Consider the following 144179-nt stretch of genomic DNA (forward strand, 5'->3'; position numbering starts at 1 on the left):
TCCAACCATTTTTGACCAATGAAGTTATTGAAAAAAAATTACGGAGACAAACCGGTACCAGCAGCAACAAGCTGCTACACCTCTCAGGTTTTCAAGGAGCAGAAAGTGGGAACCAGTGACCAAAGAGGACATCTGGAAATTTCTGGGCCTAATCATTCTTATAGGAGTGGTGGGGAAACCCCTGCTGAAGTGGTATTGGACAACCAATAAGTTACTAGCCACTCCATTTTTTGGCACGGTCATGCACTGATAATGAAATATTTGCACTTTGAAAATAATGAAGCATTTGGCGAAACCACTCATCCAGCCCCAAAACTCAAGAAGATTTGGGAGGTATATCAGATGATTATGAAAAGATTCCAACAGAGCTATGTGCCAGATAGAGACATCAGCATAGACGAAAGTCTAATGGCCTACAAGGGAAGGCTCAGGTGGATACAATATATAGCATCAAAGAGGGCACGATTTGGCGTAAAATCTTTCATGCTATGTGAATCGAGCACTGGTTATATTTGAAAGTCTGTCCTATACACCGGTAAAGTAATCAAATTCAACCAAAAATACAGTCATTATGGAATGGAAACCTCTTCAGTTCTTTCATTGATTGAGCCATTGCTGAATCAGGGCTATTGTGTAACCACAGACAATTTTTACACATCTCCTATGACTTCTTTCTACAAAACAAAATGGATGCCTATGGAACCATTAGGGCTAACCGGCGTGACATACCGCCAACCTTTGGCAATAAGAAGCTCAAGACGGGAGAAATGGTTGCCTGGCAGATAGGCAAAATGATGGCACTGCGATGGCGTGACAAAAAAGATGTGTGTCTAATGAGTACAATCCATAACACCTCTGCTGTAATGGTACACACGAAAGGTAAGAAAGACATCATGAAACCACAAGTGGTTATAGACTACAACAACACCATGGGAGGTGTTGACAGAGCCAACCAGGCAATTATATTTTATCCAGCCATGAGAAAACAACAAAACAAATATTATAAGAAGATCTTCAGGTATCTTCTTTAACAATGCCTATGGAATGCCTTAATTCTACAAAAAAAAAAAGAGTGACAAGCCTGTGGTTCATGCTGACTTTGTTTGGAAAGTTGCAGAACGTATTTTCTGGACCACCAAACACCAACGGCTGCAAACAGAGCTGGACGTCATGCTGCTGGTGTTGTCAACCCGGAACGCCTGACTGGTCGTCACCTTATGGACCACATCCCACCAACTGAAAAATAGGCAGCACCCACAAGGATGTGTGTAGTTTCTTGCTCAAAGCGTGATGACACTGGAAGGAAAATCCAAAAAGAAACCAGGTTCTTTTGTCCTGATTGTGACTTTGGACTTTGTGCAGTCCCATGTTTCAAAATTGAACATACCCGGGATGTTTACTGAAGCAATATGACTAGTAATATTGCACCCTTGTTTGGCCCAAAAAAAGTCAGTGTTTTTGATTTGGTTATATTATTGACTAAAATGTATTGAATAAAATGTATAATTATTATATATTATTTGTTATTATTTATAGTTATTTATTATATTATAATTTATGATTTTGTGTTTCAAACTTTATCATACCCGGGATGTCTACTAGACTCTGGTTTGGACAGATTTAAATGAGTTATTCCTAAGAAATACAGGCCTACAATATAAGACGCCAAAGGATTTATATAGCACCAACATTTTGCACAGCTCTTTACAATATAAAGGGAGATAGGACCGTTACAATACAGTTCAGTACAGAAGGATTAGGAGGACCCTGCACACAGAGCTTACAATCGAAACGGAAGGGAAAGGTGGTACAAAAGGTAAAAGCCGTAGTGGATGAGCTGATGGAGATGGTTGGTTTTCCTGAATAAATTCGTTTTTGGGGGATTACTGAAAGGTGGATAGGGTAGGACAGATTGAAGTAGGGAGTTCCAGATAATTGAACCAGAAGTTCTGGAGAAGTCTTGAGGGCAAGCATAAGAGGAGTTGATGAGAGAAGTAGAGACCAGGAGGTTTTAGGAGGAGAAGAATGGATGATTTGGGCAATATTTCGAGGTTAAGTTGTTGATGTAGCTTTGGGGCAATGTTGTGGATGGCTTTGTATGTTGTAGTTACTATTTTGAATTTTATATGTTGAGGTAGTGGAAGCCAGTGGACGGACTGGCTTATGTTATGTATATGTACATGTATATATAATGTAACAATTACATTATGCATTTACTTTTACCCACTGGATAGGCGGTGCTGGCATCGGGTCCTCAAGCATCCAAGCCAAAAAGGCCAAAGAGTGCTCCCCCTCCCCCTATTCATTCAATAAAAGCAATTGTATGTAGTCAAGCCCAGGACCCTTTGAGGCCTAATGGTGACCTCCAGAGTTGGGGACAGCTGACATCCTTCTGTGTAGAGTGGGTTACAAGGCATGGTGGGTGTAATGCAAGGTAGATTGATGGGTGCCAGACACTTCTTGAATGCAAAGAGATTTATTGTCTCTTAAACAGAACTACGAGAGAGGGTTAGGACCAGGACACCCTTTAGTAGATGCAATGTTAATTGGCAGACTCTGAGACTTCTATAGGCAAACAGCCATGCAGGGAAGGTCATCCAGCTAGACACCACATCTGCATGAGTAGGGCCACTGTCTCCTATGGCTGGCAACAATCTTGTAACAGTTTCTAACACGGTTGCAATGAACTCCTCCACTTCTTCTACAACCTCCTATTGCAGAACTTCACTCAGTTTAGCTCCCAGTCTTTCACTAGACTAACAGATCCACTAGCCACTGGATCTCCTGAGCTCTTCCAATCTTCTCACTTAGTATCTTCCTCAAGCATTACCTGCTGGGTCCCTAGCTTGGCACTTACAAGCGTCACCCCACTGACCTGCTTGGTCCCTGGCTTGGCACACAATAATGCTCCCTAAGTGTCGTCTACACTGGGTGGGTCCCTGGCTTGGCACCTGCTGATGTTTTTCAAATTATTCACCTGGCTGGTGAGAATACTGCTTAGGTACTTGCTTCAGCAACTCACAGTGGTCTCCCATAGCAAAGTGGATGGTCCCTTAGTGGCGAGAGCTTTCCCCTCTACCTCTGGTTCTCTGGCTGGCAGAACCGTTGTTTCTGGTCGGACTACAAGCCCGCAGTCCCAACCCTACGCTGCTCTCTTGCTTCTGGATAGGTCCTCAGACAGCCTAGAAGCCAGATGTCCCTGGGATAGGCCCAAGGCTTATGGCCTAGAAACCCAATGCATTACAACACACGTCCACCCCGATCGCCTCACTCCACCCAAATAAATAGGCTCTCCCAGCAGGCCAAGGGACACAAGAAAATCCCTACCTATTGGCTGAGACACCCCATTCATTCCTAATCTGTCCTTGCAATGCCCTTGTCTTATCTAATGCCACCAGATACCCAGCCATCTAGTGACAGAAGAGAGAAGTGCATCAATTTCAGAGTTAGGGTGAAATCAATTGACCTCCTATCAATTGGCCAAGGCAACTATCACTCGGCAAATACATTTAATAGCAACCCTGCCTAAACATCAGGGTGCTACATGTAATTTTATGTAGCCATACACTTTAAGATTTATTTAAATAAAATGTGGTTCTCCTAATTAATTTGGCTTTGTCTGTACCTTGATAAAGAGAGCCATAGCAGCCCCAAAGCATTTGTGTTGTAATATTGTTGTTTCTGTGTAATGAAGAGTAAAGTCTAGAAGGATTATCGATGTCTATTGGTGACTTTTGATATATTAAGAAGATGAAATTGCATTATCTGTTTTGTTTTTTTCTATAAACTCTTAATAGAGTCTGATCTGATAGGATTTGCTCTCCAATTACAGATCATAGTGGCACACGGAGAAGAGGAGAAGCTGAGAGTGCCCGCGGGGTACCCGAGGAAAGGAGGATCAGGGCTACTCTGTGCAAAACCATTACATTGAGAAGGTAAGTATGATATGTTTGTTATTTTTTAAAAAATGCTTTTAACTTTACAATCACTTGAAGGCTCCATTTACAGGGCCAAAGTAGCCAAGGTGCAGCAAGTATACTGTAGATATCTGTGGCCAAGAGCCCAGGTGTTTGCGGACAGCCTGCCCAAACCTATGACAGGCTGATAAGATCTGTGATTTGAGCACATCGAGCAGTTACATGTGATAAGGGACACATGATTATCCTTGGTCATCGAAGTGGTGAGGGATTAGAACCATTGTCAGATTTTTATTCCTGCGTTCCCATTAGGAAAATTTGAAATAGTCATCAGTGTCTCCGGGAATGAGAACAGGAATAGAGGGGAAATCTTTCCATTAGGACACTTGTTATTGTGACAACTGTCAGTTCCTGCTTGGTCTCTGTAGGCTATGAAGGGAAATCTCACTAATGAGACACTGAGACAAGAAAAAACTTTGCATACTGTAAGTCCAGCTGTGATTGCCGCAGGTGATCGCTGGCTTTGCGAACAGACTGATAGCTGAAGATGCTGACAGCTCGTCATTTCAGTGTGAGGGCTCAATGGCTACTGCTATCCACATGCAGCTGTCAATCCCCGCAGCAGGAATCATTCAGTTCCTGCCACTGGGATTCGCAGCTTAGCAAAACACCCGTATGAATGGTGACTACAGGATAGGGAGGTTTTAGTTCTGCCTTTAGGCCCAGTTCACATCACATGCATAAAAAATGCATGGAAAGTAGGTTATATGATTTCCAATGGCATAGTTCACACCAGTGCGGTCAGTTCCAGGGCTTTCCAGTTTCAGAAAAAAGTAGAACATGCTGCATTTTTCCTGCACTGGACTGTACAGGAACACGGTAAAACGCATCAAAAATGCACCGGAATGCACTGCAAAGCATAAAAAATTGGTCAAAAGCGAACTGAACCCCAGTACCTTGAAGAAAAAAACAGGAAAAAATAAGAAAAAAAAATGCATTGGAACGCACCAAAAACGCATTAAAAATGTGCATGTATAAACCTATCTGCAAAGGATCTGGAGTGTGCGTTTTTGTGGTGTGAACCAGTCCTAAAACTGTTATTTGTTATCTGATTTGAATAATCTGCTACTTTATGGAATTATATGGAAATCCATTTTTTAAAGTAATTGATTCCTCTTACATTTTGATTGTAATACATTGTAAGACCTTTTTTTTCACCATTCAATCTTAATTTGGTAGATTGTACAATCAAATTGTAATGTGTGTGTCCAGGTTAGCACATTCACTGCATCCAATTACATGAGTGGGGAGACGTTGCTGGAACTGGCAGCAAAGAAGCTCGAGGCACTCCGAGCAGGCCTGGACTGGCCAATCAGGCACACTGAGCATTTCCCCGAGGGGGTGGCTGGAGCTTCCAGGCTGCGTGTCCTAACCTGTGCCCTGACCACTGCTCAAAACTATTGGTTGCCCGACTTAGTATCCTAGCAACCAATAAGGTGCACGGAGGCCCCAAAATTCACAGATGGAGGATGTAACTCCTGCTACTCTGCCTTGTAGTGTTGCCTTCCTATCTCAGCTTCCATTCTGACTGCTGAGAACGAAGCTGGGAAACAGTCAGAGCCTCAGAGTGGACCTGCTGGACAGCCTGGGGCACTGCTAATGACTGCGAGTGAGAGTAGGGTACTGGCAACAAGCACGTTCCCTCCATGCTCTCTCTGGGTACAGTGTATGGTGAAACATCTGCACTGCCCCGGATCTCAAAAAAAGGGAATTAATATATAAAAATATATGAAAAAAAAAATAGAAAAATGGTTGAAATGTAAATTACAAAATCAAATGTGACCATGTGCTAGGTGCTGCAACTCAAAGCCTAAATATTCAGCTCATAAACTTGTGGATAAAGTAAAATTGTGCAACCAAATACAATAATATATCTGAAAAAAATACAATTTAACTGATGTGTGTATTCAAGGCCATGCTATGCTCCAATAAATAAACCGTGATATTGAACACTTAGAATAAGGCTTGAAACTTCTGTTTGGAAAATATGATAAGAGAGGCCAGTTACCGGATAAGGTGGATCTCAGATTATAGAGATCAAACTCGGCTTCATGGTGCAGTACTCTTGTTTAAAAGATTTATTAAAAGCTTGACAGGCACTGACATCCAAAGACAATGAACAGATTTTCAAACAGCCGCGGCTCAAGCCAGCCAGCTGGTGCGTGGTGACGTTAAGAACTGGTGCTCCACCCGACACATTTCCCCGTACAAGGCATCGACTGGGAACGGAGGCTCTCTGAGTAGACCCTGCCTTTCAGCTAGCGCCAATCTCTTTTGCCAGCACCTGTAACGGTTCCTCTGCAGAGTGATTGGTGGTCTGCTCCCTCTATCTTCAATCACCACAGGGAGATTGAGAAACACTTTCAGCTATGGATCCATTAGCCAATGCTGAGAGGTGAGGACATAAGAAGGTGCCCTGCACTTCAGCGCATTGGTGCTTTGGGCCGATGTGATATAATACTCACACTACAGAGAACATGCGAGTGCAATTATTGCTGTTTTAAGTTTTGTCAATTAGGAAGTTAGGATTGTGCTTCTCTGTCCTTTGTTGTTTACATAAGATGCTCGTAGACCTTATCCAACGCTAAAGCCCCATACACACTATTAGATTTTCTGCAGAATTTTGTCTTCAGATTTACCTAAACCATTTAGTGCAAGGGCCTGTCTGATTGCATACAAATTTAGATGGTTTTGGTAAATCTGAAGACAAAAATCTGCAGGAAATCTAATAGTGTGCATGGGGCTTTAGAGTTGGACAAGGTCTATGAGCATCTTATGAGCAAATCTAATAGTGTGTATGGGGTCTTAAAAGGACAGCTGCATATACCCTGGCTGGAAGTTTTTGAATTGAACATTGCTGGTTCTTTGAACAGTATCACACAGCAATGCCTGACCTGTACACAGTGACAGGAGATCACGTAGAGCAGGTCACTGTGTACACACTGCAACATCACCCCCCCCCCCCCCCCCCCCACCCCCACATCAGAAATCCCAGTGGTGCCCTTTCCTTTATATCAGTTTACAGGGTTCCCCCTTACATTGCAAGGGGAACTTTGTGGACTCTGATTTAAAGGGGAACTAAATAGAACAATTGGAAAAGAGGCATGGAGGATCGTTCCTGGTTAGACGACGCTCGAGGCCCATACAGATCTATATTGGATGCCTATGAGCTGCTTATAATCTGACAGCCTAGACTTTTGGTGAGTGTGCATTCCATATATATATATATATATATATATATATATATATATATATATATATAGATGCACATGGACTTTTCAGACTATTATATGAAATTGAGTGACTTTTTGGTTAATAAGGATTAATATATATGATTGTGCTATTGTGATTTTTATCATTATAATTTATTATTGAAGTGCTGCAATTACTGTTTATAATTACATAGCCTTGGTCAGTGGCGGCTCGTCCATAGGGGGCTCATGGGTGCCACCCCCCCCCCCCCCCCCCCCAAAGCTGGTCACCAAAAAAGAAAGAAAAAAGAAAAGTAAGAAAAATTTAATTAAAACAGTGTACTTTGGGTTGCTTGACGTCTATGCACTCAAGTGATTGCAGGCGACATGCTTCATTGGGCAGATTTTGTGAGTGCTAGTGGCGCAAAACTGTCCGCCACAACTCTCCCATTCTACAGTCAATGTCCTAGTTGTGAGGACTTCTATTGTCACCGCCGTAAGACATGGGCAGTGCTTTCCCTGGAGGCGCGTCGTCATTGCATGATTGCACCTGTTTCAGAGAGAGTTCTGACTGAAACAGGTGCAATCATGCAATGCTCTATTACTACCAATAAGACACCAATCAAAGTGAGGTGCAACAGGTGTGTGGCCTGGGAATTGTGTCCACAAGAGCCCTTATTAACCACTTCAGGACCGCCGTATTGCCAATGTACGTCAACACAATGGCACAGGCAGGCACAATCACGTAGATGTACGTGATTGCCTTCCAGCGGGTGGGGGGTCCGATCGGACCCCCTCCCGCTGGTTACGGCGGTCCGGTTCGCTCCAGGAGCGCTCCGTGATGAGGGGATGGCCGTTGGTTTTCGGCCACCCCCTCTGGATCGCTCCTGGCCAATGAGAAGCTTCCTCCCACTGTGTATTGTTTACACAGGAAGGAGGAAGTGATGTCATTCTCCTCGGGGCGGTCTTTTTGACCGGACTACGAGGAGAAGACTAATAGTAAGTGTGCACCAACACTACACTGACATGTAGGTACACACAGGCACACAAACCCCCCCCCCCGATCCCCCACCCCCGATCGCCCCCCGATCCCCCCCCGCCCCCCCTCCCCCCCAGTCACAGTGTCACTGATTGCATTGATCATTTCTTTACTGATCAATGCATTCAGTGTCAGTTGTGACAGTAAAAACTGTCAGGACAGTTAGTGTTAGGTCCAGGGTAGCCCCCTATCACCCCCCAATAAAGATTTAACCCCCTGATTGCCCCTAGAGTTAACCCTTTCACCCCCTTTTGCCAGTGTCACTAAGCGATCATTTTTCTGATCGCTGCATGTGTCGCTAGGTAGCTAGTTATTTTTTTAGGTTCACCGCCAGGTTTTTATATCGCTAGGTACCCCGATATACTACCCAATAATGGTTTTAACCCCCTGATTGCCGCTAGTTAACCCTTTCACCCCCTTTTGCCAGTGTCACTAAGCGATCGTTTTTCTGATCGCTGCATTAGTGTCGCTACAGTCGCTAGGTAGCTAGTTATTTTTTTAGGTTCACCGCCAGGTTTTTATAGCGCTAGGTACCCCGATATACTACCCAATAATGGTTTTAACCCCCTGATTGCCGCTAGTTAACCCTTTCACCCCCTTTTGCCAGTGTCACTAAGCGATCGTTTTTCTGATCGCTGCATGTGTCGCTAGGTAGCTAGTTATTTTTTTAGGTTCACCGCCAGGTTTTTATATCGCTAGGTACCCCGATATACTACCCAATAATGGTTTTAACCCCCTGATTGCCGCTAGTTAACCCTTTCACCCCCTTTTGCCAGTGTCACTAAGCGATCGTTTTTCTGATCGCTGCATTAGTGTCGCTACAGTCGCTAGGTAGCTAGTTATTTTTTTAGGTTCACCGCCAGGTTTTTATAGCGCTAGGTACCCCGATATACTACCCAATAATGGTTTTAACCCCCTGATTGCCGCTAGTTAACCCTTTCACCCCCTTTTGCCAGTGTCACTAAGCGATCGTTTTTCTGATCGCTGCATGTGTCGCTAGGTAGCTAGTTATTTTTTTAGGTTCACCGCCAGGTTTTTATATCGCTAGGTACCCCGATATACTACCCAATAATGGTTTTAACCCCCTGATTGCCGCTAGTTAACCCTTTCACCCCCTTTCACCAGCGATCACAGTATAAGTGTCACTGGTGACGCTGGTTAGCCAGTTAGTTATTTAGGTTCCCCGTCAGGTTTTTATATAGCGCCAGGGACCCCCATATACTACCTAATAAAAATTTGAACCCCCTGATTGCCCCTAGTTAACCCTTTCACCACTGATCACCGTATAAGTGTTACGGGTGACTCTGGTTAGTTTGTTTTTTATAGCATCAGGGCACCCACCATTTATTACCCAATAAAGGTTTAACCCCCTGATCACCCGGCGGGTGATATCAATTAGGTTTTAGGGTCAGGGTCTGCGTCGCCCCAGGCAGCGCTAGGTTAGTGCCAGTACCGCTAACACCCACACGCAAAGCATACACCTCCCGTAGTGGTATAGAATCTGAACAGATCAATATCTGATCTGATCAGATCTATTCTAGCGTCCCCAGCAGTTTAGGGTTCCAAAAAAACGCATTGTTAGCGGGATCAGCCCAAATACCTGCTAGCACCTGCGTTTTGCCCCTCTGCCCAGCCCACCCAAGTGCAGTATCGATCGATCACTGTCACTTACAAAACACTAAACACATAACTGCAGCGATCGCAGAGTCAGGCCTGATCCCTGCCATCGCTAACAGGTTTTTTGGTAGCATTTTATATTCAAATCTGGAAGGCAGTGCTTGGTTTTCGGGGTCCCGTACGTGGCTAGGCTCCCAAAAAGTCCCCCACATGTGGTATCCCCGTACTCGGGAGAAGCAGCAGAATTTATTTTGGGGTGTAATTTGACTTCTGCCCATAGCATGTGTGAGCAATATATCATTTAGTGACAACTTTGTGCAAAAAAAAAAAAAGATTGTAATATTCCCGCAACTTTTGGCAAAATATAAAATATTCCATGGACTCAACATGCCTCTCAATAAATAGCTTGGGGTGTCTACTTTCCAAAATGGGGTCATTTGGGGGGGGGGGTTTGTGCTATTTTGGCATTTTATGGCCTTCGAAACTGTGATAGGTAGTGAGGAGTTAAATCAAAAATTTGCACCCTTAGAAATCCTGAAGGTGGTGATTGGTTTTTGGGGTGCCGTGCGCGACTAGACTCCCAAAAAGTCCCACATATGTGGTATCCCCGTACTCAGGAGAAGCAGCAGAAGGTATTTTGGGGTGTCATTTCACATATGCCCATAGCATGTGTGAGCAATATATCATTTAGTGACAACTTGGTGCAAAAAAAAAAAAGTTTGTAATATTCCCGCAACTTGTGGCAAAATATAAAATATTCCATGGACTCAACATGCCTCTCAGTAAATAGCTTGGGGTGTCTACTTTCCAAAATGGGGTCATTTTGGGGGGTTTTGTGCTATTTTGGCATTTTACGGCCTTCGAAACTGTGATAGGTAGTGAGGAGTTAAATCAAAAATTTGCACCCTTAGAAATCCTGAAGGTGGTGATTGGTTTTCGGGGTGCCGTGCGCAACTAGACTCCCAAAAAGTCCCACACATGTGGTATCCCCATACTCGGGAGAAGTAGCGGAATATATTTTGGGGTGCAATTCCACATATAACCATGGCATGTGTGAGCAATATATCATTTAGTGACAACTTTTTGAAACAAATTTTTTTTTTTTTTTTTTGTCATTATTCAATCCCTTAGGACAAAAAAAATAAATATTCAATGGGCTCAACATACCCATCAGCAATTTCCTTGGGGTGTCTACTTTCCAAAATGGGGTCATTTGGGGGGGATTTGTACTGCCCTGCCATTTTAGCACCTCAAGAAATGAGATAGGCAGTCATAAATTAAAAGCTGTGTAAATTCCAGAAAATGTACTCTAGTTTGTAGACGCTATAACTTTTGCGCAAACCAAAAAATATACGCTTATTGACATTTTTTTTACTAAAGACATGTGGCTGAATAAATTTTGCCCTCAATGTATGACTAAAATTTAGTTTATTCGATTTTTCTTATAACAAAAAGAAGAAAATATCTTTTTTTTTCAAAATTTTCGCTCTTTTTCCATTTATATCGCAAAAAAAAAAAATCGCAGAGGCAATCAAATACCATCAAAAGAAAGCTCTATTTGTGGGAAGAAAAGGACGCAAATTTCGTTTGGGTGCAATATTGCATGACCGCGCAATTACCAGTTAAAGCAGCGCAGTGCGAAATTGCAAAAAGACCTCTGGTCCTTAAGGTGTTTATTGGTCCGGAGCTGAAGTGGTTAATAAAAAGCATTAAGTCTACCACTGCCCCATGTGGTACCCAGGTGACCTCTCCTCACTGACAGCAGCCCCCCCCCCCCCCCCCCGTGCCATTGCTCATGCAGGTGCATATCCCTGATTACTCAGTGGGTACGTTCTCCCTGTACCGTGAGGGTTCGTGCATCTGGGCTACTGAACCATTGCTTTTTTTTTTTTTTTTTTGCAGTAATGTTATAGCTTTGCAGGACTGTCTGTATGTTTAGCCCAGAGATTCAAGTGTCAAAAGGTACTCTTTTCCCAACATTTTATGCTGACCTATATACACCTATCTGTAATGCGACCTATATACCCTATCTGTAATGTGACCTATATATTCTGTCCTGTGATGCTGAGCTGTATACTCTGCCCTGTGATGCTGAGCTGTATACTCTGCCCTGTGATGCTGAGCTGTATACTCCTGACACTATGGGTGGAAGCAAGTGAAATACAGGGGGCGGAGTGGGTGGATTATATAAGGGTTGTGGCGTAAGAGAAGTGGGAGTGGTCAAAAAGGAAGGGCAGGGTCTGGTGCCCCCCATCCTAAAACGTCATCAGTGGCCCTGGTTGTATCATCTTTCAGTTCTGCTTGACGCAGCCCAGTGATAATGTCATTGACATGTCCTCTTTGATCTTTTCATCCTGCAGATTTCTATTTGTGGTGAATATACAGTAGACCTTAGAACACAACATGCAGAGACACAGATTGTATCCTCCTTCAGTGCTCATCACTGTTGCTCTGCGTGATTGCTGTAAATTCTTCCACACTTCTCCACCATTGTAATAGATAAGCATGTTTCTGAAATCATTAGCTTTATGTACATTTAGGCTTGTTGTGTTGCCTGAAGCTCTTGCATAGTAGCATAGACAGTACAAGCTAAATGCCCACCACTGACACTGTTCCTTCTGGCAAAAGAGCTGTTTTTTAACCCCTTGATGCCAGCCGAATGCATATATGCAGTTGCTCAGTCAGTGGGTCTTAATGCTAAACGGTTGCATATATGTGGCCCTGTTAAAACAACATATCATGCTGAGAGCATGCTCCCAGCACTGTAGCCGAACCCGAAAGCTGCCGATGCATACCAGTGCTAGGAAACTTTCTGATCATGTGGCCACCAATCACAATGGTCACGTGATCAAAAACCCCACCTTCTGGCACCTGAAACACCTTAAAGGGTTGGGAGGCTCCGGCGCCAAGGAATTAAGCAAAAAGATGAAATGCATAGTAACAGTGTAACCTGTAGCATCCAATAAGATTCAAGTTTTCAGTTAACTGAAAATTACTGAAAAATTAAGGCAGGAATCTGATTTTACCAGAGATGAGACTGCTCTACTTTTTTTTAATAATAATGAATAACACCATATTTGCTTCAAATTTTATTTTTCTGTTTCAATATTTTTATTAAGTTTCGAGGTAATATGACAAGCCATGGTTTTCCCACGCAGGGGCAATATTGAACAGGCACATACAAAAGAAACAGCGTATGTACTTAGAATGATTAACATAACTGTAAACTGTTGCCAGGACCCAAAAGGGTCAGCGTAGAGGTAAGGCAAACAAATAGCACAAGTTATACTGTATTATGCCCTAAGGGAAATCAGTCTCCATATAATAGCTGTCATATCAAGAATGGAGAGGAAAAGAAAGACAGAGGAGGAATAAAAAGGGTATAGAAGAAAAAGAAAGAGAGAGAGAAAGGCCCAGGGAGAGGGCGAGTACCACGGACGCGGGACCCGCACAAGCAAAGTTTACAGTCGCCCATAGCTAGCTGGGGGCGGGGAGGAGTTCAAGCATATTTTATTTTTAAGTATAAGTTTAAACATGATACAAACATTAAATTGATGTAAGAGTCCTGAGTGTGCTTTCCCAGATGTAAACAGTTGATTTGCAAAGTGTGCTCCAGCAGAGGGTAGGAAAACATCAAAGGCAGTTGAGAGTGAGAACTACATGTAATAAACCAGCCATTAGTCAGAATCCACCGATTTCAACTATTGGGTATAATGGACTATTTCAGTAGTATGCAAAATGCGCAGGCAAGCTGCTGAAATGATCTGGTCACACACTGTGTCAATAAATAATGCTATTATATAGACTGAGACTTTGTAGTTGACAAAGAATAAACGCATGTCGTCACTGAAGTCAGCTTTTCTGCATTGACTATGATGATGGGATATGTTCAGGTCACACTGTATAGTGTTTCATTTGTGTGTCATTGTCAAGCAGAAGGTGTGTCCTCTAGGACTCCACAATCAGCGATCACAATCTTCTTGCTGGTCTTCCCACTGTTGGAGCCATAACTTTCCATCTTCTTTACGACTTCCATTCCTTCCACTACATTACCAAACACCACGTGTTTCCCATTCAGCCTTTCATTTAATGATAGCAATAGAGAAGAACAAAATATATGAGTAAGTTGAATTTGTTGGTTTCAAACAATTAAACAGAACTTTAGTTTGTTGTCAACCCTGAAGACTGATTTCATCTAGTGGCAGAAAACTGTCTGAAGCAAGAGATTTTTTTTTGACATTTTTTAATAGTGCCTGATTTGAAATAAAAACAAAAAACAAAAAAAAACTGGAGTTCTGCTTTAAGGATCATTATTAGGTAGAACACACAAAAAAAACTTTTCTATATCAGTTTCCTAGATTTTAGGGCTGTATTTATGGAAAGACATTAATAGCTAGCACCAACAACAGCATTCTAAGTATGCAATTATCTTTCTTCAATGTTTGTTTCTTTATTCAACCAAACTGACCCGGTGGACATTGATAGGTGGGGGATTGGCGTTTGGGGTTGGAAGGAGGTGGGTGTATCCATTCTTTCTATGCACACACATTAACCAAATTCCTAATTGTGTCTTACAATGTGTTCTAATTTTATGTTTTAGAAGCAATTTATAATTACATAGCATAATGACACATGTATCAAGATACCTAAGAACTTGGGATAAATGAAACCTATATAGTTAGTGCCTTGTTATCCTTGTGTACCTAAGACGATCATCTCACTGATACTAAATGTTAGATGATAGTATGGTATCTTGTACATAAAACCTTGCTTCATCTTGATATTGCTACGGAAGATTTACCCCCTTCCTGACCAGGTCATTTTTTGCATTACGGCACTGCGTTACTTTAACTGACAATTGTGCGGTCGCGTGACGCTGTACCCAAATAATTGTTATACTTTTTGTTCCACAAATGGAGCTTTCTTTTGGTGGTAAGTTATAGCATCTACAAACTATGGGATTTATTTATGGCATTTTTATTTATTTATTTATTTTTACTAGTAATGGCGGCGATCAGTGACTTATAGTGGGACTGAAATATTGCAGCGGACAAATTGGACACTAACTGAACTTTTGTGGGGACCAGCGACACTAATATAGTGATTTCAGTGCTAAAAATAAGCACTGTCACTATAACAAAGACACTAGCTAGGAATGGGTTAACATCAGGGGTGATCAAAGAGTTAACTGTGTGCCTAGCTGGTGTTTTCTTACTGTGGGGGGGGGGGGGGGGGGTGCTTTTACTAAAGGAAACCATGGATCCATGTCCTTGCTTTGCAGGAACACCGGATCCATGCCTTCCTTACTGACAAAACGGCAATCTGCCTTGTTTACATAGGCAGACTGCTGTTCTGCCTGTGTACTGAATGATCAGCGGGTGCTGGTGGACATCAGGTCTGTGGGACCAATTGATCGGTTCCCGCTGTGTACAATCACAGCGGGAGCGAGCCACCTGTGTGTGTCCCAGCAGACAGCGCGGCGGGACAGGAAACGGCATAGACTCCCGTGGTAGTCTATGCCCGGCAGTGGGTGCAAATACCTATCTTAAATACCTGAAAGACCTGAAAGGTGCCAAATGTGACACCGGGGGGGGGGGGGGGAGGGTTCTGATGAGCGGAAGTTCCACTTTAGGGTGGAACCCTGCTTTAAAGTATATCTAAATGCAAAAAAAAGTTTTTAGCTTTGGATAGAAATGGGTTAGAACAGCTGTCAGTTTTTATTGCTGTCTGTGCCCCCCTGGTAAAGAGGTTCACACTCTTTTTTTTTGCCTTTTTTACCATTATCATTGAAAATGAAAGTAAAAGAAAACCCACATTTTGGGTTGTCCCAGAAAAGTAAAGGGGAAATCTTCCAATGGGGAGACTATTTCTGGTGACATGGAGGTCCCCAAGGAATTTCCTACATTTTTAGGGATTTCCTCTCACTTCTTGTTTGGCTATGGGACAGGAAGTGAAGGGAAATATCCACAATTGAACACAGATGGCGAAAAATAATTCTAACAGGGTTTATAACCTTCCCTTGCTTTATCAAAATTGAAAACAAAAGTTTTGCCTATAGTATATATGTATATTACATTAAAAGTCACCCTTTAAGATGTTTTAAAAGAAAGGTCTGCTTAGCAGTGCCAAATAATGTGAGTTCTGAGGCTTGAATGTGCAGTCCCACCAACTTGTACCCTGTCATCCCCCAAGACTGTGCCTGGATGTTCCAGATTCCCCAAAGACTTCTACAGTCTATAATATACAAGTTTGTAGTCTAATGGGATTAACCTTCTAGCTGCTCTCTGCCATGACATAGGAATACCACAAAACATAAGAACAGAGATATCAAGTTAAAGCGGACCTTCAGGCATCTTTTCATCTATTAAATCTTTTTCCCTTGTTTTAACTTATAGTAAAACATTTTTTTTCTGCCAGTAAATACCTTATACAGCCCACTTCCTGTTTCTTGTCTGGTAAAAAACCTAGGCTTATGACATAATGCACAGCTCTGTCTCTCACTCTAGTGAGAGTTTGCCAGAAAGGGAGGGGGGATGAGTCATAAGAGGGCCGATGAGGGCTGCAGAGCTGGAGCTGTGCCTTTGTGTGTAAATCCAAGAAGTAAACAGGCAGCAGCTTCAGCTGCCCACAGTTAAAATGGTTGCAGCCAGACTCAGTGGAGGGAGAGTCTGGAAGCATATTATTTGGCAAGTACAGAATGACAGTATATATAAAATAATATGCAAAGTGGTTGGAGGGAAGCTTCAGAAAGGCAAAGATGTTTTTATTACAAATTATGTGGGCAGACTGCAGTTTGTCTTTAAGGAAAAGCCTCTATAAATAATCCATTGCATACTGTATAGCCTTACTGAACGCAAACCCCCTCAAATTCTCTTGCTTTCAAAAATTGTTTTAAAATAAGAATTTGTTTAATTCTGTAAACCAAGTTACTTCATGTTTTATAGATAAAGATTTTAAAAATATAGTTTGGATAGAAAATGGAATGGTGAAACCACCTGTAAGGCCGCGTACACACACGCGGACTGTTCGCCCAACCTTGTCCGCTGAACAGTGTTTGGGCGGACAGTCCGCTCGTGTGTGGGGCTTCAGCGGACAGTTTCAGCGGACAGTTGGCCGAACAAGGTCTTACGGAAATTCCGAAAAACTGTCCGCTGAAACCTTGTTTCAGCGGACTGTTCGCTCGTGTGTAGGCTTGTTCGGCCAACTAAGTCTCGCGCATGCTCAGAAAGGATTTCCACGTCGGAAGGTTGCATTGCAGTGTATAGGACGTCGTATTTTTCGTCCCGTCGTACGTGCCGTTCACGTCATCGCGCACGGTTTCAGCAAACTGTTCGTCCGTCGTGTGTGGCCATGTCCGTCCATGCTAAGTTTGAGCGGACTGTTCGCTCAAACTGTTGGACGGACAAAGTTGGGCCAACAGTCCGCGCGTGTGTACGCGGCCTAAGGTTTTTTTTTTTATATTATTAAGTGCTATAAGGAAGATAGCCTCTTATTCCCTGTCTTTAAAGAGGAACTAAACGTTCTTATGTTTCAGAGATAAAGGTGGCGCCATCTTCGCTGCTATTTAGACCTGTAGTTGCAATGGTGCTGCATATGTGGCTAGCTACAGTATCTCACAAAAGTGAGTACACCCCCTCACATTTTTGTAAATATTTTATTATATCTTTTTATGTGACAACACTGAAGAAATGACACGTTGCTACAATGTAAGGTAGTGAGTGTACAGCTTATATAACAGTGTAAATTTGCTGTCCCCTCAAAATAACTCAAGACACAGCCAATAATGTCTAAACCACTGGCAACAAAAGTGAGTACACCCCTAAGTGAAAATGTTCAAATTGGGCCCAAATAGCCATTTTCCCTCCCCAGTGTCATGTGACTTGTTAATGTTACAAGGTCTCAGGTGTTAATGGGGAGCAGGTGTGTTAAATTTGTTGTTATCACTCTCACACACTCATACTGCTCACTGGAAGTTCAACATGGCACCTTATATCAAAGAACTCTCTGAGGATCTGAAAAAATAATTGTTGCTCTACATAAAGATGGCCTAGGCCAGTCATGTCCAAAGTCTGGTCGCAGGCCAGTCACGGCCTGCGTGCCGTTTTAATACAATCCCCCTGGTGATTTGGAGATATATATATATATATATATATATATATATATATATATATATATATATATATATATATATATATATATAATGTTTGTGGCCCCCAGGGCCACAAAAGATATATATCGTATTTATCGGTGCTGCCTTGGACGGGGCGGGACGAGCGTCGTCAGAGTACATACAGGAGAATCTCCTATTTACTCTGCGGCATCTGTAATAGGAAGTCCCGTCTCCTGGGCTGCTTTGGACGACTGCTCTATCTATCATAGGAGGCAGGACTTAGGAATATTGACCAGGCTCTTTAATACAGTCGCACACGTTCCTGGCAAATATGACTCATAAAATAGTGGGTGCTGCAGCGATTACCAGTTGGGTCCTGGAAACATCAAGCAAGTGTACATATTCGCCAGCACATCATGGATCGAGAACTTCCGTCCAAAGGTTTTTTTAATGAAAGCGATCACATCACAAGGATAAGTGTAATGTTTCGGAGCCGCGCAGAGCCCCTTCGTCAGGCATGTGATTAAGGGGCCCTGCGCGGCTCCAAAATGTTGCACTTATCCCATTGATGTGATCTCTTTCATTAAAAAAACCTTTGGACGGAAGTTGTCGATCCATGGTATGCTGGCGAATATGTACACTTGTTTGTAATGTAATCTGTTTGGCGCTCATCCTGCCCCCTCCCTGTCCCCTCTGAGGCTGCATATGGGCATCGATCAGGCTGCACTGATGGCAATGGTGAGGCCGCATTCAAGGCAAAGGTAAGGCGGCATTCATGGAAATGGTGAGGCTGCAGAGATAGCAATGGTGAGGCTGCAGAGATAGCAATGGTGAGGCTGCAGAGATAGCAATGGTGAGGCTGCATTGATTGCAATGGTAAGGCTGCATTGATTGCAATGGTGAGGCTGCATTCATGGCAATGGTGAGGCTGCATTGATTGCAATATTAAGGGTGCATTGATTGCAATATTAAGGCTGCATTGATTGCAATGGTAAGACTGCATTGATTGCAATGGTAAGGCTGCATTGATGGCAATGGTGACGCTGTATTCATGGCAATGATGAGGCTGCAGATGGGCACTGATTATGTTGTATTCATGGGCACTGACCCTTATTTTACTTTACAGTTCTTTTATCTAAAAAAAAAATTTTTTCCCGAAACGTCCCTCTTAATGTGAAGGTGCGTGTTATACACCAATAAATACGGGAAATCCAAATAACACACCTGAACTCATCCTTAGTCCTGAGCGATGCTCGGGGATTCGTTGGTGGCCACAAAAGATATATATCCAAATAACATGCCCGAGCTCATCTCCTCACCACTCACAGCCACAAAGGCATGATAATTATCGTTGGGCAGTGTATTAGTCCTCAGACGAACACACTTAAACTAAATTTTATTGGTTCAAAGAATGTCAGGCAAAATGGTCAGCCCTCACGCATGTTCACTTCATCAAATCTGGCCCTCTTTGAAAAAAGTTTGGACACCCCTGGCCTAGGCTATAAGCAGATTGCCAAGATCCTGAAACTGAGCTGCAGCAGAGTGGCCAAGACCATACAGAGTTTTAACGGGACAGATCCCATTCAGAACAGGCCTTGCCAAGGTTGACCAAAGAAGTTGAGTGCACGTGCTCAGCATCATATCCAGCAGTTGTCATTGGGAAATAGACGTATGAGTGCTTCCAGCATTGCTACAGAGGTTGAAGGGGTGGGGGGGGGGGGGGGGGTAAGCCTGGCAGTGCTCAGACCATACGCCTCACACTGCATCAAATTGGTCTGCATGTCTGTCATCCCAGAAGGGAGCCTCTCCTAAAATTTGCTGAAGACAAGCAGACTAAGGACATGGATTACTGGAACCATGTCCTGTGGTCTGATGAGACCAAGATAAGCTTATTTGGTTCAGATGATGTCAAGCGTGAGGTGAGGAGTACAAAGACAAGTGTCTTGCCTTCAGTGAAACATGGTGGTGGAAGTGTCATGGTCTGGGCCTGCATGAGTGCTGCTGGCACTGGGGAGATACAGTTCATTGAGGGAACCATGAATAACAACATGTACTGCAACATACTGAAGCAGAGCATGAAGGAGACTTTGGAGACTGGATCCCAGGGCAGTATTCCAATATGATGATGACCCCAAACACACCTCCAAGATGACTACTCCCTTGCTAAAGAAGCTGAGGGTAAAGGTGATGGACTGGCCAAGCACATCTCCAGACCTAAACCCTATTGAGCATCTGTGGGGCATCCTTAAATGGAAGGTGGAGGAGCGCAAGGTCTCTAACATCCACCAGCTCTGTGATGTCGTCATGGAGTGAAAGAGGACTCCAGTGGCAACCTGTGAAGCTCTGGTGAACTCAATGCCCAAGGCAGCGCTGGAAAATAATGGTGGCTACAAAAAATATAGTAACACTTTGGGCTCAATTTGGACATTTTTACTTAGGGGTGTACTCAGGGGCGTACTAAGTGGGGGGGCGGGGGGGCATGCCGCCCCGGGTGCCACACACTGGGGGGGTGTCAGGCCAGCGCCCCCCCCTCCCCTCTCCGCAACTGAAGTGTCAGACAGCGCCGTGAGGAGCCCGAGGCACTGGCAGTAGGCGGCATTGGGGGGGGGAGGGGGGTTGCGAGCAGCACCCGAGTGGAGTGACATCTGCCGGCTCAGTGATCCGGGACCCGGCTCCCCTTCTCTCTGTGGTCGCGTCGCGCTGCCGTTCTGATCAGTCTCGGGCAGCGGCTGTCACTCACAGCCGAGCAGAGTGAAGCCGCCTCCCCCTCCTCCATGCACAGCACTGTGTAGACAAGGGGGGGGAGGCGGCTTCACTCTGCTCGGCTGTGAGTGACAGCCGCTGCCCGAGACTGATCTGAACGGCGCGATGTGAGTCACGTGACTACAGAGAGAAGGGGATTATTGCGCCGGGTCCCAGATCACTGAGCCGACAGGTGACACTCCACTCGGGTGCTGCTCGCACCTCCCCCCTGCAATGCCGCTGCCTTGGGCTCCAGGTACACTAGGGGTTCTTTACTGTGGTGGGACCTGCACTGTAGGGGGGTCCTGCACTGTAGGGGGTCCTTCACTGTAGGGGGGGTCCTTCACTGTAGGGGGGTCCTGCACTGTAGGGGGGTCCAGCACTGTAGGGGGTCTGCAGGGGGGGTCCTGCACTGTAGGGGGGGGGGGTCCTGCACTGTAGGGGGGTTCTTTGCTGTGGTGGGTCCTGCACTGTAGGGGGGTCCTGCACTGTAGGGGGGGTCCTGCACTGTAGGGGGTCTGCACTGTAGGGGGTCTGCACTGTAGGGGGGGTCTGCACTGTAGGGGGGGTCCTGCACTGTAGAAGGGGTCCTGCACTGTAGGGGGGTCCTGCACTGTAGAAGGGGTCCTGCACTGTAGAAGGGGTCATGCACTATAGGGGTCCTGCACTGTAGGGGTCCTGCACTGTAGAAGGGGTCCTGCACTGTAGGGGGGGTCCTGCACTGTAGGGGGGTCCTGCACTGTAGAAGGGGTCCTGCACTGTAGGGGGTCTGCACTGTAGGGGGGTCCTGCACTGTAGAAGGGGTCCTGCACTGTAGGGGTCCTGCACTGTAGAAGGGGTCCTGCACTGTAGAAGGGGTCCTGCACTGTAGAAGGGGCCCTGCACTGTAGGGGGGGTCCTGCACTGTAGGGGGGTCCTGCACTGTAGAAGGGGTCCTGCACTGTAGGGGGGTCCTGCACTGTAGAAGGGGTCCTGCACTGTAGAAGGGGTCATGCACTGTAGAAGGGGTCATGCACTATAGGGGTCCTGCACTGTAGAAGGGGTCCTGCACTGTAGAAGGGGTCCTGCACTGTAGGGGGGGTCCTGCACTGTAGGGGGGTCCTGCACTGTAGAAGGGGTCTTGCACTGTAGGGGGTCTGCACTGTAGGGGGGTCCTGCACTGTAGAAGGGGTCCTGCACTGTAGAAGGGGTCATGCACTATAGGGGTCCTGCACTGTAGGGGTCCTGCACTGTAGAAGGGGTCCTGCACTGTAGAAGGGGTCCTGCACTGTAGGGGGAGGTCCTGCACTGTAGGGGGGTCCTGCACTGTAGAAGGGGTCCTGCACTGTAGGGGGTCTGCACTGTAGGGGGGTCCTGCACTGTAGGGGGGGTCCTGCACTGTAGAAGGGGTCCTGCACTGTAGGGGGGGTCCTGCACTGTAGAAGGGGTCCTGCACTGTAGAAGGGATCCTGCACTGTAGAAGGGATCCTGCACTGTAGGGGGGGTCTGCACTGTAGGGGGGTCTGCACTGTAGAAGGGGTCCTGCACTGTAGAAGGGGTCCTGCACTGTAGGGGGTCCTGCACTGTAGAAGGGTTCCTGCACTGTAGGGGGTCCTGCACTGTAGAAGGGGTCCTGCACTGTAGAAGGGGTCCTGCACTGTAGGGGGGGGTCTGTACTGTAGGGGAAGATTCTGCACTGTAGGGGGGTCTGTACTGTAGGTGAGGATTCTGTACTGTAGGGGAGTCTGTACTGTAGGGGGGTCTGCGCTGTAGGGGGGTGGGTCTGTACTGTAGGAGGGTCTGCACTGTAGGGGGGGGGGGTCTGCGCTATAGGGTGGAGGGGTCTGTACTGTAGGAGGGTCTGCACTGTAGGGGAGGATTCTGTACTGTAGGGGGGTCTACACTGTAGATGGGGGTCTGTATGGTAGGGAGGGGGGTCTGCACTGTAGGGGATCTGTGTAACATGCAGAGGGTCCAGAGCTGTGAGGGGCTGTGTAATGTAAAGGGGTGCAGAGGTGCAGGGTGCTGTGTAATGTAAAGGGGTCCAGAGGTACAAAGGCTGTGTAATGTAAAGGGGTCCAGAGGTTCAGGGTGCTGTGTAATGTAAAGGGATCCATGGGTACAAGGGCTGTGTAATGTAAAGGGGTCAGGAGGTTCAGGGTGCTATGTTATGTAAAGGGGTCCAGAGGTACAAGAGCTGTGTAATGTAAAGGGGTCCAGAGGTGCAGGCTGCTGTGTAATGTAAAGAGGTCCTTAGACGCAAGGTCCTGTGTAATGTAAAGGGGTCCAGAGGTGCAGGGCGCTGTGTAATGTAAAGGGGTCAGGAGGTTCAGGGTGCTATGTTATGTAAAGGGGTCCAGTGGTACAAGAGCTGTGTAATGTAAAGGGGTCCAGAGGTGCAGGCTGCTGTGTAATGTAAAGGGGTCCAGAGGTGCAGGGGGCTGTGTAATGTAAAGAGGTCCTTAGGTGCAAGGTCCTGTGTAATGTAAAGGGGTCCAGAGGTGCAGGGTGCTGTGTAATTTAAAGGGGTCCAGAGGTGCAGTTGTGGAGAGGGGGGGTACACAGTAGTGACAAAAAGATATTGAAGGATGCAGAGGTATGCAGGGGACACGGTGGGTGTTTTTAAATTTTATGGTGGGGGGGGGGGTGCCAGATATAGGATCCGCCCCGGGTGCCAAATGCTCTAGGTACGCCCCTGGGTGTACTCACTTTTCTTTCCAGCAGCTGAGACATTAATGGCTGTGTGTTGCGTGAATTTGAGGGGACAGCAAATTTACACTGTTATACAAGCTGTACACTCACTACTTTACATTGTAGCAAAGTGTCATTTCTTCAGGGTTGGCACATGATATGATAAAATATTTACAAAAATGTGAGGGGTGTACTCACTTTTGTGAGATACTGTACGACACCAGCCATATGAGGGCTTGAATCTTTGGTTGAGAGATGACAGAAGCACAATGGTAACTGTGAGAATTATCATGAGGTCATTCTGTAAGAAACAGAAAATCAAGTATTTAAAATGCTTATTTGCAGGGTTTTCCTTTCAACAAATTATTTGTATTCCTATTTAAAGTGTTTTTGAACTTGCTAGAAAATGTGACTACTCCAGGAAGAGTTAGTACCCCAGCACAGCCCCTTCCTTCCTTGCACGTCATAGTCCTCTCCTCTTCGGGAAGCGTCTAATTACTGTCTGGCTGTCCAGACAGTTTTCCATTCTATCGAGAACAAAAAAGGGTCTTGGCTATAGATGTACTCTTAACACCATATTCTTTCATTGAAAATCTTTTGTCCCATACACACAATCGGATTTTTCGACAACAAAACCGTGAATTTTTTTCCGAAGGATGTTGGCTCAAACTTGTCTTACACAGTCACACAAATGTTGGCCCAAAATTCCGAACGTGAGAATGCGGTGACGTACAAGACGTACGACCAGCCGAGAAAAAGGAAGTTCAATAGCCAGTGTGCCTGCATCTGCTTGATTCCAAGCATGCGTGAACCTTTGTACAACGGACTTGTGTACACATGATCGTAAAATCCGACAAGTTTTGTTGGCGGAAAATCTGAGAACCTGCTCTCAAACATTTGTGGGTGGAAATTCCGACAGCAAATGTTCAATGGAGCATATACACGGTCAGACTTTCCGACAAGCTCACATCCAACATTTGTTGTCGGAAAGTCTGATCGTGTGTACAGGGCATTTGAATTATCTCATTAGCTATGTTATCAATGATCTTACCAATCGGCCTTGATAGTTGATATAAAGAACTGAGAGCCATTGCTGTTGGGCCCCGCGTTGGCCATGGCGAGGACACCTGGGGTACTGTGCTTCAAAATGAAATTTTCATCTTCAAACTTACCACCGTATATAGATTTACCTCCAGTGCCATTGTGATTGGTGAAGTCACCACCCTGGAATTAAGATGGAAAGTGGAAAAAGAGTTGAGAATAATATGTATATTATTGACACTGATCAGGGATAAGATCATAGATTTGCTTGTGGGTCACGTTTTAAACGTTTTACATTCACCTCAATATTTGTTCACACAGGAGTCACCAAATCACTAATATCCTCATATTGATGCTTCTGATGTGCAGAGAATTACACACATCTGCATGAACATATTTAGATGATTTTAAAAAGTTGTCAATTTACCTTTTGTGCAGCTCCTGTTATATTGTCACCATCCATCCTCTGCCCTTTCACTGTTTATTGCTGATGCTTTTAAATATCCATTTTACCCATCTTGATGAATAAAAAAAACTCAACAAATGCTTCATAGTAACTACTGCTTTTAAATATATACACTCACCGGCCACTTTTTTAGTTACACCTCACTAGTACCGGGTTGGGCCCCCCTTTGCCTTTAGAACCGCCTTAATTCTTCATGGCATAGATTCTACAAGGTGCAACTGTTCCTGAGATTTTAGTCCATATTGACATGATAGCATCACACAGTTGCTGCAGATTTGTCGGCTGTACATCCATCCATCCAACATCTCTCGTTCCACCACATCCCAAAGGTGCTCTACTGGATTGAGATCTGGTGACTGTGGTGGCCATTGGAGTACAGTGACCTCATTGACATGTTCAAGAAACCAGATTGAAATGATTTGAGCTTTGTGACATGGTGCATTATCCTGCTGGAAGTAGCCATCAGAAGATATAGTCATAAAGCGATGGACATGGTCAGCAACAATACTCAGATACGCCATGGTGTTTAAGCAATGCTCAACTGGTACTAAGGGGCCCAAAGCGTGCCAAGAAAATATCCTCCACACCATTACACCTCCACAATCAGCCTGAACTGTTTATACAAGTCAGGATGAATCCATGCTTTCATGTTGTTTTTATGCCAAATTTTGACCCTACCATCTGAATGTCGCAGCTGAAATAAGGACGAATCCTCATATGGTAACGAGACTTCTTATAGCGGGAGATTTTAATGGTATTCTGGATAGGACTCTGGATACTTCCAATCCAACCAGACTTCCGGATACGGATTTGGAGCAATGGGCTACGGCCCTGCAGCTCACGGAGGTCTGCAGATGGAAGAATCCACAGGAGAAGCGCTTCTCCCACCTGTCTGCGGTCCACCGCTCGGGCTCCAGAATAGACCTGGCCTTTTGCTCTCCGGCTATGCTTCCATTTGTAGCCTCGGCAACATACTTGCCGGCGGGAATCTCAGATCATTCCCCTCTGGAGGTCATTCTGCAGCTTGGGGGGGAGAAGGGCAGGGGTGGCTGGAGACTAGCGACTCGCTGGCTGCGGGATGAGCGGGTGGAGGAGAATATGCGAGGGAAGATTGCTCAATATTGGGACTGTAATGATAATGTGTCCACCCCACAGATCACCTGGGATGCCTTCAAGGCAACTATAAGAGGGGATTACATATCGGCCATAAAGGCTGCCAGGGTGGACTGTGCCTCAGAGACTAAGGACCTGGAGTCCAATGTGTGTATGGCAGAGGGGGAGTTTGCGTCGGATCCTTCTCCTGGGGCATATTCCTCCCTGGCAAGGGCTCGGAGGGAGCTGTCTCTACACCTATCTAATAAGACGACCTCCTCGGAGTGGTCACTCAGAGCCAGGATATTTGAGTCCGGGGACAAGAATGGAAGGCTTTTGGCCGGTCTGGTGGCTGACCCCAAATTTCAAACGGTTGTACCCATGATACATACTGCGACAGGGGGTGTGACTTCAAACCCAGCTGACATCCTTAATGAATTTCAAATGTATTTTTCCTCATTGTATGGATCCACCACTGAGCAGTTGTCCCCTGAGCACCTCTCATTTCTTCAGGGTATATCACTGACGGATTTGACGGGGGAGGACGTGGCCCTACTGGAAGCGGACATTTCAATAACTGAAATAGAAGCAGCAATCCGCTCCCTACCTCCTAATAAGACGCCGGGCCCTGATGGGCTTCCGGGTGACTGGTACAAAATGTACATGGCTGATCTAGTCCCACGACTCCATAAGTTATATGCCCTTTGTTTGGAGACCGGATCTCTGCCTGACTCGATGACACAGGCCCACATAGTTCTGGTACATAAGCCGGGGAAGGATGCCTCCTATTGTTCGGCATACCATCCTATATCCCTTCTCAATTATGATTTGAAGATACTAACGAAAGTGTTAGCCACCAGGCTGATGGGGATCCTCCCGTTTTTGGTAAACATAGATCAGACTGGTTTCATGCCAGGGAAGTCAACGGATGTCAATATCCGTAGAGTCTTCACTCATTTGCAAATCCCTTCTACGGACCAGGACACCAGGGTTCTCGTGGCCTTAGACCTTGAAAAGGCATTTGACTCAGTGTCCTGGGCCTACATGGAGGAGGTACTCAGATTATATGGCTTTGGCCCCATTTATAGGAAGTGGATTCAACTGTTATTCCAGAAACCAAATGCACAAATTAAACTGGGAGGTGTGCTGTCCTCTCCGTTTCCGGTGGAGAGGGGCACCCGACAGGGGTGTCCTCTATCTCCGGCCCTCTTTTCCTTAATGGTAGAACCCTTGGCGGTTGCGCTGCGATCCTCGGACGACGTTCGGGGGGTGCGGGTGGGATCCTTGGAGGAAAAGATTGCACTGTATGCTGATGATATTATTCTCTTCCTCCGGGATCCCGGCCCGTCCCTCCGGGCGGCGTGTGAGCTTTTGTCGCGCTTTGCGGATGTGTCGGGCCTGAGGGTAAACTGGGACAAGTCCCAGATCCTGCCAGTGGACCCAGATGCTGGGAGGTTGGCTGACCCCTCACTTCCGCTACAGTGGGCGGGACAAATTAAGTATCTTGGTATCATCATTTCTCCCAGGGTACAGGATTTTTGTAAACTTAATCTTCTTCCCATCCTACAAACCACACAGAATAGGCTTAAAGTGTGGGCCAACCTCCCCCTTACGCTAATAGGTCGAATTAAAATGAAATTGCTTCCCCCTCTCCTATACGTAATGCGCCATTCTCCAACGTGGATACCCAAAATTCTTTTTCGGCGACTAGACTCTCACATCTCCAGTTTCTTGTGGGGCACCACGCCTCCCCGATTCCGCTTATCCATACTACAGAGACCTTGGACGCAGGGGGGCCTGGCATGCCCTAATTTTTTTCTCTACTTCATAGCGGTGATGCTCACGCATGCCCACGGCTGGCTTACCTCGGATGCCACCAACGCAGCTGTTGCCTTGGAGGCCTCCATTGTGGGCTCATTCGAAGCACTGCGGAACGTTTTATTTAGGGGCCCTCAAGCTCCGCATCCCCTCACAGCCTCGATGAGGATGGTGCTGAGGGCGTGGTCTGGGGTGTGTGGCCATAGGCCGACTGGGCCCCGAGTGCTCTCTCCTAATACTCCATTGTGGGTCAATCCCTCCCTGCCTGAATTCTACTCTATTCCGGATCCGATTGTGTGGGCGTCGAGGGGCGTTCGGTGTCTACACCACGTTTGTGAGAATGGTGCATTGCTGACATTTGACCAGCTTAAATCTAGGTTTGACTTGCCCAATGTGTACTTCTTCCAGTTCCTGCAGCTTCGTCATGCGTTTGGGACTCAGTTTGGTAGTTTCGCCCCTGACCTTATACCAGTCTAGTATGGAGTCGCTTCTGCGTCAGGAGTCGGTGCTTAAACCATTGTCCACGATATACAAGGCTTTGCAGCCCTCGGTTCATAATGGATTGGAAAAACTTAGGGAATTTTGGGTGGCGGAGCTGCCGGGACTGGATGGAGAGGACTGGGAGGACATTTGGGACTCCCCCTTTAGACATTTGATTTCCTCAAGAGATCGGCTAATTCAATTTAAAATACTACATAAATTTTATTACACCCCATGTAGACTTCATAGGATTTACCCTGACTCTTCGTCACAGTGCTGGCGCTGTGGAGCGGATTTGGCGGGGTATATCCATATGATTTGGGCTTGCCCCGTGGTACAACGTTATTGGTCAAGAATACTCTCTTTTATTACTGAGCTGACAACGATCCCTATACCTCAGACGGCGGAGATATGTCTGCTTGGGTTGGTAGACGCTTTGGTTCCCTCGCGGGCAGTCCGCACATTGCTGGGGCTGCTGCTCTTCTATGCGAGGAAACTTGTTGTGCTCCGGTGGAGGGCCCCTACAGCGGCCCTCACCCTGAGTGCATGGAAATCATTAGTTAACCTTGCAGTACCACTGTACAAAGAAGCATATTTCATCCGGGGATGCCCTCAGAAGTTTCAGAGGGTTTGGAATATCTGGTTGGAGTCTGAGACAACGGTTGGGGAGCGGGACAGCCCTGTTGGGTTATCAACCCAATCTATCCAGTAGACAACTCCTCTGGTAAGCTTTCTCTAGGGTAGCGTTTGAGATGCTTGAGTATCTGGTTGACGCCCACTTGTGGACCTCTGTTGGTAGACTGCCTGTAGTGCATCACTAAGCTTAATGTTAATTACTGGGAATTACATTACTCCTGTCAATTTTAGCAGCAAGCTATGGGGTTTGGTTGTTGTATGTTCTTTAGGTTAGGATGATAGTTTTTAGGTGTTCTGCCTTACCTGTTGTGTTGTATTGTTTGAGCCGGGGAATGCCCCAAGGCTATGTTCTGTACTTTTCTCTTTTAAAACAAATAAAAAGAATAATAAAAAAAAAGAAATAAGGACGAATCAGACCAGGCAATATTTTTCCAATCCTCTGTTGTCCAATTTTGGTGAGCCTGTGCAAATTGTAGCCTCAGTTTCCTTTTCTTAGCTGACAAGGTTCGATGTGTTGTACATTCAAAGATGGAATTCTGCATACATTGGTTGTAATGAGTGGTTATTTAACGGATGGAGGAAATACGGACATACTGTCCGCATGTGTGAAAGGGGCCTTACCAAGCAATTGAACAGGTGTACCTAATAAAGGAGTTTATTTACTAAAGCCAGCGAGGGCAACATTTGTCACAATTTTGCCGAGAAACCAATCAGCTTCCAGGTTTTATTGCTAAAGCTTAATTAAATGAGCTGAGGTTAGAAGCTGATTTGTGACTAATTTAGCCCTCTCTAGCTTTCATAAATAAACCCCAAAGTGGCTGGTGAGTGTATGTTATAAGCATTTATTCAAGTGTCTCATCAGTTCAGAACTAATGAATTAACAAACACTGCCTAGGCCCATCTCGCAATAAATTTCGATCAGGCACAGCCAGGGAGTACAGGGTACAAGTACTATTTATGCACAAGTACCAAGCAGTTTGTCTCAAGCAGAAACATGAAAAAAAAATATCTAGAAACTGTGCTCCAGTCCAGACAGACTGTAATTGAACTTGCATTTTCTTATACAAAGCTTTCTTTCTTTGTCCGATTTCTACTATCTCCACCCTGTAAAATGCCCCCCTTTACCTTTCCTTCTCACAATAGTATTATCTCTTCTCAATATCTCATTACTTTACCCCTCTTTTCCACCACACAGTTTAAATATATCAACCTCACTGCTACCCTCTCTCTATTACTGCACTCACCACATCCTGATAATACTGACCCCTCATGATGAATAAACTTCCAGATAGTGGGGTATGTGCACTCATATAAATCTCACTTTCATCTTATGCCCCTCAACCTTCTTTTTTTTTTTTAAATTCTTTATTTACGGATTGCAGGTAATACAGGGAAAAACTGTAAAAGACATAGATCACTCAGTTTTCCAGGGTAACAAAAACACTCACATAATCAACCAACACTTTGTGGGGGATCAGGGAAAACCAATCAGTTTGCTAAAGCAGTGGCCCCAGCCTTGTCTAAACCATCACGTTATCGTAGTCAAATTATCTGGCATCCCAGTGTCCACTTAGAAATGAGGGCAAACCCCGGGGCAACGCCCTTCCAAGCCCAGGTCGAGGGGTAGCCGACATCGGTCACTGTCATTTTATCGGACAAAGAGCTCAGCCGGGACCCTCCCAAGGGACACCCACCCCTAGCTGGGAAACCGAGGAAACAAAAAGGAGAGGTTTGTGCAATCACCGTGCATTTTAACTATATGAGGGGGTTGGGGGGTAGGGAAGGAGGGGGGGGCAAGCAGTGAGGAGAAAGGGATGGGGGTAAGCAGAGTGAAAGTTATGGGGGGTTAAGAGTGCTACAGAGCAGGTGGGAGAGAGTGAATCAGAGTGGAATATGAGAAATGATGGAAAGGAGGAGGACTCCGATGGATTCCCACGGCCGGGGCCCTTCCCCTGTATACGTGCCAGAGCCTACAGATAGGATCTGTAAGCGTCGGAGAACCGGAACAAACTCCAGGGCAACCATCGAGCAGTGTGTTCTTCCTCCTTGTCGCCCAGAGCCGAAGTGAGCTGTTCCATACGGCAGATGTCGCAAACTCTCGCAAACCAGTGAGACACCGTTGGAGCGGCCCGCTGCTTCCACACGCTAGGTATGCATGCCCTGGCTGCACTCAGAAGATGCTTTAAGAGAGACTTGTGATACCTCTTGTGCGAGAGTGGGGTCAGATTGAGGAAAATTGCCGCCGGGTCGTTCTGCAGATCGACAGCTGTGAGGTCTAAAATGATACTAAGAACCTGTCTCCAGAAATGGGTCAACTGTGAGCATTCCCAAAAGATATGTAGTAACGTGCCAGGCTGTTCACCGCATCTCCAGCACAGAGGGCTGTGACCAGGGAACATAGCTGCCAGAACAGTGGGGGTCCTGTACCATCGGGTCAAAATCTTATAAGCTATTTCCTGGTATTTACTACATAGGGAGGACTTGTGCGCAAATAGAAGCGCGCGACTCCTCTGTTCGGGCGAGAGCCGGATACGAAGGTCCCGCTCCCATTTTTCCAAGAACACCAGATGACCCTGGGAGAGTTGATCCAGTAGGATGCGATAGGACAGGGAGAGAGATCCTCGGGTTGGTCCCTCCCCTGAGCACATTTCCTCAAACGATGTTAGGGGTCTGCGGAACTCGCTACTGTTCGGTAGAGATTTCAAGAAGTGGGAGAGTTGGGCAAGCTTCCACTGTCCCAGGGCCGTGGCAGCTAACTCCTCGTACATAATAGGGACCGCTGACCACGTTCCAAGGCCAAGAAAAGAAGAGGCCCGCACCAAGTCTTGGCCAAGGTCGAGGCGGAACGATTTGTCCGTCGTGCCTGGTTCAAAACATGGGTGTCCAATAATGGGAGTCATGGGTGACGGGAAACTGGGCACGCCCGTCAGCTTAAAATATCTGTCCAACTCTCGCAGCGTTGGCTCAATGAGAGGGTGCGCCCGTACTGTTCCCGACCAGCTCGGACCACTCCATGGCAGACCTTCAAGTGGAAATGGCACGGATTCACGTTCCAGTCGAACCCACAGCTTATCCCTCAGATGTCTGCACCAGTCGACTACTCTGTTCATGTGGATCGCCGTATAATACCACGCCGGGTCTGGGAGGCCAATCCCACCCTTGTCTTTCGGTCTGAGCAGTAGTGCTCTGCTGAGTCTTGGAGGCTTGCCTTGCCATACGTAACGAATAAAGGCAGTGCGCATGGCTTTAAAAAATGATTGGGGGATTTTTATCGGTAAGGCTTGTAATAGGTACAAGAGTCTGAGCATTACATTCATTTTGAGCACATTACATCTCCCAAACCAGGAGGTCGCCAACTTTGACCACCTCTCTAGATCTACGGCAAAAATTTTTAGGAGTGGCTGAAAATTCAATTGAAAAATCAGATGTGGATCCGGGGGGATCTTGGTACCGAGATATTGTATAGCTTCAGTAGCCCAACGAAAGGGAAAGTTAGAGCTTAAACTCGTTTGGGCGTTGGTAGACAGTGAGACATTGAGTGCCTCCGATTTCTGTAAATTGATTTTAAAATTAGACAGTGAGCCATATCGTCTTACTTCCGCTAAAAGGTTCGGTAAAGTAATGTGAGGCTCCGAGACATAAAACAAGAGGTCATCAGCAAAAGCTGCGACCTTGTGGTGGTACGAGGGCGTGTCCAATCCCTTGATATCTACGTTCTGCCTGATATGATGCAGCAAGGGTTCAAGCGACAGGACAAATAAAAGGGGGGACAACGGGCACCCCTGCCTCGTTCCATTGCCAATAGTAAAACGCGACGAGGCAAATCCATTGACCCTTACCACCGCCGTCGGAGACGAGTAAAGGGCCGAGACCCATGTAAGCATGGGGGGAGGTATACCCAGACTTCGCAGAGTGGCTAGCAAAAAAGGCCAGCTCACCCTGTCGAACGCCTTTTCCGCGTCCACAGAGAGCAGCATAATCGGTAGTTTAAGGCGTCTAGCACGTTCAATAACATTGATTGTCCTGGTCGTGTTGTCTCGGGCCTCCCTATTGCGAACAAACCCTACCTGGTCCAGAGGTATCAGGCGCTGAAGAATGGGCGCCAACCGCTCTGCTAATATCTTAGTGAAGAGCTTGAGGTCGCAGTTTAATAAGGAGATGGGCCTATAGTTTGCGCAGAGCAGAGGATCCTTCCCCGGCTTGGGTATGACCGATATGCTGGCCTGTAACAGCTCTGGCGGGAAGGTCTGACCCTCCAATAGAGCATTAAAGGCTGACACAAATGGCGCGGATAACAGAGAGAGGAAGGCCCTATAGTATGGGACCGTGAACCCATCCGGGCCTGGTGCCTTGCCCTTGGGTGAGTCTTTTAACGCAGCCGACAATTCCTCCGGGGAGATTGGCTGCGAGAGAAGTTCCATCTCTTCCTGTGTCAGTGACGGGAGGTTTGCCGAAGCAAGGTAGTCGTCAATGGCTGCCGTGTTGGCCTGGGGGGCTTCTCCTGAATCCCGGGGGTGCAAGTTATATAGGCCTTCATAGAAAGATCGGAAGCTCTCTGCTATCTTCCTGGAATCATGAAGCTTAGTCCCCGAAGGGGAAGCTATGGTCGGGACGAAAGACGCATTGCGCTGGGTGCGCAGGGAGTTCGCTAGGGACCTACTGCATTTGTCTCCATATTCATAGTACGTCCTGCGGACCCACATAAGTCTGGTTTTGGCCTGAAAGAGAGAGAAGTCTCTGATTTGCTCTCTAAGATCTCTCACCTCCACCTCCAACGCAGCAGTCGGTTGAGATTTATGCCGTTGTTCACATGCATGAAGCTTGGCAATAAGTGTGGAGAGAGCCTCTGTTTTGGCCACTTTAAGTCTATGACCATGTTTAATAAGAATGCCCCTAATGTAGCATTTATGAGCAGCCCAAAGCATGAGGGGGTTGGAAACGGAATCTCGGTTATGCTCAAAGTAACTGTCTATTTCCCTAAGTAGGTCTGCATGGGTCTCAGGGTCTTTCAGGAGAGACTCATTCAGTCTCCACCAGGACTGACCCCGGGACTCCTGTTGCAGCTTCAGCGTCAAGGAGATCGGAGCATGATCGGATAGGGCTATGTGGCCTATCTGAGCGTCTGTGACCGCCGGGATAACATTGTGGGCGACCAGGAACATATCTATACGCGAGTAAGAACCATGAGCGGAGGAAAAGAACGTATAGTCTCTATCCTGTGGGTGGAGCGTGCGCCACACATCAATCAGTCGATGAGAATGCAGCAAATCTCTAATGTGCGAACGCGTTCTCGCAGATATCGCAGAAGTGCCCGACGAGGAGTCTCTGTGGGGGTCTAGGGTGAGGTTAAGGTCCCCTCCCACAATCAGAGTGCCCTCCGAGAATACAGCCAGAGCATCCAAGCAGGTTTCCAATGCCAGCAGCTGGTCCACATTCGGCATGTACAGATTTGCCAGAGTAAAAGTTTGCGAATGGAGGGTTCCCTTAACGAAGAGATATCTCCCCTCACTATCGGCTTGGACAGCTAACACTTGCCACGGCAGATTTTTAGCAAGAAGAACACATACTCCTCTAGATTTGGAGGTAGGCGACGTACTGTGATAAGCCAGGGGGAAGTGTTTACTGTAAAGCCGGGGTATTTGGCCTGTCCTGAAATGGGTCTCCTGGAGGAAGGCTATTTGGGGCCTCAGCCACCACAATTCTGCGAGACAGCTGGACCTTTTTTCAGGTACATTCAGCCCTTTCACATTCCAGGAAACCAGCTTCAGTGTCATGTCGGCAGCGGTACCCGGCCGAAGGGCCCCACCAGAGTCGGAAGTAGAAATAGAAGTCAAATACCAAGGAAAATAAGAAGAAAGAGGAAAAGCAGTAGGTAGGGGGGAGGGGGAAGGAGAGGGTAGAAGGGGGAAGGATAAGTCGGGGAGATGCTAAGGCTCCTATCGGAGAGAACCTGCCGGTTAAGGCAGAAGGGCCTAGTGGGGGAAGCGGTAAGGCACTGCAGGGGGAGGAACTCGTCGGTGCAGTACCCCTCCAGCAGCCTGTGGTCCATGCATCCCCAATTGAGCATGCACGGAGCTTCTTTGGCATCTTAACTTCGACATCCAACACATCATAGAACATCACAGCAGCTATTAACAAGCAGTCAACAACAGTAGGACAGCGCACAATCAGACCAACCTATTTAACTTTGCAACACAGATTATAGATAACATCATCCATTAGCTAGTAGCAGGTAGTCAGCAACAGTAGAACAGTGCATAATTCAATCAACATATCTAACTTTGCAACACAGAGCATGGACAACAGTATCCCACCCAGGCAACCGCCCCGCCCCCCCCCCCCCCCCCAAAAAAAAAAAAAAAAAAAAAGGGGGGAGAGGGGGGGGGGGGGGAGGGAGGGGGGAGAACAAGGGGAGGGAGCAGGAACACCGTCCAGGAGCATCCGGGGGACACCCCCAGGAATTCCAAAAACAAAAAGAGCTCCGAGATTCGGGCACCTAAATATAAACAGTGGTTAGAACGTTAAACAGTACCGCCAGCATCCCAGGTCACCGTCCAGTAAGCGCCATGTCCATCACTGGTCTTGAAGTGTCCCTCCCCTCCCCGCGTGAGGCCGCCGGGGGGAATGATCCGTTGCAAGGTGTAGAACACTAAATTGGACGCTCCAGCCACCTATATTTATAGAGAAAAAGCAATAAAGAAAAAAGGGGTGTAACACAGGTACAGTGGGTAAACTACTGCGCTCTTTCAGAGTTCACGATCTTGAGGGGCCTGCGATCGTTGACGTTGGGATCGACGGCGGCGTCTCCCTCTCTGCGGCCTACTTGAGGGGCTGCTCGTCGGGGCTCCCAGGTGAACGACCGGAGCTAACCAGTCTGGGATCGGAACCGGGGGCAGGTCCAAGGCCTCCAGGAAGGACGGGACCTCAGAAGGGTGTCGCAGCGCCAGAGGTCTCCCATTTCTGCGCACTATGAGGTGGAACGGATGACCCCACTTGTATGGTATCCGCCGTTCAGTGAGGCGTTCCAAGAGGGGTCGCAGACAGCGTCTCATCTGGAGGGTCTTGCGGGAAATATCTGGCAGAAGGATGACTTGGGCTCCGTCAAAATCAACGCTGCCTTTGCGCCACGCCGCTTGCAGAATATCCTCCCTAACCGAGTAATTGTGGAGGCAGCATAAAACGTCACGTGGCCGGTTCTCTGTGGGGTTCCTGGGACCCAAGGTCCTGTGGACTCTATCAATGGCTATGGCTGTGTCAGCAGCGCGGTCCAGACAGGCGTTAAATATAGCAGTAACTGTGGCTTTGAGGTCTGCTTGGCCCGTGGCTTCGGGCAGGTCTCTGATCCTGATGTTACGTCTGCGGTTGCGATTCTCAAGGTCATCTACTAGAAGTTGCAACTGTGCGACTCTGTCAGCAAGGGTATCATGTGCGACTTTCAGGTCAGAAACATTAGTGGTCAGTGAGGTAACATCTGATGTCAAGGTGGTCACCCGCTCGTTCGTAGCCGACACATCACGTTTGACCCCTGCGATCTCCTGACGCAAGGTCGTTTCAATCCTGGTTGCCATACAACTAAAATCCTCCTTAGTGGGAAGGTTTTGTAGCAAAGTCAGTATGGTTGTGTCTCCTAATAAAGCTTGAGGAGTGGGTAGCAGATTGGCCCCCTGTGCGGCTGAGGCAGGAGTAGCCTGGGCATGTAAACTGGGGGTGAGGCATCCACTGTGAGAGGGTCTCTGGGACAGTTGGGAGTTATGGGGAAACCAGGGTGGCAGGCTGCTGCGGTCTGGGCTGTCTAGTGAGGCCATAGACAGTGAGCGGGGGAGGCATGGGGACAAGTCACTCGGTGGGGAGAACGGCGGCAGGTCGTGTCCCTGCACAGTCATCTGCTCACCTGCTCCCTGTGCCTCATGTCCCGGAGCGCCGGAGGCCGCGGGCGCCATCTTGGATGGATCCGGCGTGGAGACTGGGGGCTGCAGCGGGACTAAGTACTTCTCCATCGCTGCAGTGAAGGGCTCCGCTCGGCTGGCAGGGTTCCGCTGTCGTGCGGGGATGTCGGCGATGCCGAAATGTGCGATCCTATTGAGGTACCGGCTTGCGGAGGGGTCACGGACCGGGAGCTCCAGAAAAGAGCGTCCTCACTCCTGCATGTCTAGGCCACGCCCCGACCCCCTCAACCTTCTGCTTCCCTTGGATGCGTGATGAAGGGGTCCTCTGTGGCTCCGAAGCGTCAATATCCTTTGCTGTGCTGTGATCATTCAATAAAGCGTTGGACCCTGTTATGGGATTTCCTGGTGTGCTGGTGACAAATTCCTGGTTCCAGTTGGTGGTCACTGCAGAACCCACCTACTTTTCAACCCTTTTCAGGAACATGTGCATTGGGAATATTGCTCAGAACTCTCCGCTCCATCTTCCCCAAATGCCTGAGGGTACTTCCCCTGGCATCCTGCCAAACAGATCTGCCAAACACTCTCTGTAGCACCCTCTCATCCAGTCCTCATTAGCTCCTTTCAACCTTTAATTCTCTGATCAATTCATTTACCACTGATGACATTGCCAAATATAAACCGAGATATACTTTGTAACAACATTTTAATTGTCCAGCTATCTCCTACACTTAACCTACCCTGTCTATCACTAGAGATGGGCCGAACACCCCCTGGTTCACTTCACACCAGACAAGGATCTTTTAGGCCCCTTTCACACTGGGGCGGGGGCGGCATCAGTGGCAAAGCTATTTTTAGCGCCACTTTACTGTCGTATTTGTGTAGGTATTCGGCCGCTAGCGGGGCGCTTTTAACCCCGGTTAGTGGCCTGAAAAAGGGTTAAAACCACCCACAAATCGCTGCTGCAGCAGTGCTTTGCCGGTGGTATAGCCGCACTGCCCCATTGATTTCAGTGGGCAGGAGCGGTGGAGGAATGGTATACACACTGCTCCTTCACGCTCCAAAGATGCTGCTAACAGGACATTTTTTTGCATCCTGCCAGCGCACCGCTTTATAGCTCTGTAGCGCCTGCAAAGCGCCCCTGGGGTCTTATGGATTTTGAGGGGAAACCCACATCAATTTTTTTTTTTTTTTGACCCTTCAGTCTGGTTTGTATTTTGAGGGGAACTCCCACGCCAACATTTTTTTTTTAAACGCCATGGGATCCCCCAAAAATCCAGCACCCCTCTCCGCAACCATACCAGGCTACTGCCCTCAACATGGAGGGTCCTTTGGAGTGGGGGGGCTCTGCTAACAATTGAACTTTCAATTTCTCCATCAACTCATCTCCACACAGTTGCTCCTCCCTTGATGATTGAAAGCTTCTATGAACAGGGTCTTCGCCCTCTTATCTTGAATTGTATTGTAACTATGCTAACTCCCAAAACATTGGAAAGCACTGCACAAACTGCTGGCACAGCATTAATCCTGTATAATAATATGTGTAAATTGATTTGTTCTTCCCAAACAGAGATCCAACTGTCCAAGGAAGAGAGAAACAATGTGAAGATTTTTAGTAATGAGGTAGAGGTAAAGCATACAGATAGAAAAGAAAGATCTTTGAAGATAATAAAAGATATTTTTCTGATTGCAATTGGACTGGCTAATGCCTGTCACTGCAATAGCATTACTGAATGGCTTTATTAATACAATCCTGGCTTCTTTGTTTATGTATCATGATAGTTTAATGATTTATCTGGAAAAAGTAAACCCTTTTATGTACAAGTAACCCATATGTGGGGTGGCAAAAAGGTGGCCTTTAATGGCCCCACACCGCACATGTGTCGCTAGGCGGGCAGTATTTATGTGCTGGGAGCACACTCCCTGCATGCTCCCAGCAGAAGGACTGAGCTGCCGAAATTGGCTCTGGGGAAAAAAATTGGTAACTGGCAGGACCGGCTTCTGATCATGTGATCACTATGAAAGCCAATCATAGTGATCACATGATCGCCGATCCTTCCCATCCCCCTGGGCATTAAAAACGTTTAAAAGGGATGCCAGGGCGGGTGGGAAGGGGTTAAAAATTGTGCATGGTTAACCACTTACAGACCGGACCATTTTGCTGGTCAAAGACCAGACCACTTTTTGCAATTCGGCACTGCGTTGCTTTAACTGACAATTGCGCGGTCGTGCGACATGGCTCCCAAACAAAATTTGCGTCCTTTTTTTCCCACAAATAGAGCTTTCTTTTGGTGGTATTTGATCACCCCTGCGGTTTTTATTTTTTGCGCTATAAACAAAAATAGAGCGACAATTTTGAAAAAACGCATTATTTTTTACTTTTTGTTATAATAAATATCCCCCAAAAATATATATAAAAAATTTTTTTCCCTCAGTTTAGGCCGATACCTATTCTTCTACATATTTTTGGTAAAAAAAAAAAAAAAAAAACACAATAAGAGATTATTGTTTGGTTTGCGCAAACATTATAGCGTTTACAAAATAGGGGATAGTTTTATGGCATTTTTATTAATAATTTTTTTTACTAGTAATGGCGGCGATCAGCGATTTTTATTGTGACTGCGACATTATGGCGGACACATCAGACATTTTTGACACATTTTTGGGACCATTGTCATTTATACAGCAATCACTGCTTTATAAATGCAGTGATTCCTGTGTAAATGACACTGGCAGAGAAGGGGTTAACCAGTGGGTGGCAGTGTAGGGGTTAAGTGTTCCTAGGGGTGTGTTACTAACTGTGGGGGGCTGGGCTTTCATTTAGTGAACACTGATCTCTGCTCCAATCACATGGAGCAGAGATCAACGTCACTAGTTGCTAGGCAGAAATGGGAAATGCTATTTACAACCGCATTTCTCCGTTCAGCCGCCCCATGAGACGATCGTGGGTAAGCCCGCGGTAATCGAGTCCGCGGGACCTGCGACCGGACTCACGGGGGTCCCGACCGGCACGCGAGCGTGCCACCGGCAGCATGCGAGCGATGGCAGGGCGGCATTAAAGATTGGACGTACCTGTACGCCAATATGCCTGCCCGTGCCATTCTGCCGACGTACATCGGCGTGCGCCGGTCGGGAACCGGTTAAGGAAGAATTTGGCAGGTAAAAAAGAACTGCACCTTTGATTACATACAAATGAACTAGTAAATACAATGAACCAATACTTTTTTTTAAAAAAAAATGACATTGTATTTTATTTCTGACACTTGCAAACTAGTGACAATGTCATTTTACAAAGGCCTGGCTATATTTTGACAGTCACTCCTGCTGTGTAATACAAAGCAATTCCCGGCTGTCATAAAGGCTGTGGGAGTGGTGGCAGGGGATAAGCAGGACATAATAAATGTATCCTAGAAAATTTGTTAAAGTTTTTGAATTATGAATCACTTTCAGGCACTGCTGCCTCTCACTGCTATTCTCAGGAACATTGTGAAATTAAGTGTTGACCCTTCTTTTTCAAAACCTCTGCCATTCACCCTGGCAAGCTGTCAATCAACTTCTGGGCCACATCCTGACTGATGGCAGCCCATTCTTACATAATCAATGCTTGGAGTTTGTCAAAATGTGTGGGTTTTTTTTTGTTCACCCGCCCCTTGAGAATTGACCACAAGTTTTTAATGGGATTAAGGTCTGGGGAGTTTCCTGGCCATGGACCCAAAATTTTGATGTTTTGTTCCCCAAGCCTCTTAGTTATAACTTTTGCCTTATGGGAAGGTGCTCCATCATGCTGGAAAAGGCATTGTTCCTCACCAAACTGTCCTTGGATGGTTGGGAGAAGTTGCTCTCAGAGGATGTTTTGTACTATTCTATATTCATGACTGTGTTCTTAGGCAAATTTGTGAGTGAGCCCACTCCCTTGGCTTAGAAGCAACCCCATACATGAATGGTCTCGGGATCAGTGGTAGCTGGTGCTCAAAATTTTTTGGGGGTCGGCATAAAATAACATCAACTCCCACCACAGCGGGAGACAGACGGCAACCGTAACCCCCCACCCCCCGAAACATCTCAATCACCTGGCACCCCCCAGTGTGGGAGACGTCCGGCGGATGCCTTACCTTAGGAGGCAGGGGAAAGGAAGATCCGGGGGGCGCTCTGACTGATTCTGCCAGGGAGCACGCAGAGAGACATTCTCCTCCCGGCAGCACGGGAACAGGAAGTGTGTCCTGAGACATGATTGGCCAGGGAGTCCTAAGACTCCCTGGCCAATAGGCGCTTCCTGATTGGCCGGGAGCAGAATGAGGGAGACAGTAGTGAATATTGATTCACTAATGTCACACAAGTGGGTATGCTCACGCCTACCCTTTTTTTGAAGCCTCTGGCTCTAATCGCATGCTTCAAAAAAAATAAAAAATTGATTGGGGGGTCAGATGTATGGATGGGGGCGGCGCCCCTGTGCCCCTAATGGATGGGCCACTGCTCAGGATGCTTTACTGTTGGAGGACATAGGACTGATGGTAGCGCTCACCTTTTTTTTTCTCCGGACAAGGATTTTTTCTGGATGTCCCATACAATTGGAAAGGGAATTCATCAGAGAAAATTATATTACCCCAGTTCTCAGCAATCCAATCCCTGTACCTTTTGCAGAATATTAGTTTCTCCCTGATGTTTTTCCTGGAGAGAAGTGGCTACTTTTCAGCCATTCTTGACACAAGGCCATCCTTCAAAAGTCTTTGCTTCACTGTGCATGCAGATGTACTGTAGGAGACACTCCTTCAGGTGCTTGCTGGACATTTTTGGGCTCCCTGAAGCCTTCTTCACAAATGTAGTGGAAATGTTTTTTTATGAGATAACGTTTATTTTCATAGCAAAGAGGGACTTTGCATTTAATTGCAATTCATCTGATCACTCTTCATAACGTTCTGCAGTATGTGCAAATTGCCATCATAAAAACCAAGGCAGTAGACTTTGTCTTAAAACTTTTGGCCATCGCTGTACTTTTCGCTGTTTTTCTTGCTGGAGGGACTGACAAAGAGGCACAGGGGTTGATTTACTAAAGGCAAATAAACTGTGCACTTTGCAAAGTGCAGTTGTCCTTTGCAAGTGCAGTTGCTCCAGAGCTTAGTAAACGAGGTAAACCTTCACTTTGCAAAGAATACCCAATCATGTGCAAGGAAAATAAAACAGGATTATTGCTTGCACATGATTGGATGATGGAAGGCAGCACAGCTTCTGATCATCTACTAAGCTCTGGAGACACTGCACTTTGTAAAGTGCACAGTCTATTTGCCTTTAGTAAATCAACCCCACAGAGTGCAGAATAAGGGTCCCTTCACACGGGGCAGATCAGTGCTGATCCGCCCCGTGGATATCCGCTTGCTCAGCAGGGATCGCCGGAGCGATCTCCGCTGAGCAGGAAGATGACAGGTCCGTCTCTGCACACTACACAGGGACGGACCTGTCAAAGTGCCGCTCTCCCCTATGGGAAATCGGGTGACGACGGACCGCAGTGTCGGGTCGGATGTCAGCGGACTTGTCACCGCTGACATCCGACGCTCCATAGACCTCTATGGAGCATCCGATCAGGTCTGCCTGAAAAACTGACAGGCGGACCTGAACGGATCGTCCGTGTGAAAGGGGCCTAAGGCATGGCAAGTCACAAATGGGGGAAAATTAGCAACAGGAAATCAACAGGAAATACTGATGACTAGCCCTTCTTTATTTGGCAACAGTTTCCAGTGGTCAGCAGGTTATGAAAGAGACAACGAAGGCATTGAAATAGAATGGTACAAGATGAAGTTTAGGTTGGTTATTGAGGAGAAAAAAGGTGGTGGGTTCAAATGAAATTGGATTGTATTTTGATGGTTATAGACCCTTTCAGCAAATTATGCATCGATTTCAATGTGATAATATAAAAAAATATATATATATAGACTGACCTGGCACATAAAGCTTGGGATGATACGGTGGAAAGTGCAGCCCTTGTAGCCATATCCAACTTCCCCAGTACATAGCTTCAGAAAGTTCTCTACAGAAGTGAAAATTGATAATGTAATAGAAAATAAAAGAATTGAGCTGCAAAGAACTGAGCAAAGAAATATAAAGGCACAGTAAACCCAGGGAAGACAAGGTTACTTTGAAGGTTAGTCCACCCAAAGCTCATATCTTAGTTTTGTAGGGTCGCTGTTTGGTTAAATCTTCTACTGGCTTCCTATATCACTTGTGGACTCTGAAAGCAAGGTTTTCCTGCTTTTGCTTTCTCCATAATGAGCATAAAGGGCTGATATAGTTGAGAACTCAGGTGCAGAAATCTGCAATATCTGGTTGATGATTCTAACCATCATCATCCATTCAAAACTGAAAATGAGTCTTCAGTGGACTAACCCTTTAATAATACAAAAGAGACATACTGTTTGGATAAGAGTTAGTTCTAAGATGTTAGATGTAAATTCAAAAACTCTCTTTGTAAAGATTGGCATCAGCATGCTCTTTATATATGCCACACTGTGTATCATCATATTGGTGGGTAATTAGATTGTTTATCATTGTGTGAATCCTGCAATCTTTTTCACTGACTGTGTTAGTCACACACAAAGAGAAATGTATTCATATCACCGTGACCTGAATAAGTGCCCTACCTGCAGTCTTGGGCACTACATCAAACCGGAGCTAAGAAAGGATAGGAGGAGAGGTCAGCCAGGTGCACTTCATTGCTCACATAAAGATCTACACTTAGAATATTGCTGCTACTGCAGCTGCTGTCCGTCTCAGTCAAGTGATCACAGTGTTAAAATGCTTCCATTTAGGCAAATAGAAAAAAAAACAAGCAAAGTTTGACCATAGCCCATAGCTATCTATTCAGCAAAACTGCCTGTACATTTGTTCTGTGTGGACTAACCATCTGAATGAGGCAAAATCAAATGTTCTTAAGCCATTTTCTCTACTGGTCAAATGTTTTTCAAATATTATAGTCAGTAGACATTAAGAGAGAACATTTTTGAGAGAGAGGGAGTCCTAGCAGATTAAGGATACCACGTCCCCATATTAGTGAATACAACAGAGAAAAACAGGGGGGGCCAAGAGAGGGCTGGGGAATCACCAACCACCGGGACTTTAACGGTATCCTATCAAAAAAATATTAACCAAGAAAAAAATCTTGATATATTAAAATATTACAATTTTATTCAAGCTATACACAATTTTAATTTAGACATTCATAAAAACGATGATTTGACATCAATTTGCAAGAGAAGGCATATTCATATTTAATCCCATTTTTCACCGAACAAGAGAAGTGAAGAAAAGGCAAACGCCCCGGGATCGGCTTCTTCAGGAAAAACTGATTGAGCAGCCAACAAAGCGATATTGCCAATGCTCCAAAGAATTCAAAATATTAGACGAAAGTCATTCTAAGACAGTATTAAAAAAATCTCTGTGTTTGTTATAGCGAGAAAACGCACAAATCAGAATGGAGTTTGTCGCCTAATGGGAATCATAATGGAGAAATTGAACCAATGAAAATTGTTGAAAGAGGTTATGTAAACTTCCAAATAGGTCAAAGTTACAGTCCACATAGTATATTGGAATCCAATACTATGCATCCAATTCCCACAATTGCCAAACAGGCAAACTTTGGCAATTGTGGGAATTGGATGCATAGTATGCACACACCAGACAGCCAACTAATGGCTTTAACTACTACATCTATTTCCAATATACATAACTATGTATTGCCCATCATTAGCAGCCACTGTGCCCATCAATGGCAGCCACTATGCCCATCAAACGCAGTCACTATGCTCATCAATTGCAGCCACTGTGCCCATCAATAGCAGCCACTGTGCCATCAATTGCAGTCACTGTGCCCATCAAACGCAGCCACTGTGCCCCATCAAACGCAGCCACTGTGCCCCATCAAATGCTGCCACTGTGCCCCATCAAATGTTGCCACTATGCCCATCAAATGCTGTCACTGTGCCATTAAAATAGTACCATATCAAATGCTGACACTGTGCCCATCAAATAGTGCCACTGTGAGCCCCCCGTCCGCTGCCTTCCCGGCACTTACCCTGTCTCCTGGCGGCGAGTGGTGAGACCTTGCAGCAGGTCAGACAGCGGCTCCTGTGTCCTCCGTATGTCTCCTCCCGATAGGCATCAAATTGTATTGCCTGTCGTTTCAGCCAATCAGGTGATGGGTAACAGTCCCATGCACTTGATTGGCTGAGAGACGGTTTATTGTTAGGAAAACCAATATCCATTAGCTTTTCTAACACACCTGGGTGAACTGCGAGTGCAATGTTTTGCGCTCGCATTTCACCTTTTTTGAAGCCTATTAAAGCCCATGGCTCTAATCAGGTGCTTCAAAAATACCCCCCTTCCCCCTCCCGTTGCTGTAATTCAGGCGCCCGGTATCCGAAAAGGGGCGTACGCCTGAATAGGAGTTGGCTACAGTGGCCATGGATAGATTCATGCAATGCATGAATCTATCCATTATACACAGGGGGGGGGGGTAGCTGGAGAGAGGGGGGCGGTGCCCGTGTGCCTTTAATGGACGCACCGCCACTGATTAACTCTATGTTCATTATGAATGATCCTGCTTTTGCTACTGCACTTCATATATGAAGAACTTTCAATCAGAAGAGAAAAGCCTAGGAACATTACATTTTGCCCCATTTTCACAACAACTGGTTAGTTTGTACAGAAAAAGTGTACATGCAGTTTTGATGAATAAATAGTTATGTAAATGGTTATAAATATACTCCACAGTCTTTTTTTATATAATTTCTTTATTTCATATGTTTAGAAAAATAGAATACAGTTTAAAAATATAATTTACATTTTTAGTAAATATAAAATGTGTTGTATATAAATATTTCATGCTTATCATATGCAGACAGGAACTGGAGCTCCATGCTACTGATGCCTTTTATTAACCACTTTCAGACCGGACCAATTTGCTGGTGAAAGACCAGACCACTTTTTGCGATTCGGCACTGCGTCGCTTTAACTGACAATTGCGCGGTCGTGCGACGTGGCTCCCAAACAAAATTGACGTCCTTTTTTTCCTACAAATAGAGCCTTCTTTTGGTGGTATTTGATCACCCCTGCGGTTTTTATTTTTTGCGCTATAAACAAAAATAGAGCGACAATTTTGAAAAAAACGCATTATTTTTTACTTTTTGTTATAATAAATATCCCCCAAAAATATATAAAAAAACATTTTTTTCCCTCAGTTTAGGCCGATACGTATTCTTCTACATATTTTTGGTAAAAAAAAACGCAATAAGCGATTATTGATTGGTTTGCGCAAAAGTTATAGCGTTTACAAAATAGGGATAGTTTTATAGCATTTTTATTAATAGTTTTTTATTATTTATTTTTTTACTAGTAATGGCGGCGATCTGCGATTTTTATTGTGACTGCGCCATTGTGGGGGACCCATCGGACATTTTTGACACATTTTTGGGACCATTGTCATTTATACAGTAATCACTGCTATATAAATGCAGTGATTCCTGTGTAAATGACACTGGCAGTGAAAGGGTTAACCAGTGGGTGGCAGTGTAGGGGTTAAGTGTTCCTAGGGGTGTGTTACTAACTGTGGGGGGGTTGGGCTTTCATTTAGTGTACACTGATCTCTGCTCCAATCACATGGAGCAGAGATCAGCGTCACTAGTTGCTAGGCAGAATGGAAAAATGTTGTTTACACAGCATTTCCTCCATTTGGCCGCTCCGTGAGACGATCGCGGGGATGCCCGCGGCGATCGAGTCCGCGGGTCCCGCGACCGGACTCACGGGGGTCTCGACCAGCGCGGGAGCGCGCCGCCGGCGGCACGCTCCCGATGGCAGGGCGGCATCGAATATTGGACGTACCTGTACGCCAATATGCCTGCCCGTGCCATTCTGTCGACGTACATCGTCGTGCGCTGGTCGGGAAGTGGTTAAACCAAGTTCACTATATAATGAATAGCCTGTTTTTTTTAAATAGAGCTCAATAACAAGAATTAATATTATACACTACAGATTATTCCCTCAGAGGAGGGATGCAACCCTCTCTATCTCTGCTTTGTATTTTAGGTCCCATTTAAAATTTCAGTTTGAAAAACAGAAAGTAAAAAGACAGTTCCGGGCTCTCTCAGGGTACACATTATATCCACTTTCAGACTGGACCATTTTTCTGGCTTAAGACCAGACCATTTTTTGCGATTCGGCACAGCGTCGCTTTAACTGACAAATGCGCGGTCGTGCAACGTGGCTCCCAAACAAAATTGAGGTCCTTTTTTTTCCACAAATAGAGCTTTCTTTTGGTGGTATTTGATCACCCCTGCGGTTTTTATTTTTTGCACTATAAACAAAACTAGAGCGACAATTTAAAAAAAAACATTATTTTTTACTTTTTGTTATAATAAATATCCCCAAAAATATATAAAAAAAATATTTTTCCCTCAGTTTAGGCCGATACGTATTCTTCTACATATTTTTGGTAAAAAAATCGCAATAAGCGATTATTGATTGGTTTGCGCAAAAGTTATAACGTTTACAAAATAGGGGATAGTTTTATGGCATTTTTATTAATAATTTTATTTTTTACTAGTAATGGCGGCAATCAGCGATTTTTATTGTGACTGCAACATTATGGTGGACACTTCAGACATTTTTAACACATTTTTGGTACCATTGTCATTTATATAGCAATCAGTGCTATACAAATGCGGTGATTCCTGTGTAAATGACACTGGCAGTGAAGGGGTTAACCAGGGGGTGGCAGTGTAGGGGTTAAGTGTTACTAGGGGCATGTTACTAACTGTGGGGGGCTGGGCTTTGTGTTAGTGAACACTGATCTCTGCTCCAATCACATGGAGCAGAGATCAGCATCACTTGTTGCTAGGCAGAACGGCGAGATGCTGTTTACAATGGCATCTCCCCATTCAGCCGCCCCGTGAGACGATTGCGGGTATCCCTCAGTAAAATGTAGCTCCCCAGTGCCTGCAGCACTCATGCAGCCCCAGACCATGACACTCTCACCACCATGCTTGACTGTAGGCAAGACGCTTGTCTTTGTACTCCTCACCTGGTTGCCGCCACACACGCTTGACACCATCTGAACCTAATAAGTTTATCTTGGTCTCATCAGACCACAAGAGATGGTTCCAGTAATCCATGTCCTTAGTCTGCTTGTTTTTAGCAAACTGTTTGCAGGCTTTCTTGTGCATAATTTTTAGAAGAGGCTTCCTTCTGGGACAACAACCATGCAGACCAATTTGATGCAGTGTGCGGTGTATGGTCTGAGCACTGACAGGTTGACCCCCCCCACTCCTTCAACCTCTGCAGTAATGCTGGCGGCACTCATATGTCTATTTACCAAAGACAACCTCTGGATATGATGTTGAGTATGTGCATTAAACTTCTTTGGTTGACCATGGTGAAGTCTATTCTGAGTGTAATCTGTCCTGTTAAACTGCTGTATGGTCTTGGCCACTGTGCTGCAGCTCAGTGTTAGGGTCTTGGCAATCTTCTTATAGCCAAGCCATCTTTATGTAGAGCCATGCGGTGTCATGGTGAACTTCCAGTGACCATTATGATAGAGTGAAAGCGATAACACCAAATTTACCACACCTGCTCCCCATTCACACCTGAGACATTGTAACACTAATGAGTCACATGACACAGGAAAAATGGCTAATTGGGCCCAATTTGGACATTTTCACTTAGGGGTGTGCTCACTTTTGTTGTCAGTGGTTTAGACAATAATGGCTGTGTGTTGAGTTATTTTCAGGGAACAGCAAATTTACACTGTTTTACAAGCTGTACACTCACTAATTTACATTGTAACAAAGTGCCATTTCTTCAGTGTTGTCAAATCACAAGATACAATAAAATATCTACAAAAATGTGAGGGGTGTAGTCACTTTTGTGAGATACTGTGTATAAATATAAACATATATATATATATATATATATATATATATATATATATATATATATATATATATACAGTTGTGCTCATAAGCTTACATACCCTGGCAGACTTTATGATTTCTTGGCCATTTTTCAGAGAATATGAATGATAACACAATAACCTTTCTTTCACTCATGGTTAGTGTTTGGCTGAAGCCATTTATTATCAGTCAACTGTGTTTTCTTTTTTAAAATCTGAATGCCCCCTTTAACATGAATGAAAGCTTGAAGTCTTTTGTGGTATTTGTGGATGAGGCCAGGGGCGTAACTATAGGGGGTGCAGCAGTCGCGACCGCAACCGGGCCCTGTGATTCAGGGGGCCCATGCAGCCCCCTCTGCATATGCCCGGCAGCAGCATAGGCAGCTAGGGGTACCAGTGCACCATGCACACGGGTGGCTGGAGGTGGAGGGTGACTAGCAGAGCTCAATGCTCGACTATCGCACTGGCTGCTCTTTAGTTGTGCATTTCCCGCATGACCTGTGTCCTCGGCCGGCTCCTCAGAGTACCCCTCTCCTGCTCTATGCATTGCCGCTCAGTCCGATGTCTGTTCTCTCCAGCCAGAGTCCCGCCCCCCCGAGTCTGGCCCACACTGCACTGCATACTTCTCCCGGGTAAACAAACTTTAAGCACACATATGCAGTGCAGCCCTATGAGAGCCCCCCGGAGGACACTGCAGGCTTGTCTGCCAGCCCCCCCCCTCCCCCGTCATACACAGATGATAAAAGGTCTTTCTGGGAGATATGCTGATCACCCGTCCAGCACACTGGATGGAGCCCAGGCCAACATGGATGAGTGCGCGGCCTGCAGCTTGGTCATGGTGAGTGAGAGGACCCCATCCCCCACACACCATTACTTACCCCCTCCATCTCCCCCTGGGGACAGGGGCCCCTTCTCACCTGGGGGCAGTAACTTCATCTGCCCTGGAGAAAAGGACCTCATCTCTTCTGGGGACGGGGACCCCATCCTGCCTAGGGACAGTCCCCCAATGGGGCACCTAAAAATAAAAATAATAAAAAAAACTACTGATACCAGTGGTGGAACTACAGGGCTCACAAAGGTCATACCTGTGACCACGCCCTGGAGCTCCACCGCCGGAGTCAGAGGGAAGGGCCCTGGCTGGGGTTCAGGGGGGCCCTTCATGGTTTCTTGCATCGGGGCCCTGAAGGTTCTAGTTACGCCACTGGATGAGGCTCTTTATCTTCTCAGATGATAAAGCTGCCCATTCCTCTTGGCAAAAAGCCTCCAGTTCCTGTAAATTGTTGGGCTGTCTTGCATGAACTGGAGGTTTGAGATTTCCCCAGAGTGGCTCAATGATATTGCGGTCAGGAGACTGAGATGGCCACTCCAGAACCTTCACTTTATTCTGCTGTAGCCAATGACAGGTCGACTTGGCCTTGTGTTTTGGATCATTGTCATGTTGGAATGTCCAAGTACGTCCCACGTGCAGCTTCCTGGCTGATGATTGCAAATGTTCCTCCAGTATTTTTTGATAACATACTGCATTCGTCTTGACCAAATTTCCTGTGCCTATGTAGCTCACACATCCCCAAAACATCAGCGACCCACCTCTGTATCTCTCATCATAGGCCTTGTTGACTCCTCTCCAAATTAAGCATTTATGGTTGTGGCCAAAAAGCAGAATTTTGGTATTATCACTCCAAATGACTTTGTGCCAGAAGGTTTGAGGCTTGTCTCTGTGCTGTTTGGCGTATTGTAAGTGGGATACTTTGTGGCATTTGCGTAGTAATGGCTTTCTTCTGGTGACTTGACCATGCAGCCCATCTTTCTTCAAGTGCCTCCTTATTGTGCATCTTGAAACATCCACAACTCATGTTTTCCAAGAGTCCTGTATTTCACCTGAAGTTATTTGTGGGGTTTTCTTTGCATCCAGAAGAATTTTCCTGGCAGTTGTGGCTGAAACCTTAGTTGGTCTGCCTAACCGTGATTTGGTTTCAACAGAACCTCTAATTTTCCACTTCTTGATTAGAGTTTTAACACTGCTGATTGGCATTCTCAATTCCTTGGATATCTTTTTATATCCCTTTCCTGTTTTATACAGTTCAACTAGCTTTTCCTACAGATCCTTTGACAATTCTTTTGCTTTCCTCATGACTCAAAATCCAGAAACGTCAGTGCAGCAGTGGATGAAAGATGCAAGGGTCTGTCAGGAGTTCAGAAACTCATTGACCTTTTATACACACACTAATTACAAGCAAACAGATCACAGGTGAGGATGGTTATCTTTGATAGCCATTCAAACCCCTTTGTGTCAACTTGTGTGCATGTTATCAGGCCAAAATCACCAGGGTATGTAAACTTTTGATCAGGGTCATTTGGGTAGTTTCTGTTGTGATTATGATCTAAAAAGAGTAAACACAGTTGATTGATAATAAATGGCTTCAGCCAAACACTAACCACGAGTGAAAGAAAAGTTTTTGTTTTATCATTCATATTCTCTGAAAAATGGCCAAGAAATCATAAATTCTGCCAGGGTATGTCAATTTATGTGCACAAGTGTGTGTGTGTGTGTGTGTGTGTGTGTGTGTGTGTGTATATATATACTATTTATATATTTATTATATAGTGCTATTAATTTACATAGCGCTTTACATATTTGTTGAACATTCACATCAGTCCCTGCCTTCAAAGAGCTTACAATCTAAGGTCGCTAACTCACATTCATACATACACATACTAAGGCTCGGTTCACACAGGGGCGACTTGTCAGGCGACTTTGCCGCCTGACAAGTCACGCTCCGTTCTGTACTATGGAACCGTTCTAATAGGAGCGACTCAAGTCGCTCTGACTTAGAAAAAAGGTTCCTGTACTATTTTTGGGGCGACTTCAGGCGACTTGACTTCTATACAGAAGTCGTTTTGCAAGTCGCCGCTGATCGTGTGCAGGTCGCGGCGCTGCAAGTTGTGCCGCTCCTGTGTGAACCGAGCCTAAGGGGCCAATTTAGATAAGAGTCAACTAACCGACCAGCATGTCTTTGGAGTGTGGGAAGAAACCGGAGCAGCCCCGAGGAAACCCGCACAGGGAGAACATGCAAACTCCAGGCAGGTAGTGCCCTGGTTTGAATTCAAACCAACAACCATAGTGCTGGCAGGCAGAAGTGCTAATCACTTAGCCACTGTGCTGCCCAAAATATAAAATATACATTTTTTTTTTTTTCGAACCTGCTGCTGGCATAAAGAGTTGGTACTGTAAGATACCTGCAGCAGCCTACAGAACCTTTCTGTTATTGTCAAATATCAGGCTGTTCTCACAGGCGATGGTGCTAAAGGTCCTCTCCTTTCTACCTTCTGCACATTCATATGGGCTATTGGAGCTACATTGCTCCTTTGGCCGCGTACACATGGGCGGACTGTTCGTCCAACTTTGTCCGCTGAACAGTGTTTCAGCGGACAGTCCGCTCGTGTGTGGGCTTCAGCGGACAGTTTCAGCGGACAGTCTGACGAACAAAGTTTTTCGGAATTTCCGTAAGGCCGCGTACACACGGGCGGACTGTCCGCCCAACTAGGTTCGTCAAACAGTTTGACAAACAGTCCGTTCAAAATTAGCATGAACGGACTTGACCACACACGACGAACGAACAGTCCGCTGAAAACTTGCGCGATGACGTGAACGGCACGTACGACGGGACGAGAAATTCGGCGTCCGATACACTGCAATGCAACCTTCGCCGTGTAAATTCTTTCTGAGCATGCGCGAGACTTAGTTTGCCGAACAAGCCTACACACGAGCGGACTGTCCGCTCAAACCAAGTTTCAGCGGACAGTCTTACGGAAATTCCAAAAAACTTTGTTCGTCAGACTGTCCGCTGAAACTGTCCGCTGAAGCCCACACACGAGCGGACTGTCCGCTGAAACACTGTTCAGTTGACAAAGTTGGACGAACAGTCCGCCCGTGTGTACGCGGCCTAAGACTGTCCGCTGAAACTTGGTTTGAGCGGACAGTCCGCTCGTGTGTAGGCTTGTTCGGCAAACTAAGTCTCGCGCATGCTCAGAAAGAATTTACACGGTGAAGGTTGCATTGCAGTGTATCGGACGCCGAATTTCTCGTCCCGTCGTACGTGCCGTTCACGTCATCGCGCAAGTTTTCAGCGGACTGTTCGTTCGTCGTGTGTGGTCAAGTCCGTTCATGCTAATTTTGAACGGATTGTTTGTCAAACTGTTTGACGAACCTAGTTGGGCGGACAGTCCGTGCGTGTGTACGCAGCCTTTTACTTCCTTACTTTTACTCATTGTGGCAGGTCAATAAGAATGTGGAGAGGGCAGGAGGAAGTTGCACACTTAAATGCTACCAGGAAGTGTCTGAACTTGTTAGATCAACCTGCCATTCAGCCATAACACCAATGTTTTAGTAAAGCAGGTATGTGCCTGCACTTTATACCCGCAGCCATTTTGCTGTTTTTGTTCCTGACAGATTCTTGTTAAATGTAGGTACAGCTGCATTGTTTTTAAAGCAGCCGTTCACACAGGTGCGTAAACTTGCATTGTATTCAGATCTGTGACATGAAATCCAAAAATCTGCACCTAAGAACATGCGTTTTACATGCTTACACGTATAAACGCACGTATAAGCATTTGTAAACTCATAAGTAAGTCTAAAAAAAGGGAAAAAAAATACATTCATTATGTACACATAAGCATCTTTACATGTTTAAACACATCTATATGCAAGTATTTTAACCACCCTGGCGGTCTGATTCTGTCTGATTTTTGAATGTCAAAGTGGTACATTGTTTTGCTTGGAAATATGTTGTTTTATTTTGTAGGCCTGTAATTCTTAAATCTACTTAAATTTGTCCAAACAAGAATCTAGTAGACATTCAGGGTATGATAAAGTTTGAAACACCAAATCATAAATTATAATATAATAAATAACTATAAATAATTATAAAAAAATAATAATATAATAATAATACATTTTATTCAATAATGTAATCAAATCAAAAACACTGAAATGTTGTCCAAACAAAGGTGCAATATTACTAGTCACTGTAATACTAGATGTAATACTAGATGCTGCATATTGGTTTAGTAAACATCCCGGGTATGATAAATTTTGAAACATAGGACTGCACAAAGTCTGACGTCACAATCAGGACAATGGGACCAGGTTTCCTTTCTGATTTTCTTTCCACTGTTATCTTGCTTTGAGCAACAAACCACGCACATCCTTATAGGTGCTGACCTTTTCTTGGTTGGTGGGATGTAGTCCATGAAGTGACGACCAGTCAGGCGTTCTGGGTTAATAACACCAATAACACGACGTCCAGCTCTATTCACGGTGTTTGGTGGTTCACAAAGATGTGTTTGGCAACTCTCCAAATTAAGTCAGAATAAACCACAGGCTTGTCACTCTTTTTATTGGCAGAATGTAGGCATTCCACAAGCATTGCTCAAGAAGATGCCTGAAGATCTTCTTGTAGTACTTATTTTGCTGTTTCCTCAGCTGGATAGAATATCATTGCTTAGTCGGCTCTGTCTGGTGTTATGCCCCATACACACGGTCAAAAATTCCAATGGAGAAAGTCTGATCGGATTATGTTGTCGGAAAATCATTTGTGTGTGGGCTCTATCGTACTTTTTCTGTCGGAATTTCCGAGGGAAAAAGTTTGAGAGCTGGATCTAAAATTTTCCGACAACAAAATCCAATCAGACTTTTTCCGATTGCGTGTAGAGAATTCCGATGCACAAAGTGCCACGCATACTCAGAAAAAAAATTGGAGATGAAAGCTATTGGCTACTGGCCTCTACGTAGTCCCGTCGTACTTGTTTTACATCACCTCGTTCCGAACGATCGGATTTTCCAACAACTTTGTGCGACCGTGTGTATGCAAGACAAGTTTCGGCCAAAATCAGTCGGGAAAAATCTGGCGGATTTTGTTGTCGGAATATCCGACCATATGTATGGGGCATTATTGTAATCTATCACTACTTGAGCCTTCATGATTTCTTTCCCACCTTTCGCGCTTACCATAACAGTGCAGGTATTATGGACGTCACTCATCTATCTTGTCGCGCTATCACAGTGCCATCATTTTGCCTTTCTGCCAGGTAACCATTTCTGCAGTCTTCAGCTTCTAATTGACAAACATTGGCAGCATGTCGTGCCAGTTAGCCCTGACGGTTCCATAGGCATCAGGTTTGTTTTTCAGAAAAAACACAGAAAATTCAGGAGACGTAAAAAAGTTGTTGGTTTTTACGCAATAGCCTTGAATTAGCAATGGCTCAATCAGTGAAAGAACGGAAGATGTTACTATTTCATAGTTGCTGTATTGTGGATTGAATTTTGTTTCTTTTCCAGCATATAGGACTCAACTCCAGATGTAGCCAGTTGACGATTCGCATAGTATGTAGGATTTTACACCAAATTGTGCTCTCTTTGATGCAATGTATTTTACCCAGCTGAGCCTTCCCTTGTAGGCCATTAGACTTTCATCTATGCTGATATCTCTTTCTGACACATAGCTCTGTTGGAAATTCTTTAGAATCATTTGAGATACTTCCCAAATTTTCTTTAGTTTTGGTGCAGGATGAGTAGTTTCATCAAATTCTTTTTGTTTTTCAAATGTAAATATTTAATGATCAGGGAAAATCTGTACTCTGACATGACTGTGCCAAAGAATGGAGTGGAAAGTACCACTTCTGCAGGGGTTTCCCCACCACTTCATGAAGTATTATTAAGCCCAGAAATTTCCAAATGTCATCTTTCGTCACTGGTTCCCACTTTCTGCTTCTCGAAAACTTACGATGCATAGTAGCTAATTACTGCTCTTGGTACTGGTTTGTCTCAGTATCTATTTTTTTCAATAACCTAATTGGTCAGAAATAGTTGTAGGTATGCCAAGGGGTTGTTGTCTTCAATATCTACTTTCATACCAGATACTCCAATAAATGGGAATCTTGGGGGCGCTGCGTGATCTATACCACAATCAATAGAGCACCAAGTTCACACATCACTGCTCAGTCGAACTCATCATTGTCATCACTTTCAGTGTCTGAAGATGAATTTCCCCACTAATCACTATCGCTCAATTCTGAAGGTGATTCTAATTCACTATCACTATTTTCTAGCTGGTCTAAAACTGCTTTTGACATAGAGGGATGCTTTTTGGATGCCATGGATGTTTTCACTTTCCAGGCAGAAAGAATGGTAAAAGTGCAGGCAGGGCACTGGACAAAGCACTAGGGACAAAACTGAGTTGAAATGATTTGATACAGTACTGTAATCCTAACAGATTACAATGTATTGTGTGTTATGTTTTGCTGCCGGTTCCGCCCCCATGCGCCGCAACGCTCGCAGGGAACGGAACCCGGAACACTGATGCATTGGGCAGAGGATCCGGTGGAGGATACAGCACGAGGACACTGGGGTATCCTGGAGACGAGGTAAGTAACTGTACAAGGTGTAATTCCTTGTGTGACTCGGGGTTACCACTTTTGGTACTGAAAAATGAAATTTAATGGCATCCCTGTATTAGCCCGTAGGGTTCAATATTGAGCTAGCCCAGCTTTTTGCAATTATAACAGCTTCAACTCTTCTGGAAAAGCTATCCATTCTTCCAGAAGCACATTTGTGAGGTCAGGCATTGATGTTGGACAAGAAGGCCTGGCTTGCAGTTTCCGCTCTAATTCATCCCAAAAGTGTTCTATTGGGTTGAGGTCAGGACTCTGTGCAGGCCAGTCAAGTTTCTCCATCCCAAACTTGCTCATCCATGTCTTTATGGACCTTGCTTTGTGCACTGGTTCAAATCATTTGGTGGAGGGGGGTGGTGTGGGTTTTATTTTCAGGGGTTGAGCTTGGTTCCAGTGAAGAAAACTCTTAAAGCTTCAGCATACCAAGACATTTTGCACAATTTCATGCTCCCAACTTTGGGAACGGTTTGGGGATGGCCCCTTCCTGTTCCAACATGACTGCGCACCAGTACACAAAGCAAAGTCCATAAATACATGGATGAGTGAGTATGGGGTGGAGGAACTTGACTGGCTTGCACAGCGGCCTGACCTCAAACCGATCAGTGCCTAACCTAACCAAACCTTCAGTGCCTAGCTTCTGGAAGAATGGTCAAACGTTCTCATAGACACACTCCTAAACCCACTTCAATAAATCCACTGGTTACGCATATCTTAATTGCCACTAGGTTGTCAATTGCCCGCTACTGGAAGAACCCCAACCCCCCCCCCCCCCCATTACAACTGGTAATTAATACTCAATCAATGAACAGTGTGCCATGGAACACATTTGCCAAAGCTCATCTGAATACCCACACATTTTTTAAACAATGGGAGTTGTGGCTTCTTGACCCGAGATGTACCCTCCCTCATTAATTCTCACAATTTCCCTTGGCCCACTCAATTGTAATAGGATTTGCGGATCCTATTCCCAGGGGAGCCATCTTTTATACTGTGCCACCATACTAGGTCAACATACAACCTCTTTTTCTCATCAATATTTTTGTAATTGTTAGCCTCATAATAATCCTCACGAGTCTGAAATCCTTGTTCATCTAGCTCCTGTTGTGGCTCCTACTGCATTACCCCAGGCAGTATCTAGCTTCATCCTCCCTTTGTTTGTCTTCTCACACTAAAGCTTAATTACAGATGTTACTGGCGTTAATTGCTACTGTATGCGTTTTTGCATCCGGCCTGCTTACAACTACTTTGTAACCTTCTATGGTTTTGTATTATCCCCGACAAACCTAATAAAACTTTTTGAGAAAAAAAAGTTCATGTGCATGTAAAGTCAGGCGCCCCAATACTTTTCATAATATAGTGTATAAAGTACAAAAGAGCTGGGATATACTCATAGCTTAAAGGGGGGACAGCCAGGCTGCCAAGCCCATAGAGTGTACAAAAAATAAATAGAGATGTCCCCTACAGTGGCGTCCAATCATAAAAAAAAAGGGAAAAAAACACTTAGCTAAGCCAGAGGATACGAAAAGGAAAACAGCATCCAGAGGGCCAATCACTGCATAAAATAAAGCAGTAAGGTATAAAAATACGGCGGGGAGGGGAGATCAGCAAACATAGAGAGTCAAACCAGCTAATAATAAGTGAGCGAGTCTGTGGTAGTATGTCTGAAAGTGTAACATCCAAATGGAAAAGTCCTGGACAACTGACTAGAGTATAACCAACAGATAACTGGAGAAGTTCAGAGGTAGGGCATAGATACTGAAATCCGGGCATGTGAGTACACAAGGGAAGCAGACTCCATCAGCTAGTCAGCCATAATGAGAAGGTGGAGAGAAAGCTGCAGAGAAACATGGCCATAGGCGCCTCCTCCCGGTGACCTGGATCCAGCGCTCTGGACACAAGGGGGGGGTCAGGAGAGGTTCTCAGCCAGGGGGGGCGGCAGGAGGCTGACCATATCTCTGCAGATGGACTGAAGATCTTCCATGTATTGTATTGTTGCAGATTTACCATCCTTCTTAGCTGTCAGGCTGAAAGGGAAACCCCAGAGGTAGCGGAAGTTGTTATCCCGCAATGAAGTGAGGAGCGGTTGCAGTAAACAGCGCTGCTGGAGGATGACCCATGACAGGTCTGGGAAAAGCTCTATGGGGGCCCCGTTGAAATCAGTAGATCGCAAAACACATGCCTTTCGCATGATTTCCTCCTTGAGGGTGTAATTATGAACCCTGAAAATCGCATTCCATGGTCTGGAAGCCTGCCACGGGGGCGGAGGGTATGATAAGCACAATCCAATTTGACCTTATGTTGGGCCGGGCAGCCCAGAATATTATTGAATATGGCTTACAAAGTAGAAGGCAGATCTTCGTCCTGGGTCTTTTCTGGGTCTCCGATCATGTGTGGGCTCTATCGGACTTTTTCTGTTGGAAATTCCAACGGAAAAAATCCGATCTGCCTTTTTCCGATCGTTTGTAGAGAATTACGATTGGACAAAGTGCCACGCATGCGCAGAAAAAATTACCAGACCAAAGCTATTGGCTACTAGCCTCAACAAACGAATGTCATCACGCTTCGAACGATCGGATTTTCCGACAGCTTTGTCCAACCATGTGTATGCAACACCAGTTTAGGACAAAATCCATCGGAAAAAATCAGACGGATTTTGTTGTCGGAATGTCCGACCGTGTGTACAAGGCATTATAGTTGAATTTTAAACAGTTGTCAATATTTGGTGATGATGGTCACTGTGCCCACTGGCAGGCAAGAGCTGGAAAGGTGCTTTAGTCTTTAGTAATAATATGACCCAATGATATATATGGCAGACAGGAGGTAAAAACTGGCTCAAGATCAGTGGAGATGGGGAGCTGTTCAAGAAGATGAACTACACTGCCATTAAACAAAAAAGTTATCTGGAGACTGATGAATTCTACAGGAAGCTCTGGCCTAGCAGTTTTACTTTACATTGCCAGATGATATATCCATTTCTATTTCTTGCAGTAGCAAAAGCTAGGCCATAGCCATTAATTATGGAACCTTGGCTATCATACAGCATACAGTATTCTGTTTCATAACATTATCATTTGGGAGAATGACAGCAAGCAACAATGGCATGCCCCTTTTCTTCATTCTTATCGTCATGGATTTGGCTGCCAATTAAAATCTCAAACTAGATTATCATCTGCTGCTGATGTTGCCTTTTGTGTCCAGTCCTTTTCTGGCTAAGATTGTCTATTGCACTGTTGATAAAGAGGGAAGGAGAGACACGAAAAAATGTATATGGTCAAATCCCCCAGCTGTCGTAATCTCTCTGATGATACTCAGTCATCCATCACAGTATGTCTGATCTGATCTAACCTGCTTATGAAGGTTTTTGGAGTATAAGACACATATGTAGATGTGATACACATATATTTCCCCTACTTCCCCATAGTCTTTAAGTGGTTGTAAACCTCAGACATGAAATATTAACAAAGCATTTCCCTCTTTAGTGTGTACTTGTAGCTATCCAGAACACTAATTCCACGTATACGCAATCAAACTATCCGGAGGACTTTTTTTCCCCAAAAGTCCGGCGGACTTAGAAAGTAGTTTTGACTCAAAAATTGTCTGCCGGACTATGAGTCCGGCGGACAATCCGGCTGCCTGTGTGCTAGTCCGCCGGACTTTTGAAATGAACGGACTTTCCCGCACACGGAGGAAAGTCCGTTCATTTTGAGCGTGTCTCCAGGTAGCCGGGACTAACGAAGGAGGTCAATGTCACCGCCTTCGGCGGCAAGATTGACACGTCGCTGGCCCTGTCATCTGGTATGGACTTAAAGGGGAAGCCCTACGCTGAAAAAACAGCGTGGGGGTCCACCCCAGGTCCATATCAGACCATTATCCAAGCACGCTACCCGGCCAGTCAGGAAAGGGGGTGGGGACGAGCGAGCGCCCCCCCCCCCCCCTCCAGAGCCATGGGGGGTGCTTTGGGGAAAGGCCCTCCACCCCAAAGCACCTTATCGTCATGTTAATGAGGACAAGGGCCTCTTCCTGACAACCCTGGCCATTGGTTGTCGGGGTCTGCTGGCCCCCACCCTATGTGAATGAGTGTGGGGTACAATGTACCCCTACCTATTCACCTGGTGAAAAAAAAATGTAAAACAAAAACACAACACAAGGGTTTAAAATAATTTATTGCACAGCTCCAGGGGTCTTCTTCCGTCTTGGGGGGTCTTCTCGCCAGACTCCTTCGCTATCTTCTGCTAGCTCTTTTACTAGCGGAGGAGCCCAGCTTTCTTCTTCATCGCCGACTGGTGTTCTTCTTCTGATTTCGGGGGTCTTGTCCCCCTCTTCGGTTCTTCTTGCCGGGCCTCCACTTTCTTCCTTTAGCTCTTTTACTAGTGGTGGCCCGGTCTTCTGTCGCCGCCTCTTCTTCCGACTTCGGGGGTCTTGTCCCCCTCTTCGGTTCTTCTTGTCGGGCCTCTGCTCCTTCTTCCAGCTCATGGGGGGCCGGTATCTGGGGGCCCCCTTATTAAAGGGGGCTCCCGGATTCCGATAAGCCCCCCGCCCGCAGACCCCGACAACCAATGGCCAGGGTTGTCGGGAAGAGGCCCTTGTCCTGATCAACATGGGGACAAGGTGCTTCGGGGTGGGGGGCCGCACGACCCCCCTTTCCCCAAAGCACCCCCCATGTTGAGGGCACGCGGCCTGGTGCGGCTCAGGAGGGGGGGGGCGCTTGCTTGTCCCCACCCCCTTTCCTGGCCGGCTGGGTAGCGTGCTCGGATAAGGGTCTGATATGGACCTAGGGTCTGATATGGACCACGCCGTTTTTTCGGTGTAGGGCTTCCCTTTTAAGTCCATACCAGGTGACGGGGCCAGCGACGTGTCAATCTCACCACCGAAGGCGGCAACATTGACTTCCTTCGCTACTCCCAGCTACCTGGAGCCGCGTTCAAAATGAACAGACTTTCCTCCATGTGTGGGCAAGTCTGTTCATTTCAAAAGTACGGCAGACTCCCGCCATAGTACGGCAGACCTAGTCCACCGGAAAAGTCGGGTCGTGTGTGGGCAAGTCCGCTCGTTCGAAAAGTCTGCCGGAAAGTCAGATCGTGTGTACGCGAATATAATTTCTGTCGGCTGGTTCGTTCATCTGCCATCTGCATGAGTTGCCTCTGGCAAGTTTTCCAGACACCAAAAGAAAAAAGGTGACAGGGACCTCCAGCTGACTGATAAACCCCAGTTATATTCCTGTGTGCTGTGTGAAGGGGGTTGTTCCTCACTGAACTCTGTAGAGTGTAACTTTAGCTCTCCACCTCTTTTTTTTCTAACAGCTCAGACAAGCTTTATCAATTCTGGACTTTGAATGGATGTAGAGAAAAAAAGACTGCAGATAAACAGCTACAAATTATGTAGGAGGATTTGTGTCATCTGTGACTGTGCATTCTCTGGGACTGTGACATCATAATGGGCGGGTACATCACCCGGTGACCCCGCCCATTGTCCCTATATAAGTCGCCACGCAACACGTCCCTGTCCTTACGGCCAGAGACAGCGTTGAATCAACATCTCAAGGAAGAAGAAGAGAAGGCGGCGAAGACAGCAGCGACAGAAGACCAGGCCACCGCCAGTAAAAGAGCTGGAAGAAGGAGCGGAGGCCCGGCAAGAAGAACCGAAGAGGGGGACAAGACCCCTGAAGTCGGAAGAAGACCCCCGGACGGCGGCGGTGACGAAGAAGAAAGCCGGGCTTCTCCGCTAGTGAAAGAGCTAGTAAAAGAGCAGAAGATAGTGGAGGAGTCCGGCGAGAAGACCCCCCCAAGACGGAAGAAGACCACCGGAGCTGTGCAATAAATTATTTTAAACCCTTGTGTTGTGTTTTTTTTTTTACATTTTTTTTTTTCACCAGGTGAATGGGTAGGGGTACATTTTACCCCATACTCATTCGCATAGGGTGGGGGACCGGTATCTGGGGGCCCCCTTTTTAAAGGAGGCTCCCGCATTCTGATAAGCCCCCCGCCTGCAGACCTCGACAACCAACGGCCAGGGTTGTCGGGAAGAGGCCCTTGTCCTCATCAACATGGGGACAAGGTGCTTTGGGCCCCCCTTTCCCCAAAGCACCCCCCCATGTTGAGGGCACGCGGCCTGGCACGGCTCAGGAGGGGGGGGGGGGCGCTCGCTCGTGTGCTAGGATAAGGGTCTTATATGGGCCTTGGGGGGGACCCCCACGCCGTTTTTTCAGCGTAGGGCTTCCCCTTTAAGTCCATACCAGGTGACAGGGCTAGCGACGTGTCAATCTCACATTGACTTCCTTCGCTAGTCCCGGCTATCTGGAGCTGCGTTCAAAATGATTTTTTTGATTATTTTTTTAATATACACATTCTTTTAATTAGAGTTTGGTATAATATTGTTTGATACTGTTTCTCTTTACTTTATTTTTCACAAATAATTTTTGGATCATTTTTAGCGCAGCTTTTTGAAAATTAACTAGGACTTGGTTTGTGGGTATCTCACTTATAAAGTTGCTGCTGCACTCACGGTAGAATTTTTTCACACAATTTTATTTATCAATATTTCATTGAAGAATAGCGCTGTATTTTTTTGGGTTACATTTTGTTCAAAATGAATGGACTTTCCTCCGTGTGCGGGAAAGTCCGTTCATTTCAAAAGTCCGGCGGATTAGCACACACACGGCCGAGTCCGGCGGACAATTTTTGAGTCAAAACTACTTTCTAAGTCTGCCGGAGCCCACACACTGGATAGTTTGATCGTGTATAAGCGGCATAAGACGACTTGTTCTTTTAGCTGTCTGCTCACATCTACTCTTGTATCAATTCTGACTTATGATTCTGCTGGCTGTCCTGTACCCTATTGACCTCAAGTTGCTGACCTAACGTGTCCCTGTTATCAGTTTTGTACCCTCTTCTCTCCTGACTCTGACTTGCTTTTATACCTCATCTCAGTCAGAGACCCACACTAACCTGATACTCCAGTCTTCTTAGAAACACAATTCTTAAATTCCAGTGCCAGTCTTATCACAGCATCAGTAGCGCCACAACTTCATCCCTGTACTCTGTGTCCTCCAACCCAGGGGTTTTGGACTGGAGCAGAAAGAAAGGCCATTCTTACCATCTCAAGCTTCACATCATAGTTGGTAAGGTTGAATAAAGATGCCAGCACCAGTTCATCCTGTGTCTGTTTATGTCAATACCATTTCCCATATGCTCCAATATTGTGTTTGCTAAGATGCCCATCCAGGTACGCGACAGTAAACTTGCATATTTGTGGATTTTGTACGTTACTCAGGCCTTCAAATTTGTTACCAATTCAAACAGTGCTTGATGCAATGGGTTGGGAACCTTTACTTTGTGGCAATAACTGAATTAATAGTATATATATATTTTTTCTATCTAGGGATAAATTAAATTTTCAGAAGGAGCCAAGGAGGTTACCAATGATAGCTCAGATATTTCACGTGCCATTTAGCTTTCACTTGCATCTAAAACTATGGTGTAACTGAAAATACATTATTCTTTCCTTTTATTTAATCAGTTCTGTGCGCCCTATATGTATATTATTCATAGAAGAAAGTGGTGCACCTACATATAGTATATAAGAAAAGCTGGATATATACTCAGTAATATATTAATTGTGTCTTTCTTTGCTTGAGTCACTTTACTAGAAATGGTGTTGCTGTCCTATATTTTGCACCCACGCACTATGATGACATCATCAGCCATCTTCCCTGGGGTGACAGACATTGCAGTGCGTCCAACTGCTGCAGAAAAATAGCGAGAGCAGCTGAGGTAGCACAGATATACATTTCATTCTGAGACTTCATACCTCTGACACAGATCTTGTTAAGCTATATAAAACTGAATGCGCTGTAAAATTTACACAGTTGTACAGGGAAGCTGCCATTTAACCCCGTAACTGCTGCCACATAAATCCAGCATCAGTAATGAGTTCCTGACAGGCATGCCAACAGTGGAGGGAGCGGCTCCAGGAAGGCTGGTTGAGGATTAATCAGTAATTCCTTTGTCCCTCTTTATAATCAGTTGACATCTGTTCTTATATTGTGACATGCCACCATCCCATAACAATCTTTAGTATATAACATCATCATATCCCCCTGGTGCCCCAGGAGTATGCCACATACAGTATCTCACAAAAGTGAGTACACCCCTCACATTTTTGTAAATATTTTATTATATCTTTTCATGTGACAACACTGAAGAAATGACACTTTGCTACAATGTAAAGTAGTGAGTGTACAGCTTGTATAACAGTGTAAATTTGCTGTCCCCTCAAAATAACTCAACACACAGCCATTAATGTCTAAACCACTGGCAACAAAAGTGAGTACACCCCTGAGTAAAAATGTCCAAATTTGGACCAAAGTGTCAATATTTTGTGTGGCCACCATTATTTTCCAGCACTACCTTAACCCTCTTGGGCATGGAGTTCACCAGTTTCACAGGTTGTCACTGGAGTCCTCTTCCACTCCTTCATGAGGACATCACAGAACTAGTGGATGTTAATGACCATGCGCTCCTTCACCCTCTGATTGAGGATGCCCCACAGATGCTTAATAGGGTTTAGGTCTGGAGACATACTTGGCCAGTCCATCACCTTTACCCTCAGCTTCTTTAGCAAGGCAGTGGTCTTCTTAGAGGTGTGTTTGGGGTCCTTATCATGTTGTAATACTGCTCTGCGGCCCAGTCTCCAAAGGGAGGGGATCATGCTCTGCTTCAGTATGTCACAGTACATGTTGGCATTCATGGTTACCTCAATGAACCGTAGCTCCCCAGTGCTGGCAACACCCATATAGCCCCAGACCATGACACTCCCACCACCATGCTTGACTGCAGGGAAGACACACTTGTCTTTGTATGCCTCACCTGATTGCCGCCACACACGCATGACATCATCTGGACCAAATACGTTTATCTTGGTCTCATCAGACCACAGGACATGGTTCCAATAATCCATGTCATTAGTCTGCTTGTCTTCAGCAAAAGGTTTGTGGGCTTTTTTGTGCATCATCTTCAGAAGAGGCTTCCTTCTGAGATGACAGCCATGAAGCACACTGCATATAGTCTGAGCACTGACAGGCTGACCCCCCCCCCCCCCACCCCTTCAACCTCTGCAGCAATGCTGGCAGCACTCATACGTCTATTTCCCAAAGACGACCTCTGAATATGATGCTGAGCACGTGCACACAACTTTTTTGATGGACAATGGGAAGGCCTATTCTGAGTGAAACCTGTCCTTTTAAACCGCTGCATGGTCTTGGTCACCGTGCTTCAGCTCTGTTTCAGGGTCTTGGCAATCTTCTTATAGCCTAAGCCATCTTAATGTAGAGCAACAATTCTTTTTTTCAGATCCTCAGAGAGTTAGTTGCCATGAGGTGCCAAGTTGAACTGCCAGTAACCAGTATAAGAGAGTGAGAGTGATAACACCAAATTTAACACACCTGCTCCCCATTCACACCTGAGACCTTGTAACACTAAAGAGTCACGTGACAATGGGGAGGGAAAATGGCTAAGTTGGCCCAATTTGGACATTTTCACTTAGGGGTGTACTCACTTTTGTTGTAAGTGGTTTAGACATTAATGGCTGTGTGTTGTTATTTTGAGGGGATGGCAAATTTACACTGTTATACAAGCTGTACACTCACTACTTTACATTGTATCAAAGTGTAATTTCTTCAGTGTTGTCATATGAAAAGGTAGAATAAAATATTTACAAAAATGTGAGAGGTGTACTCACTTTTGTGAGATACTGTATAGAATCTTGTGCAAAGTGCTGATAATCTATAGTAATCCATTCACAGTCTTTGTGTTTGTTCTGAGCACTGTAACTGAAATGGAAAATATGATTGATTTCTATAGGTGATTGGTATTTGCACCATTTAATTAAAGCTGACGTTTAATCTGCTTATAGTTTGCCTTCCCTGATTCCTCCCTTCAATCAACATACAAATTACATTTTTTAATAAAACATTTCTATTTTCATTATGTTCCTAATTTTGGACTCTGTGACATCATCCCTGTGTCTCGGGGCTTCTCTATGCAATGCAGGCAGATCATGGCTGGTGGGAGGGTCCAGCTAGGTGCAGTATATAGGATCCTGAAAACAAAAGCCCCCTATTTCAGTACTCCTTCCAAGAGCCCTTCACTCTGATACAAGCAGTAGGCTGACTTTTGGGAGGAGTTATGCAAATATCTTGTTGGGTGAGTATCAGTCTGGAGGAGTGAGCGTTCATAAGTAGGCTGTATTTGCATTCTGACTATCCCTATCACCCACAAGTGATGCTGAAATACTTGAAAACTAATGAATGAAAGGGGTGGGCCAGAAAAAAAATCAGGCTTTTAAAGGGGTGTTACGGCCGCGATGTGTTTTTTTTTTTTTTAAATCAGCAGCTACAAATACTGTAGCTGCTGACACTTTTAATAAGGACACTTACCTGTCCAGCAAGCCTGCGATGTCGGTTAGGAAGAGGCAGATTAGGAAGACTGCCTAGCAACAGGAGTTTCTGGTAAGTTGAAAAACAAAAATTTTTTTACAATTTTTTTTTACTTTTTTTTTTAAAGAATATTAGTGCTATTTTTTTTTTTTAAAGGTGGCCCTCCACTTTAATTTACCCTTTTGAAATGCTGACAGTGTGCAGCAATATCAGAATTAGCCATTTCAGGACAGAAAAGGAATCTGCACACAGTAACAGATTTAGACCTTGGGGGGGGTCTGAGGCACTTCAGTTTTGGGGATCCCTCAACACAGAAATTTAATTATATGACAAATAAAAAGTCACATATCACAGTAAAGCCTCAAACTACATTATTTACAAAAAGTCTTCCTTCCTGCACTTAGCATCTGCAAAATGTTTACCTTATGCCCCATACACATGAATTTCTGGCGGAAAAATCTTGCATGGTTTTTCCGAGGGAGTTCCGCTCAAGCTTGGCTTACATACACACGGTCACACAAAAGTTCTCTGAGCTTCTGACCATCAAGAATGCGGTGACATACAACACTACGACGAGCCGAGAAAATTAAGTTCAATGCTTCCGAGCATGCGTCAAATTGTTCTGAGCATGCGTAGGAATTTTGCGTGTCGGAATTTGTACAGATGATCGGAATCTCCGATCGGAACTTTATTCATTCATTCTGTCGGAAAAACCATCCACGTTTTTTCCGACGGAAAGTCCGCTCGTGTGCAGGGCATTAGTCTTTCATGGGTCATCAAGGTTCCCAAATAATTCTTTATAAGTGTCAATTTGCCAAATGACCTTTCTCCTAAACAGTTAGTGGCCATCATGCTAAAACATATTGTAATGCCCCGTACACATGGTCGGACTTTCTGACAACAAAACCATGGACTTTTGTTCGAAGGATGTTGGCTCCAACTTGTTTTGCATACACACGTTCACACAAATGTTGGCCAACAATTATGAACGTAGTGATAGACAAGACGTACGTGATATCTCCATTACGAGCGCTAGTTATATCTCCGGCTCGTGCTTGATTCCGATCATGCGTGGACTTTTGTCAGTCGGACTTGTGTACACACAATCGGAAAGTCCGACAACAAATATTTGTTGGCGGAAAATTTGAGAACCTGCTACTCAAAATTTTTGGTGAAATTCCAACAACAAATGTTCGATGAAACATACACACGGTCGAACTTTCCGCCAACAGGCTCACAGCCAACATTTGCTGTCGGAAAATCCGATTGTGTGTACGGGGCATTGGAGTTACATTAAAACCTGGGAAGGTATTAGCAAGCCTTTCATCATGTAATAAAATTTCCTGTTGAAATAGAATGAGACATGACTGGAGCTTGGCAAAGGCTGCAAACTGGGCAATTTCATTAACGAACACACTACTGAATTATTGAGGGAAGACAAGTTACATTTTTTCATAAAGAAAGTCTGGGGCCCCCTCTGGCAGGGGGGGCTGGAGAAAATGTCCCTTTTGCCCCCTTATAAATGTGACACTGTACAACTGTGGAAGACTAGGCCCTTGTACACACGGTCGGACATTCCGACAACCAAATCCGTTGGATTTTGTCAGACGAATTTTGTCCGAAACTGTTGCATACACACAGTCGGACAAAGTTGTCAGAAAATCCGATCGTACTTAACGTGATGACGTTATTTCGTTAGGCTAGTAGCCAATAGCTTTGGTCTAGGAATTTGATCTGAGCATGCGTGGCACTTTGTCTGATCGGAATTCTCTACACATGATCGAACAAAGTCCGATCGGATCATGTTGTCGAAAAACAGCCGGAAAACTTGGTCCGTCGTATACTCCGACGGAAACAGTCCGATGGAGCCCACACACTGTCGGATTATCCGAAAACACGGTCCTATCGGACATTGTCCATCGGAATGTCTGACCGTGCGTACAAGGGCTAAAGGTAAGGCTGGTAAGTTTGGTCATAGCAACGCACCAGAGTAAACTATCATCTTCATGTGCAGAAAATGGAATGTGGAATCTGGTTCCTGTAACACATTAACTTCTTTAAATGTGCGGCCAAGCCAGCATCTTTTGATCATTTTGTTGGCACTGTGAAGGCAATGCTATTGCCCCAAAGAACAATAGAAGTCATTGAGGCAGTGGAGAAGGAAGTCCGGCTTTGAAGAAGGATCACACAGTAGCCAAAAGAGCTAAATTGGGTTGTTTATTTGTTTAGTGAGTTGGTGAGGTGCAATAACAGGGCTAAGTCTCAAGATGGTGATATAAGCAAGGGCACATTTGCTGCCTATGATGTGATACATGGTATAATATGGCACGCAATGGGAAGAATGCTCTGATGACAACAGTGACAGGTACTGATTGATATTCAGATATGATTTTTTTGCCCAGGGGCCCTCAGTAGTCTGCCACTTATTGAGAGGGAGGGTAAATGGTTGCTGTGGGAAATACACTCAATACATCTTTTCTTTACTCTTATACATGGGACTTCTACAATTTTAATTTATATTAGTGTTCTTGTTCTGAAGCATGCTAGTTATGTGATCAGACAGTACCAGTGTATTCCACATCATAATATATATATATAATATATATAGTGTACAGACACATTACTATAACTTCATAGCCTTTTATACTGGGAAGGGTGCAATACCTATGCTAATGCTAGATAAAACAAAAGGGGATAAGCAATCTGTCCCTGGGAGCTTACAATTTATTAGCAAAGTGTAACTGATACAAGAAGTGAAGGTATCATAACAGCCCATCCTGTGATCTCTTTGATCCTTTGTAGAGAAGGTATTTCCATTATTTCAAGGATTAAGAGGCATCTGGGGCTTCCCTGATGAAGGTTAGTTGAGCTGACAGGATAGAATCTATTTTTTTCCTTGTATTAAAGGCATTAATGTGCTGGGCATTTTCTGCATTGCAGATTTGGGATTGAGCTTGTGAGGCTTTGACGTTATACCAGGTCCTACTGCTATTAATCAATGCACCAGTCAGAGAAGCTATTAATAGGTGCCTCTGTGTTCAGTTATGTGTAATTCTGCTCTAGTGCAATTTAAACAGCTTCTCTCTCTATATGACTGTTTTCTATAGATCATACATTCTTTTTTAGATGGCTCTTTTTCTAATCCTCAGTCATGTTTGTTCCTGTAAGCCCCTGTACACACGGTTGGAGATTTCGACAACCAAATCCGTTGGATTTTGTCCGTCGGATCTTGTCCGAAACTGTTGCATACACACGGTCGGACTAAGTTGTCGAAAAATCCGATCATTCAGAACGTGATGACGTAATTTCGTTACGATGGGACTACGTTCAGGCTAGTAGCCAATAGCTTTGATGTAGGAATTTGATCTGAGCATGCGTGGCACTTGGTCCGATCAAAATTCTCTACACATGATCGGAGTATGTCTGATCGAACCAGTTGGTCGGAAAATATTTCCAATAAATTGGGTCCGACGGATATTCAGACGGAATCAGTCCCATGCATACCACACACAGTCGGATTATCCGACAACACGGTCCGATAGGACACATTCCGACGGATTCTCCGACCGTGCGTACAAGGGCTTAGACATGAGTATGTGTGATTTGTAATGTGATACCGAATGTGTCACGTAGTGTGTATAAGTGCACAGGGCTATAGACTAGTGCTGGATCCTTTGCTTTGGGTGCAGGTATTTATTGGCAAAGGACTACCAGCTTTGGGCATCAACACCATTTTACTTCATCTTTCCCCAGCAGCACCTACTTACCTTCCCTTACTCTCCTGCTGCTTTGTTCAGCGACTGGGAGTGAGAAGAGGAGGCCTTCTATAAGCTTCAAGTTGCAATTTGGAATTTGCACTTTCCTTTTGGCAAGGAAAACCTTTCTGATATGATTAAAGTGGTTGTAATGCAGATACAGGGGATATCTCCTAAACCGTGCAGGTTTAGGAGATATCCGGGGTAGCTACAGGTAAGCCTTATTATAGGCTTACCTGTAGCAAAAAGTGGATTGTAAGAGTTTACAACCACTTTAAGCCCCAATAAGAAGCATATAGTATATTCTCAGTGTCAACAGACATTTTGAGTTATTATACCCAGGGATGCTGATAAGGCAGTACAGTTGGCCCTCCTGTACCAGGCCTGGGTCCCATCATTTTAAAAGGGGGGGCCCATGCACCTGCCGAGCAGGAGGGCAGGCTGCATTACCTTATTGAAGAAACCAAACCTTGGTTCTAATATTTGTGCCCCCACCCCACTGCTCTCCAGGCCCCCCTCTCCTGCAGCACTGCCAGCTTTCCTCCTCTCCTCTCCCACCAGCAGCTGCTGCGGGCATGCAGGGGGATCAGTTTCAGGATGAGCAGAGGGGGGAGCCCTCTTAGGTACTTCACAGGGCCTCATGATTTCTAACAGCAGTAATAATTCTAAAAAATCACAGCAATGACTCTAAAATTTGTCAAGATTCGGGTGCAGTTGAAAGTTATAGGTAAAAGCTCTCAGTACTTCTTTTGTAACTTTTGAAGATTAATTTCTCTGCAATACCTACATAGAGGAATGAGAGCTAGGTTGAAGGCCAACTCTGGGAAACATAAAAATAATCCCTTGCAGTGGTGCTATATCTGCAAAGGTTAACTGCTTGTTTAGTCTAGGAAGGAGTTTTTGCATTTACCTGGTCCTCCGCTCCCCTGGCAGATGATACTCCCCCACACTCTGATGGTGAACTGTCCCTCTGTGTCATTAAATCCAATGTAGGGCTATACATTGGTCTTGATGATGTCAAGACCCTAGACTGCTGGCGTATGGCAGAGAAGATGCTACGGGGACCAGTCTAGCTTCGTGGAGGATTGGAAAAATAGATAATCTCCCCTCGAGCTAAACAAGCAGGTGACCCTTGCAGTATGGGCCCAGTCCCACTGCAAGGGAACCTTTTTACGTTTAATGGCTTATTCACATGAGGCCAAATAGCTGTACATAGTGAAAACTGAGCATCTCTGCATCAGAAAGTGACAGTGTTTATGTACCTACATATTCGCCAGCACACCAAGGATCTCGTCCAAATATTTTTATTGCAGAGTGGTCACATCACAAGAGAGAGTGCAACGTTTCGGAGCCTCGCAGGACCACTTCATCAGGCATGTGAAGGCATTTGAAGTCTTGTGATGTGACCACTCTGCAATAAAAATCTTTGGAGGACATTTGAGGATCCTTGGTGTGCTGGTGAATATGTGCGTTTATCTGTGATTTTTCCAGTAACCAGCTGGTAGTTGTTGCAGCACCCATTACCTTTGTTTCCAGGAACTTGAGGGGAAAATAGTCAAGAGTGTTTATGTACCTGCCTGTTCAAACCAAAAACAGGATGCAGCTATACTCTGGTAACTGCGCATCTGAGCTTTAACTTGCATACAGGGATGGATGTGTGCCCCTGGATGCCCCTTTTAACCACAACTGTTTGTATACATTTTATCCCCAGTGTCTTATGCATTTAAAGCAGACCTTCACTCTAAAACCTAATCTCATCTTACCCGGCCTCCTTCCCCCTCACTCACTTCCAATTTTTTGCACTTTTTTATATATATCTGCCTGGAGTTCTGCTTTAATTATTTAATGGCACATCTACAGTATCTCACAAAAGTGAGTACAGCCCTCACATTTTTGAAAATATTTTATTATATCTTTTCATGTGACAACACTGAAGAAATGACACTTTGCTACAAGGTAGTGAGTGTATAACAGTGTAAATTTGCTGTCCCTTCAAAATAACTCAACACACAGCCATTAATGTCTAAACCGCTGGCAACAAAAGTGAGTGCACCTCTAAGTGAAAATGTCCAAATTGGGCCCAAAGTGTCAATATTTTGTGTGACCACCATTATTTTTCAGCACTGCCTTAACCCTCTGGCATGGAGTTCACCAGAGCTTCACAGGTTGCCACTGGAGTCCTCTTCCAATCCTCCATGGTGACATCACGAAGCTGGTAGATGTTAGAGACCTTGCACTCCTTCACCTTCTGTTTGAGGATGCCCCACAGATGCTCAATAGGGTTTATTCACCTTTACCCTCATCTTCTTTAGCAAGGCAGTGGTCCTCTTGGAGGTGTGTTTGGGGTCGTTATCATGTTGGAGTACTGCACCCCAGTCTGTCTCTGAAAGGAGGGGATCATGCTCAGCTTCAGTATGTCACAGTACATGTTGGCATTCATGGTTCCATCAATGAACTGTAGCTCCCCAGTTCCAGCAGCAGTCATGCAGCCCCAGACCATGATACTCCCACCACCATGCTTGACTATAGGCAAGACACACTTGTCTTTGTACTCCTCACCTGGTTGCTGCCACACACGCTTGATACCATCTGAACCAAATACATTTATCTTGGTCTCATCAGACCACAAGACATGGTTCCAGTAATCCATGTCCCTAGTCTGCTTGTCTTCAGCAAACTGTTTGCAGGTTTTCTTGTGCATCAGCTTTAGAAGAAGCTTCCTTCTGGGATGACAGCCATGCAGATAAATTTGATGCAGTGTACGGCGTATGGTCTGAGCACTGACAGGCTGTCCCCCCCACCCTTTCAACCTCTGCAGCAATGCTGGCAGCACTCATATGTCTGTTTCCCAAAGACAACCTCTGGATATGATATTGAGTATGTGCACTCAACTTCTTTGGTCGACCATGGCGAGGCCTGTTCTGAGTGGAACCTGTCTTGTTAAACCGCTATATGGTCTTGGCCACTGTGCTACAGCTCAGTTTCAGGGTCTTGGCAATCTTCTTATAGCCTAGGCCAGTGATGGCGAACTTTGACACCCCAGATGTTTTGGAACTACATTTCCTATAATGCTCATGCAGTCTGAAGTGTAGTTGAGCATCATGGGAAATGTAGTCCCAAAACCTCTGGGGTGCCAAGGTTCGCCATCACTGGCCTAGGCCATCTTTATGTAGAGCAACAATTTTTTTTTTTTCTTGTTAGAGAGTTCTTTGCCATGAGGTGCCATGTTGAACTTACAGTGAGCAGTATGAAAGAGTGAGGTGTCCATTTATGAAGCAGTGAAATCTATTCACTGCTTCGTTCTGGCATTCACAGAGGAGATCTTTCTCCTCTGTGTGCCTGTTTATGAAGCGGTGTAGATCGTTTCACCTTTGGAGAAGTGAAGTGATCTACAAACGCTTCAAACAGTGGAGAACGGCTCCTGATACTGGATTTTTGTGAGACTTTATGAGATTACAGCACCAGCAATTCACAGAAACACTGATATGTCAGTTTATTAAGCAGTGATAAATTATCACAGCTCAGTACACTGACAGACGGCGTGGTTAATGTTAAAAAAATAACAAGTCCCCCTACATTATATACATATGCATACACACACACACATTATATATACATGGATATGCACACACTATATATATATATATATATATACACACACACACACATTATATACTGTGTGTGTGTATATATATATATATATATATATATATATATATATATATATATATATACACACGCATATATGTATACACATAAATATGACAGGGGGACATGGTTACAGTGTTGGGGGGGGTCTGAATGAGGTAGAGGGAAGTTAAAAATCTTCCTCTTTCCTCCTCCGATCCCCCAAGATTCCCTCTTCCCTCCCCGATTCTCCACCTCTGAGATGGTGAATCGGGGGGGTGAATTCTGACACAGATCGCCAGTGAAGTGCTGAGATTGCAGCTTTATAAACTGGCTGTTACTGTGTCAGTCAATGAGGATTCTCCGTGTGCGGAGATCATCAGCGGGAGAACATATTCAAACACTTCCAACCCGATTATCTGTTTCATAAACTGTTTATGGACTGTGATCAGTGGCGATCCTCGGGATCACCACTGATCACTGCTTCATAAACTGAAATCTGAGAGCGATAACACCAAATTTAACACACCTGCTCATCATTCACATCATTTACATTGTAGCAAAGTGTCATTTCTTCAATGTTGTCACATGAAAAGATATAATAAAATATTTACAAAAATGTGAGGGGTGTACTCACTTTTGTGAGATACTGTAAATCTAAAAATGGAGTTTGGTAGACTGATTCACCATAAAACTGAACCAACAATAGTTCATCCATAGAAAGATTGATTTAACACCTTCTAGTAGCTCCTGGGGCAGGTATCAATAAAAACAACTTAAAGTAGTTGTAACCCTAAAAAAAAGATCCTGTTCTTTTAAGGCATGCTCTATATCTATATCTCTAGATCCCCTATCTTGTAATATACCTGGTTGATCCTGCCAGTTCCTGTGTCCCCCTGTCTGTGCTGACCACAGTAATCATGACTACTGATCCATGAGTACCGTGGTCAGTTTACATGCCTGCTGCTCTGCTGTGAAGTCTCTCCCCTCCCTCCCTCCCTGTCAGCGTGAGAGCGACTCTCCTCCCTGCCCCTCCCGCCACTATCCAGCTGCAATATGCAGGAAATATACATGTACCCCTTTCGGTTTATGCTGCCATTAACAAAAGTGTGTATGTTTTTTTTTCTTAAAAGGCTAATTACTTTTTCCCACACCGCCGCTGTGTGATCACATGATCCCCCACGTCACAGAGGAACCTCTGCCCCTCCTGCTTCAATCCATAGATCTGGGAAGACAAGCGGAGGGGGAACACATGACTGCATAGCTGCGGTGTGAGAAAGGGTATTTAGCCTTTTCATTTTAAAAAAAACACTTAAGCTCCATACACACGATCGGATTTTCCCATGGCAAATGTTGGATGTCAGGCTGTTGGTGAAAAAGTGTATGCTTATTTGGACAATTGTGACTTTCCCCCAACAAATGTTGGCTAGCATGTCTTCAAATTTTCCGCCAACAAATATGTGTTGTCGGATTTTCCGATTGTGTGTACACAAGTCTTTCGGACAAAAGTACAAACATGCATGCTCGGAAGCAGAAGCGTTAGGTCTTGTAAACTAGCGTTTGTAATGGAGAATTAACATTTGTGACGTGGCAAATTATGAAATCTCCAAATGCAGCGCACAATTCTCTTCTTCTTTAATGGGATAATAATGAAGCTGCTTTGCTGGTGATACTGATGCAGTTATTGCAAACACATTTTCAAAGGCTTTTTTTTTGTGAGATCAAGAATAACATTATTATGGGTTTTTTTTTTTATTTGTGCATGTTACCACAACACCATTATCCCATAGTTTTTAAGATCAAAGATACAACTATGTTGGTGTCCCTTGTCAATTTTACATTGTATTTTTTAAAATGAAACTGCCTACTCCCAAACTGTCATTTGAAGTAAAGCACGTAGCCAAGTATTATTCTCCACAATTTTTTTTATTGTGCATTAAAAATAAAAAATTCTACGTATCCAAAAATATATCAAATCAAATAATTATTCAACCAAAAAAAAATGTCAAAGAAATAACTCCAAGGCCAATAATAAATAACACGTTATCTCCTCCGATTCCGAAACATGTCTGGCTGATGAACGGCCGTTCAGAAACAAACTGAAAAGCACAAAATGAAAAACGCGAAAAGAAAAGTGCGAATCAACGCTCACCAAATTCTACTAAAATTAAATTAGCAGAAGAAGCCCAAAGGGTGGCGCCAAAGAGCTGCAAAACCACATAGTACGTCACTACGTTTGTAATTGTTGGCCAACATTTGTGTGACCATGTGTATGCTATGGCAATATACACTTTAAAGCCGGCCATTGGTTGAATTCCAAAAGAATTTTCTTTCGAAAATTGTAACTAAGAATTTTAGTTTCAATTTCGCACCATTAGTGGGCTGCAGCAATGGGCAATTTTTGTGTAGCCATCGAATTTGAGTGTTTGGGCATGTTGGAAATTTTTTGAAAAAGAAATGATTTTCTAAAATTCAAAGTACTAACAATAATTTACAAAGCCATCCATAACTCTGCTCCTAGTTACATCACTAACCTAGTCCCAAAATAGCAACCAAGCCGCTCTCTTCCGTCATCCCAAGACCTCCTGCTCTCTAGCTCACTTGTCACCTCTTCCCATGCTCGCCTCCAGGATTTCTCCAGAGCTTCTTCCATCCTTTGGAACTCCCTACCCCAATCTGTCTGACTGTCCCCTAATCTATCCATCTTTAGACAATCCCTGAAAACCCTTCTCTTCAAAGAAGCCTATCCTGCTTCTAACTAACACTGTTTTACTTCCTCCATCAGCTCATCCACCCACAGCTATTACCTTTTGTATAAATGGACCCTTCCTTTTTAGATTGTAAGCTCTAACAAGCAGGGCCCTCTGATTCCTCTTGTACCAAATTGTAATGTAACTGTAATGTCTGCCCTCATGTTGTAAAGCGCTGAGCAAACTGTTGGTGCTATATAAAACCTGTATAATAATAATAATAATAATAATAATCAACGATGGGAGAATTGTGCGAGAAATATAATTGAAAAAGAAATTCGCAATCCGCGCAAGAAAAAAAAAATCCTGGAAAGAAATGAAGATTCACAGCAACAAAAATTATTTTCTGTAGCAACATGGGGTGAAATTGAAAGCTTGTTTGGTCAAATTTCAAAATCAATGGTGGCACCATTGGATCACAAAACGCACATATTTTCTGATTTTCAAAAGAAAATTCATTCGGAATTTGACCCATGTATGGCCTGCATAAGTTACACTGGTGATTTTTATTTGTTGTCACAATTAGTTACCAGGTGATGAGGCAATAATCTCCATATAGGAGGTAAGGTACGTGGCTGCATGTAGCCAATATTAACGGCACATCTATTAGGATATTTTACCCCATTCTTTAAATGGACAGTTATTTTAAGGCAACTTCATTGCTGTTTCCAACTCCATGCCTGATAAGTTTTCTTAGTTTTCATTATCATTGTTTGTCCTGTCAGTTTTATTGCTGTTTAGCAAAATTTTTATCTCTCCATTAAAAGTCTGGCTAGCTGACTGCTTCATGCAGTATTAATGTATATTTTTTTTAAACATGACCGACATCTGTAAAAAAAATGCATCTGTTCTTATGCCTCACTTATCCATTGCCTATAGATTGTGTCTGTCTTGTGTACAGAGCCCTCCAAGGTACATCTTACTGTTTGTTTATGACATGTATTACATTGCGCATCTCTATTGCTTTTTAGAACTTTGCAATGTATAGAAATCAGAAAATGTAAGAAATTATATATTGTCACAGAGACCTGGCGCTAATCTGAAATGGGCCACCAACTATCTCACACATGATCTTAGAGATCTGGTTACCCTCAGAATCAAGCATAGGGTTTAAAATTTAAAAGGATAGTAAAACATTTCAGAAAAAAAACTATATTTGATATTCACACTTATTATCGGAATGAATACATTTCCAAAATCTAATGTAATAGAAACAAATAAGAGACAACATAATTAAAAGAAGGAAGCGATTAAAAAAGATTCTTTGTGTACTTTGGGCACACTGTTAAAGTATCAGTTTTTCTTGGACCCCACAATCTACTAACGCTTCATCATCTGATTTAGAGGTTCTTTTAGACATTAGATTACATTTTGTGGCAATCAGATGACAATCCTATGTCAGTAGGGCAGCCTATAGTGCCACGCAACTGTTCTCAGGGAGATAAACTTATCAGACAGGTCCACTTGAGATTCTCTTTCCCAGAGATGAGCCAATGTCAGGACTGAAGAACTCCAGAGAGTTATGCCGCGTAGTCGTAGACACGATCGGAATTCTCGTCGGAAAAAGCTCTGATGGTTTTCCCGACGGAATTCGGCTCAAGCTGTCTTGCCTACACACGGTCACATCAAATTCCGATCATTTATAACGCGGTGACGTACAACATGTACGACGTGACTAGAAAAAGGAAGTTCAATAGCCAGTAGCCAATAGCTTCTGTCTCGTAGTTGAATCTGAGCATGTGTGATTTTTGGCATGTCGGAATTGCATACACACGATCAGAATTACCGATAGAAAGTTTTTCCGTCTGGAAAATTGAGAACATGCTATCAATTTTTGGCTAGCGGAAATTCGGACAGCTAAATTCCGATGGAGCATGCACGCGGTCTCATTTTCCGATGAAAAGCTCTCATCGGTCTTTATCTGGCCGGAATTCCGATCGTGTGTACGCGGCATGAAGCTGTGCCTTCCTGAGCCTAAACAGGAATGCTAGTGAAAACCAAGCAGCCCCCTTTAGAGCTGAAGCTGGCACAGAAGGCATCATGTGATGATTAGTGCTGTGCATCCAACTGTTTTGTGATGTCTATGGCCAGTTGTATGTCCTAGGTATATTACATTTAAAAATCCCAAAATCAATAGTATGACACCTATTAAAATAAAGTAGATCAAATAAACAGTCGACATGACTTATTTATCAGACTGTACCTCCATCGCTATACGGCCAAGGGGAATCCCATCTGCTGTTATGTCAAAGAACGCCCTTTTGTTTTCCATGATGAAGGTGATCACGTTGCAGAAGCCTCTGAGATGCTGTACGGGGAGCTTTGCGTCCACTGCCTTATATACCTAGCTTACCAGTAGTGTGTCAGTCTCACACAATAACGGATAATACCTCCCTCCCCTTTCCCGTAACAATGAACCCAAGAATATTTGATACTAGCTTAGGATATTTCCTCACTAATCCTGTCAGATATATTGTGGGTAGCACCAAATGCTGTGTGATTAGGGAGGGAGAGCAGGGGCAGAGAAGACAAAGCTATTTTGGTAACGTCAGAACCATCTGACTAAACTTGTATTATTCTGGTACATGCCCCTGAAGTGTCTACCTTGTACTGGGACATTCCCGGATCTGAACCAAATCCATTGTCACTATCATATCCTTTGCTGATCCTTTGTGGGGGCTTTTTGTATTAAAAAAAAATGGCAGCATTGGAAATCTGCTTTGCCCCCACAGTCATACAAAATATAACTATAAATATTTTTGTGCATGTGATTTAATACTATGTGAAGTTTTTGGCTATGCAGAAGATGGTATGTATTCAGATAACTGCCAAGGTATTTGTCTGTTTCTAAATATAAATCGGGTGTCCCACTGGGGTTTGAGTAGGACAGAGTTCTTTCAAAAGTAAAAATAAGAGTTGTGTCAGATTTTTTTTTTTTAAGTTTATGTTTTGAAACAAATGTTTTAGATCTGATTCTCTCTACATACAAAGTTTTCTTTACAAAAAAGCATTTAGGGCCCTTTTATACCTATTCATGTTCATTGCAAGTGGTCAGAGACATGTTTTCCTTCATGTGAAGGAAGAGAGCAGGGATGGCCTTCTGGGAAAAGTAATGGCAGCTGGTAACTGTCACCCAGGGACAGCTCAGACCATGACCTGGCAGAGGATTTTTTCCACCTGTTTGTATAAGAGCAGTTATAGCGCCAGAAATGCTAAGCTGCCATTGAGACACTAGGTGCTACCTTTTTGGCAACAGGAATTGGGGGAGGGAAACCTAATGTGCCCCCACCTTGTCTTGGTCAGGTGTACGCTCTTACCACACTGCAGAGAAAGCTAAACTGGCCTTAGGGGCAGTAGTTCTGGGGGGGAGATTGATGGAACCTGAATTTACAGATTAATAATAGTTTTATGTTCCAATTGGTGGCACCCTTGTGTTGGTATTGTCCCCATAGAGCATATGATTTGCAGATAGGTAGTTTCCACACACCAATGGGTCAAAATGGCCCGCTGGGTGTGAAGGAATCTTTTGAATAGAAAGAATAAAATAAGAGACCCAATTTTCTAGGGTCTTTATTAGGCTGCAAGGTAAAATGTTGAGAGACGCTGCACATTTTGATAATCCTTTGTCCACATTCCTTCTATGTTCACCAAAATGCACCCATAGGGGTCTGACGTTTCTACCCATAAAGGAGAACTCTGGCCCCATGGCTTCTTTCAGGTGGGCAGAGCCATCAGACCCCTATGGGTGCATTTTGTGGAACATAGAAGGAACTTGGAGAAAGGACTGCCAAAATTCAGTGTCTCTTGACATTTTGCTTTACATCATAATAAAGACCCCAGCAAATTTGATCTTTTTGATATTCAAGTGATCCCTTCATACTTGCCAGATGGTGACAGACTCAAAATGCTGTGTGCTGAGGAGACATATTGGATTTTCCAGCTAAACGGCTTGCACCCTAAAGCTGGCCATAAACAGAGCATTTTTCTTTCCTGCGATGTAGACATTCTTGCCACTTAATGGCTCTTCTTTCCTCGCAGCGTGGGAGGAAAGGACTGCTGATAACTGGCAAGATTGTTTACATGTGATTAGCTGTGCTTGGCCCTTTACCGTGCTCTATGATCAACCAGTCACAGAGCGTGCAGGCACGTGGGAGGCAGGGTTCTGGGAGAATGTCCATGTCCCAAAACTGGAAGCCTGGGGCTTGGATGGAAGGGGGGAGCCTTTATGGTTTCTTGCACCGGGGCCCTGAAGGTTCTAGTTACGCCTCTGACCATGATATTATAAATCAAATCTGATGTTTGACCTGTGTTTGTTCAGTCTTAGGATAAAAGTTTGGAAAGCCCTGGAAGCCCTAGAAAGCCCACACATACTGGAACCTGCAAGGGCATCGCAAGACATAGATCATAAATTGTAAAGAACAGGTTAAGAATGACCTGATGGGCCATTCTGTGCCTGTATTTGTCAAGGCAATATATTGGTTCCTCATGGAAAGAGATTGCACTTTTTGGCCCTGTTCCCAGCTCAGAGTTGCCTCTCACTTATTAAAACTGGAGTAAACCGCAAAAACCCCCCACTCAAAAAAAAACCCTGCAAGACAATAGCATCCCATACAAGCACATTATGAAATAGTCACCTCAGACCGAGGCCCCCGCATCGCGCCCGGTCACCGATGAGGGGACCGATTTGTTCCCTCTGCATTACTTCCAGGTTCGCTGGCTGTGGCGCTGTGAGTGGCCAGAGCCGCGATGACGTCCTCCGTTCCGACGAGGAGCTCTGAATTTCCAGCACGTTCCACCAGACCTTCAGAGCGCATGCGCCACTGACTCCCGCTTCTGCATCCAGGAGTGTATATGTCTTAAACTGTGCTGGTTTAAGAGATATTCATTTTACTTACAGGTAAGCCTTATTATAGGCTTACCTGTAGGTAAAAATGACCATGCGGGTGATACGTCTGATTTAACTAGATCCATCACATCCAATTTCCACCTATCCTCTTACCTCCTCCCAGTTCTCTCCAGGAGAAGAAGACTGGCACCCTTTACGTTTTTTAAACAGCACGTCGCAGGATGAATATTACTGTGTTGTATTGCATACCCACGTTTCTGTCACTATAGATTCCATTCCACTACTCCCTTTACAGCATGTTCAATGTTCTTACCATAGCCTCATTTCATCTTCAGATATACCGTTTTTTTCTTGATTCCTAGAACACTCGGTAAAACTGCATTTATTTCTCACATTCATGTATTTCCTCCGCATGTAATTCTCTATTTCCCACCCAATTTATATTATTACCAACACAGCCTACTGCTGCATAAGGAATTATCACCTGTTTCCATTAATATTATTGCAAAAGGTCAATGATCACCACTGTTGGAGGTGCACAAGGCACGCAAAAATTAGTAATAGCAGATATGTAACACTCCCTAACCCCAGTGAATTAAATGTCAAATATTTTTTTATGGACACAATTTAAATGAAAAATGTAAATTAACTAATTTAATTAATTTAAATGAACAATTACAGCACAAGCCCTTTTTGGGCACATGCTAGCATACAGTAAGAAAACTTTCAATGTGCCAGCTGACCTACTTTGCTGCACTTGTCATACGTAAAGCAACCCACTGAAATAAAAAGGGTGGCCCATGCTTGAGGGTGTCAAAAAGCATGTGCTTCTGCTATGCTAGGTGTGCATGGGGCCTGAAAGTGAAGTTAATGTGTTTACACACTTCAACTTTCCAAGCTGGATTGCAAAGCTGAATGTCTCTGCCCACTTACTCCCATGTATAAAGCTGGCCATACACTATGCAATTTTATTGCATAATCACTGTACAATTTCCTTTAGATTTACCAAAACTATGTAATAGAAGGACCCACCTGAACAATCCATTCAGTTTGTATCAGGTATTTGCACTACATAGTTGATGGTAGATGTAAATGAGACTGTACAGTGTATGCGCACCTTAACCACTTCAGCCCCGGAAGGATTTACCCCCTAATGACCAGGCCATTTTTTGTGATACAGCACTGTGTTGATTTAACTGACAATTGTGCAGTCGTGCGACGTTGTACCCAAACAAAATGAATGTCCTTCCCACAAATAGAGCTTTCTTTTGGTGGTATTTGATCACCTCTGCGGTTTTTATTTTTTGCGCTATAAATATAATAAATATATAAAAAAAAAAGACTGACAATTTTGAAAAAAAAAACTATACTTTTTGCTATAATGCATATCTAAAATATTTTAAAAACAAATGTATTCACCAGTTTAGGGCAATATGTATTCTTCTACATATTTTTGATAAAAAAATTGCAATAAACGTATATTGATTGGTTTGCGCAATCTATAAACTATGGGATATATATATTACAGTGGTCGGTGCTAAAAAAAATGCACTGATCAATGTATAAATGACACTGGCATGGAAGGGGTTAACACTCGGGTTGACCAAGGGGTTAACTGTGAGCAAACAAGCAGGACAAAACTCTGGATAGCCGCACACTGGAGAAAGACTTGAAATCCCATCTTTAATTGAAACAACGTGGGTCACATCAAAACAAAATCAAAAAATCCACAGCAAAGGAATAACAGGGTACAGGAAAACTGACGCGTTTCGCACCGTAATCAGTGCTTACAGTGTGTGTGTGTGTGTGTAATGGTCAGCACCTGGGGCTCATCAATAGGAGACAGAGCTTCAGTCCTTGAGGATTACTTTGGAGCAGTGGTTCATCCTTTCTATCAAGGGGTTAACTGTGTTCCCCGGGTGTGTTCTGTGTGGGGATGGGCTTACTGGGACAACACAGAGATCGCTGTTCCTAATCACTAGGAACAGCAGATCTCAATGTTGTCCCCTGTCAAAACAGGGATCTGCCTTGTTTACATTGGCAGATCCCCATTCTGCCTCTCTTTGCCACGATCATGGGTGGCCAGCGGTAAAGAGAGGCCAGCCGGTCTTCGGCAGCGGGCGCACACCCGATATATCTCATGCACGGACCGACATACAGGTATGTTGGTTCTCGCAGCCGGGCTTCCCTGCCGCAGTATATGTGTGGTGGGCGGTCTGGAAGTGATTAAAGTAAGAAGTAGGAAAGTGGGTGGAAATAAAAAAGAGGTGGTCCAGTAATGAGGGAGGTGGGGTCCAGAGAGGAAAAACGCACGCTATTCTGTGATGCAGTAAGGTAGGGTATGATGGCATATGAAGTTTCCTGGATGGTCACATGATGCTATAAAAAGTCAGGGGCCCAGGTGCATTTTTTTAAACTTTCAAAAGAGGGTCAGATTCAAGCCTGTCGTGGACTAGGTAGTGCCTTGAAAAAGTATTTATACCCCTTGAAATTTTGCCCATTTTGTCATGTTACAACCAAAAATGTAAAGGTATTTTATTGGGTTTTTATGTGATAGACCAACACAAAGTAAAACATAATCGTGATGTGGAAGGAAAATGATAAATGGTTTTCAAAATGTTTTACAAATAAATATGTGAAAAGTGTGACATGCATTTGTATTCAGACCCCTCTGAGTCAATACTGTAGAACCACCTTTCGCTGAAATTACAGCTGCAAGTCTTTTTGGGGATGTTTCTACCAGCTTTGCACATCTAGAGAGTGACATTTTTGCCCATTCTTCTTTGCAAAATAGCTCAAGCTCTGTCAGATTGGATGGAGAGCGTCTGTGAACAGCAATTTTCAAGTCTCGCCACAGATTCTCAATTGGATTTAGGTCTGGCCTTTGACTGAGCCATTCTAATACCTGAATATGCTTTGATCTAAACCATTCCATTGTAGCTCTAACTGTATGTTTAGGGTCATTGCCCTGCTGGAAGGTGAACCTCTGCCCCAGTCTAAAGTCTTTTGCAGACTAACAGGTTTTCTTGTAAAATTGCCCTGTATTTGGCTTTATCCATTTCCAATCAACTCTGACCAGCTTCCCTGTCCCTGCTGAAGAATAGCATCCCCACAACATGATACTGTCACCACCATGTTTCACAGTGGTGATGATGTGTTCAGGGTGATCTGCAGTGTTAGTTTTCCTAGCACACATAGCGTTTTGCTTTTATTCCAAAAAGTTCAATTTTGGTCTCATCTGACCAGAGCACCTTCTTCCACGTTTGCTGTGTCCCCCACATGGCTTCTCGCAGACTGCAAAGGAGACTTCTTATGGCTTCCTTTCAATAATGGATTTCTTCTTGCCACTCTTCCATAAAGGCCAAATTTGTGGAGTGCACGACTAATAGTTGTTCTGTGGACAAATTCTCCCAATTGAGCTGTGGATCTCTGCAACTCCTCCAGAGTTACCATGGACCTCTTGGCTGCTTCTCTGATTAATTCTCTCTTTGCCCGGCCTGTCAGTTTAGGTAGACGGCCATGTCTTGGAAGGTTTGCAGATGTGCCATACTCTTTCCATTTTTCGATAATAGATTATACAGCGCTCCATGTTCCAAGCTTGGGATATGTTTTTATAACCTAACCCTGCTTTAAACATCTCCACAACTTTATCCCTGACCTGTCTGATGTGTTCCTTGGGCTTCATGATGCTGTTTGTTCACTAAGGTTCTCTAACAAACCTCTGAGAGCGTCACAGATCAGCTGTATATATGATGAGATTAAATTACACACAGGTGGACTATATTAACTAATTAGTTGACTTCTGAAGGCAATTGGTTACACTAGATTTTACTTAGGGGGTATCAGAGTAAAAGGAGCTGAATACAAAGGCATGCCACACTTTTCACATATTTATTTGTGGAAAAAAAATCAATTATGTGCCACTTTGTGTTGGTCTATCACATAAAATCCCAATAAAATAAATTTACATTTTGGTTTGTAGCATGACAAAATGTGCAGAATTCAAGGGGTATGAATACTATTTCAAGGCACTGTAAGTGAGCGATACACACATTGGAATGACTTGGAAAGAGGCTTCTCTTGGGAAAGTGAAATTCTGCCTGAAAAAAGGTGAACTTAGCTTTTAAAGCCATCCAATGTGGAGTCCAGTGTGTTTTGTGATCTGCATCAAAAACACATGGACAGTGTTTTCCATATATTCCAATGACCCTAGTTAAAGCGGAGTTCCACCCGGAACTTTCATTCGTCTTTCACAGGTATCCTGTTCCCACTTCCAGGAGCCTCAGCCGTGGGTATTGATGTCATCGCCCGGGCTCCCTCTTCCTTCCCCAGCCACCGAGCCAGTAGGAGAGAGGAGTTCTCTTACTTGCAATGGAAGCAGCATGCACTCGACAGCTGATGGAAATATGAGCTGCGATGTCGACATTGCTGGACTCCAGGACAGGTAAGTGTCCGATCATTAAAAGTCAGCAGCTGCAGTATGTGCATCTGCTGGCTTTTAAATCTTTGCAGTTGTGGGCGGACCTCCGCATTAATACCAGTGCAGTCAACAAAAGTAGAATATATGCACCAGAACACACAAGTCCTGAACTGAGGTGAAGAAAAAAAGAAGAGAAAAGCCACACCAGAATGCATTAAAAATACACGTGCAGGAACAAATCCAGAATGCAAACATCGTGGTGTGAACCAACTACAGAGTATGCAGCTTCTTTAACTTGTATTCCTTGCCTATGTTTCTGTTTAAGCTGGGGCTATGAGTGCTATCCCAGGTCTTCTGTTTCAGAGTGTCTCCCTTCTCTTGCAGCATCCTATGGAGCTACCCTTGCTTGCAGGGACTAGAGATATCTCCCTATGTTGTGTGCATCAATAGAAACACACAGACCTTGTGCCTAGGATAGCAAGGCACTCATCAGCTCCTTCCATTTTCAAGCTGGGAGATTGGCTTGAGACTGCACTGTTCACCGCTGACTCTTTCCTGTGAAGACCGGAAGTTCAGAGGAGTAACACTGAGAACAGGAGCCAGCAGCATTTAAAATTGTAAGCTGCAGGTGCTCAGGTAAAAATGTACTACTTTTGAGAAGATGCATCAAAAGAAAATATAATTATTTTCCTAAATAGGCAGGAGACACAAAGGAAACAAAAAATAATAATAAAATCAAGGACGAAAATTCATTAACAGACTCTGACTGACAACTGCCAGCTATATAACAAACACAGAGGAAGCTCAAAATTGTTTCCCAATGATATCATGAACAGGGAAATAAATATGGGAGAATGTCAGCCAAGACTAAAAAAATATCAAATCCAGATATAGTTGGTTTTGTGCCCACAAACTTTCCACTTTTTTCGACTGACATTCTTTGTAGCACCACCGATCTCCCTACGCAATATCATGACTCATGAGAGAGTTGGAACCTTCCAAAAATGATTTAACTTTAAAATAAAGCAGCCGATGGTCTGTAGAAGGATGACAGTGGTGCTGATCCTGGCGCATCGCACTGCACTTTGTTTTTGTGAATTATGAAATTTTATTAAAAGGGAAGTTCGGGTTTAAAAAACAAAACATTTATACTCAGGTGGATGCAGTATCAATCTGATGCTGTTTCTGTCCCCCGGCAGCTACTGCAGTGAGAACTGAGCTTTCATATGCCACTGATCACTCAGTTCTCCCCCTCTGCTCTAAGCAGAGAGCTGTAACTGTCAGTCAGTGACTCTCTGCTGTGAAGGGGGCAGAAGAGAGAGACAGGTGCCCTTTCAGGCTTTTGGGCAGATCCCGAGCCTGGCCAAACTGAGTGATGTCAGCCGAAAAAGTGGGCATTAGCTCGCTGTCGGCTGAAAATGGGCCACAGGAGTGCAGAACAAACTACATTCCTGTGATCCATAGAAGTATGGCCAAAAAAAAAAGCTCTGGCCATAATTCTCCATTGAGTTCTGTTGATGCGAGGTGCTGGATTGTGTTGCACTGAGTTGGAAAAGTACTTCATGCCGTACTTTTTCCCAGTGCAGACCACTGCATCAGGAGGTGGGACTGTGCCATTAATATCATCAGTACACTAAGGCTTTGTTTGCACTAGCCCGCATGATAAAATGCAGCATTTTAATGCACAGACAAGCGTCAGTGCTGGACCTGGCAGGGAGAGCTAGGACTGCTTGTTTTATTTCATTTTTTTAACTATTTGACACATGCATTGTGCTGCTGTGTATTGACGTGTTGTCGACAAACATTCTGCATTTTTCTGCACACCAGCAAAGTTGTGAAGTGCTAGGGCATGTGAAAAACAATTGTTTTCTATATGCTCTAGCAGTGATTTGCTTTTATCCAGTAATGAAATGCAGGCCACCACACATTGTGTGAATGAGCACTAAAGTTGATATTAGAAATCAGAGGATTTGGCTATGTGTCTGTAATGTGCATATCACAGCAGATATATTTGTGATCCAATGCACAATGTTTAACCATTTCAGCCCCAGACCATTTGGCTGCCAAATGACCAGGCCACTTTTTGCGATTTGGCACTGTGTCGACTTAACTGACAACTGCGCGGTCGTGCGACGAGGTTCCCAAACAAAATTGACGTCCTTTTTGCTATAATAAATATCCCCAAAAAAATATATATAAAAATGTTTTTTTCCTCAGTTTAGGCCAATATGTATTTTTACATATTTTTGGTAACAAAAATTCCAATAAGCGTATATTGATTGGTTTGCACATAAGTTGTATTGTCTAGGATAGATTTATGGCATATTTATTTTTATTATTTTTTTTATTATTAATGGCGGCAATCTGCGTTTTTTATCATGACTGTGACATTATGGAGGACACATCGGACACTTTTGACACTATTTTGGGACCATTGTCATTTATACAGAGATCAGTGCTATAAAAATGCACTGATTACTGTGTAAATGACACTGGCAGGGAAGGGGTTAAACACTAGGGGGCGATCAAGGGGTTAAATGTGTCCTAGGGAGTGAGTCTAACTGGTGGGGATGGGCTCACTACAACATGACAGCGATCACTGCTTCCGATGCAGTAGATCCCTGTCATGTCACAAGGCAAAACGGGGAAATGCCTTGTTTACATAGGCATCTCCCCATTCTGTGGCTCTGTGACACCAGCACGGGCAGCAGGCAGACATCGAGTCTGCGGCAAGGTCATGCTGTATGCGGCGGTGTGCACCCAGTAGCCCTGCCAATTAAAGGGGACGTACAGGTATGCCCATTTGCCCAACGCTGCCATTGTGCTGATGTATATTGGTGTGCAGCGATCAGCAAGTGGTTAAAGGCTCATTCAGACAAGCCTGCAGAGAAAAAATATATAGGATTTTTATAACAGCTTACCTGTAAAATCCTTTTCTTTTGAGGTACATCACGGGACACAGAGACTCAGTAATTACTGGTGGGTTATAGGGTATCACTAGGTGATTGGACACTGGCACACCCTAGACAGGAATTTCAATCCCCCATATAACCCCTCCCCCTACTGGAGGTACCTCAGTTTTGTAGCAAAACAATATAAGTGTATTAGGAGAGGGGAGGGACCTCTTGTGTCCCGTGATGTACCTCAAAAGAAAAGGATTTTACAGGTAAGCTGTTATAAAAATCCTATTTTCTTTCTCGTACATCACGGGACACAGAGACTCAGTAATTACTGGTGGGATGTCCCAGAGCAATGCTATCTGAGGGGAGGGGAACCACACAACATAGGGTGTACTCAGACCTGAGGACCCTGTACCGCTGCCTGCAGTAAACTACGCCCAAAGGCAAAGTCCTCATGCCTTCTCACATCCACCTGATAAAATTTGGTGAATGTATGGATTGATGACCAGGTTGCAGCCTTGCAGATTTGAGCCATGGAGGCCTGGTGATGCACCGCCCACGAAGCACTAATAGCCCTAGTGGAGTGCACCTTGATCTGAAAAGGTGGAATCTTTTGCTTCAAACCATAAGCTTGAACAATTACTTGTCGAATCCATTTAGCAATGGTAGATTTTGATGCTGCCTGTCCTCTCTTAGGAATATGAAGTAAACATCAGTTTTGCGAACCTGAGCCGTCGCTTCCAGATAGGCTTTGACTGCTCTCACTACATCCAAAGAATGTAGTGACTTCTCTTCCGTAGAACAGGGATTTGGAAAAAAGGAAGGCAGAACAATATCTTGGTTTAGATGAAAACCTGAGACCACCTTCGGTAGAAAACTAGGATGAGGGCGTAACACCACTCTATCCTTGTGCATTATTAGATACGGTTCTTTACAAGAGAGGGACGCTAATTCTGATACTCTTCTGGCAGAAGAAATGGCCACCAGAAAAATTATTTCCTTGTAAAGCTGACAGAACCAAATTCAAATACCAAGGGTTCAGAGGCACCCCACTAACTGGAGGATTAAGGCGCGTTACCCCTTGTATAAAGCTTTGGACCAAAGAATGTGAAGCAAGTGGACGTTGAAACAGAACCGATAAGGCAGAGACTTGGCCCTTGATGGTACTCAAGGCCAGTTTCATCTCTAACCCATTTTGCAGAAATTCAAGGATTCTGCCTATGACATATTTTCTGGGGTGCTAACCCCTGGATTCACACCAGGAGACATATGCTTTCCAGACACTATGATAAATCATTCTGGAAGCTGGCTTTCTTGCATTAATCAAGGTAGATATCACAGGGCCCGAAAGCCCACGATTCTTCAGAATGTGGGTTTCAATAGCCAAACCATTAAATTTAGCGTTTGTAAGGTAGGATGCAATACCGGTCCCTGGGATAGCAGGTCTGGACAGAACGGTAGGGTCCAAGGAGAGCCTACCGCCATCTTCACTATTTCTGCATACCAAGCTCTTCTGGGCCATGCTGGGGCCACCAGAAGCACCGACTTCTTTTCCTGCCTGATCCTGCAAAAGGGAACGCATAAATCAGAGAGAACTGATGCCATGGAGTAACCAACGCATCTGTCCCACATGCAAGAGAATCCCTCATTCTTGACACAAAGTTGTCGACCTTGTTGTTGAACCTGGACGCAAAGAGATCCACATCCGGAACCCCCCATCTCTGGCATATGGCCAAAAAGACATTGGGGTGGAGAGACCATTCCCCTGACACTAATTGCTGGTGGCTAAAGTAGTCCGCCTGCCAGTTCTCTACCCCCGGAATGAAGACTGCCTATATGCATGGCACATGTCTTTCTGCTCAGATTAAGATCTGGTTTACTTCTTCCTGAGCTGCACGACCCTTGGTGCCCCCTTGATGATTGATATAAGCCACTGCTGTGGCATTGTCGGGCTGGATCCTGACAGGGCAACCCTGCAACTTGAGTGTCCAGGCTTTTAGGGCTAGATACGCCGCATGGATCTCCAGAATGTTGATGGGAAAGGCCCTCTCGGTCCTGGACCATCTCCCTTGGACAGTCGACTGTTCCAGGACTGCCCCCCAACCCGAAAGACTGGCATCTGTTGTTACCACTGTCCGGGTAACTGGTAAAGAGGATTTTCCTTTCCGCAGTTTTTTGGGTATCAACCACCAGCTGAGGCTCCGACGCGTTGTAGGGGACAGATGCATCGGAAAATCTAACGCCTGAACCTTCTTGTTCCAGGCCGATAGGATACTGCCTTGAATGAGACTGAGCGCAGGGAACTGCTTCGAATGAAGCCACCATCTTCCCCAACAACCTCATACAAAGACGAATAGAAGGACCCTTCTTTGCCCTGACTACCTGAATCAGTTCTCTTATAGCACTGATCTTCGCTTGGGGGTAGGAATACCCTCTGCTGGGCTGTATCTATGACCAGACCCAAATACTCTAGTCTTCTTACTGGTTTTAAAGAAGACTTCTCTAAGTTGAGGACCCAACCTAGGCGTTCCAGGTAGTTGATTGTGGTGACCAAATTTTGGTCCAGGCGGGCTACCGACCGGTCTATCAAGAGCAAAACGTCTAGGTATGCTATTATCGTTATACCTTGGGCCCTTAATCTGGCCAGAGGAGGGGCCAAGATCTTTGTAAACACTCGAGGTGCAGTAGCTAGCCCGAAAGGCAGAGCAACGAACTGAAAGTGGCGTTTTTCTACTTCGAAACGCAGGAACTTTTGATGAGCAGGGAAAATAGGTACATGCAGGTATGCATTCTTTTTCTCTGGGTCTCTGGGTACATTTGATCTGAGGAAACGATGAGAAGGGAATTCTCAGAATTCTAGTTTGTAACCTAGAGTTATTGTGGAGACCACCCATTTGTCCCGAAATTCCTCCTGCCAGAGCCCTGAGAGCTTTAGTAGTCTTCCCCCCACTTGAGTGAGCGGGGGCGCCCCTTCACAAGGAGGTCTTAGCGTTTTGTCTTGAAGACCTCCCTCAGGACTTCTTTTGTCCCTGGGGTTGACTCAGGTTTTAACCTTAGAGCCTGACGGAGGAGGCCCTTGTGACTGCCTGGAGGCTGATGCCCCTATCACTGGATAAAGCGCCCGTTTAAAGGAGGGACATTTACTCCTTTTCTTGACTGGTAAAAGGGTGCTTTTCCCACTAGAGATCCTTTGAATATAATTGTCCAAGTCCTCTCCAAACAGTTTTGCACCACGAAAGGGAAATCCCGCCAGGAGTTTCTTACATGGTTATTCGGCTGACCAATTTTTCAGTCACAAGATTCTGCGCATGTGTACCAATCCAAGCATAAGGCGAGAGGTCTGAAGGGTAGAATATCTGATAGCATCAACAGCAAAACATTTTTTAATAGGAATTCTATTTTCTTATCAGTTGGATCCCTAAGCATCTGAGCAGTCAACAGGACAAGGCAGGCTTTTATTTACGGAGGAAGTGGCAGCGTCAACTGCCAGTATACCCCACATCTTAGCAAATTTTTCCTCCATAGGATGTGTAGTATAGAAAACTTTTTAGGACGAAAAAAAAATGTTTATCTGGGTGATCCCACTAAGAATAGATAAGCCTTTCCAGCAAACCATGAACAGGAAAGGCATGTGCAGTTTGAGGAGGTTTCAGTGAACCCAGGGAAGAAGCGGGTTCTTTAACTGACTCAGATATGGGTAACTTAAACGTGGAATCATTTTTTTCCTCCCGATCCTCTGAGGGGGATTCCTTTCCTTTATCCCAGAGTTCCTTACTCTGAGGGTCCTGGGTGACAGAGGGGGGCCTAGTGCGTTTTCTTCCACTGAGTGAAGATGCGATTAAGGCCACTAATCTTTCCTCTAAACCATTTATGGTTGAGGAAAAAACCTCCTGTGTAATGTACACAGGGGCTGAAGTGCCAGAAGCAGCTGCAGCCCCTGACCCCGTCGGCTCTCCCTGGCCAGCCTCTCCGGGTCCTGCAGGGGGGGGAAGGTGCTGCAGTGGGGGGGTCCTCAGAGCCTGAAGGGGACCCCTTAGAGCCTCTATTCTTCGTAATTGTACCTCTTTCACCCATAGTGAAAAGCAACAAAAGGTAGAGGTACCACACAAAAAAAATGCATTGACTGCTGAGTCCTGTAGTTCAGCAACTGCCGCTGCTACTTAAGACTCAGTTTGGTGCCTAAGTAAATGCTGCCTGGGAATGCCTGTGTCTCCCACACTCACATGCGCCTGTCAGCTGTGTCCCTCCATAGGCTGTGTGCATCTGAAAAAGAGTGCACTTTAAAGCCTGTGTAGCCTAGTGCTCTGCCCCCCCCCCCCCCCCGCACTCGTTTTTAAAAACGAGCATTTCCCGCACGAGCAGAGGCTCTAACCCTGCTGGTAAGCATGGAGGGGAGGCTGGGACAGAGAAGAGGGAAGGGCTGGTGGATGTGAAGCCGCTGTAATGGCGGTGGCAAACGGGGCGGACGGTGGGGTATATTACCGCTTTCTGCCCAGGCCTGTCTCAGCCCCCTAATCCGTGGAGGGAGAATCCCAGAAGGAAAAAAAACCCTTAACTTCATCCTTCCTGGAGCATGGCTGGAGGAGCATAGAGCATGGACACCAAGCAGACAGATCAGGCATGAAAAGGTATGTGCTCTTGGCAGCCCCCGGTGGCGACTATAGGCATAGCATACATTTACTTAAAAGGCGAAAACCTACTAGAATTAGAAAAATTCTTGGAGTCTCCCTTACCTTATCCAGCTGCAGGGTCTGAATAACAGACCCAATCTTCACCTCTCACTGTGGGCTCCTTTAGGAAAAAACCTTCAGAGACTGGGGCCCCCTTGAATAGGGGGATCCGCAGTTCTGGGCTCATAAAGCACCCTGCCAGGAATATGGCTGAAAAAAATAAATACTGGATCCCAGGGTCCAGCTCTCTAAAAAGAGAAGTGTTACAGGTAAAGCCTCGTTTCTTTGGACATGAGGCCCGGGTACCATCCAATTCAGTCTGGAAAAGACACTTTGAATGGATCTGGTTGCATGGCTGGCCCCAGTAAGGATATTCCAGCGGAGCTCAGCACAGCACATCTTAACAGGTATCTCCAGTAGGAGGAGGGGTTATATGGGGGATTGAACTTCCTGTCTAGGGTGTGCCAGTGTCCAATCACCTAGTGATACCCTATAACCCACCAGTAATTACTGAGTCTCTGTGTCCCGTGATGTACGAGAAAGAAATTAACCGTATTCCTGCACAGGCAGTGCCTTGTGTTTTTACAATGCAAGGTTTTGTTTACCCAAATTTTAAATGTCAGAAATATATGGACAGACTTTACAAGAGCCCAGGTGCTGAAAAATGCAGATATGCTGCATTTTCCCACACCTCTCTGCTTCATTTATTGTTAACAGGGCACATTGAAATAAAAATCACTTTGTAAAAGCAAAGAATAAAATAAAACAAATTTGTACTTGTCCGTACAAAGATGCATATGCTTTACTGTGCACAGATCTTCCTTTAAAACCTGGGTTAAACTTACTGGTAACTATTTCCAGTGGTCTTCCAAGACAGCTCATGAGATTTGGGCCACCAGGACAGGAAACGCATTGCCAGAATAGGATTTAAAAGATAATAGAACCAAAAGAACAGAACTGAAAAATAAACAGAATACCATCATAACAAAAAACATGGCAGGAACTTGGCTGTCTTGGAAAACTACTGGAAATAGAGTTAACGGTAAGTAACTCCAGTTTTCCCCAGTCTTCCAGTACAGTCCATGAGAAAACTCAAACACATGCCTTTCTCTGCAGGCTCAGCTGCACTGGACTGTGGATGAATGGAAAGTGCTCTGTGCTGAATGGCTTCCTGTTCCTTCACAAACTGAAGCATAGTAAACAATTTACTATGCTTAAGTCATGAATGGACACAGTGAGCGAGTGTGTTCACTGTGTTCATTTAGAAAAAGAAGGGGGTCGGTAAATTACATATTTACTAGCCCATTGCCCTGTTCTCAATCCTGAAACATACCCAGCAGCAACCAGGGGGGAGAGGAGTGAAACCAGCAGCACTGCCGGGTGGGGATGGGGGAAGCCTGGACAGAAAGGGGAACCGGCACCATACATAGTGATTAGGGTGTGGTCAGGCACACCCCCTGCGCATGCCTATGTCCAAGACAGTGAACTCACTCACTCATCCATCTAATGACTCACTGTCATTAGATGGATTTCTGCAAAAGGTAGGCCGAACTGCAAGAATCCAAGGAGGAACACCTGTCAGGGAGTGAAGTAGTGTGAACCAAGCTTTCTTTGGCTATAATAAAACATAAATATGACGTAATGCTGGTGGCAGAGGGCAGTAAACCCAAATGATCTCAACTTATGAATTGAAAAAGACAGAGGAACATATACAAATGTGGTAATCTGTGCGTAAAAGTGTTCAACCAGTTCCCGACCAGCGCACGCCGATGTACGTCGGCAGAATGGCATGGGCAGGCATATTGGCGTACAGGTACGTCCAATCTTTAATGCCACCCTGCCATCGCGCCGCCGGCGGCGCGCTCGTGTGCTGGTCGGGACCCCCGTGAGTCCGGTTACGGGTCCCGTGGACTCGATCGCCGCGGGCATACCCACGATCGTCTCATGGGGCGGCTGAACGGAGAGATGCCATTGTAAACAGCATCTCCCAGTTCTGCCTAGCAACTAGTGACGCTGATCTCTGCTCCATGTGATTGGAGCAGAGATCAGTGTTCACTAAATGAAAGCCCAGCCCCCAACAGTTAGTAACACACCCCTAGGAACACTTAACCCCTACACTGCCACCCACTGGTTAACCCCTTCACTGCCAGTGTCATTTACACAGGAATCACTGCATTTGTTATAGTAGTGATTGCTGTATAAATGATAATGGTCCGAAAAATGTGTCAAAAATATCCGATGTGTCCGCCATAATGTCGCAGTCACAATAAAAATCGCTGATCGCCGACATTACTAGTAAAAAAAAAAAATTATTAATAAAAATGCCATAAAACTATCCCCTATTTTGTAAATACTATAACTTTTGTGCAAACCAATCAATAATCGCTTATTGCGATTTTTTTTACCAAAAATATGTAGAAGAATACGTATCGGCCTAAACTGAGGGGAAAACATTTTTTTAAATATATTTTTGGGGGATATTTTTTATAACAAAAGTAAAAAAAATAATGCGTTTTTTTTTCAAAATTGTAGCTCTATTTTTGTTTATAGCGCAAAAAAAAAACCGCAGGGGTGATCAAATACCACCAAAAGAAAGCTCTATTTGTGGGGAAAAAAAGACGTCAACTTTGTTTGGGAGCCACGTCGCATGACCGCGCAATTGTCAGTTAAAGCGACGCAGTGCCAAATCGCAAAAAGTGGTCTGGTCTTTAAATGTCCATAAAAGGTCACAATAACTCTATTCAAAAAACAGTTCAAAACTTCATGTGAGTATCCAAACGGTGAACGTTAATGCATGGCTAAAGTGAGGGGAACCACCACCGAAAAATAGAAGGCTTACCGAAGCATTTGAACCCAAAAGAACATACATTCTATGAGTCAAATGGGCTTGTGTTGTATGAACAACCAATGTGGATGGACACTTGGAATCTTCAAATTGCTGGAACAGGAATACCTGGCTGTCCGCAAGATGGAGGGTATCCTCTATTGTGGGTATCGCATCTATTGTGAGAATTCTTGCTGCGGGAAAAATCCAGAGCAAACCCTTGCTCAAATTTGCCTGATCCCTCCACCACAACATTCTTTTTAAAGGTGATGGCATCCTTAGCTGTTTTTCCAAAGACTCTCATTAGGTCCAATTCTGTAGGATTGCCTGCTGGGGGTTTGTTGCATGGAGGCAGGCCCACTGAACAGCTGGGATAGAGGCTGTAAGAAGCCCCAGTGTGGACATGGCTGCTCAAACTGAAACAGCCAGATTTGTCAGCACGCTTTACTGATGCCTCTTTACTGACTATCGTTTCCTCCGAGAGAAAAAATTCCTGTACTGAGTCGATTATATAACCCAAGAAAACGATCACTTGAGAGGGAATTAGGCTTGACTTTTCTTTGTTCAATCCAACCCAGACTCTCTAAAATGGCTCTGTGCCCTTTTCAGATGCCTGTGTAAATGATCCTCTGAGCTGGCAAACAAGAGAAGGTTGTCCAGATATGGATATAACCCTTCCAACCTGAGTGGTGCCAGTGCATCTGCCATGATCTTCGTGAAGATCCTTGGAGAAGCAGAGACCGAACGGAAGAGCCCTGAACTGAAAGTGTGACACCACTCCCCCTGCCCTGATTGCCAGAAGCAGATATTTCTGTGACACCAGTTTTATGGGAACATGCATCCCTTAGCTCTATAGAGACTAGAAAGCACCCTGTGGGCAGGAGATTCCTCAAAATAAATTGTGTCCATACAAAACTTTTTGTACCGGATGGACCTGTTTAAGATCTTTAGATTCAGTATTAACCTGAATTTTCCTGATGGTTTTTTTTACTAGAAAAACATCCTAGTTCTTCCTCCCGCTGGGGTACTGGGATGATTACCTTTTGTTGCAGGAACTCCCGCAAGAGCGATGTCATCACTACCACTTTCTCCTGATCTCTGGGGAGCTGTGTCACATAAAAACGGGACGTGGGCTTTCCGAGAACTCCAAAATGACCTTGAGATCAAATGCACTGGAAGTCGTTCCCTTCCACTGTGGAAGGACTGAAGCTCCCCCCCCCCCCCCACAGTCGGGAGAACGTCACTGGGTTTTAGCCAGACTTCTGTGGACTCCTTTGAGATCTCCAAGGTCTCTTTTGTCCTGTTTCCTTTAAGTCCCGGGTCTGGAAAAAAAGGACGAAAATGTATTTTTAATGCCAATGATTGGTTCTTTATGTCTAATATCTACATATACATTCACGTTTGGGAGCGCAATACCATTTTTACTATTACCATTTATTTTAATGAGAGTGTTTGACTCATAAGGTGTGTGCAGCATCCATTTAGACGTGGTTCTAATTTTTTCCATAACAGCGCAGGAGCTTATATATATTTTTCTTGATAATAGGCTGTTAGTGCGATAAATATATCTGATTAGAAGTGAGGCGGTTGCATTGGTTGGCATCATTGAGACTTGGTCTTAAACCACAGCTACATTTCCCCCCCCCCCCCCCCAGACTTCTGGTATCATCTGAATGACAGTTGTAGGAGTTGGTGGGGCCAGTGTGTCTAGGGAGGACAGTGAAGTGTTCTAGCCACCTGTCTACATTGGGGCAGGACAGGGGGTGAGATTATCAGACAAGGTTCCTACAGGTAATTGTTAAGCAGTTGGAAGAAAATAAGGCAGATGATCAGAGAGGCAAAGGATTGTTAGAGAGGTTGCACAGCGAGCATGGGTAGAAAAATACAAGGTTGAGGATGCAGCTGTCGAGTAGAAGCATGTAACCATTGCTTGCAGTCAAAAATGAGGAGGTTAGACTGAGAAGTAGCATGGGGGGTTCGTATTAATGGGGGATGTTGAATGATTGTGGGAATTCCAGAAGAGAAAGCAGGGTAGCCAGTCTGAGAAGTCATCAAGAAAGGCTGATAACGGTCCAGGACGCCAGTAGATCACAGCTATTTGGAGAGACGAATACAATGTGCCTCAAATGAGAAGTGACAGGGATGTGGGTGAAGCACAAAGTGTGTTGTGGGGCTAGATGGATTCCCACCCCTCACTTGCATCCACTGAGTCTGGGAGAGTCCAGGGAAGGCTGCCATGCGAGAGAAAAGCAGGGGAAGTGGTGGATTCACCAAGCCAGGTTTCAGTAATGGCAGGCAGATTTAATGAGTTAGCAGAAAAGAGGTTGCGAGGAGAGTTTTACAGCGGGCATTCCAAAGGGCACAAGAGGAGAGTCTGGTCTTGGGAAGGAGGAATAGAACTAAATTGTGTTGATAGTGGCTGCTGCCAGGAGGGTTCAGGGTGATCAGTGCATTGGGCAGTTAAATGGATACCAAGGGTTTGGTGATATATCTCCAGAGGTTAGGAGAAGCAGAAGGCTGAGGGAGTTAGAGTGATTTAAATGAAGTGACATGCCCCAGGGTTCTACATTCCAATAAAGCTTCCATATTAAATTAGCAGGAGTTGGTGAGTGCTGCAAGGACAGAAGAATATGCAGGAAGGTGGGATGCAAATCTCCATCTCTGCTGGTTTTATGTAGTCATCAGTGCAGTACACTGTCATGTAGGGCTGAAACTAATTATGAAATTTGATTATGAAAATGGTAATCGATTAATCGGCCAGTAACATAATGGGAGTTAAAAAAAAAATGAGCCCTTTATAGTACAATATAAGCAAATAATCACTACTGTAAATATATTACACAGTTCTACAGTAAAGAAACTGTTACAGTAGTAATTATCTGCTTTTTTTGTACTATAGAGGGCTCATTTTCTTTTTTTAACCCCATTAGGTTACTAATAGTCTTAGACCTGTGTTCACATCATTTTTTTGGTGCTTTTTGCAGAAACGCACTACAGTTCGTTTACATGGTTTCCTATGGGACACATTCACATCTATGCTTTTTTCAGCCACTGCGTATTTGGAAGGGGTCAGGGTCTTTTTTTTCATGCAAAATAGTACTTTTGGTTCAATATACTTCAATGGAGAGGCTGCAGAAAGACGTGTAATGCATTTTTTGCAGCAATCTGTGCTTAATCTGCCTAACAAATTAGCAAAAAAAACCCCACAAAAATGTAAACTGCAGCAAAATCACGTGCGCAAAAATCAAAACGCACAGCAAAACACTGCATAGGTGTGTACTGAGCCTTATACTGGCCACACGGATAAATTTTTAGACGAGAATATTCATACGAAGAATCTTTGTACAGTCGCTGAAAGGTTTGAAATTTGCACTTGTTTTTAAAATGAATTTAATTTCTGAATGAAAACCACATACACCGTCTTTAACCACTTTCAGACCGGACCAATTTGCTGGTCAAAGACCAGACCACTTTTTGCGATTCGGCACTGCGTCGCTTTAACTGACAATTGCGCGGTCGTGCGACGTGGCTCCCAAACAAAATTGACGTCCTTTTTTCCCACAAATAGCTTTCTTTTGGTGGTATTTGATCACCCCTGCGGTTTTTATTTTTTGCGCTATAAACAAAAATAGAGCAACAATTTTGAAAAAAACGCATTATTTTTTACTTTTTGTTATAATAAATATCCCCCAAAAATATATAAAAAAACATTTTTTTCCCTCAGTTTAGGCCGATACGTATTCTTCTACATATTTTTGGTAAAAAAAAAAATCGCAATAAGCGATTATTGATTGGTATGCGCAAAAGATATAGCGTTTACAAAATAGGGATAGTTTTATAACATTTTTATTCATAATTTTTTATTATTTTTTTTTTTACTAGTAATGGCGGCGATCAACGATTTTTATTGTGACTGCGACATTGTGGGGGACCCATCGGACATTTTTGGGACCATTGTCATTTATACAGTAATCACTGCTATATAAATGCAGTGATTCCTGTGTAAATGACACTGGCAGTGAAGGGGTTAACCAGTGGGTGGCAGTGTAGGGGTTAAGTGTTCCTAGGGGCGTGTTACTAACTGTGGGGGGGTTGGGCTTTCATTTAGTGAACACTGATCTCTGCTCCAATCAGATGGAGCAGAGATCATCGTCACTAGTTGCTAGGCAGAATGGAGAAATGTTGTTTACAACGGCACTTCTCCATTCGGCCGCTCCGTGAGACGATCGCGGGGATGCCCGCGGCGATCGAGTCCGCGGGTCCCGCGACCCGACTCACGGGGGTCCCAACCAGCGCGGGAGCGCGCCACCGGCGGCGCGCTCCCGATGGCAGGGCGGCAAATTTAAAGGGACGTACATGTACGCCCATTTGCCTGCCCGTGCCATTCTGTCGACGTACATCGTCGTGCGCTGGTCGGCAAGTGGTTAAATTCCTTTTGACCAAGAAGTTTTCTATTTCCAAGTTTTCCTGTCACTCTGGTTGATAACGTTGATTTGACCTCACTAACGATTAGAAAATAAAAACATTCTTAAAATTTCATTTTTTTTTTAAAGCCATTTGTTTTTTTTATTAAAAAAAACTGGAGTTAGTACTTACCGATAACTCCTTTTCCGGTGGTCTTCCAGGACAGCCCTTGAGAGGATGGAGCTCCTCCCATCGACACAGGAAACACATTGCCACAGTTCAAAAGGCGGTCCCTCAGGTTCCTGGTCAGTCATTCACCAAGAACCGAAGGATAGAACTTCAAAACATATAAACCATAACAGGTAATAACATTAGTACATCACTATAATCAAATAAAGGGTGGGATCGTGCTGTCCTGGAAGACCACCGGAAAAGGAGTTACCGGTAAGTACTAACGCCAGTTTCCCCAAGTGTTCTTCCAGGACAGCCCTTGAGAGGATCCCCAAGTACTTACCAGATTAGGGGGGGTGGGGGGGGGGGTCACGGCCTGGAGGACTTTCCTCCCAAAGGCCTGATCCTGACTAGACATTAGGTCCAGTCGGTAATGCCTTGTAAAGGTGGAAAAGCTTGACCATGTGGCTGCTTTACATACCTGCTCCAGGGTGGCACCAGCTCTTTCTGCCCAGGATGCAGACAACGCTCTTGTGGAGTGAGCTTTCACACCCTCAGGAGGATCTCTATTCAAGGCCTTATACCCCTCTGCTATAGCTAGCCTAATCCATCTAGCTATGGCTACTTTTGAAGCTTTTTGCCCCCTATGCTGCCCGGAAAAAAGGACAAAGAGGGAGTCAGAGATTCTGAATGGACTTGTTACTTTTAGATACTCTAGAATACACCTCCTCACATCCAATAAATGAAAACGTTCTTTTCTCATTTGCTGCATTTTGACAAAATGAGGGGAGGACAATATCTTGTGACCTATGGAAGCTAGATGTTACCTTTGGCAAGAACCCAGGGTCTGTGTTTAGAATGACTCTGTCTTCTAGGATCTGTAAAAAACGGTTCCCTGATGGAAAGGGCTTGGATTTCACTGACCCTACAGGCTGAAGTGATTGCCACCAGGAGTACTGTCTTAAATGTAATAAGCCTTAGAGAGGCCTCTGAGATAGGCTCAAAGGGTGACCCCAAAAAAGCTTTTAGCACAACTGCTAAATCCCAGGATGGGACTCTGTTGACTCTGACCGGCTTACGTCTAGCAACGGCCTTACAGAACCGAGCGACAAAAGGATTTTCCTATAAGCGTTCATCTAGGTACACATTTAATGCAGCTATCTGTACCTTAATAGTACTTAGGGTTAACCCTTTGTTTACCCCTTCCTGTAAAAACTGTAGAATATTAGCCATATTCATGTTTATCTCCTTACGGCAATTCGGCCAGCTATTACATTTTCTCCAGACTTTTTTGTAAATAGCCCTTGTGACTGGTTTGCGACTCTGTAGTAAGGTCGCAATTACCTCATCTGTCAGGCCCTTACTCCTTAAGATTTCCTCCTCAGTAACCATGCTGAAAGCTTCAGCGTGGCCACCTGCGGATGATAAAGAGGTCCTTGTAACAGGAGGTCCCGTCTGCAGGGAAGCCTTAGAGGAGGACAGTCTGTCAATTGTAGTAACGTTGTGAACCACGGTCTCCTAGGCCAGAACGGTGCTACTAGGATCAAACAGGTTTTCTGTGAGAACTCTTGCTAGGACCCTCGAAATGAGATGAAGAGGGGGAAATGCATACGCCAGACTGAAAGTCCACGGCGTCTGCAAGGCATCTACAGCCAGGGGCTGATCTCCTGGGCTCAGCGAGCAAAAACTGGGAATCTTTGCATTCTCTTTGCTTGCAAAAAGGTCCACTACTGGTTTTCCCCAGTGAGTTGTTATAAGATTGAATACCTCTGGGTGCAAGGACCATTCTTGGTTCGAAACTCTGTCGACAAGAAGTCCGCCATGCTGTTCAGCTCCCCTTTCAGGTGTACAGCAGAAATGGATTACAGATTGGCTTCTGCCCACTGGAAAATGCGTCTGGCTACCAACATCAAACGAGGACTTCTGGTATCTCCTCGTTTGTTTATATATGCTACAGCCGTCATGTTGCCTGAACGGACTTGTAGATGGTGACCCTGTATTGTGGGCTGAAAAGCCAAATTAGCTCTCAGGATTGCGGTTAGCTCCTTCCAATTGGAGGAGAAACATTTCTCTTCCGGGGTCCACTTGTCCTGGACCCAGCTCGAGCCGAGGTGGGCTCCCCAGCTGCTCGCATCCATTGTCAGTGTTGAAGTGATAAGGACGGACCCAATGAACCCCTTGGTTTAGGTTCTCCGTGTCCTTCCACCACTAGAGGGAGAGTTATTTTTGAGGGGATCGATACCTCCTCCAGAAGATCTCTGCCCTTTAATTGTTCCAACAGAAATCCCTGAAGGTTTCTTTGGTGGAACCTGGCCCATTGTACGGCTGGAATGGCTGCCGTCATAAGACCCAAGACAGACATTACTTCCCTCACCGTACATTTGGGGCTGCAGTGAAGAAAAGATGTTCTCTGCCACAGATTTAAAATCTTTTCTTCCGGCAGTACAATTTTCTGATCTACAGACTTGATCCAGTAACCTAAATACAGGATCTCCTGTGTTGGGGTTGTCTTGGATTTCTCCTGACTGACAATCCATGCTAATCGAGTCAGGCTGAGTCGAGTCAACTCCAGATCCTGAGAAAGACGACTGAGTGTGCCGTTAGAATCAGGTCGTCTAGATAGGGAATAATCGAGACTGACTGAAGCCTCAATGGAACTAGTGCCTCTCCGAGAACCTTGTAAAGAACCTCGGGGGGGGGGGGATGATAGACCGAAGGGGAGCGCTCTGCACTGAACGTGGTAAACTTGTGTCTATCTGCACTGCCATCCGAAGGAATTTTTGGCATTCTTCCCTTATTGGGATATGCAAATAAGCATCCCTTAGATCCAGGGTAGCCATAAATATCTTTCTGGAGGAGATTCTTTATGGAATAAATGGACTCCATCCAAAATCTCTTGTAACGGATGGAGTGATTCAGTGGTCGGAGGTTCATAAATAGTCTGAACCTCCCTGACTGCTTTTTTACCACAAAAATGTGCGAGTAAAAAACCGTCCCCTTGTTCCTGAATGGGGACTGGTGTCAATACTTCTTGATCCACCATTTCCCCTATCAGTAAAGGTAAGGCCCTGGCCTTTTCCGAGTGACTTGGGAGTTGTCACCAAAAACTTTGAGGGAGGGCTTCTGTGGAATTCCAGAGCGTGACCCCTTTTTATTATATTTAAGACAAACTCATTTGAGGAACCCTGACGTCACTGGCGTTTGGGGTCCTGATTGGGGCGGTTAAAAAGTATGCCCCCTTTCCCCTCATGTCCCGACCAATGCTTTTTGGGGGTTGAACTCTTCTGATTTAGAGGGACGAAATTTTTTTCTTTGAAAGCATTTTTTTGCGGGAAAGGTTCTCTTTATCCGCCATCCTAAGGCAGATGTTAACTCAGGCCCGAAAACTAAGTCTCCTGTAAAAGGGATGCTGCACAGGCAGGTTTTAGACACCGTATCCCTCACCCCCCCCCCCCAGTTTTCATCCATACTGACCTCCTTGTTGCCACTGAAAGTGTTGCAGACTTAGCTGTAAACTTTACTAGTTAGTCTGTGGAGGCATCAGATGAAACTAGTGGCCTTGAAAAGTATAGGGAAGGTTTTCAAAAGCTCCCCCTAGGAGTGCCTGCTTTTAAATGCTCCTGCAGTTGTGACAACCAGAACGCCAGGTTTCTAGCTACACAAGAAGTGGCTAGAGCTGGTTTTAAGCCTGCCATAGAGGCATCCCAGGCCCTCTTTAAGACCATGTCTATTGGATCTTTCAAATGGCCCATATCGTCAAAGGCCAGATCAGCCTGCTTTGAGACTTTGGACAGAGGGGCGTCTAGTTTAGGATTTTTATTCCAGACCGCCTCTGGGCTCTCATCAAAAGGGAACCTTCTCTTAAGAGAATTAGGAAAGAAAACCTTTTTATCCGGTTCAGACCACTCCTTAAAGGATAAGGTCAGAAAGCACTATGTATCGGAAAAACCCTTCCACCAACCTTTCGGTTAACAGCCGAACGCACTAACCGATTGCTTTCCCCAGAGCCTCATACATCTTATGTCTGGATAAGAGTTCCCCATTAGCTCATCTACTTCAAGAGACAGCTTATACTTTGAGGCTTTAGATGTTGCTTGATCCTCTTCCTGATCAGAATCTGTATCAGGGCTAATCAATGTGGGGCTAGGCTCCCTGACCATACAGGGCTCCCCTGAGCTGGGTGTTGTAAAGCATGGTGAGGAGGAAATTGCAGTTCTATTAGTGGAGGCAGCTGAACCTACATTGGTGATTAACTCCTGGAGGGACTTAAGTCAACGCCCTTCTTTAAAGGAGCCCAAAATTCTTGGCACGCAGTTCCGCTGGAAATGACGCTGGGCATCTCAGACCCCACCGCAACAAGGAGCAGAGATGGAAAGTTCCACTCACTGCTCCTGGGGGAAAAGCAGCATCATTCTGCCCCTGGCCACCTCGGCACTGGAAAGAGGAGGGTAATGGGTCTGCTCTGGTTCAGTTGGACGGTACCCGAGCCAAACAAGGTATGAACCCCACTGTAGCCAAAAAAACAGGACCCGGTCCCTTATGGCTTCGATTCTTCAGGCAGCCCCTGAGGGGCCTCCAGGTTCCTGGCAACATGTTCCGACAGAGGAAACACAAATGACTGCCTTTTGAACTGTGGCAATGTGTTTCCTGTGTCGATGGGAGGAGCTCCATCCTCTCAAGGGCTGTCCTGGAAGAGGACTTGGGAAAACAAAAGGATCTGAGTGATATTTACCAGATTCACCCTTTAATAGTATATATATATATATCCTAATAGTACATACCTCTAATAGTGTATCTAGTATATCTCCTCTAATAGTATATATCTGTTATTCTCAGAGTGGATTAGATATTTTGCTCCCTAACCATATAGTTAGTTTATATTTATCACTCCAGAGAGATATTTAAGAATTACCTTTTTAAAAACTTTACATATTAACTAAATTATACAAAACACTTAAGGTTAACCGATTAATTGAAACAATTGGCCAACTAATAGATTATGAAAATAGTTAGTTGCAGCCCTGCTGTGATGACTGGTGTGGGGTAATTTTTTTTATTATCAGATAGTGTTACTACAGCAACACTAGGTGGTCAGCGTTTTCTTCACTTCAAACCATTGTTGTTACAATACCATGTGAAGCTGTGGGCCAGAGCATCTCTCCAAAGGTAATGCAGCTGTAATGAAATCTCATAATAGCTTTGTTAATATGGTGATAGCACAGCACACCCAAACTGGCTGTCTGTAAAAGCGGATAAACTTGCATAGTATTTCTATTCCTGTGTACACATCAAGCCACCCTTGTGAGCTCACCATAAAATAGGATACGATAATGCAAACAAAGCAGGAGTCAGATCTAAACCATACTGTAAACATTTAACCAAAAATGCATCTGTTAAACCCAGCTTTAGGTAAATGCACAAATGAACAGGCAGCCCTCTACCCCTCTAGAAGCAGTCTTAACTGGTGGGGGAAAAAAATGGGGCACGATTCAGTGCACACCATACCTTTGGGCAAACTATTTGAAATATACAAAAGTAGATCTCATTTGTGTCATTGTACAGCAGCACCATGCAACTCTGTACAGTATGCTGCAATAAAATAAAGCATGCCTGCATTGCAGTGAATGGGAAACAGACAATGGTCTCCTGTGTGTCCTTGCAGCAACAGGAAAGACACCCGTCACGCCATGTGCAAATTCGCCCTTCATGTACACAACATATGACAATCTGCATTCTCAGCCTGGCAATAAAGCATACAAGACCCAGTAAATGGTTTATTTTTTTTATTTAGATTGTGTTCTGCAAGGAACAGAACATGTGGAAAAAATGAACAAACAAAAACAAAAGGATGGTTGCAAGATGCAATTAAACTCCAGAGACAGTCCAAGGACTGAAGAATTCCGAAGCAGATTGAAAAGGAATGCTTGTGATGTTAAGACTAGGATGAAGATGCAAGTTCCAAGTTCCTTTAAATCTGGCCACAGTCAGCAATCACAAGTTTCTTGCTGGTCTTCCCTGACTGAGAACCATAGCTTTCCATTTTTTTCACAACATCCATGCCCTCCACAACTGAACCAAACACGACATGCTTTTTATCAAGCCTGCAAAAGAATCAAATAGACGAGTCAGTTCAGGTATGAAAATTACAGAAACTGCTGCACACATCTGCTACTGTACCACCACATTGGCCTTCTATTAAGTACAGTACCCATGACTAAAAGAGCTTCCAAGTACTTTAAAATTTGTTAAATCTACTCTTCATGTCAATATTTGACAAATGCCATGTTGTGTGGATACAGGTCACATTACATGCTGGTGATGGGCAACAACTGCCACTAAAACCTAGTGTTGCATTAAAAAAAAAAAAAAAAATAAAGTCATCCCATCAAGACAATGGTAAACAGGAGCAGGTGGCTTTAACCACTTTCAGACCGGACCATTTTGCTGGTAAATGACCAGAGGTCTTTTTACACTTTGGCACTGCGCTGCTTTAACTGGTAATTGCGCGGTCATGCAATGTTGTACCCAAACAAAATTTGCGTCCTTTTCTTCCCACAAATAGAGCTTTCTTTTGATGGTATTTGATTGCCTCTGCGATTTTTATTTTTTGCGATATAAACGTAAAAAGACCGCAAATTTTGAAAAAAAATGATATTTTCTACTTTTTGTTATTAGAAAAATCCAATAAACTCAATTTTAGTCATACATTTAGGACAAAATGTATTCAGCCACATGTCTTTGGTAAAAAAAAAGTCAATAATTGTATATTTATTGGTTTGCGCAAAAGTTGTCACATCTACAAACTAAGGTACGTTTTCTGGAATTTACGCAGCTTTTAGTTTACGACTGCCTATCTCATTTCTTGAGGTGCTAAAATGACAGGGCAGTACAAAACCCCCCCAAATGACCCCATTTTGGAAAGTAGACCCCCTAAGGAAATTGATAAGAGGCATGTTGAGCCCATTGAATATTTTATTTTTTTGCCTCAAGCGATTGAATAATGACAAAAAAAAAATTTTTTTTTTTTTTTTTACACAAAGTTGTCACTAAATGATATATTGCTCACACATGCTATGGGCGTATGTGAAATGACACCCCAAAATAAATTCTGCTGCTTCTCCCGAGTACGGGGATACCACATATGTGGGACTTTTTGGGAGCCTAGCCGCGTACAGGGCCCCGAAAACCAAGCACCGCCTTCAGGCTTTCTAAGGGCGTCAATTTTTGATTTCACGCCTCACTACCTATTACAGTTTTGAAGGCCATAAAATGCCAAGATGGCACAAAACCCCCACAAATGACCCCATTTTAGAAAGTAGACACCCCAAGCTATTTGCTGAGAGGCATGTTGAGTCCATGGAATATTTTATATTTTGCCACAAGTTGCGGGAAAATTACAAACTTTTTTTTTTTTTCACAAAGTTGTCACTAAATGATATATTGCTCACGCATGCCATGGGCATATGTGAAATGACACCCCAAAATAAATTCTGCTGCTTCTCCTGAGTACGGGGATACCACATATGTGGGACTTTTTGGGAGCCTAGCCGCGTACGGGGCCCCAAAAACCAAGCACCGCCTTCAGGCTTTCTAAGGGCGTTACAGTTTTGAAGGCCATAAAATGCCAAGATGGCACAAACCCCCCCCCCCCAAATGACCCCATTTTAGAAAGTAGACACCCCTAAATTTAGGGGTACACTAGTGAGACTAGGTAATAAATGGCGGGTGCCCTGAAACTATAAAAAAATAACTAACCAACCAGCGTCACCTGTAACAGTTATATGGTGATCACTGGTGAAAGGGTTAACTAGGGGGCAATCAGGGGGCTTTATGCGGTAGTATATGGGGGTCCCTGGCGCTATAAAAAGCTGCGGCGAACCTAAATACCTACCTGCCTAACTAGCGTCACCTGTGACACTAATACAGCGATCAGAAAAACGATCGCTTATTAGGCTGGGTTCACACTGGAGCGATGCGGGAACGCCACGAATGCGCGGCGGGTTCCCGCATCGCATGCCTCCCGGCGGCAGTTCACACTGCCCTATGCGAACTGCTGGGAGTGTCAGTGAAATGTTAATGACACCCCCAGATCAGTTCGCATATCGCAGTGCGATCTGCAAACTTGGATCGCATGGTGTGAACACCCATGCGATCCGATTCTGCTGCGGACCAAAAAAAGGGTCCCGTGCGAGTTTGTGGCGGGTGCGGCGGGTGCGACACGAATTCAGCCATACTATCTGTATAGCTGAACTCGAATCGCACAGAGATCGGATGTGATTTGCACTGCAGTGCGGTGCGAATCACATCCGTTCTCATAAACCGCTGCAATGTGAACCCAGCCTTAGTGACACTGGCGACGGGGGGTGATCACGGGGTTAAACCTTTATTGGGGGGGTTAGGGGGGTACCTTAGAACTAAAGGGGGCTAACCCTAACTGCCCTAACAGTTATTAGTCACAAATGACACCTGCCGGGTGATCAGGGGGTTAAACCTTTATTAGGTAATAAATGGCGGGTGCCCTGAAACTATAAAAAAATAACTAACCAACCAGCGTCACCTGTAACAGTTATATGGTGATCACTGGTGAAAGGGTTAACTAGGGGGCAATCAGGGGGCTTTATGCGGTAGTATATGGGGGTCCCTAGCGCTATAAAAAGCTGCGGCGAACCTAAATACCTACCTGCCTAACTAGCGTCACCTGTGACACTAATACGGCGATCAGAAAAATGATCGCTTATTAGGCTGGGTTCACACTGGAGCGATGCGGAAACGCCGCGAATCCGCGGCGGGTTCCCGCATCGCATGCCTCCCGGCGGCAGTTCACACTGCCCTATGCGAACTGCTGGGAGTGTCAGTGAAATGTTACTGACACCCCCAGATCAGTTCGCATATCGCAGTGCGATCTGCAAACTCGGATCGCATGGTGTGAACACCCATGCGATCCGATTCTGCTGCGGGCCAAAAAAAGGGTCCCGTGCGAATTTGCGGCGGGTGCGGCGGGTGTGGCGGGTGCGGCGAATGGCTGAACTCGAATCGCACAGAGATCGGATGTGATTTGCACTGCAGTGCGGTGCGAATCACATTCGTTCTCATAAACCGCTGCAATGTGAACCCAGCCTTAGTGACACTGGCGACGGGGGGTGATCACGGGGTTAAACCTTTATTGGGGGGGTTAGGGGGGTACATTAGAACTAAAGGGGGCTAACCCTAACTGCCCTAACAGTTATTACAGTCACAAATGACACCAATGCAAAAAAAAAAAAAAAAAAAAAAAAAAAGACATTGGTGTCACTGTGACTGGGGGGCAGGGGTAATTGGGGGGGTGATCGGGGGGTAAAGGGGGGGTGTGAGTGTGCCTGGCATGTTCTACTGTGTGTGGGATGTGTTGGTGCAACTCACTGATCCGCTCTCCTCCGTGTCGGAACGAAAAATACCGACACGGAGGAGAGAATACATCACTTCCTCTCCTGTGTTTACATTACAGGAGAGGAAGTGATGTCACCGGGGATTTCCATTCGTCGGGAGCGATCGCGAGGGGGTGGCCATGAATGAATGGCCGTCCCCTCGTCCGGGATCGCTCCCGAACGAAAACCGACCGCCGCAGGCACCGGGCGGGGGCCCGATCGGGCCCCCGACCCGCGGGAGGCAAAGGACGTACATATATGTGCTTATGCCTGCCCGTGCCATTCTGATGACGTACATCGGCGTGAGGCGGTCGGCAAGTGGTTAAAGTAACACTGTAGGCCCAAAGCCCCTCCCTTTTGGATAGAGTAATGAAGGGTTATAACCTGACCATTTACCATCTGTACCCCACTGGGGAGATTTACCTCCACTTCCTGTTCCATAGCCAAAAACCAGGAAGCTAGATGAAATAACTAGATATTAAGGAAATTCCATGGGGACCCCCAGGTAATTTGAACTAGTGACCCCATTGGGAGATTTCCTCTTACTTTTCTGGGGACAAACCAAAATTAGGGTTTTACGATGATAAACAGGATAAATTTAGAAGATGAATCTCCCCAATGGGGGCAGAGATACAATAAAACTTAATAGGTTTTGTAGTCCATTTGAACTGTATGCATCTAAAGACACATGCATATAAAAATCTGACCCAACTACTTGGGAGTGAAAAAAAAATCTGGCTGCAAACTTACAAGTTAGTAGCCCAGGTACACACAGGATAAGGTGCATAGATTTTGCCTCTGTCCTATTCAGGATAATGCTGCTGCGCCCCCCCCCCCCCCCAAAATAAAAAATAAAAGTGTTTAGTTCTCTCCTTAACCAAGGGCCTGTTTTTTTCATCCTGGAGGGTTAATGCTTGGTGCCAAGATCTAAGCTTTGATACTGGCACTTCAGGTTCATTCACACACAAAATAAAGCAAGCACTGAATTTAGACTTTAATGGCTGCAGTAGATGGACCATTCTGCCATAAGCCAATATTATATTACTAGTTCCACGGCACCATGCCAATGAAATATTACCACCCCAAAGTTCAGTGAAGAGCAAAGTGCAGTAATCAATGCCAAGTTTGTCTGCCAATACCTTCTATAATGCTAGAGACATGCATGCACCTTGTGTGGTGTAATCCACTCAAGCATAGACAGTGGATTAGCAAGGAAACTGCAGTGGCTCTAATGCACCCCAAAATTAGCTGACTAGTGCACTACAGCTATGCTGAAACAGAAGCTCTGGCAAGGTCTTTTATACATCATGGTACCAGGACCAAAGTATTTTGCAGTTTGACATTCAAACCAGAATCTAGTCTGCTGTTCATATCAAGTCTACATTTGGAGCTCATCTGTGCAAAAAAAAAAAAAAAAAAAAAAAAAGCATTTGACCATTATACACATCTGGAAGGGCCACATGTATTGATTATTCAATAAGACTACAGATTTTAGTTAGGAAAGTGTCAAGTAGTCGGAAAATATGGAATTTTACCTTTGCTACAGGAGAAGATCATATTATACATCATGAAGTGGTACAACACACTGACATGTACTTTCAATGACCTGTATGCCACATACTAATTAAATGAACTCCCATTTCTATTCACAATAGTGATGCTTGAGTGCATGCCAATTGGCAACAGTAACTTACCAGCTGGTTAAGGTAGTACAGATGAAGAACTGGGAACCGTTTGTGTTAGGGCCAGCATTAGCCATAGACAGAATTCCTGGTCCAGTGTGCCTCAGAGTAAAGTTCTCATCTGCAAACTTGTTTCCATAGATAGATTTTCCACCAGTTCCATTGTGATGGGTAAAGTCTCCACCCTATCAGGAAACAAAGCTTATATTAAGTCAACTTGTCACGACACCACCCCAGCTACTTGCAGTTTAGAATACAGCATGTGCTGATCTAACTGAAACCAGTTATTCCCACTGTACCAAATGGCATTTTGCTCAATGCATCAACTTATAACACTCCTGGTGAGCTTAAAAAACATTAAATTTGTGCTCAACTTGGAGGGGGAAAAAAAAATAAAAAAAAAAATAAAATTCTGCTGGGGAGGTACCACCCACAATGTAGTACAAAGCTTTAGGTTATAGGCTGGAAAATGTCAATTTAAGGAATTTGGTTTAGGAATAGCGATTTGGGTATTCTGTATGGCCTTAAGCTAATGAAAGCAAACATACCTGGCACATAAAGTCAGGGATGACTCTGTGGAAGCAAGAGCCTTTGTAACCAAATCCTGGTTGTCCAGTGCACAACTGATAGAAGTTTTCTGCAGAAATGAAAGCAAACAGTCACACTAAATATCCATAAAGCTGAATTAGATCAGCAAAAAGGACAAAAGTCTAGTTTTGCTCCCAGGCTGGCTACATATAGAAGTTGCCCAGCCTTTACTACAGAAGCCATAAATTGACAGAGCCTGACCAACTTCACAAGTCACAGCCATAGCATGAAAGTGCTGTGAAGATGATCACTGGGTGGCAGGTCTTAAAGCCCATTGAACCCCAGTAAAAATTATGTTTCAACAAGCTTCCCTGGCGATTAGGACAAGACACGTTTGCTGAACATTTAGAGTGTAAAGCATGCCACAGCCATGTCAGACTGCTGTGCTCTTGAGACCCTTAAACTCAGAGCTAGAAGCCTGCACGTCATTGAGCTCAATCCTAGATAATGAAGGGCTCATGTAGGCTACTGCTGAAACAGGACAACTTTACCATCTAAATGAAGTGTCAACTGCCCTGAACAAGGAAGCCCAACAACTACTCCACCAAAAGTAACCATTTCGCAATAAACAATGTTTGTCACCACTGTGACAAGAAAATATAAGTGGCAGGATGAAGTCTCTTGAACAATTTTACATTGAAAATGTTCAGGAAAGTCCATTAACTGAATTTTAAAAAGCCAATCTTTGAAGTACTTTTAAACATTTCTCATGTCATTTAATGTAAAAATTAGAATTCTCATACAAGATGTGAAAATCTACTAATGAAGTTAGTTTAAAACTAGGGACTGCAAGCCACTTTGCTCTACAGGGGATTGGGACTCAACAGTTAGTCTACTTTCACACTGTAGCCACTCCATGTTAGCAGTAAATTGCTACTAGTTTTAGTGGCGCTTTTAACCCCTGCTAGCTGCAAAAAATAAAAAATAAAGTTTCAGCACTGCTAAAGCTCTTTGCAGGCACTCCGGCAGCACTGCCCATTCATTTTAATGGGCAGGGCGTTTTTAGGAGCAGTGTATACACCACTAACCAAATGCTGCTTGCACGTTTTTTCAGAATATCCCACAAGTACACCATCCCAGCGTGAAAAGTCACTGAAATTAATGGGGAGGTGGTTCAGGAGTTCATTTCTACTGCCAAAACCGGCCTCAGATCTACATTCTGGATTAGTGAAGTTTGAACAAAAGGATCATAGCCCCAAGTGATTGCCATGGGCCAGCTCTGAATTTACAGTAAAGTCTTATTGCAATATTAAGTCTCATGAACATTGCAGATCAAAGCCCCCCCCCCCCCCCCCCACTTGTTTTTGCTTTATTGGGCATTTGAGCTTTATGAGTTTAGGCACTTAGGAGTCTTTGCTGCTTCAAAGCTCTCAAATATAAAAAAAAAAAAAAAAAAAAAAAAAAAATCACAAGTTGGGAGGTTGTCTGCCCATAAGAGCATAGGCCTGAAAAATTCAAGTGTGCATGGACACATTGGCCAACATGGAGGGGAGTTTCCAGGCAGAAAACCCAAACGCCCTTTAGGGGCAGCTTTGAGATGCAGTGTGCCTGAGCCCTCAGACTCATCAGAACACATTTAAAGCTTTACAAACATTGCTATAAAAGGAGACATTAGATTGGGGAATCAACTAGTATTGCTTATATAGAATCTAGCAACCCCCCCCCCCCCCCAAAAGGGGGAGCAACCATGAGTCTAAACCCTCTGCTGCCCCACCCCCCATATAGCAGAATACAGCATTACTAAGCCACAGAAAACCAATAGAAAGTCTTATACATACCACAGGTCTTTGGAACAGCATCAAATCTCAGCTGCAAGAAAAAAAAAAAAAAAAAAAAAGAAGAAGAAGTCAGAAGTGTTTATATTTGGTTACAGGTTAGACTGATTAATGTCACATTTGTGCCAGGGGATACAAGGCTGGAATGCAATGGGAAGCCTGTTTGCTTAAGCTGGCATGTGGCACATAACTTTGATAGTAGGTCATGAGTAAACTGCTATTCACTACACCATGCCCAGTGTCTACAGGCTTATTAACATTAAGGGTAGACATGCACATGTTCATAGCAGATTATGTTATTAGGAAAGCTCTCATGCTGCCTTGATTCATTGGTGAAAAAGTCTTACAGCAGGATGACTTCATTTAAAGAACATGTGTAGCCTCCCAGTATAGATTAAAGGCACCAAAAAGCAAGCTAGAGCGGATTTGGACTGGCAGCTTCCAGCAATGGAGAAAAACCCAGTCAGTACAAGATCAGTGTTTGTGCTGAGCAAACTTTTAAACAAAGCATTTAGTACTGCATGGTTCTCATTAGGGCTGTCCCAATACCACTTTAAGACAGTACACGTACCAATGCCATTTTTAATGTCATATGACAGTTTTCAGGATTAGGCAACACTGACTGATGGCTGGCCTGGCATAATAAAATGGAGGGGAAGGATTCCTGCCATCATTTATGTCACCTTGCACTCAGCCACACCAATATGGGCTGGGTGTAACAAACATCCACTGCTGGCTTACTGCAGCCGAGTACAGGGTGTACCAAGATGGGTGCCTGCATGTTCAATCTCTGACAGACCTAGAATGTCACAAATGTGATTGCTCTGGTCCCTGATGAAACATGGCTGCACACCTGCCAGCTTACCTCGTTAAACTACCAGCCCATTGAGGACTTGCTCTCTGCTCATGACTTCCAGTTGCAAGCAATGCCACCCCATTCCCAGTGAAACTTCAGATTTCTGCCCTTTCTCCAGGGCACCAATATACAATTAACACTACATACACATAGGATGTTCAATAGGAGCCAGGTTCTGTGAAGATATAACCTTATTTTATACTCTAGACACTATGGACAATATGTATGAACAAAAATGCAAGCAAAGTGAAACCCTAGCACAAATAACCTTCTTGATCCCAGTTATTTGCATACGCATAACTCAATTACACCATGACCCATACGATACAAGGATCCATCTACAGAGTACCACTGGCAAGGTAGCAACTAGTGGCATACAGAACTAGTCGGCACATGGATCCTTATAACTCACTGTGTACAAGTTCACTATGCAGATTACCAGGGGTTCAAGCGAATGACTACTTTTTTTATTGCTCTAGGGTTGCGCTTTAATTTTTGGATAAAGTTTAGGGACCAAACAGTACTTAGTTTAAAGCGGTTCTTCACCCTAAAGGGGGGAAGTTCTGCTAATCTGATCCCTCCCCCCCTCCGGTGCCATAATCGGCACCTTTCATGGGTGAGAGGGGTGCAGTTACCTGGTACCTGCACCCACTTCCGGGCAGACCGCCGCAGACACCCCCCGTTGTGTTCTGAGAAACAGTTCCCAGCGGGGGATCTGAAGAGACGTGCATGCGCAGTAGGGAACCTGGCAGTGAAGTCGCCATGCTTCACTTCCCAATTCCCTGACAGGATGGCGGCGGTGGCAGCAACGAGACGAGCGATCGCCCGTCATCTGCCGCTGACATCGCTGGACCCTGGGACAGGTAAGCGATTTTATTAAAAGTCAGCAGCTGCAGGCTTTTATTTATTTTTTGGTGCAGAACCAATTTAAGTGTCCAAGATATACGACCACTATTTCTGAAGAGCACCTTATGCCATCCCAGCAACTATCAGGATTCAGGAGCAGAACCATGTCAGCATAGAGGTAGTTCTCAACCCTCATTATTGCAGAACTAAGCATTAGGTTGATAAACTCTACTAGTGAGGATGCAGACCTCTTACACGGTTCTGTATTTAGCAGTTAATTAGGTCAGAGTTCTGCCAATTTTGTAATGTCATTTTGAAGCTGAGGAAAATTAAAGCCAGAAAAACAAAAAACTGCTACCTACCATGTTTTCATGACTGTTGTAGCAGATTTCTTTAGACTAGTATTGTTAAACTTCTCTTCCAAGTCACAGGAGTGCACTTTTGCACTCCTGTGACCCAGAAGCCAGCCGACTTCCCAGAGTCACTCCAGGCTCTGGAAGATTGCAATCATTGTTGGGATCCACTCAGCTGCCCGACAACTAGCTCTCAGGACACAGCTGAGAGGCAAAGCCAGCTGAACCAAGCCCATCCCCAGAGAGCCCTGGAGGGACAGAATGAATAGTGGTGACTGACAATCGCTGCTCTCCACTCAGAGCTGATGGACAAGTTCAGGCCTCATGTACACTGCTGGTACACGGACATTTAGGAGCAGTCTGGCATTTTGCAACTGCTCCTGAACTCTTTAAGGTCATCAGTACATGTACAGTTTTGTAAAGTTTCTAGGAAAAAAAAAAAAAAAAAAAAGTTCAGAAGCTGTGTTTAGCAGCATTTCAAGCACCAAACACTTCTAAGCATGGCAACTAGCATTTACATTACAGGTGTCTCATTTTTGGCCATAAAAAAAATTCTCGTCAAACACTTCTAAATGCAAACATAGAAAGACGGAGCATGTAAACATGTCAAAACTGACAGATTAAATGTGGGTTACTATCTGCCAAGTTAAATTGTTCATGAGAGTTTGTAAAAACATGTGTACATGAAGCCTTAGGCCTGGTCTCATTGGAATCTATGCCAAGTGGACTATAGTGTTTCTGCAGAAATATATAGGTGTGAACCAGGCATCAAATTGGGAGAATTGATTTAGCTACTGGTGCCCAGGTCTCCTTGCCAGAAATGACTACATAGACTGTACATATATGCATTTATAACATGTTATCAATGATTTGTTAACACACACACGTTTCATACCATTGTCATGAATAAATAATGTTTACTAACCACTCTACCGCCACAAGCCAATGGCCTCAGAGTCCCACATTCCTTTACTTGAGTACTGTAACCACCAAGGAGTTTTTTTTATTATTTGTAGCACATTGTGACAAGGAAACTTGTTACCAAAACCATCTTTATTCCCCCAACATGTGATCAGAGGATTCAACAGAACGCAATGTGGGACCACTTGAAGTGAGGATATCCCTGGCAGCCAGCACATGTCCAACTTAAAGATCACTATAAATAGAGTGCCCTGGCTGCTAATCCATGTATAGCAGCATCTGACATATTTTACTGATATGACCTTCTCAAGGTCATTGTAAAAGCAAGTTTCATGTCAATTAGGGTCAATGTCTTGAATGTAAAAACATTCCAATTTCATAATAAAGATAAAGTGAAAAAAGCACCCCCCCCAAACTTTTTTGCAGAAGCCCCAAACTTGCTTGCCTAAAGCAACGGCACAAATTTGTAGACAGGGTGGAGAATTATTTAACAAGGGTAGAATGAGCACTGCAGTGTTCAACGTGCAACACCCATACCGCCTTCAATTTTATGTAGACGCCAGCAACAAATTCTGGCAGCAGCCTGGGGATTTTGTAGATAAATTATTAACACAGACATGAGTCAGGCATGCAAAATAAAGAAGCTGGCTAGAGGACAAGATAATACCAGAATACCTTTATAGCAGAGCACTGGATACATCACACCAAGCTCTTACCATATACAAGAAGCAGCCATGTCAACTGCATGCCCCATACTGATTAAAGTACAATCTCTCTTGGACTTTAGGGGAAAAGATAGACGCCCCGTCTTGCTTTATGCCCCATTAAGGAGACTTCCCTTTAGGTTCTGTGCAACAGGAAGAGATCTTTCCAGATTCTTTGCAGGGATTCAACTGCAACAGGTTTAGTGTTTGAGCATGACTTGGGGTCAGTCCACAAAGCAGTGACTGGCATTTCTACTGCACTGGATAGATGCCAGTCACTGCTAGGACAGACCAGTGTTGTGTCATATTCACACTGCAATGCAGCCTGGAGCGGTGCTGCAGTGGGCCGTGATGAATGTGGACATGCTGCATTTTAATTACTGCAGACGGGATCGCATGTCAGCAGCAGTGCTGGTATATGCCACTGCTGACTGCAAGTAGGTTTTTTTTTTTACTGGAGAGGTGCAATGCGAGCAGCTCTCCTGATCCCCATGGACCAGAATGTCACCCTCCTGTCCATGTGTAGGAGTGACGTCACCCCAAACTAGCCAATGAAGCTGGCTGAAAACCAGGCACAAAAGATGAAGGTGGGGGATAAGGTCTGTTGGATGGAAAGGGGGGGGGGAATGGAGAATAAAGTCCCTTTAGACCCACTTTAAAAAAAATGGTTCTGTGCATTAGAGGTACAAAATGTCCTGTGTTTGTACCCCCCCCCCCCCATACTTACCTGAGCCCATCTACAGCTGCTCTTTGCCTGCCAATCAAATCCTGTGAGGGAGCAGGGCCAAGCCACAGTAGGTCTATACACCATGTGCATCCCCCTCCCATTTAGGTTTCCTATGGTGGTGCACTGAGAAGACATGGAGCACTGGCAGGGGACCCAAGAGATGGATCAGAGCTGCTCTGTGCATTCATTGTATTTACACTTTGTGCGACTTTAAGTCACATGACAGGCTGCACCCCCATGTTTCCCCAATGAGTACTGTTGATATTTGTACAGAAAAAAATTCAGTGACCTTATAGTGCCTACACTACTGGTCTGACTTGAGGGCCATAGACTAATGTAAACCCTCAAGTCACATCTGTATGATTTGTGCGCAACTGCAAACAAAAAACCACCACATTAGTCAAAGCCAGAGTTACACTCATCCAAAGTCTCAATGAAAATTGCGCAATTGTGAATGAACTCTGATTAGAAAGTGAGCTGGAGTTTGGCTTCAACTTGTTAGCTAGCAGATATAGCTACAGTAACAGCATTTAAACCTTACCAATAATGCCCAACGACCCAAAAATGGTATACAAACCAATGAATGGATGAAGCTAGCCTTTTAGTTACGCAGCTGCAGGTTCTCATTGAGCTGGTGCAACCTGCCAGGCCTGGTGTCCTAACCAATGAGGTCATTGGGTCACTATACAGCATTGTTTGATGCTCCATCAGCACTTGGGTGTATGCTAGCAATTAGGGGGGCCCCTTAGAATACTAGACAGTACCAGTGTGCATTTGAAGAAAAGCTCCACCCAAAAAGGTAAGGTTCTGCTTTGGGGAGCAGGGATGGGTCCTCCTGAATTGGCACTTCTGCAGGTACCCAATTTTGATAGGTGGTCAGAAAACTACTGACAAAGGACTGCAGCGCCCATTCACGATGCACAGTGGGCATCTGACTGAAGTCGCAAACTGTCACAGCTGGGTGCCCACATGAACATGCCGGCACGACCGACGTGACACCACACCGCTAAGTTTTGGGACAGACGAGTGGCTACTTTTTTAAAGACCCTTTTCACACTGGGGGTGCCCGTGCATTAGCAGTAAAGCGCTGCTCGTTTTACTTCTCTAAAAGCAGCACTTTACCCCCCAAGTGCTGCCCATTCATGTCAATTGGCAGTGGTGTATACAGTGCTCCCAAACCACCCCAAAAATTCTGCTTGCAGGATTTTTTGTAACATCCCACAGGCAAACAGCCCCAGTGTGAAAGCACCCGGGTGGCATGGGAGGCAGTTTTCAGATGCCATTTCTAGCTGTAAACTGAGTTAGTGTGAGAGGGGGGGGTCTACAAGTCAGCAGCTACAGGCTTTATTTTATACACACACGGCTGAAACACCTCTTTAGCTTGCAAGAACACCCTCTAATGGTGGGTGTCCTACATACATGTTTGGACGTCAAGTTGCAAAAAACTATTAGTTCTGTTTTTCACATTTTAGAAGGGGGGGGTGCCCCGAGATTTAAAGGCTATAAAACCCCAACACTGCTCTAACCCCCCCCCCCATATTGCAGGCACAGCAGCATGTTACTGGGCAGACCACCAGGTGAAGACACTAGGGTCCCCTTCACACAGACGCTTCTAAACAGCCAGTAAAACACTGGAGCACTTTTGAGCTTTCCATTCATTTCAATGGAGGAGCATTTTTCACTAGATCTGCCAGGCACACTGCCCCAGTGTTAAAGCGTTCATGAGCTCACCTCGGTGTGAAAAGGGTCTAAGAAAAAAAAAAAAATGCAGCCACCACATCTGATTGGCAAGATTACATGTTGGGGGTTAAGCTTTGCAGTGACTTAGGTATACATATATACACCCTCGGTGCAGATAGGTGAGGGAAGTGACAGACACTGCAGCAATGCTATGGAAAGAGCCTGTGTGTCAGCTGAGCGGTGATCTGATTGGCTGCCATGGCGGGAAGGCCGGTGGTATGGGAGCCTCGTGTCACAGGGTGTGGCCCTCACACACAGGGCCTGCACTCACAAGAGACAGCAAAAAGGAGACATTTTAAAGCGCTTAACATCCTAAAATGGACTCCCATCCCTCCCTCCCAGCAGCATAGCCGGTACAGGAGGAGGGCGGAGACAGCCGATGGACACGCCCTCTTCCTGCGTCGGCCATTGGCGGAGTCCCTTTACATGATCCGAGCGGCCGCCAGCACTGCACCATCCCCGCCGCGTGCCACTGCAGAGCGCGCCGACCCGCGCCCAACCCCCCCTCCGGGTCACCTCAGAGCTATACGGGGAGGGGGGCCTCACCGGCAATTGTTCTTTCTACCCCCAGGGGATTCAAACCAGTGCCCCGCAATACAGCACACTCCATAACATATCTCCACTACATACACCCAAAGAAGGCGGACACACCACATGACCTGGGCGCCAATCCTTTGTTAAAAGCGGGAGAAAGCCGCCGCCGCCGCCATTCATTCAAACACCACACTCACCTCAATAATAATGCGGCCTAGGAGGTTGCCGTCGGCTGTGACATCGAAGAAAACCCGCTTATTTGCCATGGTGACGAACCGGCGAACGAACTGTACAGCGAAATGAATTGTGCGATCACCGCTCCTTTCGGCGAGAGAGAACAACCCGAAAAGAACCTACAGAAGGCGGCTCCGCGCTTATTATATGAGGGGGGGTTGGCCCCGCCCGCTACACGCCCACTCCCCCCTCACCATCTGCCGAGGCTCCTCGCACAGCGAACTGACAGTCCACCTAGCCAATAGGAGAGGGTCTGAAGCAAGGAGGGTGGGGCAGTAGAAGAGGAATAGGCGTGGCGTAGAAAGGCGTGGTGGAGGGTGACGTATGTGATGGAGCTGATGCGCGGTCTCCATATTGGGGTCTCTTCTTTATGTATTGCTGATGAGGAGAGAAGCCGGGAAATGGCGGGGAGCGGCTCGTGTTCATATAAATAGAGCACCGGGCTCTGACCTGTACCTGAGATAACGGGCCGGGCCTCATCCATCACACACGGGAGAGGCTTACACGTATTTCTAGGCGGGTCCCCAGAACAGCAGTCCGGGCTGAACGCCGTGTGGATTGGGGGTTACCCGGAGACCAGTGACGTCTGACTGACAGGATGAGACCTCCCCCCCCATCCCCGCCGCATTCCTCATTATTCAGGGGGTGTAAGGAAAGTCTATACCCAAGGGGCGCCGTTCCAGGCGACTCTACCCACTGACCACAGGGGGTGTCATTACAGGCTGTTCTATACCCACTGACCACAGGTGGCTCTATACAGAGTGACCACAGGGGGTGCCATTACAGGCTGCTTTATACACAAGGGGCACCGTTACAGGCTGCTCTATATACAGTCACCACATGGGGGCTTGCAAGCTGCTCTATACACAAGGGGCGCCATTACTGGCTGCTCTATACCCAGTGATTACAGGGGGTGCCATTACAGGCTGCTCTATACCCACAGGGGGCACCATTACTGGCTGCTCTATACCCAGTGACCACAGGGGGCGCCATTACTGGCTGCTCTATACCCACTGACCACAGGAGGCGCCATTACAGGTGGCTCTATACCCACTGATCACAGGGGGTGCCATTACAGACTGCTCTATATACAGGGGGTGCCATTACAGGCTGCTCTATACAAAGTGACCACAGGGGATGCCATTGCTGGCTGCTTCGCCCTGACAGGGACATCCACCCCCCCATATGTACAGAATTACTATTATATTTATGTATCTAGCACCTACAGCTTATACCACACCTCCCCTACAGTATATCCAACATTCACATCTGTCCTCAGGGAGTTTGCAATCTGACATCGCTACCGTACACCCGTCCGCCATAACGGTATGACCGCCCACCGAGCCATGGACTCTGCTAGACCTCTAACGGTATGCTCTGGTATCCAGCACCAAGCTGCCACAAGCAGATCCTTTGACCTCTTGCTAACTGTTCCACATACATGTTCTGCGGGGCGGCGGCTCCTGTGTTAAGAATCACGTACAGGTACATGATGCTGCACTTCCGGGTGTGGGGCAGGCCGCTGGCGACCAGCTCTCGCTGTGGTTGGATACAGCTGGAGCAAATCAGCAGTACTGGCGGACCTGATGTTCGCTACACAGGCAGAACAGAGATCTGCCTATGTAAACAAGGCAGATTGCCGTTCTGTGAAAAGGGAAGGCAGTGATCTTATGTTTCTGCTAAGCAGGAACACAGATCTCTGTCTTCCCACAGTTTAAGCACAGCACCCCACACACACACAGTAACCAAGCAGTCCCTAGGGACACATTTAACCCTTTGATCGCCCCTGATATTAACCCCTTCCCTACCAGTGTCATTAGTACAGTGACAGTGCATATTTTTGGCACTGGTCACTGTATTAGTGTCAACTGGTCCCCAAAAAGTGTTAGGTGTCTGATTTGTCCCACTATAAGTCACTGAACGCTAGGGATGAGCTTCCAGTCAAACCCATGTTTGATTCGAACGTCACCTGTTCGGTCGTACGTCGAATTGCGAACATTATGGGCCGTTCGCGCAAAATTCGAGTGGCGCGTCACGGGCCATAATTCACTGCTGCATCACAGTGCATTGCTGGCTGATGACTGGCCAACCATGCACTATGACCCGCATGCTTGGCCAATCACAGCATTGTCTGTACAGAGAGCCGTAATTGGCAAAAGCCAGGGTGGCTTTGGCCAATTATGGCTCAGGGGGTTTAGTACACACCCCACACTATATAAGGCCGTCTGCGTGGCGGCCTTGTGTAATGTGCTGCAGCGGAGAGAGATAGACAGAGAGAGAGAGAGAGATAGTGTCATTTGATTTAAGTTAGGTAGAATAGGCAGACAAGTCAGCTGCAGTGTATGGAGGACGTATATGCATCCGAGGTGTTGTATATATATATATATATATATATATATATACACACTGTATTCAGATTAGCTAGATGCGTTCCTGTTATTCTCTCCCTAATTTACTGACAGGCAGGCAGGTGATTTTAGTACTTGCAGTATTTACAGTTAGCGTACTTTGTCCTCTGCAGTGCGCACCTAAAGCTACCTTCAAGACAATTGCTGGTGTTCTTCTGATCCTATTAATACCACAGGCAGACAGCTGCAGTATTTACAGTTAGTGCACTGTGTCCTCTGCACAGTGTGCACCTAAAGCTTCCTGAAGACAATTGCTGGTGTTCTTCTGATACTATCAATACCACAGGCAGGCAGCTGCAGTATTTACAGTTAGTGTACTGTATCCTATGCACAGTGTGCACCTAAAGCTACCTTCAAGACAGTTGCTGGTGTTCTTCTGATCCTATTAATACCACAAACAGGCAGCTGCCGTATTTGCAGTTAGTGTACTGTATCCTCTGCACAGTGTGCACCTAAAGCTACCTTCAAGACAATTGCTGGTGTTCTGATCCTATTAATACCACAGGCAGGCAGCTGCAGTATTTACAGTTGGTGTACTGTATCCTATGCACAGTGTGCACCTAAAGCTACCTTCAAGACAGTTGCTGGTGTTCTTCTGATCCTATTAATACCACAAACAGGCAGCTGCCGTATTTGCAGTTAGTGTACTGTATCCTCTGCACAGTGTGCACCTAAAGCTACCTGAAGACAATTGCTGGTGTTCTTCTGATCCTATTAATACCACAGGCAGGCAGCGGCAGTATTTACAGTTAGTGTACTGTGTCCTATGCATAGTGTGCACCTAATGCTACCTTCAAGACAATTGCTGGTGTGCTTCTGATCCTATTATTACCACAGGCAGGCAACTGCAGTATTTACAGTTAGTGTACTGTATCCTCTGCACAGTGTGCACCTAAAGCTACCTGAAGACAATTGCTGGTGTTCTTCTGATCCTATTAATACCACAGGCAGGCAACGGCAGTATTTACAGTTAGTGTACTGTGTCCTGTGCACAGTGTGAACCTAAACTTCCTTCAAGACAATTGCTGGTGTGCTTCTGATCCTATTATTACCACAGGCAGGCAACTGCAGTATTTACAGTTGGTGTACTGTATCCTCTGCACAGTGTGCACCTAAAGCTACCTTCAAGACAGTTGCTGGTGTTCTTCTGATCCTATTAACCACTTAAAGCGGAGGTCCACCCTAAAGTTGACCTTCCGCTCATTGGAACCCTCCCCCCCTCCGGCGCCACAATTGGCACCTTTCAGGGGGAGGGGGGTGCAGGTACCTGTACAGTACAGGTATCTGCACCCACTTCCGGCGTAGATTTTGCAGAAGGTACACCCCTTTCCGCAGAATCGACGCCCCTTTCCGATGGTCCCCTGCTGCCTGCTGGGAAACACACGGATCCCAGCGACAGCGGGGACCATCCTTATTGCGCAGCGCGAATCGCGCATGCGCAGTAGGGAACTGGGAAATGAAACCGAAAGGCTCCATTTCCTGATTCCCATACCCAAGATGGTGGCGGCAGCACCCGAGAGACGATCGAGAGATCGGCTTCAGGTGCCGACATCGCGGGAGCGCTGGGCAGGTAAGTGTCATTATTTTAAAAGTCAGCAGCTGCAGTATTTGTAGCTGCTGGCTTTAAAAAAACAAAAAACGGCGGACTCCCGCTTTAACCGCTACCCACCCGCCCTATAGCCGAATGACGGCCTTAGAGCGGGCGGCTTCCTTCGCCTGGCCGTCCCTGGACGGCCTGATGTTTACTTCCGCAATGCGCGCCGCCGGGGGCGCGCATCGCGGAAGTATTGTATTTGCCGTGTCTCCCGGAGACAGGCAAATACAGATCGCCGTGAACGGCCAATCAAAGCGGCCGTTCACAGCGCGATCGCAGCTGCCAATGGGAGATGATCTCATATGTAAACATATGAGATCATCTCCCATTGCCGTGTCTCTCCCTCCTCACACAGAGACAGCGTGTGAGGAGGGAGAGCGATCTAAGTGTCAGTGCCAGTCTCAGCCCCAGTGCCAGTCTCAGCCCCAGTGCCAGTCTCAGCCCCAGTGCCTGTGTCAGCCCCAGTGCCATCTGTCAGCCCCAGTGCCATCTGTCAGACCAGTGCCATCTGTCAGCCCAGTGCCATCTGCCAGTAGTGCCAGTGCCACCTGCCAGCGCCTGCCGTCAGCCCCAGTGCCGTCAGCCCGTGCCGCCTGCCAGCCCCAGTGCCGCCCGTCAGCCCCAGTGCCGCCCGTCAGCCCCAGTGCCGTCCGTCAGCCCCAGTGCCATCCGTCAGCCCCAGTGCCGTCAGCCCCAGTGCTGTCAGTGCCGTCAGCCCCAGTGCCGCCAGCCCCAGTGCCACCTGCCAGTGCCACCTGCCAGCACCAGTGCCACCTGCCAGTGCCATTCATCAGCCCCAGTGCCGCCAGTGCCACCTGCCAGTGCCATCCGTCAGTGCCACCTGCCAGTGCCACCACCAGTGCCACCTGCCAGTGCCACCGGCCAGCGCCAGTGCCATCCGTCAGCCCCAGTGCCGTCAGCCCCAGTGCCGCCAGCCCCAGTGCCGCCAGCCCCAGTGCCACGTGTCAGTGCCACCTGCCAGTGCCACCTGCCAGCGCCAGTGCCACCTGCCAGTGCCACCTGCCAGCGCCAGTGCCACCTGCCAGCACCAGTGCCATCCGTCAGCCCCAGTGCCATCCGTCAGCCCCAGTGCCGCCAGCCCCAGTGCCACCTGCCAGTGCCACCTGCCAGCGCCACCTGCCAGCGCCATCTGCCAGCCACAGTGCCATCTGCCAGCCCCATTTGCCAGAGCAATTAGCCAGAGCAAATAGCCAGCACCATCTGCCAGTGCCAGCCCCATCTGCCAGCCCCATCTGCCAGCCCCATCTGTCAGCCCCATCTGCCAGCCCCATCTGCCTCCAGTGCCATCTGCCTCCAGTGCCACCTGTCAGTGCCACGTGTCGTCAGTGCCACGTGGGGTCACTTTGTGGGCATTTCCATTGTCCTGGTGCTCCAGGGCCTTCAAAACTGTAATAGGTGGTTGAGAAATAAGATGTGTAATTTATGCTCCTAGAACGCCTGATGGTGCTATTTCAATATTGGGCCTCTGTATGTGGTCAGGCTGTGTAAAAGTCTCACACATTTGGTATCGTTATACTCAGGAGGAGTAGTAGAACGTATTTTGGGGTGTCATTTTTGCTATGTACATGCTATGTGTTGGAAATATCTTATAAATGGACAACTTTGCGTAAAAAAAATGCGTTTTCATTTTTTTCCACATTTTCCCAAAACTTCTGGAAAAAAAATTAACCATTCAAACGACTCATTATGCCTCATAGATTATACGTTGGGGTGTTAGCTTTCCAAAATGGGGTCACTTTGTGGGCATTTCCATTGTTCTGGTGCTCCAGGGCCTTCAAAACTGTAATAGGTGGTTGAGAAATAAGATGTGTAATTTATGCTCCTAGAACGCCTGATGGTGCTATTTCAATATTGGGCATCTGTATGTGGTCAGGCTGTGTAAAAGTCTCACACATTTGGTATCGTAATACTCAGAAGGAGTAGCAGAACGTATTTTGGGGTGTCATTTGTGGTATACACATGCCATGTGAGAGAAATAACCTATTACATTGAAAATTTTGTGAGAAAAAAAAAAAAATCTTCATTTTGCAAAGAATTGTGGGAAAAAGATGACAACATCAAAAACCTCACCATGCATCTTAGTAAATACCTTGGAATGTCTACTTTCAAAAAAGGGGTCATTTGGGGGGTATTTGTACTTTCCTGACTTGTTCGGGTCGCAAGAAATGAGATAGGCCACCAGTACATCAATTTTGTGCGATTCGCACCACAGCTTGTAGACTCTCTAACTTTCACAAAGACCAAATAATATCCACTAATTTGGGTTATTTTTACCAAAGATATGTAGCAGTATAAATTGTGGCCAAAATTTATGAAAGAAAAATTATAATTTGCAAAATTTTATCACAGAAACAAAGAAATATGCGTTTTTTTTCAAAATTTTCGGTCTTTTTTCATTTATAGCGCAAAAAATAAAAACCCCAGAGGTGATCAAATACCACCAAAAGAAAGCTCTATTTGTGGGAAAAAAAGGACACAAAATTCATTTGGGTACAGTGTTGCACGACTGAGTAATTGTCATTCAAAGTGTGAGAGCACCAAAAGCTGAAAATTGGTCTGGTCAGGAAGGGTGTTTAAGTGCCCAGTAAGCAAGGGGTTAAGGACCAGGCCTCTTTTTCAGATTTGGTGTTTACATGTTTAAAACATTTTTTTTTGCTAGAAAATTACTTAGAACCCCCAAACATTTTATGTTGTTTTTTTTCTAACACCCTAGAGAATAAAATGGCGGTCATTGAAATACTTTTTTTCACACCGTATTTGCGCAGCGGTCTTACAAGCGCACTTTTTTTGGAAAAAATTCACTTTTTTGCATATAAAAATAAGACAACAGTAAAATTAGCAGATTTTTTTTATATTGTGAAAGATAATGGTACCCCGAGTAAATTGATACCCAACATGTCACGCTTCAAAATTGCGCCCGCTCTTGGAATGGCGTCAAACTTTTAGCCTCAAAAATCTCCATAAGCAACATTTAAAAAATTCTACAGGTTGCATTTTTTGCGTTACAGAGGAGGTCTAGGGCTAGAATTATTGCTCTCGCTCTACAGTTCGCGGCAATACCTCATATGTGTGGTTTGACCACCGTTTACATATGCGGGCGCTACTCACGTATGCGCTCGCTTCTGTGCGCAAGCTCGTCGTGACGGGGTGTTTTTAAAAACCTTTTTTTTTCTAATTTATTTTAATTGGTTTTATTTATTTTTACACTGTTTTTAAAAAAAATAAATGGATTACTTTTATTCCTATTACTAGGAATGTAAACAAAAAATGTTAAAAAAAGCATGACAGGTCCTCTTAAATATGAGATCTGGGGTCAAAAAGTCCTCAGAGCTCATATTTGGACTAAAATGCAAAAAAAAAAAAAAAGAAAAAATGACATTTAAAAAAAATATACCTTTAAGAGGTATGGGCGGAAGTGACGTTTTGACGTCGCTTCCGCCCTCCTATGGTATAGAGACGAGTGGGGGCCATCTTAGCCTCACTCGTCTCCATACCCAGCTAGCGAAAGGACCCGATCACCTCCGCCGCTACCGACGGCTCCAGTAAGCGGCGGAAGGTGCAGGAGGGGGGATGGCCGCGGAGACCACCGTTATCGTACAGCCGACCGGCGCCTGAAGAGATGGATATCTCGGTTGTGGCAGAAGCTGCTGCCGTTACCGAGATATCCCTCTTCAAAAATAGGACGTACATCGTCGTGCGCTGGTCGGTAAGTGGTTAATACCACAGACAGGCAGCTGCAGTATTTATAGTTAGTGTACTGTGTCCTCTGCACAGTGTGCACCTAAAGCTACCTGAAGATTATTGCTGGTGTTCTTCTGATCCTATTAATACCGCAGGCAGGCAGCTGCAGTATTTACAGTTAGTGTACATTGTCCTCTGCACAGTGTGCACCTAAAGCTACCTGAAGACAATTGCCGGTGTTCTTCTGATCCTATTATTACCACAGGCAGGCAACTGCAGTATTTAAAGTCAGTGTACTGTGTCCTCTGCTCAGTGTGCACCTAAAGCTACCTGAAGACAATTGCTGGTGTTCTCATACAAATAATACTACAGGCAGGCAGTTGATTCTGCTAGTTGCAGTATAATCAGTATATATATATATATATATATATATATATATATATATATATATATATATATATATATATAGCAGTCTTCAAGGGACCATTTACAGTCCCACGAAACCTATGGACTTGTATGTGACTGGGAGGAGGTGGCTGCAGATCATGTTGTCCTTAGTGACCCAGAGGACTCCGGACCGAATGCCTCAGCAAACCTACGCTGCATGGCCTCCCTGATCCTGCAAAGCCTGGGGAAGGATCCTTGTATTCATGGTATCAAGGCGAGGGATAATTACTGGCTGGCAACCCTCCTTGATCCACGTTACAAGGGTAAGGTTGCGGACCTTATCTTACCGTTGCAGAGGATGAAACATCTTCGGGAGGCCTTGCAGAAAGGTTTGTGCAATGTGTTTCCAGAGCCTAGGAGGTTACAAATTCCTGGTCCTGGACAATGTGTTGCTGAGGCTTCGGTCAGTCACAGAAGGAGAGGTGGATAAGGTGGCCATCGGACCGATGCGTTCAGACAATTTTTTAGTCTGCAGCCCCAAGCTAGCAACCATCGCCAGCGTCTGATTTACATGGTGCAGGAATACCTAGAGGCAAGATCAGACTTGGACACCTTTCCCACTGAAAATCCTCGGGGTTACTGGGTCTTGAGGATGGATCACTGGCCAGAGCTTGAACAGTATGCAATTGAGCTACTGGCCTGTCCTGCATCCAGTGTCCTTTCAGAACGCACATTCAGTGCTGCTGGAGGCTTTCACATGTGCGCCCATCCACCAACTCGGTCGATCGACTGACCTTCGTAAAAATGAATCAGTCTTGGATCACCACCAGCTACCAAGCACCTGATGCTGATGTAACTGAATAATTTTTTTGGAAATGTCAGATACCTTCAAGACTGCCTATGCTGATGGTGAGTGACTATCTTGTTATGCTGAGTGACTATCCTCTTCCTCCTCAATGATCATGCTGATAGCTTGTAAGAACATTTTTGGTTCTGGGCGCCGCCACCAGTGGCTAAGGCCCAATTTTTTCAGCCCCTGTTTAACAGGGGTGTGTAATTACAATTTGTGATGCAATATTTTGCAGGAGGGTTCGTTGCTGCGCTCAACTGCAGTATCTGTGAGGGGTTGCAGTGTTGTGGCACCAGCACCAGTGCCTAAGGTCCAATTTTTCTGCCCCTGTTTAACAGGGGTGTGTAATTACAATTTTTGATGCAATATTTAGCAGTAGGGTTCGTTGCTGCGCTCAACTACAGTATCTGCGAGGGGTTTCAGTGTTGTTGGATCAGCACCAGTGCCTAAGGCCCAAATGTTTAACAGGGACGTGTAATTAAAATTTTTGATGCAATACTTTGCAGCAGGGCTCATTCCTGTGCTCCAACTAGAGTATCTGTGAGGGGTTGCAGTGTTGTGGCACCAGTGCCTAAAGCCCAATTTTTCTGACCCTGTTCAACAGGGACACATAATTACAATTCTTGATCTAATATTTCACAGCAGGGCTCATTCTTGCGCCAACCAAGAGTAACTGTGAGGGCTTATAGTGTTGTGGCAACACCACCACCACCAAAGGCCCAATTTTTCTGCCACTGTTCAACAGGTGCATGTAATTACAATTTGTGGTATAATATTTCACAGCAGAGCCCGTTCCAGCGTCCACCAAGAGTAACTGTGAGGACTTACAGTGTTGTGGCACCATCCCCATCACCACCAAAGGCCCAATTTTTCTACCACTGTTCAATGGCATGTAATTACAATTCTGCACAGCAGGGCATTCCAGCACTGACCAAGAGTAACTGTGAGGGCTTACTGTGTTGTGGCAACACCAACACCTAAGGCCCAAATTTCTGCAGGGTATATAGGGCTGGCCCCTACTTTCAAACATCCAACTTACAAATGACTCCTATTTGCAAATGGAAGGAGACAACAGGAAGTGAGATGAAATCTACCCCCAGGAAGGGAAATTCTCTCCTGTAAGAGTTAATATGGGAAAAACGTGTCTCCTCTCCTCTGGTGCTCTATCACCAATCCTTGTTTCACTAAAACCCCCAAATTTTCAAAAAACATTTGTCATTGGGACAGAAAGTGAGGTGAAATCTTCTGAAGAGGTGCACAAACAGCAAAACAAATGTTACAGGGGTGATAACCCTTCCCCATGTTTTCCAAAAAGCTTAAAAATTAATTTTTTGGCTGGAGCTACAATTTAAAAATGTACCAGTTCAAAATTACAAACAGATTCTACTTAACAACAAACCTACAGTCCCTGTCTTGTTTGCACCGCCTTTATACTGCTGTTCAGAGTATATAGGGCCTGGGGGCCCCACGCCTTTACTTTTTTTAATTTGGGTGCGGGGTTCCCCTTAATATCCAAAGGGGCTGAGGCTGAATATTTAAAGGAATATTTCACTTTTTTTTTTCACTTTAAGCATCATTAAAATCACTGCTCCCGAAAAAACTTCAGTTTTTAAACTTTTTTTTGCATTGATACATGTCCCCTGAGGCAGGACCCAGGTCCCCAAACCCTTTTTAGGACAATAACTTGCATATTAGCCTTTAAAATTAGCCCTTTTTATTTCGAATGTTCGAGTCCCATAGACTTTAACTGGGTTCTAAAGTTCGTGCAAACTTTCGGTCTGTTCGCAGGTTCTGGTGTGACCCAAAAAGGGGGGTGTTCGGCTCATTCCTACTGATCGCCGCCATTACTAGTAAAAAATAAATAAAAATTCCATAAATATATCCTATCATTTGTGGATGCTATAACTTTTGTGTGAAACAATCTATATACTCCTGTTGGGATTTTATTTACCAAAAATATATAGCAGACTACATATTGGCCTAATTTGATGAAGACATTTGAATTTTTTTCCATTTCTTTATTAGGTATGTTTTAGAGTTGCACGATTAATCATTAAAAATTAAGATTGCGATTCAACCCCCCGCCCTCACGATCTTAAAGCGGAGTTACACCCACATTTTTCACTCCTCACCACTAATGTGCATCTTAAAATGACTTGGCAATTTAGTTTTATTTTTTTCTGTTCACTTACCTGATTTATGCCTATATCTAATTTCACTTCCTCCTTTAGGGGCCGTGGCACTGTACGTCACTTCTGGTTTTGCATTGGCTACTGGGAGATCTTGGTCAGCTTGGCATGGCACTGCTCCCATAACATTTAACATTGGCGTCTATGGAAATTCTTAGTCAGCTTGGCATGGCAAGGCTCCAGTAACATTGATGCCCTGTACACGACCGGTTTTCCCTTCGGAAAAAAACTATGAATGTTTTTCCGACAGAGTTCAGATTTCCGCTGAAACTGTCTTGCGTACACACGATTACACCAAAGTCCGACCGTCAAGAACACGGTGACCTACAGCACGTACAATGGGACTAGAAAAAGGAAGTTCAATACCCAGTGCTCCGCCCTTTGGGCTCCTTCTGCTAATCTCGTGTTAGTAGCAGTTAGGTTGGAGACAATTCGCACTTTTCAGACTCCAGCTTTTTCAGATCGTTTTACTGCTGTTCAATTTGTGCTTGTGGGATTTTATCTGGTTTTCAGTGTGTGCAGTCAGTTCATATCTGTATTTCAGTGCGTTCTTGTCCGCTCGTTGCTAATTTACAGCTTGCTCTTCACAGTTCCTTGCTGTTCTTCAGTGCATTCTGTTAAGTTCGTTCTGACCAGCCGACCGTTTTGAAACCATATTGCGGGTACATACTCGTCGTACAGTTTGTGCTGTGTGGGGGCTTTGTGTTGGGGTTTATACTTTGACCCAAGCCCAGTCCATGAACAGGGTGAGGTGGACCAAGAATCCAGGAGATCCCTGAGATCCAGGAGAATAATCCGGATGATTTTGGAAACTTTCTCAGGATGACGGACCCCGTTTTGTACCGTCTGTTGGCTTTGTTCACCCCTTATATTACGAAGCAGAACACCTGCATGCGGCTCTGGGGATCATTATTCCAGAGACCTGTTCTGCCATCATTCAGGTCCTGCAGAAGGACTATATTAGGGTAAGTTTTCTCCTTTAACATCATATTATATGTATTTAATATTTGCTAATGTAGTGTATTTATTTAATCGTTCCCTAATTACCATGATTGGAAAATGCTGTGAATGTCCCCTTTGTCCTCATTCATGCTGGAAGCTTTTAATGCTCCTTTTTTGGCTTTCATGCATATTTACCTTTACTAACCTCCCCAGCATGCTATCCTGGGCCCATTTACACCTACAGCTTAGTCCCTAAACAATGTATTTTGTCAGCTCCTTTGTAGTGCTTTATCCAAAACACCCCCTAAAATGTGTACAAATGTTATGTGTGTCCTTAAATTCAGGCAGAGCGCTGGAAGCTTTTTTTGGCTCCCAAAGTCACCTCAAACCCTCCCCCCCTAAAATGTTTACAATGGGCCATCGGAGAGGGGGAGGAATATGATATAAGTGGAATATCAAAAAAGGAAAAGTGCATTTTGGGACTTTAAATGAGGCCAGCGTCAAAGGGACGCCAGCCTCCATCCCTATCATTCGTTTCTAAGGGGAGGAGAGAAAGAGATGGGACTTTGAGTGAAGCACACAGCAGTAAATAGATAGGTCAAGACCTGGGAAAATTAAATTTATTTATGTTTTACAGTTCATACATTGTTAACAAGTATTTTGGGCATCAAGCCTCTAAAAAACACTTGGGGCATCAAGCCAATATACAATGAACCGCAGATCAAACTTATGTAAAATACAAAATAAATCACAGTCCAGTAAATAAACATACATTGATACAGAAAAAATTATATAAATAAATAAAAATTAATAGCAAGTAGTACATATATATATATATATATATATATATATATATATATATATATATATATACGGTGATGTAGTAATTGAAAGTTGAAATAGTCAAAGGACCTTAATAGATAGATGAAATAACCAAATGGCCAAAATAAAAATTTGTAGCTATGGATAAAATTTTAATTATGTAAAAACATAATATTACATGATTACAATAAAAAAAAGGATGGTTAAAATTCAAGGCTCCATGAGTTTCGCGGCGCTGTAGCCGCTCATCAGGAGCAAGTACCATGGAATATATCTAAAAAAAAAAAATAGCAACAAATAAAAAAAATAAGACAAAAATGAACTAAACATGGGTATTATGCCGGCCATACACGGTTCGAATTTCGAAAGAATTTTCTTTCGAGAATCGTATCTAAGAATTTTCGTATGAATTTCGCACCATTAGTGGGCTGCAGCAACAGCCGATTTTCGTGCAGAAATGAAATTTGAGGAATCGGACATGTTGGAAATTTATAGAAAAACAAACGATTTTCTAATCAATGATGGGAGAATCGTGCAAGAAACGTAATAAGAAAAGAAAATGGACGGAGATAAAAGAAAATGTACGGAGATAAAAGAAAATTTACGGAGAGAAAAGAAGATTCCCAGCCAAGAAAATTATTTTCTGTAGCAACATGAGGTGAAATTGAAGGCTTGGTCGGCCGAATTTCAAAAATCAATGGTGGCATCATCGGATCACAAAAAAAACGAATTCTCTGATTTTGAAAAGAAAATTTGTTCGAAATTCGACCGTGTATGGCCTGCATTAGCCCATATTTGAAAAAAAATGTTGTATGAAATTGAAAGAAAGGCTGTGCGTCCAACTTACATCTGCACCGACGCACCATCTGGGTGGCATAAAGGATCGCCGAAAAACCACAAGGCGAAGCCTCCAGGCAACACAGTAGACTGCAGGGATGATTGCAACCTCCACAAGCACCTCCAGAGTGGGTGATAAAAGTGGACCTTAGATTTTTGTCTTGAAAAACTCCTTTAAAAAAATGTTTTACTGATGTTGGCCAAGAATGTTTTTGTTTAATCTGCTTGCAATGTTATGTGTAAAAGTACTTATATTTTTTGTCCGTTTGGACTCCACAGTTCCCTTCAACGCCACAGGAATGCCACATTGTGCCACCACCCCATTCGGGGTCTTACTCTTATAACTATAAGGGATTTAATAGTATGGTGTTAATGGCGGTGGTATTGGCACAATATGAGTTCCTCTATGTGGACTTGGGGAAGAATGGCCGGATGTTGGATGGAGTTTTACCAGCGTCTCCAGACTGGTGCCACCTGATGCGGACAACGTGGAAGCACTCCCAATTCATTATTGCAGATAAAGCCTTCGGTCTGGGCGAGCACCTGATGAGGGCATTCCCCCAAAGGACCCTCACCCCAAAGAGGGGGGTTTTAACTACCGGATGGCCAGAGCGAGAAGAGTTGTTGAGAATACCTTCCAGCCGGTTCCGCCTGTTTCTAACAGCAATCCATATGGCGGACTGCAAAATCAACCATATCATCCTATCCTGCTGCATATTGCACAATTTTTTAAGGAAAAATGCCCAAAATTATTTTTCCTCAGTTGGGCCTGAGGCTGGACTTCCTATTAATCCCCTGATGGGCCTGGATACTGGTCGCACTGGCTTGGCCCCCCAAAGCGCCTGTGAAGTTCGGCAGAAATATGATAATTATTTTATGGGTAGGGGGGGGCCATTGCTATGCCAGGCAATGTCTAAAAAATGTTTTAATAAAAAAAAATTATCTGATAAAATCTTGATTTTTCTTTATTGCTTGTTTTTTTTTTTTTAGCTGTCTCTTAGGTTCTCCTAGTGCACTTGTAGTGCCAAGTGGATTTGCCTTTAGTAAATAAGCCCCATTGTCACTGTAAACACAATATTAATTCAAAAACTGGTATTGACCATTGAAAGAAGAAGCCACGTATTGTTGATGAGCAAAGTTTTTACTCTGTGCACATTTACACATATGCATTTTCAAATTTTTGGGTAAAATGTGTTTTTGTATTTTTTTACATTTTTTTAGTTTTTTGTTCAAAATAGGCATGTTTAATAACATTATAACATACAAAACTCTGGAACTTACAAAGTTCAACGTAGAAAACCAGAAGGCAATGTAAGACATTATAGTATGTCCTAAATGTCTGGATATTGCCTTCATCAAATGGGGTGATGTCACCCCTGTAAAAGCCAAATTTTGGAGATGCACACGATTTGGGAGTCAAAATGGGTATTTATCTCCTGATCCCATACCTAATGTCAACATGTGCTATCTGCCATCATGGGGGAGCAATGGATGTGTTTTGGGGGTGCAACCCCTTCCTCTCACCTACTTAATTTGGGAGGAAGGGGTTGCACCCACAAAATGCATACATTGATATCCCCTGATGGCAGATAGCACATGTTGACACACCATGTGCATCTTCAATATTTGGCTTTTACTAATTACAAAAAAGTGTTTTTGGAACAATAATTAAAATGGTTGCATTTTTAAGATCTTTTAAATTCTCCCCAACACATCAATCATGTTCTTCATTTTTTGTTCAAGAAAATTTAGTTTGTTTCTTATGAGGTCGATTTCACAACTCCATGTCATAATGTCCTGGATTAGGAGTTGTGCACTTGCACCTGTGCATTTTGGAGCTTGCTCTTCCACAACCAGCAAATCGCCTAAAATTTTTGGGAAAAACATGTATTATAAATAGGCATATAATACCTGAAGCTGGGGTGTCAGACACTTGCCTGTTGTGGTGACAAGTTCGGCCACTTCCTCCACCTCTCCTTCCTCCAGATCCTCGGGGTATGGTGTTCTTGGGAGTTCCCCTTCTTTGTCACGTGGGGGGTTCCTGGTGTCCTCCAAGTCTTTGGTCCCCTATGATAATGAAACAAAAGGTATACTTAGCACACAGATAATTAGGCATGACCAAATGTATTTAACCTGTATCTGCCCAAAACATCGTATTTAATGAGCGAACAATATTTCCTACGACCAATTACTGTGCCCACTAACCTGAAACTTGCCATTTTAAAATGTCCTTCAGTAAAGAAAATCACATGGTGCAGCATGCAAGTACCGTATTTATCGGCGTATAACACGCATAGGCGAATAACATGCACATTCATTTTAAGAGGGAAGTTTCAGGAAAAAAACTTACATTTTAAATAAGGAACTTTGAAGCAAAATAAGGGTTAGTGCCCATCTGCAGCCTCACCATTGCCATCAATGCAGCCTGATCACTGCCCATCTGCAGCCTCACAAGTGCCACCAATGCAGCCTCATCAGTCCACATCAATGCAGCCTCAAAAGTGCCATCAATGCAGCAGCCTCACCATTGCCAACAATGCAGCAGCCTCACCATTGCCAACAAAGCAGCAGCCTCACCATTGCCAACAATGCAGCAGCCTCACCATTGCCATCATTGCAGCAGCCTTACCATTGCCTTCAATGCAGCAGCCTCACTATTGCCATCAGTGCAGCCTGATCGATGCCCATCTGCAGCCTGGAGGGGACAGGGAGGGGGCGGGACGAGCGCTGACAGATTATATACAGTGAGAATCGCCTATTATAGACAGAACAGTGGTCCAATGGCAGCCCAGGAGACGGGACTTCCTATTACAGAGGTCCCCAAGTATACAGGAGATTATAACTGTATGCAATCTGATGGCGCTCGCCCTGCCCCCTCCATGTCCCCTGTGAGGCAGCTAAAATTGAGGTATTGGCGTATAACAAGCACATGCTATTTTCACCCGATTTTCATGGTGAAAAAGTGAGTGTTATACACCAATAAATACAGTATTAATAAGAATCGGAACACACGACAACTACTTACTTTTTCTAAGCACTTTCTTGATCCTTCTATACTGATCCAGCTCCCTCAGTTTCAGGCCTGACCAGCGTTTCCTTATTTGCTCCTTTGTTCGTCGTACCCCAAAATTTGTGTGCAGACTCTTCACAACTTTCGTCATAATTTTGTCCTTTCTCACATTCGGGTTGGTGTACGGTCCATTCTTGCCATCATAGTCGTTCCTCCTCAAGATGTCCACGATTTCAAGAAAGGACATGTTTGTAGCCTTTAATTGTTGCCTCCGGGATCGGGCCTTTTTGGCCTCCGAGCTTTCCTCCTCCTTGTTACTCCACCATGCCACTCCTACTGCGCACTGAAGAGAAGGGGCAGGGAATAGACTACAAAGAACGTCAGACGCGGGCGATGCATGCGCAGTGTATATAAAGTAACATGCGTGTGTCGTACATACGTTCCGTGTGCTGAAGAAGGAGGACAAATGTTCTAACAAAGGTAAAAACTTAACTTTGGTACATCAGTAGCCTATACTGCTTCAAGATTGAGGCCTATATTGGGATAAGATTATGAGAGTTCAGGCTGACATTAGTGTTTTTTATGTATTGTCTTACAGAAAATATGAATCACTTTAAGGACCCTGAATTTATGGCCAGTTTCATAGACAAAAACAGGGAGATGAGGAATTTGTGGGAGGTAAAACACAGCTTATATTATAATAAACAAGCTAGGAGGTCAACGCTGAAGAAACTGCTGGAATTTGTGAAGACTCTGGTCCCCGATGCAACCATCGTGTTCTTGGAAAAGAAAATTGGGATCTTGAGGAACATGTATAAGAAGGAGCATAATAAGATCCAGAAATTACTCCGATCAGGAGCATCAGCAGCGCAAGTGTATGTCCCAAGGCTGTGGTACTTCAACAAACTGCGGTTTCTGTAAGACCAGACTAAAGGCAGGGAATCTTTCTACCCTTCCCTGCAGCCTTCCCTCCACCCTTCCCTCAACCCCAGCAGAGGCTGACAAGGAACAACCTGGGCCTTCCATCCTGGAAGAAGTGGATGTGCCCAGCTGGAGCCAAGTATATTATTTTTAGACATATTTATTATCCTAATATTAATGATGTTAATTAGATGTTATAATTGATAACAAATTAATGATTTTAAAAAAAAGTGATGAATACATATCAATAGACAGTAGGGGCTAAAAATGTTTGGGACAAGAATGAAAAATGCTGGGGTCAGAATGATAGTCTTTTCTATTTCTTTAACATTCAATTTGCAAGTCATGAGCTGAAAATTGTGTGTGATTGGTGAACCAAAAACTAAAACTATGTCCCTTTTTTATACACAGGATGAGCTCAGCCAGGAGGAGGGTCTGGAAAGGGGCAGCTAGGCGGAGTCCATGCCCAGTGGCAGCCAGGAGGAGGGCGTGCCCAGTGGCAGCCAGGAGGAGGGCAGGCCCTGTGGCAGCCAGGAGATGGCTGGGCCCATTAGGAGCCTCACCCGATTCCAGGTGCCTTCCCTCTGCCTTATAACCAAAAGGCCCAGGAAGGGGGCGATGACGGAGGAGCAGCACTGGGCCTCATTAGGGAAGCAAGTGATGTACTCAGGATCCCTCTTAATGCTGAAGAAGAGGCCTATGGTTGCTATCTAGCCACAAAATTGCTAAAATTGGAGGAGGGCCAACTCCTCCTCTGTGAGGGAATTATTTTTGATGCCCTTCAGAAGGGGTTGAGGGGCAAGCTGACTGAGAACATCCACATATATGAGCAAGCCTATCCTCCTCCTCCTCCTGCTGCAAGTCCACCACCAGAGGCACAGCCTCCAAGGAAGGCTGCAGTGAAGAGAAGAAAGTGATGACCTGGGTTCAGTCTGGCCTGACAGAAAATGCAGGCTGGTGTAGTACGACATATATGTCATCTGCTGCTGGTACTAATCTCTGGGATTCTTGGACCAGATTATGCTACAAATTATATGGACTCCTCAAGCTACCAATTTTCTTTTCCACAGACTTGATGTGTGCCCCGGGGGCCAAAAGGCTTCGCAAATTCCAAAGGTTTCTCCAGCGTTGCCTTCTTCTTTATTTTGTTACCCAGAATAAATGGAGATTTTATTTTCTGAAAATACTTGCCTATGTGCTTTTAGTTTGTGAGTAGGCAGGTACGTTTCTAAAAGACAATGTCAAATTAACAAGGGACACCAACCACCTTGAGTTTAATAAAAAATACAAGATAATAATGTTATTGTGGTAACTTTACACACAAAAAATAAAATTATATATGGAGATCACTAGAAAATAATTTTTCAATAATCCAAAAAAAAGGAGATCTTGGTGAAATAAAAAAAAAAGATGACTATACAATATTATTCATGAGATCAGGAGAAATAATGAAGAAATAAGTTTGTGAGAACTCTGTGTGAATATGAGCAGCAAAACAACTTCATTCTTCTAGCATTATGCAGAAGAAAAGAATGCTCTGCATTAAAAGATCACAGAATTTGCTGCGTGAGGAATGTGCTAGCTCCATAGTTTTACCACACGAGCGCTTCCATCTCGTACTTGCTTCAGAGCATGCAGCGATTTTGGTCTGTCGGAACAGCATACAGACGAGCTATATATAAATATTTAGAACATGGCTCTAGGTCTGTCATAATTTTTTAAGTAAGAAGTCTGATGGGGCATACACACGATCGGAATATACGATGAAAAGCTCCCGTCTGACTTTTTCTGTCGGACATTCCACTGTGTACGCGGCATAAGGCTTTGTTCACACCATGTGTTTTTGGGTGTTTTTCTGCTGTAAAAACGCTCAACAAGACAAATCCCATTCATTTGAATGGCCCCTGTTCACATATGAGTGTTTTGTCATCTGAAGCTCAAAAAAGTACAGGAGCTTAGTTTTTTGCAGATTACGAGCATTTTCTGCTTTTTACATTGATGACCTTTTGACCTGTACAAAATCGCAGCAAAAATGAATGAATGAATGAATGAAATACTTATATAGCGCACAATGCGAACTGAATCGCCTCTAGGCGCTGTGGCGAGCTTTGATCATCTGCTAAAAGAGGAAGGTCTTGAGTTTTTTCCTAAAAGCCAGGTGATTTTCTTCCAGGCGGATGTTGATTGGTAGAGCAAAAATCAAGCGACTTTCTGCCTGAAAACAAAATGCCTGTGGTTTGAACAGAGCCTTAAATGAGCCAAAATGCCTGTGGTGTGAACAGAACCTTAACATTGGAAAATCTTGGTCAGCTGACATGTCAAGCTGACCATGATTGCACCGCACTGCACACATGCAGTGATTTGGAAGCACCGCAACACGGGTGCTATTAACCCCTAGCTGCCAAAAAGCACCGCTTAAACAGGGCTAAAGCGCAGCTAAAATGAGCGGCGTTAACGTGGATGTGGCCCCAGTGTGAAAGGGGTCTGAGATGAAAGGAATGAACTTCGGTCTGTCAATGAGGGCAGTTTAACCACTTAGTCCCCTTTCACACTGAGGTGCTCAAAAACTGCCTATAAAACGACGGATGTTTTTGTGGTGCTCTTGTGGCACTTTAGCACCACGCTTTTTTTAAGGTCACCTGACCTAAGAAAAAAGCCATTTTAAAGGGGCTTTGGAAGTGCTTCCCATTCATTTCAATGGACAGGCGTTTTTAAAGCATTCCAAAGATGCTGCTTGCAGGACTTTTTGCACCGCACAGCCCCAGTGTGAAAGCAGCCATTGAAATTAATAGGAAGCAGTTTTCAGATGCTATTTTTAGCTCAAAAGCACCTCAGTGTGAAAGGGGTCTTAAAGACTATGGAGTCACACCAATGCATTTTTAGTGCATTTTACAGATTTGCACAACAGGGCGTGTTACATAGCAAACCACATTAAATGTACTGTAGTGCAAATCTGCAAAATGTAAAAAGCACTAAAAATGCATAGGTGTGAATACAGCCTAAGCCTTTTTCTGACACTTGTTGCTTACAAGTTAACATTTTTAATTTTTTGCTGGAAAATTACTTAGAACCCCCAAACATTATATATACAGTATCTCACAAAAGTGAGTACACCCCTCACATTTTTGTAAATATTTTACTATATCTTTTCTTGTGACAACACTGAAGAAATTACACTTTGCTACAATGTAAAATAGTGAGTGTACATCTTGTATAACAGTGTTAATTTGCTGTCCCCTCAAAATAACTCAACACACTGCCATTAATGTCTAAACCGCTGGCAGCAAAAGTGAGTACACCTCTAAGTAAAAATGTCCAAATTGGGCCCAAAGTGTCAAGATTTTGTGTGGCCACAATTCTTTTCCAGCACTGTCTTAACCCTCTTGGGTATGGAGTTTACCAGAGCTTCACAGGTTGCCACTGGAGTCTTCTTCCACTCCTCCATAACGACATCACAGAGCTGGTGGATGTTAGCCCTTGTACACACGGTCGGAAATTCTGACGGAAAATGTCTGATCGGACAGTGTTGTCGGAAAATTCGACCGTGTGTGGGCTCCATCTGACTTTTTCCGTCGGAATGTCCGACCAACAAAGTTTGAGAGCTGGATATAAATTTTTCCGACAACATGATCCGATATGACTTTGTCCAAACGTTTGTAGAAAATTCCGATCGGACAAAGTGCCACGCATGCTCAGATCAAATTACGAGAACAAAGCTATTGGTTACTAGCCTGAACGTAGTCCCGTCGTAAAGTACAAACGTCATCACTTTCCCGAACGATCGGATTTTCCGTCAACTTTGTCCGACCGTGTGTATGCAACACCAGTTTCAGACAAAATCCGCCTGAAAAAATCAGACAGATTTTGTTGTTGGAATGTCCGACCGTGTGTACAAGGGCTTAGAGACCTTGCGCTTCTCCACCTTCTGTTTGAAGATGCCCCAAAAATGCTCAATAGGGTTTAGGTCTGGAGACATGCTTGGTCAGTCCTTCACCTTTACCCTCAGCTTCTTTAGAAAGGCAGTGGTAGTCTTGGAGGTGCGTTTGGGGTCGTTATGTCCTTAGTTTGCTTGTCTTCAGCAAACTGTTTGTGTGCTTTCTTGTTCAGGCTGACCCCCCCACCCTTTCAACCTCTGCAGCAATGCTGGCAGCCCTCATATGTCTATTTCCCAAAGACAACCTCTGGATATGATGCTGAGAACATGCATTGAACTTCTTTGGTCATCCATAGCGAGGCCTGTTCTGAGTGGAACCTGTGCTATTAAACCGCTGTATGGTCTTGGTAACCGTGCTGCAGCTCAGTTTCAGGGTCTTGCCAATCTTCTTATAGCCTAGGCCATCTTTATGTAGTACAACAATTCTTTTTTTTTAGATCCTCAGAGCTCTTTGCTATGAGGTGCGATGTTTAGCCTCCAGTGACCAGTATGAGAGAGCGATAACACTAAATTTACCATACCTGCTCCCCGTTCACACCTGAGACCTTGTAATACTAACGAATCACATGTCACCAGGGAGGGAAAATGGCTAATTGGATCCAATTTGGACATTTTCACTTAGAGGTGTACTCACTTTTGTTGCCAGCGGTTTAGACATTAATGGCTGTGTGTTGAGTTATTTTGAGGGGACAGTAAATTGATACTGTTATACAAGCTGTACACTCACTACTTTACATTGTAACAAAGTGTCATTTCTTCAGTGTTGTCACATGAAAAGATATAATAAAATATTTACAAAATGTGAGGGGTGTACTCACTTTTGTGAGAGACTGTATATATTTTTTTTTAGCAGAGACCCTAGAGAATAAAAAGGCAGTTGTTGCAATATTTTATGTCACACTGTATTTGCGCAGAGGTCTTTCAAATGCAATTTTTTGGGAGAAAATATATTTTAATGAATTTAAAAAAAACAAAATATTAAAGCAGCTCCTAGTATGTTATAGTAAAAAGTAAAAAATATTGTTTTGTTATTTTTTCTAGATTGTTTTTTTGTTTGTTTATAGTGCAAAAAAAAAAAAAAACGCAGAGGTGATCAAATACCACCAAAAGAAATGTCTATTTGTGACAAAAAAAGGACATCCATTTTATTTGGGTACAGCATTGCACGACCGCACAATTGTCAGTTACAGTAAAGCAGTGCCGTAGCGACAAAAACTGGCCTGTTCATAAACCTTCCGGAGCTGAAGTGGTTAAGTTCTGTAGGTGTCATAAATCAG

At 44.8% G+C, this 144179-nt stretch overlaps 2 protein-coding genes across 4 annotated transcripts; both read right to left on the reverse strand.

The window, feature by feature from the left end:
• Positions 1 to 12900: 12900 nt before the first annotated feature.
• LOC143960763 (peptidyl-prolyl cis-trans isomerase-like) lies at positions 12901 to 80296 on the reverse strand. Of its 3 annotated transcripts, XM_077469638.1 has the most exons (5): positions 78911 to 80289; positions 43395 to 43425; positions 42696 to 42784; positions 24398 to 24570; positions 12901 to 13903 (listed from the first exon to the last, which is right to left on the reverse strand). In XM_077469638.1, the coding sequence occupies exons 1-5, from the start codon at positions 78977 to 78979 to the stop codon at positions 13753 to 13755; spliced, it is 513 nt and encodes a 170-aa protein (XP_077325764.1). In that variant the 5' UTR covers positions 78980 to 80289; the 3' UTR covers positions 12901 to 13752. The 3 variants fall into 3 exon arrangements, with proteins under 3 accessions (XP_077325764.1, XP_077325766.1, XP_077325765.1); XM_077469640.1 differs by lacking the exon at positions 43395 to 43425 and having other exon boundaries at positions 78911 to 80286; XM_077469639.1 differs by lacking the exons at positions 42696 to 42784; positions 43395 to 43425 and having other exon boundaries at positions 78911 to 80296.
• A 26412-nt stretch (positions 80297 to 106708) lies between these two features.
• LOC143960764 (peptidyl-prolyl cis-trans isomerase-like) lies at positions 106709 to 121439 on the reverse strand. The gene is made up of 5 exons (XM_077469641.1): positions 121270 to 121439; positions 114395 to 114425; positions 112577 to 112665; positions 112041 to 112213; positions 106709 to 107043 (listed from the first exon to the last, which is right to left on the reverse strand). Exons 1-5 carry the CDS (start codon positions 121336 to 121338, stop codon positions 106911 to 106913), a joined length of 495 nt encoding a protein of 164 aa, XP_077325767.1. The 5' UTR covers positions 121339 to 121439; the 3' UTR covers positions 106709 to 106910.
• Between the last annotated feature and the right edge of the window lie 22740 nt (positions 121440 to 144179).

The sequence above is a fragment of the Lithobates pipiens genome, unplaced genomic scaffold (assembly GCF_037356315.1).
Source record: "Lithobates pipiens isolate NorthernLeopardFrog02 unplaced genomic scaffold, aLitPip1_a1.2 Scaffold_8, whole genome shotgun sequence".
In the NCBI taxonomy this organism is placed as follows: domain Eukaryota; kingdom Metazoa; phylum Chordata; class Amphibia; order Anura; family Ranidae; genus Lithobates; species Lithobates pipiens.

Coding starts and splice junctions, on each gene's coding strand:
- LOC143960764 (XM_077469641.1), bottom strand. CDS start 121,338: ATGGCAAATAAGCGGGTTTTCTTCGATGTCACAGCCGACGGCAACCTC. Junction 114,426..121,269: donor TAGGCCGCATTATTATTGAG/GTGAGTGTGGTG, acceptor TTTTTCTTGCAG/CTGAGATTTGATGCTGTTCC. Junction 112,214..112,576: donor TCCCTGACTTTATGTGCCAG/GTATGTTTGCTT, acceptor GTTTCCTGATAG/GGTGGAGACTTTACCCATCA.
- LOC143960763 (XM_077469638.1), bottom strand. CDS start 78,979: ATGGAAAACAAAAGGGCGTTCTTTGACATAACAGCAGATGGGATTCCC. Junction 43,426..78,910: donor TTGGCCGTATAGCGATGGAG/GTACAGTCTGAT, acceptor ATCCTTTCTTAG/CTCCGGTTTGATGTAGTGCC. Junction 42,785..43,394: donor TGTAGTGCCCAAGACTGCAG/GTAGGGCACTTA, acceptor TCACTTCTGTAG/AGAACTTTCTGAAGCTATGT.